This window comes from Capricornis sumatraensis, chromosome 1 (genome assembly GCF_032405125.1).
Source record: "Capricornis sumatraensis isolate serow.1 chromosome 1, serow.2, whole genome shotgun sequence".
Taxonomy (NCBI): domain Eukaryota; kingdom Metazoa; phylum Chordata; class Mammalia; order Artiodactyla; family Bovidae; genus Capricornis; species Capricornis sumatraensis.
This window is the reverse complement of record NC_091069.1, coordinates 72,235,238-72,379,416: the sequence shown is the minus strand read 5'-3', so window position 1 is coordinate 72,379,416 and position 144,179 is coordinate 72,235,238.

Genomic DNA, 144,179 nt, shown 5'->3' with positions numbered 1-144,179 from the left:
TTACTTTCCTGGACTAATACTAACTGAGCCTTGTAAGTACTAACACCTCTGGATGTATGGACATTGAAAAGGAGAGATTCCTACCACTGACTATTTGAGGATCAGGACACTTATCCCAGGTCTGCATGATATCAGGCCACAAGGTGTGCTTCTTTGGTGGAGGGGGACTTATAATGAGTAAGCAAAATCTTAACTTTCTCACAATTTTAATGGAGGAATTCATTCCATTTTAACCCCTGCTTATGAGAGCTTTTGCATCCTTCACAGTTCTATCTAGGAAAAGATACTAATCTCTATTTTGGAGGGTGAAGGAGTATTGGAAGGTATATTTTCTTTTCAACTTTATGCCCTTTGGAATATTAATAGCTTTTTCTCAGGGCTAGAAAAGTGCAATTGACTTTAAGATTAATTTTTTTTTTATTGTACATAACAATATGTAATACAAACTCAGTATTTCTTGCTTTCTAGGACTAATATATCAACCTGTAGAATGCAATAGAAATAGATAGAAATGTAGAAAGAAAGAGATATTCATGCCTACACACACACACACACACACATACATATATATATATATACATGCATTAAAATGCAGTGATTGCATAATGGCAAGTATAAAAGAACTTTCTAACTTTAAATTTCTAAAATGTACTTACCATGACATTGCTGCTGCTGCTGCTAAGTCGCTTCAGTCATGTCCGACTCTGTGCGATCCCATAGATGGCAGCCCGCCAGACTCCCCCGTCCCTGGGATTCTCCAGGCAAGAAAACTGGAGTGGGTTGCCTTTTCCTTCTCCAATGCATGAAAGAGAAAAGTGAAAGTGAAGTCACTCAGTCATGTCCGACTCTTAGTGATCCCATGGACTGCAGCCTACCAGGCTCCTCTGTCCATGGGATTTTCCAGGCAAGAGTACTGGAGTGGGTTGCCATTGCCTTCTCCACAATGACATTAGCACTATAGAAAATAATAAGTACGTGTATTCTGAGTTACCTTGTGATTATACTAAAACAGCAATTTAGTGCATTTATTATAGAATAAATAATTAAAGTAACTAAAATAGTTTGCAAATGTCAATTGTTCTATAAATGCTAATATGTTCATAGAAGAAACATATAGATGTTTAGGAAGAATGATGAATTGATAAATATTGAATAATAATTTAATCAAACTATTTGAGCACCATGGCCCAGACAAGTTGCCACATAAAATTAACCATCACAGTATATTATCCAGGGACTTGTAATATTAATGGATTAATGTTCTCCTTTTAGTATTTTACCTTTGTTACCTAATTTTTTTAAAGAAATATTTTATATCAATAAAATTAAATGGCAACTCAGTGTCACCTGCTATTAATAAAATAAAACTAAAATAATATAATATATCTAAAATAATGTTTTCTGTAGTCTGCTGAAACTCCTGAAACTCATCTTACCCTAGTCTATTTTTTAAAAATGAGAGAAATTGGAAAACTTTAGAGAGGTATTAATGACTTTCTGGCACCAAGGTAAGACTTTCTCATTGATTAAATCAATTCATTTAATTAGAATTAAAAAGTGATTAATTAAAGTGTTCCACATAGTGATAGAAAGAGGAGGTGCAATGATTACTCTTCGCAGAAAACAAGTATAAATGACAATATTGCCAGTAACAACCATTCAGTGGGACCAGAAATAAGCCAAAGTCAAACAGAGCATTGAGAAGCATTTGTTCTTTAAAAAATGCTGAAGTGTTACAAAAATGCATCTGTGGCTTTCTTGCCTGGATTTGCTCCTACCCTCTTTCTGCCCTCTTCCTTGTTTGGTCACTGGAAATGAGAGTTTTAACTGTTATGGGGTTTGGGAAAATTATCAGCTTTACAGGTGCAGACTTGATCTAATTTGGGAATGGGAGATACACCCAGGTCCCTGCCAACTAAAATCAGCAGGCTCAGTAAAGATATGGAATGTCTATATAGACATGGGAATCTAAAACTGAGGTCCCAGTTCTGAAAGGGCAGTAGACAAGGCAGGAATTTAATGGTGATATCCTATAAGTGACAGATCCATATAAGAGCTGAAAGGAGTTCCAAACCTATCCTTGGCATTAGATAAACTACATATGCAGTGGGGGGTGGGGTGGGGTGACCTAAAGAACCATGAAAAGTCTAAAATGTATGGGCTATTTAAAATTTCTAAAGAATTTAAATGCATTTTTCTACTCATTCAGGGTGAGCTCAACAGAACACAGAGCCTTATGGACTTATGCACATTATGTGACCACTGATACACACACACACACACACACACACACACACACACACACACACAGGAAAAATACTGTAAGAAATCAAGTAGAAAAGATTAAATGTCTTATCAACTGTATAGTAGATAAAACCTAAGAACAGGCAAGTTATTGAAAACTACAATAACTCTCAGGATAATAAAATAGAGTCCAAAATTACTATATTAACTACAATATTCAATTAACTAAAAATCATTAAGCATGAAAATAAAAGTGACCAAAAGATAGCAATATAGCAAATGACAGACAAAATAACTTAACTCTGAGTGAGCCCAGATATTTAATTTAGCAGGTAATACTTTTAAAGCTGCTATAATTAAAACATTCGAAGTAAAATAGTAACAAATAATAAAAGAATTAAAGATAAGTGTTCTAACAATGAGCAACAAATAGAATATTTAAGAGAGAAATGAGTATAATAGCAAAGAAACAAAAGGGGAAGTTGCAATACTGCTGCTGCTAAGTCACTTCAGTCCTATCTGACTCTGTGTGACCCCATAGATGGCAGCCCAGCAGGCTCCCCTGTCCCTGGGATTCTCCAGGCAAGAACAATGGAGTGGGTTCCCATTTCCTTCTCCAATGCATGAAAATGAAAAGTGAAAGTGAAGTCGCTCAGTTGTGTCCGACTCTTCATGACCCCATGGACTACAGCCTACCAGGCTCCTCCATCCATGGGATTTTCCAGGCAAGAGTACTGGAGTGGGGTGCCACCGCCTTCTCTGAAAGTTGCAATGAGAAGCCAGTAATTTTAATGAAAGTATAAACAAGATGGGCTCTGAGCAGATCTGAGATGACAATAAAAAGAAACAATAAATAATAAAGCAAGTAGAAAATGAATAAAGGTAAAGAAGATTTGAACAAGTTTATTTAAGCAGCATTCAAATGGTAAAATATTTTGAAATAAGTGTAACAAAAGTGGTATAAGTCTTGTAAAATGAAACTTGTAAACCGCTGCTAAAGAAATTAAAGAAGGTTTGAATGAACAGAAAAATATATCATGTCCACAGGCTAAAGACTTGCTATTTTAAGGTAGCAGATAATTCCAAACTTATCTACAAATCAATATAATCGCTATCAAATTTCCAGTGGATTTTTGAGACAGACCAACCAACTCTAAATTTACAGGTGAAAAAACTACTATCTTTTATCATGATTTCAAAAATAATTTTAGATTTACAAAATAGTTGCAAAGATTGTACACAGAATGCTCACATTCCCATCCCGCTACTTCTCCTACCATTAGCAACTTGTATAACTATGTCACTTTTATCAAATTTCATAAATTAACATGGCGAAATTTAATTACCTAAAATATGCACTTTATTCATATTTCTCCAATTTTTCTACCAATAATTTTTGTCTTTAGCCTTATACTGTCTGTATATTTTGCCCCTGCCTTTCCTTCCCACTAGTTTAAATTAAAATGTCCTGGATTTTATTTCAGTTAGATGTATTTTTCACTGTCCCTCAGTAGGAACTTTCTGTCTTCAGTTCCTATCACATCCTTATTTGAAATGAAAAAAATCTTCAGATAGTAAAATTCAATTTTTGCACCATGTGCTTCAATAGATCTTGGAAACTGCATATAATAATACATCTGCCATTACAGAAACATACAGAATACCACATTATATCATAAAAATTCTTAATGTGCAACTTATTTACAGTCTATCTCTCCTCCCTCCCCAAACCCCTTAGCAAGTACAGATCTGTTTTTTTTTCTGTTTCAAGAATTTAGTCTTTTCAAAAATATTATATAAATGCAATCACAAAACATATATACTTTTGACTCTGATTAATTTCCCATAGTAAAATTCATTTGAGACTCATTCATTTTGTTTAAATCCATAGATTATTCCACCATATGGATTTACCACATTATTTATCTATTCACCTATTAAATGACATGTATCTTGTTTCCAAATATTGGAATTTGTGAACTGAGCTAATTCAAACATCTAATAGATTATTGTATGAGCATAACTATTCAATGTACTTTGCTAATAATAGATCATTATATTTTAAAAGTATGTTCAACCTTATGATTAACCACCTTCCCCCCGCCCCAGAGGTTCTATGCTGTTTTCACAGGCAATAGAAATGTTTTCTTTGTATAGCATGCTTGACAGCACTTGATATTTTCACTTTATATTTTTTAGCCACTTTAGCAACTGTCTAAATGTTTCTCAGTATGATTTTAATATGCAAGTTCTTAATAACATGATATTGAGTTACTTTTCCTTTGCTTACTTAACATTTATACATCTTCTTTCAGAATGTATCTCTTACGATTTTATGTCCATTTTCTTATTAAGCCGTTTGGTTACTGAATTTTTTAGAAATCTTTTTATATTCAGGATAAAAGCTAATATCAGATATATGATAGATATATGAATATTTTCTCCAGAATTTGGCTTAACTTTTCATTACATTAAAATTTCACAGAGAAAAACATTTGTTGATAAGGTCACCAATTAAACTTGTTGTTTTTATATATAATGCTTTTAATATCATATATTAAAAAGTCATACAATTCAATGTCATGAGCTTTTATATTTTACAGAAATTGTGTAATTTTTCATTTTATATTTGTCTACAATCCATTTGACTTAATTCTTGGATGAAGTGAGAGGTATGCATCAAGGTTTATTATTTGTTTTTAATGTGGAAGTACAATAAGTACAGTACCATTTATTGAAAAAAGTATCATTCATCAACCGAATTTGAGTGCAATTGTAAATAAAATGCTGACTGTATTTCTGATGATCTATTGCAGGGTTCTCTATTTTGTATCAATGAACAATTAATTGGGTATTATCTTGATTAGTACTCACTTCAGTTCAGTTCAGTTCAGTCACTCAGTCGTGTCTGACTCTTAGCGACCCCATGAACCACAGCATGTCAGGCCTCCTTGTCCATCTCCAACTCCTGGAGTTTACTCAAACAAATGTCCATTGAGTCTTTGATGCCATCCAATCATCTCATCCTCTGTCATTCCCTTCTCTACCCGCCTTCAATCTTTCCCAGCATCAGGGTCTTTTCAAATGAGTCAGCTCTTTGCATCAGGTGGCCAAAGTACTGGAGTTTCAACATCAGTCCTTCTGATGAATACCCAGAACTGATCTCCTTTAGGATGGACTGGATGGATCTCCTTTTAGTCCAAGAGACTCTCAAGAGTCTTCTCCAACACCACAGTCCAAAAGCATCAGTTTTTCGGCACTCAGCTTTCTTTGTAGTCCAACTCTCACATTCATACATGACTATAGGAAAAATCATAGCCTTGACTAGACAGATCTTTTTTGGCAAAGTAATGTCTCTGCTTTTTAATATGCTATCTAGCTTGGTGTTAACTTTCCTTCCAAGGAGTAAGTGTCTTTTAATTTCATGGCTGTATTCACCAACTGCAGTGATTTTGGAGCCCCAAAAAATAAAGTCTGATACTGTTTCAACTGTTTCCCCATTGTTGTGCCACGAAGTGATGGGACAGGTTGCCATGATCTTCGTTTTCTGAATGCTGAGCTTTAGGCCAACATTTTCACTCTCCTCTTTCACTTTCATCAAGAGGCTCTTTAGCTCTTCTTCACTTTCTGCATAAGCGTAGTGTCATCTGCATATCTGAGGTTATTGATATTTCTCTTGGCAATATTGATTCCAGCTTGTGCCTCTTCCAGCCCAGTGTTTCTCATGATGTATTCTGCATATAAATTAAATAAGCAGGGTGACAATATACAGCCTTGATGTACTCCTTCTCCTACTTGAAACTAGTCTGTTGTTTTATGTCCAGTTCTAACTGTTGCTTTCTGAGCTGCATATAGGTTTCTCAAGAGGCAGGTGAGGTGGCCTGGTATTCCCATCTCTTTCAGAATTTTCCATAGTTTATTGTGGTCCACACAGTCAAAGACTTTGGTATAGTCAATAAAGCAGAATAGATGTATTTCTGGAACTCTCTTGCTTTTTCAGTGATCCAGCAGATGTTGGCAATTTGGTCTCTGGTTCCTCTGCCTTTTCTAAAACCAGCTTGAACATCTGGAAGTTCACGGTTCACATACTGCTGAAGTCTGGCTTGGAGAATTTTGAGCTTTACCTTGGTAGCGTGTGAGATGAGTACAATTGTTCGGTAGTTTGAGAATTCTTAGCCTTTGCCTTTCCCTGGGATTTAAATGAAAACTGACCTTTTTCAGTCCTGTGGCCACAGCTGAGTTTTCCAAATGTGTTGGCCTATTGAGTGCAACATTTTCACAGCATCATCTTTTAGGATTTGAAATACCTCAACTGGAACTCCATCACCTCCACTAACTTTGTTCGTAGTGATGTTTCGTAAGGCCCACTTAACTTCACATTCCAGGATGTCTGGCCCTAGGTGAGTGATCACACCATTGTGATTATCTGGGTCTTGAATATCCTTTTTGTACTGTTCTTCTGTGTATTCTTGCCACTTCTTCTTAATATCTTCTGCTTCTCTTCAGTCCATACCATTTCTGTCCTTTATTGAGCTCATCTTTGCATGAAATGGTCCCTTGGTGTCTATAATTTTCTTGAAGAGATCTCTATTTTTTCCCATTGTGTTGTTTTCCTTTATTTCTTTGCATTGATCACTGAAGAAGCCTTTGTTATCTCTCCTTGCTATTCTTTGGAACTCTGCATTCAAATGGATATATCTTTCCTTTTCTCCTTTGTTTTTTGCATCTTCTTCTTACAGGTATTTGTAAGGCTTCCTCAGACAGCCATTGCTTTTTTGCATTTCTTTTTCTTGGGGATGGTCTTGATCCCTGTCTCCTGTACAAGTCACAAACCTCCATCCATAGTTCATCAGGCACTCTGTCTATCAGATCTAGTCCCTTAAATCTATTTCTCACTTCCACTGTATAATCATAAGGGATTTGATTAGGTCATACCTGAATGGTCTAGTGGTTTTCCTCACTTTCTTCAATTTAAGTCTGAATTTGACAATAAGGAGTTTATCATCTGAGCCACAGTCAGCTTGTGGCTTGTTTTTGATGACTGACTTGATTAGTATAGATTTATAGTTAAGTTGGCAATGGCACCCCACTCCAGTACTCTTGCCTGGAAAATCCCATGGATGGAGGAGCCTGGTAGGCTGCAGTCCATGGGGTCACTAAGAGTCGGCAGGACTGGGCGACTTAACTTTCACTTTTCACTTTCATGCATTGGAGAAGGAAATGGCAACTCACTCCTTTGTTCTTGCCTGGAGAATCCCAGGGTTTTGGAAGCCTGGTGCACTGCCATCTATGGCATCACAGAGTCGGACACAACTGAAGCGACTTAGCAGCAGCAGCAGCATAGTTTAGTTATATATATGAAATACATTAGTATCAGTCTTCAAAACGTTTTACTTTTTGATGAACAAATAAATACTAGTATCTGAGTCTACCTTCAAATAATATTATGTTGTTTCATCTATAATATAGGTACCTATAACAATATAGTTCCAAATTCTCCCTTTCACTAATCTGATATATTTTACGTATCCATGTACTATATAACACTCAACATATTTTTCCTTTAACTACTAGGTTATCTTTTAGAGCAAATGAAAATAACAAAAAACACTTAATTTACCTTCATTTTTTCCTATTTTCAACATTATTCTTTTATCTTGTTACTGAAAAATGCTTCTTATGTATATCAACATTTCTCTGCTTGAAAACCTTCATTAGAATATCTTACACATTAGGTCTGCTGGCAATGGAGTCTAATTTTGTTTTCTCTGAGAAAGTCTTCACTTCTCCTACTTTATTAATGTGTATTTTTGCTATGAATTAAATTCCTGTAATTCTGTGTTGTCAGTTATTTTTTCTTTTCTTTTCTTTTTTTTTAAATCAGCACTTTAAAAATATCAACCATTGTCTTAATTGCAAGGATACTTATGAGAAGATTGCTATAAAATTTAATCCCTTGTACCTTTGTAAGTAATATATCTTTCTACTTTTCAAGATTTTCACTTTGCTTTTATTTTCAGTAATTTAAATATGATACACATACAAATGAGTTTTTCTGTGTTGATACTTTTGCTATCTGTGTGGTGCTCTGTAAGCTTGTGTGATGTTCTATAAGCTACTGTATCTATGGTTTTGTGTCTGTCACTAATTTTGGAAATTTCTTAACCATTACTTTTCTTCACATTTTTTTCCATTTTGTTTCCCTTTCTGAGATCAAAATGATGTGTCTATTATATCATTTGATATTTTAACAAAAGTGTTAATATTCTCCTATGATTTTCCTTTTGTTTTATTTTGAATGATTTCTACTGATTCATCTTGGAATCAAATTGCCAACATTCATTGGTTCATAGAGAAAACAAGGAAATTAAAGCAAAAAATATCTACTTGTGCTTCATTGACTATGCTAAAGCCTCTGACTATGTGGATCACAACAAACAACAGAAAATTTTTGAAGAGATGGGAATACCAGACTACCTTATCTGTCTCCTGAGAAACCTGTATGCAGATCAAGAAGAGAAAAATAGAACTGGACATGGAACAACAGGCTGGTTTCAACTGGGAAAGGAGTACTTCAAGACTATATTGTCATCCTGCTTATTTAACTTCTATGCAGGGTATATCATGTGAAATGCTATGCTGAATGAATCACAAGTTGGAATCAAGACTTCTGGGAGAAATATCAACAACCTCAGATACACAGATGATATCACTCTAATGGCAGAAAGTGAAGAAGAGCTAAAGAGCTTCTTGATGGGAATGAAAGAGGAGAGTGAAAAAGCTGGTTTAAAACTCAACATGAAACAAAAAAGACCATGGCATCTGATTCTATCACTTCATGGGAAGTAGAAGGGGGGAAATGGAAAGAGTGACAGAGTTTATAGTTTCTTGAGCTTCAAATTCACACAGACAGTGACTGCAGCCATGAAATTAAAAGATGTTTGTGCCTTGGAAGAAAAATTATGACAAACATAGTGTATTCAAAAGCAGAGATCACTTTGCTGACAAAGGTCCCTATAGTCAAAGCTATGTTTTTTCCATTAGTCATGTACAGATGTGAGAGACCATTAAAAAAGCTGAGCACCAAAGAATTGATGCTTTCAAACTGTGATGCTGGAGAATATCCTTTTAAGAGTCCCTTGGACTGCAAGGAGATCAAACCAATCAAGCCTCAAGGAAATCAACCTTGAATATTCATTGGAAGTACTGATGCTGAAGCTGAAGCGCCAATATTTTGGCCACCTGATGCAAACAACCAAATCCTGATGTTGGAAAAAATTGAAGGCAAAAAGATAAGGGGATGGCAGAAGATGAGATGGTTAAATAGCATAATCAACTCAATGAAAATGAGTTTGTACAAACTCCACTAGATTGTAAAGAACAGGGAAGCCTACAGCCCATGGGGTCATGAAGAGTCAGACATGACTTAGTGACTGAGCAACAACAACAACAATCTTGGAATTCACTGATTGTTTCCTTGATGGTGTTGTATTTAACTGCAAAGTAGATCTTAGACCATCATTCTCTTTTATTTTCCCCAGCCCCCTAGCATTTCCATTTGGTCATTTCTTACTATTTTTGGTCTATGGTAAAATTACCTTCAAAATAATGATTTTGCATGTTTTCTCTATTTTTATTAGTGCCATTAACATGCTAAGCATTATTATTTTAAGTTTCTTGTATGTTAAATCCAACATCCGTGATATATCTGAATTTAGTTCTGATAGTATCTTTATGTCTTCAGACTGTTTTTGTTTTTTTTTTTTTTTTGCCTTTTTGTAATGCCCTGCAATTTTTTTTTTTTTTTTGACAGCTGGTCATAAGTGTAGGCATTGAGATATGTATGAAACTTATATTTACATTTATAAAATATTTGTTAAAGCCTATCTAATATATTTATACTTAGACATGTGCATGCCTTTTTTTTCCAGAGACAAAAATAATGGGGCTATGTTTAATAAAGTTAGGAGCTTGGAATTAAAGTTTCCTGTTACAACTTTTCTTTCCAAATACCACAGGCTGCATATTCCCCTACTGACTGTGTTTATCAGTTTAGTTTGTTTCAGTTGCTCAGTCATGTCCAACTCTTTGCGACCCCGTGGACTGTACTATACCATGCTTCCCTGTCCATCACCAACTCCTAGAACTTCCTCAAACTCATGTCCATTGAGTCGGGGATGTCATCCAACCATTTCATCCTCTGTCATCCCCTTCTCCTCCTGCCTTCAATCTTTCCCAGCATCAGGGTCTTTTTCAGTCAGTTCTTTGCATCAAATGGCCAAAGTATTGGAGTTTCAGCTTCAGCATCAGTCCTTCCAATGAATATTCAGGGCTGATTTCCTTTAAGATTGACTGGTTTGATCTCCTTGCAGTCCAAGGGACTCTCAAGAGTCTTCTCCATCACCACAGTTTAAAATTATCAGTTCTTCAGTGTTCAGCTTTCTTTATGGTCCAACTCTCACATCCATACATGACTACTGGAAAAACCATGGCTTTGACTAGATGGATCTTTGTTGGCAAAGTAATGTCTCTGCTTTTTAATATGCTATCTAGGTGGGTTAATTTGCCAGAGTACTTTCCTCAATATCTGATTTCCAGAGAATTAGTCTCTTGCAGCACTTTCAACTGTAATCCACTGTTATTTTGATTTTTGTCATGATAGCCTGGAGGTAACTGGAGTGGGAAGATGCCATTCTCTACTACTCTAATTCATACTAAATTTTAGGCAGATTCTGTTTCCCTTTGCTTCAGGGCTTTGGTCTTCACAAGTGTTCCTTTCCTTCCTCTAACTGTCACGGCAAACCTTTCATTCTTCCCTGCCCAGACTGTAGCCCACCAGGCTCCTCTGTCCACAGAATTTCCCAGGCAAGAATACTGGAGTGGTTTGCCATTTCCTTCTCAGGGGATCTTCCTGACCCAGGGATTGAACCCATGTCTCTTACATTAGCAAGCATATTCTTTACTGCTGAACTACCAAGGAAGAACATATCATGGACTTAAACTCCATCTCTCTGCCAGCTCTTCTCAGCTGCAACATTGCCAATATAATTTTTGTATTTATTCTTTATGCAGATTAAAGCCATTTCTCCATAATAGAGATGGCAGAGATGGGTATAGCATCTCTCCATAAGTCACTAGTGGCTACTGTTTGTCTCCTCCTGCCAACATCACAAGAAAAGTTTTCCCAGGATTCTATTCAATCTTATGAGTTGCTTCTGAAAATCTTAGAGGAAAATCTCGAAGAGTGTGACCCTACCTGTATGTATACCCCTATGTACTTTACATTCTTGTTCTTTCTCACACTCGCATCTTAGCTATTCATCAAAATGTATTAGCTGTATTTTCTTACTGGCATATATAACCCCCTTCAGTGTCTGTCCTAGGTTACCATACACTGAGATTGTGTTTTTCTCTGCAAGCATCTTTTTCTCTCCCGATATTCTAGGTTACTTGATCATCCTGGAAAGTCTTTTCACTTGATGGGTTCAAGAAAAGTTGTTAATTTCATTGATTTGCAGTTTGTATATCTAATGTTTAGTTGCAGAGGTTGGAATGAGACTTTGGTACTCTGTATCTCTGAACTAAAACTGTTGTTTATTGAAAACAACAAAATTTGTTTTAGGTTAATATTCAGTTGCCTCTATATTTGCTTTTTATTTTCATAGTTAAAACTATTATGCAAATAATAATACTAAAGGATTGATTCAAATTTTATAAATAATGCCTAATATGATAGAAATACAAAAGTATATATTTTAAAATATATATATTTAAATTAAACAATCAAATAAACTGACTTTAACTCTTTCACATTTAAAGTGTACGTAAGGTTTTCTAAGTTGCTTATTGATATTGTGATTCTGCATGTGAAACTAACTTGGGTTAAGGGTTGGGGTGTGAAGATGAGAATGGAAAAACAATGATGGAATACCTGAAAATGAGAAAAAAGACAAAAAAGATGTAACTATGGTAACCAAAATAGTAATAGTTGATCTTAAAGTGACCTTTGCAATTTGTATTCTGTTTAAACATTCCCCCAGCACTGACCTAAAAGCTGTCATTTTTATACATAATAAAGATATATAACTGGTATCTCCAAAGTGAACAAAAATCCAGTGAGAATTATTATCAACTTTCCTTTCTCATCTATTACTGAAAGAATATTTTTCATCATAGAAATAGACTAATAAAAATAAGACACTTGATTCTTGCAAGCATACAACTTCCTCCAAACAAAATCAGTTCATTTCAGAAGGGGAAATACAGATTAATACACAGGAGTTTTGAGTAATTCACTTTTGTCCTCCATGAATAAGCATATGGAAAAAAAGCAATGGATGAATGATGATCATAATTTTGTGTAAAATATTTAAGAGGTTAGTGTAACTGGAAGTTGAATGATTCTCTGTAGCTGGAGATGAAGCTGAGAATGTGAGCCAGACCAGATATTTACAAAGCCTTTGTAAGCCAGGCTGAATAATTCACTCTTCTGTAACAGGCAAAAAAAGAACTAGAAAATAGCTTGAATTGTCATGATATAAGTACATTTTTAGAAAGGCAACATTGGAGGTGACAAAATGATCTTGATTAAGGGGCAGACCCAAATTAGAGGGCTGTCACAGTGTTATTGGCAAGAGGGGTAAGAGCCAAAAGTCGGAGTCACTAGTGTGCATGAGTAAGTAGAATGAGATTCAGAAGGTAATTTTTAGATATGACTAATGAGATTTAGTTCCTGATTAAATATAGAAGAGAGAGTTTTGAAAATAAGGTATATGATAAAACCTAAAATTAATGAATAACAAAAAAGAATGAAGTTTAAAGAGTAGATTTTATTTCAACTTTAAGTTGATTTATTTCTTGCTACATTTTGACAGTTCTTATAAATCATCTGATTTTATTTTCAGGGACATTCCTTTGACTGTATCGTATAAATATCTTTTGTATTGTTGTTGCTATTGGTGTTGTATGGCAGTACAACACCAGGCTATATGGCAATTATTTTTAAAAGCTATTTATAATACGTTGATTCTTTCCCATAACACTGTATGCTTGTGGCCATGTAAACATTCTTATCTTCCTGTGGATAAGAAATGTGGTAATCTGAAACTTTCTCTGCACCTGACAATGTGAACTTTTCTGGAAGGAATTTTTTTTCACTCTTTGTTTGACTGTTTTAGTCTTATTTAAATTGGATCATTTTCTCAAGTATCTGCTGATTCTCAGCTATATCTTTATATTTAAGAATTAAATATTCAAAGGTGATTAAATTTTCTGGTTCTTAGCAGTTTTACTAACTCACTGGCTTAACTGCTGCTGCTGCTAAGTCACTTCAGTCGTATCTGACTCTGTCTGACCCCACAGACGGCAGCCCACCAGGCTCCTTCGTCCCTGGGATTCTCCAGGCAAGAGCACTGGAGTGGGTTGCCATTTCCTACTCCAATGCATGAAAGTGAAAAGTGAAAGTGAAGTCGCTCAGTCATGTCTGACTCTCAGAGACCCCATGGACTGCAGCCCACCAGGCTCCTCTGTCCATGGGATTTTCCAGGCAAGAGTACTGGAGTGGGGTGCCATTGCCTTCTCCACTGGCTTAACTATAAAGGGATGAAACAGTGGTCACTTTTTTAGGGTCTATAAAATATCAGTATTTGGAGATATTTCTCTGATTTAGTGTTTATTCAGGTTCTCTGAACAAGAATTCTGCAAGAATGAGCCTGAAGCACATTTCTTGAGTGTAGAAGTTCTCAGACAAGTCAGAAGGCGCTGTATATCACATTATCTAGATTTATACATGTTCTTTCTTCACAGTCTTGGAGTTCCACTCTCTTCTTGGTATACTTGATAACCTAAAATTCTGGGATCCTGAGGATAAATCAACTCACTTCTTGCCATTATTTCCATTAGCAAAGACTTTAAATTGGAGGTAACTATTTTCTAATAAATCATTTATCCTTCATTTTCCAGTTACTTTCATTTTTTTCAAACATTTTCTCATTAATTAATTTATTGAATTATATTGTCTACTCCTTTGTTATCAATATCTTTGTGAGTCTTTACATTTCCTATTTATTTTATACAATTTGAATGTAATCTAGGAAGGGAGAAAATATAAATATTTGTGGTTGAATTGTATTCACTTACTCCAAATATGCTGTTTAATTTTAACAATTTAGTTATTTTCCAGTTAGAACTACAATTCAGCTATTAAAAACTGGAAATCAGAGCACCTGCCCTACCTATTTCACAGGGCATCATAAAATTATGACAATTTAATATTAATTAAAATATACATTAAAATATATATTAATTAAAAATATACAAATATGAAGCACTTTTAGACATTCAAGTATTATCATGAAAATAACCTGTAAGCTAACCCTTCATTTTTCAGTAGATGTGATTAAAGCTGCATTCTCAATTTGTAAAAAAAGTATAAATCAATTCACCATGAGGCGTTTATGGGTTTTCACAGAAGATATGTGGCCTGCATACATAGTACCCACAGAAAGTTGTTTAGTGAAGATATATCACTGTAACTATCCCCACAGCTTATGCAGTAAATTCCTGAGTCTTGTTTATAACAAAGATGAAAACAAAGGATATCTATGATTTCATTGTATGGCTGTCACTATCCAATTCTGTAGTCTTTCATTCTCTCATAATTTGTATTCAGATTTTCAAAAACAATTAGGATTCTAAATTTCACTAAGGCTTAGTCTAACTTGTGTATATATACATATATATGGGACATTATATATGTATATGTATATTTACCTCCATCTCCTATTTATCTGTCTACCTTCCTCTCAATGTGTCTTGGAGGAAAAAGGAAGGAAATACATCAATATTCAATAGAGTTGATTTTAAAAATGGATTATTGTATGACAGTTTATATTTCTATACATTATGATTTCTATGTTTTCAACTTTCCACTTGAATGTGAGTACGTATTTTATATTCAGAAAATAATCATTTTTAAATTGTACTCCAGCAGATGCAGGACTGTCATGGCACAGAGATGAAAAGCTCTAGTTATTGCTGTTTTAGGACATAATTTAACAAATTTTGAAAGATCCATCCTCATAATTAAATAAATATTGACTTTAATAAATTAACACCTGTGTGTAAGATTTTTGGTTTCAAGTAGGTAGAAACATTCTTGCAAACAATTAATCACTCTTCTCTCAGTCTTGTAGTGAGTTGCAATACATGCTAAATGATATGTAAAGGGAGGGACTGCTTTCATTCATTGTACCAAGAATATACAACACATAAAGAGAGAAAGATTAGAAATTATTTTTGATTGCTCAGTTTGGTGGAATCCCAATATTCCTACGAATAGATAACTGAATAATGAGGGAAGAGACATCTGCTTCCCTTAGTGTTTTAACATGATTTATTCAAATTTATAATGGAGAGTTGAGGAAAATAAGCTTGCACAAGCTTATGCAAAGAAAATATCAGTAATCATTATAAGTAATCTGCAGAAATCATCTATTTCTTCATATGTGAATGGGCATTTAGCACTGGCCTTATCTGCAAACATTGTGCATATATAAAGTCACCACATTAGGGTCAAGCACAGTGATACTCTGAATCAAATTGAGCAATCAATAGTTACTGCTTAACCTGCATAATTAAAAATAAAAATTATGTTCATTTTTAGTATTTTGAAATCCATGAAATTGAAATTATTAGACAGAAAAATAAACCAACATCTTTGGATTTAAAACCAGAATAATGAGAAATCCACAATACTTTATGTAATGCTGTGGGGCAAAACTATTATATACATTTAAAATATTAGAACTCTATTTCTTGGAAATCATTCAATAAAAATGACCTATTTTCACTAGGTATTAATATTTCAATTGTCACTGCTATTTTATTTTTTGGTTTGCCAAATACGTTAGCATTTTCTTCATCATATCCTGAAATAAAAATAGCTATATGTCACTAACTCTACCAAGGTAAAAGACAGTGAAATGGTATGTAATAAAGAAGTTGGTTGAATTTTGTCCCAGGTTCCTGGGAGGTAACATCTAAACCTTTGGAATTTTCCAAGTGATAGAAGTGTCTTTGTTACCTATAGTGGGCTCCCAAGAAAACACCTGATAATTTATGCTAATGAGGTGACTCAGGAATGGACTCTTTACCCTGAAAGACTAACCATGTGATTAGAGGATTTAGGATTTCAGTCCCATAATATTAGGCTCTAGCAAGGGAAGAGAGACTGATTAATCTAACCACAGGTCTTTGGAAAAATGTCTATTTAGATTTTTTGTGCATTTTTTATTGTTTTCTTTTTTATTTCTTTTGATATTGAGCTGCATGTGCTGTTATATTCTGGAAATTAATCCTTTATTGGTCACATCATTTGGAAGTATTTTCTCCCATTCTGTAGGCTGTCTTTTTGATTTGTTCATGTTTTCTTTGCTGTTCAAAAGCTTTTACACTTAATTAGGTTCTATTTATATATTTTTGCTTTTATTTCCAGTATTCTAGGTGATAAATCCAAAAATGTATTGCTGTGATTTATGTCAAAGGATGTTAAATCTATGCTTTATTTTAAAAATTTTATAGTATCTCATCTTATAATTAGGTATTCAATTCATTGTGAGCCTGCTTTTTTTTTTTTTTTGTATACATGGTTAGTGCTGTGCTTAGTCGCTCAGTCATGTCTGACTTTAGTCCCCCAGGTTCCTCTGCCCATGGGAGTCTCCAGGCAAGAATACTGGAGTAGGTTGCCATGCCCTCCTCATACAGTGTTAGAGAACATTCTAATTCCATTCTTCTAGCTCTACTGTTTTCCCAGTACTACTTATTGAAGAGATTGTCTTTTCTCCATTGTATATGGTTGCCTCCTTTGTCATACATTAATAGACCAGAAGTGCATGGGTTTATTTCTGGACTTTCTATAATGCTCTATCAATCTATATGTCTGTTTTTATGCCATTACCATACTGTTTTGATGACTATAGTTTTGTAGTACACTCTGAAGTCTATACTACATATAGAGCTAAATCACTGTATACCTAAAAATAATACAACATTAGAAATCAACTATTTTTCAATAAAGTTATATAAAAGGCACATGGCAAAATACACACACACACGGACAATGTTTCCATCAATGGTGCTTACATACTGAAGTCTCAACACAATCTCTGGATACAAATCTTTAGAGAGATCTCTTGGTTGAAAATAATCCGCATATTGTTACAGTTAATACATCACTGAGAATGTCACAAGCTTCACTTTTCATACTTTCCCATACCTCATTTGTATGGTAAGTCCCCTACACATGAACAAGTTTCATTCTGATCATAAATACACTTTGTTCATAAGTGCAACAAATTTGGCAGAGGTACCAACTAACATAATCAGCTATATGGTACTGTACTATAATAATTTTGTAATACTTTCTACAAATAATACATAAAACATCCAAAAATAAACATTTTAAATCTTACAGTACAGTACTTTAGAAAGTAAAGTAGTACACAACACCACCTGACATACAGGGGCTAGCACTAAGTGAACAGACAAGAAAAGATACTGACTGGAGGAGAGAGAAGAGGTGGGAGATGGAAGAACTGATGAATCATCAGCAATAAGAGATGGAATGCAAGCTGCAATTTCATTCATGCCTCATGTTGATGGCACAAGTTCTGGTTCCTTGCTGAATTTCATTCTATCTACTCTCTAAAAAAAGTGATTCAGTTATGTCTGAGTACTAACTCTTTTTTTCCTAGTTAGATGGCAAGGTAGCACTAGATTGCATTCTGAATGGATGCTGCAACATTCTGCACCATTCTATATTCAGGTCTTTCCTATACCTCAAAAACTAAAACTGTCTCCTCAAATAAGGAAAACACCCTTACTATTTCCTGCATCATGAATCTCTTTGTGTCCTCGGGTACTTTTTCTACCTCCTGTCTCTCTTCACCCTTTCTTTGGGCCTCCAATCCTATCAGGTTTTTATTAGTAAACTTCTTGTGTTGCACAAAAAGGAGTTCAATGAAGCTATCCCCTTGCAGATCTAGCTACAGCTTTTTGCAAAGGGTCACTAAGTTGGTGAAGACCTCTTTGGACTCCTCATCCAAATGCATGTTCACATCTTTGAAAGTTTGCAACTTGAAGGTTCATATGTAGAAGCCTTACAATATCCCTTTCTTGTAATAAAGCTCCAATTATATTTATTAAGTTTTTTGAGTCATTCTAGTAAATTGTCAAACCTGAGAGGGTAAAGGGAACCTCAAAATTTGTATCCAGCTGATGAGAAATGAAAGTGGCCTGTGAATCTCCAAACTGGTTATTGATGTCTGAAGTAAGGGCAGTCTCATGGAGGACTAGTCCCTCAACCTGTGATCAAAAAGTTTGGCCTACTTCTTCATAATTAATGTCAGAAGTCAGTGCACAACCAAAAGAAATAGACTGGCTGAGCAGATGAAAACATGATCATGTAGGCACTTCCATTTACCACATTACTCTGCTTCATCCCCTAAACAGTATATAATTATTTTCTATTATTAGGTTAATCATGTTCCCATTAAGACTTGCATTTATAATTATCTTTTATTATTTGTCTTCCTATTGATTGTGTAAACTAATAAATATCTTTTACTATCATGATTATGTAACTATTACTCACTTAATATCATTGCATCATGATTAGTCAACAGAAAAACAATAGAATTTTATATCACCAAAGCTACCATTCAAAAGAAAAATCTGTAATCACTTTTTAAAATCCAGATGCATATCAGAATTATTTTGGAATTCTTTGAAAAATAAAAATACCCAGGTATTGCATTTTTTCCCCCTAGAGTTCTAGATATGTTTATAATGAGCAGCCATGTTTAAAAACAACAGGACTATATGAAGATCTTTTATCTAGCTGGTTTCACTTTTTCTGTTTCTTATTCAGTGCTCCCATTTCATTTAGTTTGTTTTCCAGTTTTTCCATCTTTTCCTTTCTTTTTATGTTCTTTCCCAAGCCTCTATCAAGCATAGTAGAAAAACTTTTGTATACATGTATATAAATAACATGTATAATATATATATTTTAGAAAACTTATGAATTTTTGCCTAACTAAAATATTTATGACATTTTGATTCCACTTGCTTGGCTCAGTATGAGTAGAATGTTAGATTTCTAATTTTTAAAAGTAGATATGCAACAAACAACAAAGGTTTACTGTATAGCAAAGGCAACTACAGTCAACATCTTGTAACAATTCATAACTGGAAATAATTTCAAAATAATATATGTTTATATGTATAACTGAGTCACAAAAAAAAAAAAGAAATCTAAAAGAATTCTTCTTTTTGAAATTTTATAACATTTGTCTTTTATGCCAGTTTTTCTAAATGTACTTTGGACATCTAACAACAACTTATGAGACACAATATTTTAAATATGCTTTGCAAGATATAAGATTAATATAAATTAATACAAATATAAAATTATTATATTTAAATTATTAAGGACATCATTCAAGATGCTCCTTTTTCCACATTTGATTAAATTTTCTCAGATAAATGCTAATATGTCTTACTATGATTATATATATATATTTTATCCCTTATGTTTCTTCTGATTTTTGCTTTACATATCCTTGTTCCTTTGTTGTTAGGTGTCTAATCATTTATGTCGTCTAACTTCTTTATGAATTTTACCTTTAATCATTAAAACTATTCACTTTTGTTTCAAAAAAGAAAGAAAAGAAGTCAGTGCAGATGAAGATATCATTAAGTGTTTGAGGTATCAGGAACTACAACTTATCCAAATTTTCCTTTTAGCCAATTTAGACTTCAGGTCTCCCATTGGTATTAGGCAAATGTATATTTTCTTACTTTCTTTAATGATTGCCTAATCTGATTTATTAATGCCTACAATCTTTATTCTAGAGAATTGATAAGATAGAAAAGTGTGTCTATCTGCCTTTTAAGGTGTCACAGCTAAGGATTTTCTCTTAGAAACCTAGTCTCAAAATTACTTCAAAGTTAGTTTTTTAATCTAATATCTCCCATCTTTTTAAAATCACAGGTCAATGTTAACAGAAAACAAAATGAAGGAAAGGTAGATTTGAAATGTTGAAAAGAAAACAAGAGAAAGAAAGAAAAATAAATGACATAAATATTTGTGCATGATAAGTAAATTACCTCTGAAGTTGCCTCCAAAATTAAGTTTCAAAACTGTTTGAGACAATGCAGCAGCATTCGAGAAAAAAAAAAAAAAAGTCATTGCTTCTTAATGATTATATTCTGTATAGTATTTATTTTAATATTTAAATTCAAATATTAGTAAGTTCAATCTCAGTGTTCAATTATCACACATTATTTCTGTCATTAAATATCATGAGTCGATGAAAGATGCAGAACCTGGTGGTGGTTAAAAGTCACTATAATAAAATGAGGGCCTTCCCTGGCAGTCCAGTGGTTGACAATCTGCCTTCCAAAGCAGGTAATGCTGGTTCAATCTTAGATCAGGAAACTAGGAGTCCACATTCCATGGGACAAGTAAGCCTGCCCACAGCATCTAGAGAGAAGCCCACGTGCTGCAACAAAGATCCTAAGTATCACAACCAAGACCTGATTTAGTCAAATAATATTTTTTTTTAAGGATGAAAAATCCAAGTTTGAATATATTTCATACAATAAGCCTAGGATAAAATCTAATCAATGTTCAATTATCTTTGGCCATTATAAAACCACACTCCAACATGTGGTTAACTTTTATATCAGCAATGCATAACTTAAAAAGAAAAGATTGATATAAAAGTATTGGTTGCATGTTAAAGGAAAAAATAATGCTTTTTGTGTGTGTGATGAAATGTAGCTCAAATAACAGAAAGATGTTCTATATGAAATTAATAATTTCATCTTAAATGCCAAAGTCATATAGAAAAATTTACCTTAGAATATTAGGCAGCAAAAAGGAATTGCCCAAGTCTGTTTTTTCAAAAGATCATCTTAACCTTTCTCAAAGTTATATACTCAAAGAAGCCCATCAAATTTCCAGATGTTTATGAAAATCATCATGTAATCTATTAAAATATAACAGAGTAAAATTTTGATAGGGCATGTATCTTTCCATCATTTAATAAAGTTTCATATGTAATTTAAGTGACTGTTGAGTTTGTTCCATTTTATAATTTCTAGATATACTTGGAAATTTCACTTATATTAGTTCACTTGGGCTGTTATACCACAGACTAGTAGCTTAAAAAACAGATATTAATTTTTTCACAGGTCTGGAGGCTAGAAGTTCCAGATTTATGTGCCACTGGCTGCTTTCAGGTCAGAGCTCTCTTCCTAGCTTGCAGAGAACCACCTTACTGTTGTGTCCTCATTTGGCCATTCCTCTGTGTGTGCCAGTGGAGAAAGAGGATGGTAGGGTGTCTCTTCCTCTTCTTGTTTCCTCTTCATATTAGGGCACCAATCCCATCAGAGCTGGGACCCATACTTATGCTTTTGTTTATCTTTAATTACCATCCCAAAGGCGTTGTCTCCAAACACCATCACACTGGGAGTCAGAGCCTCAACATGTGAATTCTAAGGGTAAAAATACAGTCTAAAACAACACCACACAGTTAAGTGTCTTACTGTTCACCAACCATAGGACTTGATTAAGAATGTTTTAATTAGAAGTAGAACCAAGTAAGTTGCTTGCATGTAGATAAACTTTGAAAAAATAATATATATATTTTTAATCCTTCAGTTTGATAATGTGGTGTATTATATTGACTTCAGACTTTACTACAAAGCTATAGTCATCAAAACAACATGGTACTGGCACAAAAACAGACACATGGATCAATGAAATAGGACAGAAACCCCCAAAATAAGCCACCCACCTATGGTCACCTATTCTACGACAAACAGGGCAAGAATATAAAATGGAGAAAAAACAGTCTCTTCAACAAATAGTGATGAGAAAACTGGAAGCTACATGCAAAATAATGAAATTAAAACATTTTCTACATCATATACAAAAATAAACTTAAAATAGTTTAAAGATCTAAATATAAGACTGGATAATATAATTTTCCTAGACAAAAACATTGGAAAAATGCTCTTTGACACAAATTGCAGTGGTATTTTGGGGGATCCATCTATTAAAGTAAAGAAAACAAAAGCAAAAACAAACAAATGGGACCTAACTAAACTTAAAAACTGCACAACTAAGGAAACCTTGGGCAAAACAAAAGGATAATACGAAATGGAAGAAAATATTTGCAAATGACATGACAGATAAGGGCTTAATATCTACCATGTATAGCAACTGATATAAATGACATTAAAAGAAAATATTAAAAGTGTTCAGAAGTTAATAGAAATTTTTCCAAAGAAGAAATGCAGATGGCAAACAAACACATAAAAAGAGGCTCAACATCACTAATTACTAGGAAAATGCAAATCAAATCACAATAAGTTATCATTTCACACATGTCAAAAGAGCTATTATCAAAAAAGAACAAATGATGAATGCTGGTGAGTATGTGGAGAAAAGGGAATGCTTATAAATTGTTGGGGGGCATGTAAACTGGTACAGCCACTGTGGAAAACGGCATGCAGATTTATCAAAAAAACTAAAAATAGAACTATCATATGATGTAGCAGCTCCACTTCAGGGTATATATTAAAAAAAAAAAAAAAACACTAATTGGAAAGGATACATGCACCCCTAATGTTCACAGCAGCATTATTTACAATTGCCAAGGTAATCCAAGTGTCCATCAACAGATGAATGGATAAAGAAGCTATGGTATATATCACATATACATATATATATGTATAATGGGATACTACTCAGTCATAAAAAGAATGAAATATTGCCATTTGTAGCAACATGGATAGACTTGGAAGACATTATGCTAAATGAGATAAGTTAGACAGGCAATATAGGGATATGGGAAAAAAGAGTTATTATGAGATTATATAAAATTAGGTGTTTGAAACTTTTGAAAATTGTAAAGCACAATATAATTTAAAGAACCTTTCATTCAATAGTGAAGTAAATGTTAGTTTTTAAAGAACAATCAGAAGATTTGTATTTCTATTACACTCACAACCCTACAGGAGATGGGCTATGAACATTAATTCCATTTGCAACAGTGAATAAATCATGCTCATCAATTATTTTTATATAATTTAACTAAAAATCACAAGGCAGACAGAAGTGAAGCCAAAATCCAAGCTACCTAATTTATAACTGTTAATAAGGATAATCTGCAATTGTGCCACAAATTTTCAACAAGGTAGGGTTGTAGAATTAAATGGAATTCAACTTGGTCAAAATGGTTGGAAGGAAGAAAGATGGTGAATGATCTTATTCATAAGTGTTGCTCACGTTGGAGAGTACTATTATTCCCATAAGTAACAGTTCACTACTCTCAGTTAGAAAATTTTAAGAGACTTTTCAACAGTCTCTTTTTTCAGAAAGAAAAATGGAAGAAGTGAACTTCTTAGCTGGAAGGATTAAAAAGAAGGAGTGGGATAATACATATCCTTAATTATTTTTAAATAATGCATTGATAAGTAAAATGGATTGTCCTAAAACAGAAGTCAGTATTGAAAAAGATGAACTACATAGAGCAAAATACAGTGCCAGAGGAAAAACTCCTTGACTTTATAGAACTAAGAAAGTAACTGCTCAAGTCCACATATATTAACAAATGACTTTAAAAATAATTTGCATAATAACATTTCAAAGCCAAAGACAGAGGGCTATGGATTTCATTCTTCCTCATAAGAGGCCATTATACTAACTCAGAAATTAAACATTTCCATGAAAATCCTCTGCAGAAAAATAACCTGATGATGGGATTATCATTTGTTTTCAGCACAGTCTAGAAACTTAGCAAATGTCAACTTATCACCCATGTGAGTCTGATAACTGTATTGACTTTCAGTAATTTAAGACAAAGGATAGCACAACGTAATGGAGTTTTTATCACATAGAACTATGAATTTCTATACAACACATGTATGGTGTGTGTATTTGGAAGAAAATCAGGAGATATTGCCACAAAAGTCAGTGTCCCATCATTTGAAAATTCTTATAAGATGTGCAAAGATGTTTGGAGCACCAGTGCTATGTTTGGCCCAGAAAGTGGCAGATTAGGCTTTGAGGCCTTCTACTTCTGTTTCTTTACACCAAAGCCCACACTTAGATAAAGTAGCTATTGCTCTGGCGTTTTCACCTAGAAACCTTAGATCAGAAACTTCACAGAGTTATCTCCAAATATTTACATATTGGTGTCTATAAAGTATTCTATGTAGTTCTCAGACTTTCAATATTACTATCTTGGTAAAGCCAGCTGGTGGTCTTAAGACGTCTGTCACCAACATATCATCATGCCTTGGAAGTAATCAAAATACTAATTATAACATCAGGCCCCTGATACTCTTGCAATGTAATTACTTTATTTAGCTACTTGTTGTAGACACAGTTCGACCCTTTGCAATTCCATGGGCTGAAGCCCACGAGGCTTCTCTGTCCATGGAATTCTCCAGGCAAGAATACTGGAGTGAGTAGCCATTCCCTTCTCTAGGGGATCTTTCTCACCTATGGATCGAACCTGGTTCTCCTGCATTTGTAGGTGGATTCTTTACCGTCCGAGCCACCAGGAAAGCCCTAGGGTATTTAGTAATTAATGCTTTTCATTGTTTCCACATTGTGAAAATTATTAGAATTTAATTTCTGATTATAGAATACTTTTTTTAAGCAGGCTAAAATAAAGTTTCTAAATATTTTTTTATGAAAAAAACTTACTTTGGATTAAATTATTTTACAGGAACTCCATATATTTTGAAGCAGTTTTTACACTGTGATACCTACCATAGTGTCTCTTAATGAGCTTTTTCTAATGCATCACATAAATACTGAGAACTCCTGTTTACACATCTATTATTAACTGTATGTAGGTGTCCATGCACTGAAACATTAATAGGGTTCCAACATAAACTCAGTGATTATTCACTTTTTAGTCTCTTTGTTTCAGCTACTTGTGTATTATTGTACAAACATATTTTGACACCTCACTGATTAACCTACAAGAACCATAATTCCCAGAAAATTGTATTGCTTGCAGATGAAAATAAATTTCAAAAAAGGGGTGTATTTGGGTGAAACATAGAAAGTACAGGATACTATAATCATCTCATCTTCTCTTTATTTTTCCCCTCTTTGTCTTTCTCTTTCTACCTATTGGCTCCAGGCTCTTGTTTTTCTCAAGAAATTTCTTTTCTTTATCTTTATTTTTCTTTTTTCCCTTTCCACAGCCAACCACAAGTAATAATTATACTCACAAACTCATTTTCTTCCTCTTATTAAAGTTTTAATTTATATCAGACAGTCTAGCTGAATTCAAATCAGCAGGCTTCTGTATAAAACCACCTTTATTGAACTACTAGCTCTACTAGTTAGTACCAACTTGTTCTCAATCTAGTTAAATTTTCTTTGTCTTAGCATCTCAACTTCAGATTGAAGTGGTTTGTTATAATTAATAAATAAAATCCTATCTATAAAGTTCTTAATATAAGGGTTTCCATATATAGTAAGCACTAAGTAATAGCTATTTTTTTTTGTCCTTTCATATAAAGATAACCTCTACCTTATTGGTCTATGATGATTTTTATGGGACAACATTTGTATAGAGCATATCACACAAAATATATTCTAGCAATGATGATGATACTTCATTCTTTAAAAAAAACCTGTCACAGAGTTTTAGAACATTCATAATGTCAAACTGTCTTAACAATTGAATAACATAGCTCTTAATTTGTATTCTGAAAGCTTGAAAGTCAGAAAGAAAACATGCCAATTCTTCTCTTATGACACTATTTAAAAATGTTTCTGAGACTTTAGAATGATACTAAGAAACATTAGACTATAGATTTTCATGAAATTATAAACATAGACTTGGTTGACATGGCAATGCAGTCAGGAATAAAGGTGAGGCTGTTTCTACCACAGTACTGTATTTCAAGACATCTCTAACCGGCTTAACCAGAATCTATCTGTAGTAATTAAAAATATATGTCCTGTATTTCTGTACTCTTCATCACTTTTATATATAAGCAGTGTGTGTGTGTGTGTGCGTGCGTGCACACACACACTCAGTCAGGTCTGACTCTTTGCAAACTCATGGACTATAGCCCACGAGGCTGTGTTTTTCATGGAATTTTCCAGGCAAGAATGTTGGAGTGGGTTGCCATTTCCTACTCCAAAGGATCTTCCTGACCCAGGGATCAAATCCTCGTCTCTTGTGTCTCCTGCATTGGCAAGCATATTCTTTACCATTGCACCACCTGGGAAGCCCTATATATAACGTAACCATGTAATATTTTTGTGAAAACTCAAGCTCATTATCAACAATATTATTTGTTGTTCAGTCTCTCAGTCATGTCTAAATGAGTCTAGACACCTCAATTTGTATTTAAGAAAATGAGACTTACAGAGGTAAAAAAAAATTCTGACAAAGAGAAGACATAAACTATTCAGAAACAACAAACTTAATTAATGTTGGTGCTATCAGGGTTTCTCCTTTTCCTTGGATATACTAGGGGATGGGCTTAACTGAGCTTTCAATTTATGTTTGTCTTTTCTCTGTCCTGTTGTTGTTCAGTTGCTCAGTCATGTCCAACTCTGCAACCCCATAAACTGCAGTACACCAGGCTTCCCTGTCCTTCACCATCTCCCAGGGATTGCTCAAACTCGTGTCCATTGAGTCAGTGATGTCATTCAACCATCTCATCCTCTGTCATCCCCTTCCCCTCCTGCCTTCAATTTTTCCTAGCATCAGGGTCTTTTCTAATGAGTCAGCTCTTCGCATCTGGTGGCCAAAGTTTTGGAGTTTCAGCTTCAGAATCAGTCCTTCCAATGAATATTCAGGATTGATTTCCTTTAGCATTGACTGGTTTGATCTCCTTGTAGTCCAAGGAACTCACAAGAGTTTTCTCCAACACCACAGTTCAAAAGCATCAATTCTTCAGTTCTCAGCCCTCTTTATGGTCCAGCTCTCATATCCATACATGACTACTGAAAACAAAACAAAACAAAACATAGCTTTGACTGTGTGGATCTTTGTTGGCAAACTAATGTCTCTGCTTTTTAATATGCTGTCTAGGTTTGTCATAGCTTTTCTCTCCTGTATACCCTTAAAAGATAATTTTGTTCATTTATAGAAGGAGTTTCATTTTAATCATTACTGATAATTTGGGTAAGATAATTCTGTGCTTCATTTAGGAGGAAGGAGGGGCTGTCACATTTCTTAAGATACTGAGAAACATCCCTGGCTTTCTGCCCACTAGATGCCAGGTACAGTTCTCAAAACCAATTGTGATAACCAAAACTGTCTCCAGATATCTCATTCACTAGAGATTAAAATAACCCCAAAGAAAAACTTATTTATGGGTTAGTTTCAACCAGTCCCCAACTTAACTATACTGCTTTATTTCATGTCCTAACTTATTTCAATATGATCATTTCTGATACCATTTTAAGCTAAAGCTGAGTTTTAAGAAAATTTTAGTAATGATGTCCTCAAAAACTTTCTATATTCAAAATATTTTTTTGTTTCTACCTCTAACATGAACAATATAATAATGATCAAGCAAACCACATTTAGTTGTTAAAATAATTAAAATAGTATAGACATTGACAGATGGCCCACAAGGTTTACTACTTAATATAAGAACTTAAAGTATCAACAAGTTTGGTGGTCTTGGTCATATTATTATACTGTTGGAGGTAATGGGGGAAATAATAAGAGATATTCTTTATAGTTATCTGGCAATTACACATGGTTTTGGCAGTGGCCAGAACTTAATGATTCAACAGATACTAGACTAACCTTGTCACAAGAAGGCAAGATACATTGGTCATCGTCCAGACAGGATAACAGACACCACTCTAAAGATTTCAAGAGAAAGATGTTTAATATAGCTAATTTAAAAAGTACTGGAAGGACTATGATAGACCTTTTCAACATTTTATAAAATCAGGGGTCCGGGGTAATCAGTTATTTGACTAGACTACTCTGTTCCTTGTCAAAGAGCCCAAGATTATAGTTATTTTGTTCTGAAACGAAGTATGTGTCCAGAAGAGTAGATGTAATGTATATTGTTCATTGAATTTATTTTATGATATTTCATAAGTCCTTGGCTGTGGTGCTATCAGAAATATCTGTGGCAGAAAAAGGCAAATTCATAAAAATCCATAAAAATCAGTGTCTATACCAGTTACCACCCCCTTTAGGGTCTAAGGACCTGATACAATAAGTTGTCTTCAAATACTTAACTGGTTCCTACTGAGACTGCTGACATATTGGTGGCTCATGACTGTTTTCTGCCATTGTTAGGATGGATCCTCTGCAGTGGCAAGAAAATAGATTAGCTCAAAGAGGGGAAGCCAGGTTTTTTGTTTTTTTTTTTTTTTTTTTTTTTAGTGCAGAATAATCTCTTTGTCTCCACTGCCATAAAATTGTATAGATAAATTCATTGAACAAGAAACTTGGTGTTTAAGAACGAGGCTAACCAACTCAGTGGACATGAGTAAACTCCAGTGATGGTGATGGACAGGGAGGCCTGGTGTGCTGCAGTCCATGGGGTCACAAAGAGTCAGACACTACTGAGCAACTGAAATGAACTGAACTGATACAAACAGGGTAGGTCATCTTGTCTATTGCCTTTTGAGGTCCTCCTCATTGATGGTACTGCTTAAATTTGGGTGAGACACAGATATCTTATATTTTATGCCTATTGTGAAATATTTATCCATGCATCTCTTCAAACTTCATTGGCATCTTTTAATAATGTTCTGTTGTTTACATATTTTTGACCACACAGCCAAACCTTGAGCCACTCTCCAAATTTAATATATGCCTGTTACCTATGAAAATCTTTTCATCGCAGCAAAGTGAACAAAACACATTAGTTGAATACCTGCCCACTTGAAGGATTTTGTTTCATCATCTTTCAATGTTATCTAAAACCACTGTTGTAATGGGAAAATAATGTCCTTCCATATCATGTCAGACTTTGGAAAACCATATGTAAACTACGTCCAAGTATCTTCTTCCTTAGTGCTACAGTTATAAGGAATGTAGTATGAAACCATAGACATGCATTAGGAGAAGCAAATCAATGTAGCAGGAATGGGTGCCTTAGAACTCTATTATTTCTGTTTATGCAATTCACAGTGTATCCATCACTTGTCCAACCTTCCATTTGTTTAGGGATTCTGATAATGCACATTTGATTTTTACAGCTTGTCTGATCCAATAACATCAGGTTTAACGTGTGACACCTGGTATGCATAGTCCTTGATGTTTTGTAGTAAAGCATTTCATTTCTGTGAAGACCAAGAGTGAGTTCCCAAAACATCAATAGTATCTTGGGACAAGGCTTTCTTAAAATGCCTGAGGGTTGGGACTGTGATTATACTTCAGGGCTTGCTGATGGTTCCATAAATCATTCTTGTCTACTACAAATTCTTTGGTGCCATTGAAATTACTGTATCTCAAAACTCAAGGAATAGAAGAGTTTGCACGTAGCCTAACTCTGTTGCAGAACATTGGTTTGCTTTGATCCTCATTTAAACTGGCATTTCAATAGATAACTTGGAGCATGATTCTCAAATGTGTAAACACTGCCTCCCAAACAAAAAAAGGAAGACAATGGTACCAAGCAGTGTGTGTATAAGTATGTGTGTAGGAGGTGGGAATACATAGTAGTAAAAGATGTATTACTTTTCTCTTTTAATGAAACATTCTGACAAGCCTTAGACCACTGAAATATAACAATTTACAGAGAGCAACTAGAAATTTATAGAATTCTTCTTCAAGGGGATATAGCTTCTGTTCATTAAATGACACTAGATATGTAAAGGAGCTGCTCTTTGGGAAATGACATCCAGGTCAGATTCAGAGTCTTCCTGATTATACAGCCATGTAACATTTTATTAGAGGCCCATCTATTTCATTTCTGTGATCATTTAGATACCATCAACAATCTTCACATATGAAAACACTTATTTACTGTTCCAGCCCTACTCTCATTAGAAAAATTATGCCCACCTCTTCGCCTCTGCCAGTACAAGATTCCACTATGCCATTTGAAACTGGGCAAAGGATTTTAATAGCAACATTTCCTATCATCAGATGTGCAGAGGACAGTCAACACAATGATACTGGTGCTCCACTCACAGATGCACTTTATAATGTTGGATTGAAAGCAGAGAGTCTAGGTATTCTTGGGGTACATTTTTGTGGTGGTGGAGTTACACATTCTTATATCCTTATAATCATCCATTTAATACTAGAAAGTTTCTATTATTTTATCTTCAATGAATATAGGACAATTCTGGATCCAAGGAACTAGTTACTCTATTAAACACATTACTTCTGGATTTGCCTAAAAACACCAGTATCAACAAATTTAGCCTAATTGAATGTGACATTCTGTCTTCCTTGGTCTAGATCAGGGGTTGGCAAACTTCTTCTTGGACAAAATGATAAATATATTAGGCTTAATGGCCCTGAGGTTTAGGTTATAACTGCTCATTCTGCCATGGTAGCACATAAGCAGCTGCTGACAAGTATACATAATGATTACATGGTTGTATTTCAATAAACCTTTATTTATAAACATAGATGGGCATACATAATTTCATTTTCTGACCCCTAATCTTAAACCCTAAAAACTTATTTACTTCTATATTTACCAGCTTTTTACTGAAACAATATAGCAATTGAAAATATTTAGGGATATAAGTTATCTCTTTCTGGTTCAAACTCTACATTTGTTCCCCTGGATCAAGTGTGATGAAATATTACTCTAAGTTTGAGGTTGGGTCAGTGAGATGCAGTAAAGGGTTTGAGTTTGGGGGTAATCTCTTCCCTTTGAATGGTGACTCTACAGCTGATGTCATTATAGGGTCTTCAACCAAAACAATGCCAGTGTCCTCCTGATTGGACAAGTTTGGACAAGTTTCTGTGATGTGAGTCTTCATACAAGCCCTCATCATAGTTCTCAGGGTCTCATTTCTTTACCGTCAGTTTTCCAGTTTTCAATGAGAGCAGTAAGTTCATGAATCAACTTATATTTTATTTCTCCTCATGTAAAGTCTAATTTAGGGTTTGAAGTTTAGTTGCTACATTATTATATTGAGATAAGATATATTTGTGTCATAATCCTAAATTAGTGATTTTCATTCTGTAATTTGTGCTGAAATTTTGAAGTCTGTGCTTGTCCTTTTCCCCATAAACATATATTGCTAGAAACTGCAAGCAAGCCTGTGTTATTATATTTCCCACTAAAAAAGTCAACTGAAGCAAGCCAAAGTGACTAATGAATTAAATAGTTTCAGTTACCACATACATTTACATTATCCCATTTTCCTCTGGCAATGACGACATTATCACTTCCAGACCTAGTCAAGTCAGGAAATCAACCACAGACTGTCACCTTTAAAGATAAATTTCCTGGGACTACTTTTTATAGTAAGTGAAGTATCAGAGTCAACTTGATAAAAAAAAAAAAAAAGAAAGAAAGAAAGAAAGAAAGATTTCTAAATATTCCAAACAGAATAGAATTTAGTACAGTGAACTAACAATAAATCTAAATCTGTCATAAACAAGTGAAGACATAAAGAAAAGAGAGGCTAGTTCTGGAGAAATGAAATTTTGAGAAAACAATGTCATTTCAACCCTTGGGCTTGAACCAACAAATCTGAACTGACCACAATATAACTGAAGTTACTACACAGCCAGTGCAGAACGTCTATAGTGGTGTTGAGTAGCAAGTTTTTGAATTCTGAAGTGAAACTCCTGCTGAAGCAAAAACACAGATTATCCTTTTTTCTGTTTGGAATGTCTCATTTTCTTAAGAAATCCCATGGTAGACCAGTTGGCAGTGGATTTGAGAATGTAGTCTGCAGACTTCCAGCCTCTGTAATACAAAGCAGAGAACAAGTGAAAAAGGATTTGTAGTCAATGATAAATATCTCACAAAAATATAGATAGTCAAGCAACTAGGATCATCCAGACGTAAGCATCACATGTATGTTTTAGTGGAATAGATAAATTTCCTGGAAGGTCAACAGATCATCATTCAGAAGTTCTGCCTTAACAAACTGAATGATGGCAATAGTTTGTGATGGAGGAGATCATGCATAAAGACATGCAGTGTTAAATAATGTTGTTGTCTCCAACAGAAAATTACCTGGTAAAGAGGACATAATTTTGGTTTAAACAAAGACCTGGAGGACTAAAGTAATTTCTATGGGGAATAATTCATGAATTCTTTATTTTTTACATATATAGTAAAGGAATATTTTTTATCATAATTTATAAATTTATTGACTTGTGAACAAATATAAGCATGTAAAAACTCTGTAATAAATTTATAATATTTTCCCTAACACTAAGCTCTGTGATGTGAGTATATAGGGGGGAAGATACCTTATAAAGTCTTAATTAGATTGCATCTGTTTGAATTAACCTGTTCATGGTACTACTTGTAAGTGAACACAACCATCTCTCCCCATGCAGGAACATTTGTGAGGATATTGTTATTGACTACAACATCATACTCCTATAAGGAAGAGAATATATAGATAAAGAGCATTTTAACACCGTGAAAAGGTAATGAAAAACTTTTAAAAGTATAGCAGTAATACTAAATTCCAATCTGTCACATCATTACCTGAGTTTAAGTTTATCTGACAATATATTATTTCTAAAAAGTTAATTTGAATTAGTTAAACTCTGAATAAGAGAATTAAACATCTATGAGATTAAAACTTATATCCAATATTTACTGTTTGATACTTGGAAGCCTCCATCCTTTATTTTCCCTCTGGTTTCACCTTGTAACAAGGTCATCACCATGGGTAGGAAGCTATTTATGTGATATAAAAGAAAGGCAAGGTTCCCTATACCAATATGTGGTCCACAATAGAACTTTGTTTATATTAAGGTCTAAAATATGTATCAGAATTATAAACTTCTCAAAATTCATCATTATTTTGATTATGTTTCCATATATATATAGCTATTATTTTAAAATAATCAGAATTCTAGAATGAAAATATCATGTCTTAAAATTATTTTAAACATACACTTACTTATACATACCAGTATTAGTATGTTTTAAGGTAGGCCAAAATACAGGAAATGGGATTAAAAAGGTTATAGTTTGAAAACCACATTTAACTTTTCTTTCTTTCAGAGCTTAGGATATACTTTAACTTGAAGTTAAAAGTAAATAATTTTTAAAAGTTAATTAAAAATTGGTTAATGGTAGATAAGAAAGGGATATTGGCCCATGTGCATCACACTATAAGCCACTTTTATCACTAATTCCTCAATATTTTGGTGTTATTTTTTATAGACATGTGATCCACTGAATGCCCCATCCATATATGGTGACAAAAAGAGTAATACAAATAATTAATACTATCTTAGCACAATGATTCTAGCCCTAAGGGAAAAAAAAAATGATTCATAACAGAAAATATACAGCTTTAATGAATTTATGTTTTTCTGTCATTCTCAAAATTACTCAAATGAACAACATTTGTTTTCTAACATCTCTTTGAGATAGCATATAGAAGCAGTTACATACAAGACACAATACCATTACTTTCCAGGAAGATTATATCAGTCAAGGACTACAGCAAAACATTACAGAAACAGATAAGAGCTGGTAGTCAGGAGGACTAGTTTCTGCCAGTAAACTTGAATAATTCACTTAATCTTTATGAGTTTAAGTGTTTTCATATGTAAGAGGAGATGGTCATATTTATTTCACTTGCCTCATTTAGTATTCTGAGAATCAAATGATTAGCATAACAGCTATAAAGTTCTTGAGAAATTTCCAAGGCTGATGGTAAAGGTTAGGATGGTATGGTACAGTCAGGACATAATGGAGCTGTCATCCAAGACTCAAGTTTTCTTCAGTGTAAAGAAGATTGCAGAAGTTATGAGTCATACCTAGGCAAGCACAATAAGAACATTAATGGAAAGCACTTTAGAAACACCCGCTCACCCCAAGACTAGTAATATTTCTTTTTTTTAGTGATGAAATCTGACAAATAAAATTATAGGTAATTACCCAGTGGCCTTTGTTTACTCCAAAGGCAAAGCAAAATGAGCAATAATAGCACTATGTGGAGTAATTACTAAGAATATTAAAGAGGTATGAATGGCTTGGCTCATAGCCTAACAAAAATTCGATCAAGGAATGTGAAGGAAAATATTCCCTCAAAGCCTACTTAAAACCATTTACCTAAAATCAAAGAAATAAATATCTGTTTATTATTATTTGGGAGACAGGAAAGGATTATAAAATAACCTTGATACCAGAGTAAATACAATTTAAATTACAATATAACTTCTTTTCAATGATCTTTTAAAAAGGAACTATATTTTAACCTGAAGTTATGTAAATACTTATGTAGATTTTCATGAAATTATAATCACTTGATCTATAAATACAGGTTCTGTTATGAAAAAAGGAAAAATAGTAATTGTTATATTTTTCATCATATTTTGGATGGTTGAGCATTGCCAGGGAAATCCCAAGCATTGTTAGTAAAACTATTCAGTGAAGGGGTAAAAAAGTCATGTATAACTGGAAAACTAAAGAAGTGGTATTTGTGATTAGATGAATGATATAAATATTTTAGATTTCATTGGTGAAGAAGGCACATGAGGTAAACATACAAGCATATACAATATTTTTAAAGCAATAATTTTGTTTTGTTACCTATAGATTTTGGATAATATGATAATAGATTAAACGAGAAAAATTTATTTTTGGAGCCTTTGATGGAGAAGAATTCAGAGGAATGAATTTAGCTAGGAATGAACTGCAATAAAGTTTTCCAGAGAATGAGAATTTCAAAATGTTATTATTTACAAATGGGATCCTGACAATTTACTAACAATTTGTGAGCTAGAAAATATAACAAAAGAGAATAGAAAAATGATATCAATGTTTCATAACAGAAATGGGAAACATAGGGACAGGATTGAGTTGGAGAAATATTAGGAGCATATTGAACTTTAGCTTTCAACAAGTTTTAATAATATTAAATATGTGTTGAAATATGTGCCGTGTTCAGACATATCTTGATCTGAAGCATTTTGCATACTGATGCCAAAGGATACTTACTTAAACTTTAAATTTTTGATTTGTCTTTTTTGTTGTTGTTTACCTTAAAAAATAGATTTATTAGACAAAACCAACTACTTATTTTACATCTTAGAATATTCTAACTGGAGATATCAGTGAAATGTGCCGAATAAGATTCCAAAAATCTAGACTCCATAGATATAACAAATAAACTGGCAAAAACTGTTGGAATAAAATTTTTTGGAATTCTAAAAACTAAGGAAAATCTTATAGCAACCACAGGAATGTATAACCAAGAAAAACTGGCTGAAAAGAAAAAAAGAAAGAAAAAAAAAGAACTGGCTAGATCTCAGTAAGAAAAAAGAGTTTTGTGGCATTTAACATATACTAGTTCCCTCCCTCTTTCCAGCTCAGTGATTGCTTTGAATATAACAACCACATTTCTGGTACAGGTACACATACAGGCTGTGACAGCACAGGAATGGCCGAGAGGAGCTACCCCCCACCCAAGGCCAGGGGCGGCAGCCAGAAGGAGCTACCCCACGCCTGAGGTCAGGGTCAGCGGCCGGGAGGAGCTACCGCACGAACAAGGAGCAGTGGCTGCACGGGCGCAGGAGGGCCTAGAGGAGCTACTCCACGTTCAAGGTCAGGAGGGCCATCGGTGAGGAGATACCACTAGTCCAAGGTAAGGAGCAGTGGCTGCGCTATGCTGGAGCAGCCGTGAAGAAATATCCCACGTCCAAGGTAAGAAAAACCCAAGTAAGACAGTGGGTGTTGCAAGAGGGCATCAGGGGGCAGAAACACTGAAACCATAATCACAGAAAACTCGTCAATCTAATCACACTAGGACCACAGCCTTGTCTAACTCAATGAAACTAAGCCATGCCTTGTGGGGCCACCCAAGATGGACAGGTCATGGTGGAGAGTTCTGACAAAATGTGGTCCACTTCAGTATTCTTGCCTTGAGAACCCCATGAACAGTATGAAAAGGCAAAATGATAAGATACTGAAAGAGGAACTCCCCAGGTCAGTAGGTGCCCAATACGCTTCAGGAGATCAGTGGAGAAATAACTCCAGAAAGAATGAATGGATGGAGCCAAAGCAAAAACAATACCCAGCTGTGGATGGGACTGGTGATAGAAGCAAGGTCCAATGTTGTAAAGAGCAATATTGCATAGGAACCTTAAATGTTAGGTCCATGAATCAAGGCAAATTGGAAGTGGTCAAAAGGAGATGGCAAAAATGAAAGTCAATATTTTAGGAATCAGTGAACTAAAATAGAATGGAATGGGTGAATTTAACTCAGATGACCATTATATCTACAACTGTGGGCAGGAATCTGTTGGAAGAAATGAAGTAGCCATCATGGTCAACAAGAGTCCGAAATGCAGTCCTTGGATGCGATCTCATAAAAACAGAATGATCTCTGTTCATTTCCAAGGCAAACCATTCAATATCACAGGAATCCAAGTCTATGCCCTAACCAGTAATGCTGAAGAAGCTGAAGTTGAATGGTTCTATGAAGACCTACAAGACCTTGTAGAACTAACACCCCAAAATGATGTCCTTTTCATTATAGGGGACTGGAATGCAAAAGTAGGAAGTCAAGAAACACCTGGAGTAACAGGCAAATTTGACCTTGGAATACAGAATGAAGCAGGGCAAAGGCTAATAGAGTTTTGCCAAGAAAATGCACTGGACATAGCAAACACCCTCTTCCAACAACACAAGAGAAGACTCTACACATGGACATCACCAGATGGTCAACACCAAAATCAGAATAATTATATTCTTTGCAGCCAAAGATGGAAAAGCTCTATTCAGTCAGCAAAAACAAGACCAGGAGCTGACTAGGCCCAGATCATGAGCTCCTTACTGCCAAATTCAGACTTAAATTGAAGAAAGTGGGGAAAACCACTAGACCATTCAGAAAACCCCTTATGATTATACAGTGGAAGTGAGAAATAGATTTAAGGGACTAGATCTGATAGATAGAGTGCCTGATGAACTATGGACGGAGGTTCGTGACATTGTACAGGAGACAGGGATCAAGACCTTCCCAATGGAAAAGAAACGCAAAAAAGCAAAATGGCTGTCTGAGGAGGGCTTTCAAATAGCTGTGAAAAGAAGAGAAGTGAAAAGCAAAGGAGAAAAGTAAAAATATAAGCATCTGAATGCAGAGTTCCAAAGAATAGCAAGAAGAGATAAGAAAGTCTTTTTCAGCAATCAATGCAAAGAAAGAGAGGAAAACAACAGAATGGGAAAGACTAGAGATCTCTTCAAGAAAAGTAGAGATACCAAGGGAACATTTCATGCAAAGATGGGCTCGATAAAGGACAGAAATGGTATGGACCTAACAAAAGCAGAAGATATTAAGAAGAGGTGGCAAGAATACACAGAAGAACTGTACAAAAAAGATTTTCATGACCCAGACAATCGCGATGGTGTGATCACTCACCTAGAGCCATACATCCTGGAATGTGAAGTCAAGTGGGCCTTAGAAAGTATCACTAGGAACAAAGCTAGTGAAGGTGATGGAATTCCAGTTGAGCTATTTCAAATCCTGAAGGATGATGCTGTGGAAAGTGCTGCACTGAATATGCCAGCAAATTTGGAAAACTCAGCAATGGCCACAGGACTGGAAAAGGTCAGTTTTCATTCCAATCACAAAGAAAGGCAATGCCAAAGAATGCTCAAACTACTGCAAAATTTCACTCATCTAACATGCTAGTAAAGGAATGCTCAAAATTCTCCAAGCCAGGCTTCAATACGTGAATTGTGAACTTCCAGATGTTCAAGCTGATTTTAGAAAAGGCAGAGGAACCAGAGATCAAATTGCCAACTTCTGCTGGATCATGGAAAAAGCAAGAGAGTTCCAGAAAACATCTATTTCTGTTTTATTGACTATGCCAAAACCTTTGACTGTGTGGATCACAATAAACTGTGGAATATCAGACCACCTGACCTGCTTCTTGAGAAACCTATATGCAGGTCAGGAAGCAACAGTTAGAACTGGACATGGAACAACAGACTGGTTCCAAATAGGAAAAGGAGTATGTCAAGGCTGTATATTGTCACCCTACTTATTTAACTTCTATGCAGAGTACATCATGAGAAACGCTGGGCTGGAAGAAGCACAAGCTGGAATCAAGATTACCGGGAGAAATATCAATAACCTCAGATACACAGATGACACCACCCTTATGGCAGAAAGTGAAGAAGACCTAAAAAGCCTCTTGTTGAAAGTGAAAGAGAAGAGTGAAATAGTTGGCTTAAAGTTCAATATTCAGAACCATGGCATCTGGTCCTATCACTTCATGGGAAATAAATTGGGAAACAGTGGAAATAGTGTGAGACTTTACTTTTTTAGCTCCAAAATCACTGCAGATGATGACTGCAGCCATGAAATTAAAAGACGCTTACTTCTTGGAAGGAAAGTTATGACCAACCTAGATAGCATATTTAAAAGCAGAGATATTAATTTCCCAGCAAATGTCTGTCTAATCAAGGCTATGGTTTTTCCAGTGGTCATGTATGGATGTGAGAGTTGGACTGTGAAGAAAGCTGAGCACCTAAGAATTGATGCTTTTTAACTGTGGTGTTGGAGAAGACTCTTGAGCGTTCCATGGACCACACGGAAATCCAACCAGTCCATTCTAAAAGAGATCAACCCTGGATGTTCTTTGGAAAGAATGATGCTAAAGCTGAAACTCCAGTACTTTGGCCACCCCATGCGAAGAGTTGACTCATTTTAAAAGACTTTTATGCCGGGAGGGATTGGGGGCAGGAGGAAAAGGGGATGACAGAGGATGAGATGGCTGGATGGCGTCACCGACTCAATGGATGTGAGTTGGTGATGGACAGGGAGGCCTGGAGTGCTGCGATTTATGGAGTCGCAAAGAGTTGGACACTACTGTGCGACTGAACTGAACTGAACTGACACATACCTAAAGTTGAAGAATGAACCTCATTTGCAAAAAATCGTGCTTGTGTGTTTTGCTTATATAATCACTTCATAGAAGATGTCTGAAGGGCTTACCTTGGCCTATCTCAGAACACGTCCACTGATGAGGCAGATACTCAGGAGGTATTTGTTTAAAACATTTACAGGCAAACTAATTAGTCGAGTACTAGCTGAGGTAATAGGTAACTGTTCAGGAAAAATAAAGTAACAAAAATGATTGTCAGCAAAGCTGAATAATGAGATGCCGTTGGAAACACAAGTTTTGAAAAGCTCCAGCATATCCATTGGAAACCAGAAATTCATGAACAGATGTACTCATCAGTTCAGTTCAGTGATGCCATCCCGCCATCTTATCCTCTGTCATCCCCTTCTTCTCCTGCCCCAAATCCCTCCCAGCATCAAAGTCTTTTCCAATGAGTCAACTCTTTGCATGAGGTGGCCAGAGTACTGGAGTTTCAGCTTTAGCATCATTCCTTCCAAAGAAATCCCAGGGTTGATTTCCTTCAGAATGGACTTGTTGGATCTTCTTGCAGTCCAAGGGACTCTCAAGAGTCTTCTCCAACACCATAGTTCAAATGCATCAATTCTTCAGTGCTCAGCCTTCTTCACAGTCCAACTCTCACATCCATACCAGACTACTGGAAAAACCATAGCTTTGACTAGACGGACCTTAGTCGGCAAAGTAATGTCTCTGCTTTTGAATATGCTATCTTGGTTGGTCATAACTTTTCTTCCAAGGAGTAAGCGTGTTTTAATTTCATGGCTGCAGTCACCACATGCACTTGCTCAAAAAAGACCTGAAAATGCCTTAAGCTCTTACCTATGGCTTATACTTAGAATTTGTGCAAACATGAAATTGAAGTGAGTTGTAAACCATTCAACTGTGTGTAAATGGTATGTACCAGAGTCTGTCTTCAAAGACTTGAAGATACTTTTTGAACCCAGGTATTTAAGGAAATCTATGCCAACCCCTAACTGAACACAAGCTAAAGGAACAAAGATTTGAGTGGCCGCATACAACAGATAATGCAGACATTACAAATCAGTTCAATAAAGTTGCTAAACATATCCTGGAGATGACGGAGAATCTTTTTATCCAATATTCTATATCGTAATTTTCAAAATGTCCAGTTTTTAACAAAACTTGTGAAAAATGTAAAAAACAATAAACCATGGCATACATGCAGAAAAATAAAGCAATTAATAGAAATTGATCTGAGGAAGCACCAACATTGGACTTACTAGATTAAGACTTTAAATCAATTATTTTAAGTATGCTCAAAAGCTAAAGAAAAACATATGCAACAAAAGAAACCAAAAGAAAATTGTCTCATCAGATAATTAATCCATAAAGAGGCAAATTTTGCAAAAAGGAATCAAAGTAAAATTCTGGAAGTAAAAACTATAGCAAATGAAATGAAAAAAAAATCACTATAGGGTTTTCAAAAGCGGATTTGAATAAGCAGAAGTAAGAATAAAAATGTAAGAAAGGTTAACTGAGAATTGATCTGATAATAAAAATAAATAAGGATGCAAAATAAAGATTGAGTCTTATGTGACACCATCAAATGTACCAACATACACATACTTGGAGTCCAAGTAGGTTAGGAGAGAAAGAAAGGAACAGAAAGAGTATTTATATAATAATGGCCCAAAACTACCTAAATTTGATTATAAAAATTAACCTATACATTCAAAAAATTCAGTAAATTCCAAGTAGGATAAACTCAAAGAAATGCACAGCAGATACCTTGTAATGACACTTTAGAAAGACATGGACAGGGAATCTTAGAGGTCCTAAGAGAGAATCAACTTGTCAAATATGAGACTCTCATTAAGAATTGATGCCAACTTCTCATTAGAACTGAGTGCAGAAGGCAGTGGAATGTTACATTCTAGGTGCTCTAAGACAGGCAAAATTCTTAGCAAAGACTTCTCCATACAGAAACACTGCTTCAAAATTGAAGCAGAAATTGAGATGTCTCAATAAAATAAAAAAAATAAAAATAAAAGCTATGACAGTTTGTCACTATTGGCCCTGACCTATAAGAAATTCTGAGCTTCCCAGATGGCTTCTGTTCAGTTCAGTTGCTCAGTTATGTCCGACTTTTAGTGACCCTGTGGACTGTAACATGCCGGGCTACCCTGTCCTTCACTATCTCAAAGAGCTTGCTCAAACTCATGTCTATTGAGTCAGTGATGCCATCCAACCATCACGTTCTCTGTAGTCCTCTTTTCCTCCTGCCTTCAATCTTTCCCAGAATCAGGGTTTCTTCCAATGAGTCAGTTCTTCACATCAGGTGGCCAAAGTATTTGAGTTTCAGCTTCGGCATCAGTCCTTCCAGTGAATATTCACAACTGGTTTCCTTTAGGATTGATTGGTTTGATCTTGTTGTCCAAGGGACTCTCAAGAGTCTTCTCCAACACCACAGTTCAAGAGCATCAATTCTTTGGCACTTAGCTCTCAACTGAGCTCTTTTTATGGTCCAACTCTCACATCCATACATAACAGCTTTCGCTTGGTCATCAAAGAAATATGTGGTCTTGTGCTACCCTGATGGAAGATTGTGTCTTTTCAGTTGACTAATTTTGGACACAGACTGGTTTAATTTAGAGTAGTACTTGTTGAAATTAATCCTTTTGGTTTGTTTGTTTGTTTTTCACTCAACTTTTGCAGAACTGAAATATCAAAGTGATTAACATAACCAAACTGGTGCAAATGATACAACAGGATCCCTCCTGGGGTACCTTAATTCATGCTTTCACAGATGTTCCTACTGCTTGTGAAAGTAGCTTTGGATTTGGTAAACTTGCAAAGCTAGAACTGCTATAACATGATGATGACTTCAAAGTGGCAGTGGAAAGAATGCAAATAGAAAATTGCTTTCCAGGTAAATATTGTTGCCTTGGGTTTACAGGGAATATGTATCTAATGACTATTACTGTTTCTTGATTATCTTCTAGCAGACTTATCAGGTATTTCTTTTTACTCAGCCATAAAAAAGAATGAAACTGGGTCATTTGTGGTGATGGACCTAGAGTCAGTCACACAGAGTGAAGAAAGTCAGAAAGAAAAAAATATATATATTAATGCATATACATGTAATTTAGAAAAATGGTACAGACAAACCTATCTGCAGTGCAGGAGTAGAGATGCAGATGTAGAAAATGGACGTGTGGACACAGCTGGGGAAAGGGAGAGTGTGATGAATTGGGAGAATAGTGCTGACATACATACACTGTTGTGTGTAAAACAGGTAGCTAATGAGAAGCTGTTGCACAGCGCAGGGAGCTCAGTTCAGTACTCAGTGATGACCTAGAGTAGTGGGACAGAACGTGGAGGTGGGAGGGAGGCCAAACAGGGAGGGGGATATGTATACATATAGTTGATTCATTTTATTGTACTGCAGAAACTAACACAAAATTCTTAAGCAATTATACTTTAATAATAAAAAAATAAGACATTTCTTCATGTCATGGAGCAGACTGAAAAACAAAAGAACCTGTATGGCTTGATTTATGCATGTAAAATATTAATAAACCAAAAGAGTCACACTGAAATATCTTGTAAACAAGGGACACTGGAGACAGAATACAGCAAATACATATTAAAACATGAGGAAAATAGAATTTATTAAAATGTAGCAGCATTTGAGAATACAAGCAAGAAATAGTAGGTATGCAAAACAGAATAAAGTAGTGAAGCATAAGTAAGAAAGAAGATTTATGTATATTCAGATTTGTCACAGAGATTGGTAGAAAACTATTATTAAAGATTCATTAAAAAATTGCTATCAAAGACATATTTTTATATTTGAATTTGTTATTGCATCATTTAACAATAGATTAGATCTATTTTAACATTCATTATAGCTTTGTGATCTCTAGTGGTATTTCTACAGTCATAATAATAAGGGAAAAGAAATAAAAGTGAATATGTTTCAGAAGTACTGATTACTAATACTTTTCACACTGATAATGAGATCTTTTATAATGCAAAAGGGCACATTTTTTGTCATTCAGTGTATTATTTTATAGCTTTGAATCGTTCTGAAATAGAATTTTTGAGTACTTGTATCTGAAAATATTGTCATGTCTTTTATACTTAAAATAGAGCACACTTATTGCAAACACACACACACATACACACTTTAAAAAAAAATAGCAGTTAATTGTTCCTATACATAATTGGGAAAGAGTCAGATACAATTCATAATATAATTTTAAAATAGCATAAATGCTGTTTCAAAATTCACATAGTATTCTTTCCACTTAAAATATTATCTAATCCTATTGTTTTCCTCATGATTTGGCAAATTTTCTAAGCATCAAATTTACTGACCATAGACATCATTCAACCTAAGTTCAATATGTTGTTGTTGTTCAGTTGCTAAGTTGTATCCAACTCTTTGCAACCCCATGGACTACAGCATGCCAGGCTCTCCTGTCCTTCACTATCTCCTGAAGTTTGCTCAAATTCATGTCATTGAGGCAATGATACTATCTAATCATCTCATCCTCTGCTGCCCCCTTCTCTTTTTGCCTTCAATCTTTCCCAGCATAAGGGTCTTTTCTAGTGAGTCACCTCTTCACAAAAGTGGCCAAAGTATTGGAGCTTCAACTTCAGCATCAGTCCTTCCAATGAATATTCAGGGTTGATTTCCTTTAGGATTTACTGGTTTGCTCTCCTTGCGGTCCAAGGGACTCTCAAGAGTGGTCTCCAGCACAGCAATTCAAAAGCATCAATTCTTCAGCACTCAGCCTTCTTTATGGTCCAACTCTCACATCCGTACACAATTACTTGGAAAACTACAGCTTTGACTATATGGACCTTTCTCAGGAAAGTGATGTCCCTGTTTTTTAATACACTGTTTAGGTTTGTCATAACTTCCCCTCCAATGCACAAGCATCTTTTCATTTTATGACTGCAGTCATCATCCACAGTGATTTTGAAGCCCAAGAAAGTAAAATCTGTCACTTTTCCCTCTTCTATTTGCCATGAAGTGATGGGCCGGGATGCCATGATCTTAGCTTTTCGAATGTTGAGTTTTAAGCCAGCTTTTTCATTCTATTTCACTCTCATCAACTTCAATATAGCTGTCCATTTAAGATTGTGTGGCACTAAAATTCTGATAGTTTAAATTTTAGAAGTCAAAAATTACTAATGAAACCAAAACCATCATGTTGTCTACTGTCAGAGTCTCCCTTCCTCATGTTCCATTCTTCCCTCAACTTATTCTCCCTTTATTCTGTCACTTGACTCAATAACAAATACATATCAAGAGCATGAGAAAAGATGGAACGTATAAAATGTGGTAGCATCTGAGCAGTGTTGCTAAGTAGTGTCTGACTCTTTCACAGCTCTATGAACCGTAGCTCGGATAGGCTTCTCTGTCCATGGGATTTGCCTATTTGCAGTGCAGGAGTAGAAATGCAGGAGTAGGCAAGAATATTGGAGTGGGTTGCCATTTCCTCCTCCAGGGTATTGTTTTGATCCAGGGATTGAACTCACATCTCCTATATTTGCTGGCGGATTCTTTACCACTGAGCCACCTGGGAAGCTCTAGCATTTGAGTATACAAGCAAGTAATAACAGACATGCAAATTAATATAAAGTAGAAAAGCAGTAAAACTCACTATCCATGATTTCCACATGGATTGGTTTACCATTTCCCTCACCCACCACCCACCTTACAACAACATAAGTCTTATGAAGGAAGAGGTCATTTCTATCTAACTTACAGCTATTTACAGAATGCCTCAAACTGAAGTACTACATCCCGGAAGTTGTTTACACTGGCGTCTACCCGCCTTATGCAGGAGGAGGCGGATTCCTCTACTCCGGCCACCTGGCCCTGAGACTGTACAATGTAACTGACCGGGTCCTTCTCTACCTCATCGATGATATTTATACTGGAATGTGCCTTCAGAAACTCAGCCTCACTCCAGAGAGACACAAAGGCTTCAGGACATTTGATTTAGAAGAGAAAAGCAGGAGTAACATTTGTTCCTATGTAAATTTGATGTTGGTACATAGTAGAAAACCTCAAGAGATGATTGATATTTGGTCTCAGTTGCAGAGTGCTCATTTGAAATGCTGAATTATGTGCAAACTACATTTTACATAGAAATATATCTCAACTAGTTCCCATTTGTGTTCTCTTCCAGAGGTCATTTCTATGTAAAACCATCAAAATCGCCTTTATAGGTCATGTCCATTTGACGGCCTCTAAACCCTTCAGTTCAGACGGAGACCTGAGTTAGATCCATGGGTCGGGAAGATCCCCTGGAGAAGGAAATGGCAACCAACTCCAGTATTCTTGCCTGGAGAATCCCATGGAAGGAGGAGCCTGGGGGGCTATAGTCCATGGGGTCGCAAAGAGTCGGACATGACTGAGCGACTTCACTCACTCACTCAAACTGCCCGTAACCCAGTAAGGAATCAAAAGATGTTTGTTCAATGAATAAAGGTTGAAAAAGAATGAACAAAGTTTTAATAAAAATATACTTTAATCAGGAACTAAAGATATCCTTTGGTAGGTTATATATTTCCAGATTAAGTTAGTTATTGATGTATAGGTAACCTCTCTTAAGAGTTTCCCGTATCTCTCAAGGCTCCCAGCATCCTTGGTGATTCTCAATCAGCCTCCAGTTTATGCAGCAATTTTTGATTCTTAAAATTGCAGAAATCTCAGGCTGTGGCCAAGGCTCTGACAGTTGCTGAATATTCTTCCCATGATCTCTTGAGTCCCTCCATGTGTATACTATAAGCTACTTGTTTGCTTTTGCCAGCATATTTATGAACTTATGTGCAAGCTATTCAGTTAACTTGGATATATATGTATACATTACCAATTTAAAAAAGCCTTCCTAGACATTATACTAAGTGAAACATATCAGAAAAAGGCAAATACTCTATGATCTCAATCTTATGTGGAATCTAAAAGAGCCAAACTTATACAAAGAGAGAATAGAATGGTGGTTTCCATGGAATGGAGGACAGGGAGATGTTGATCAAAGGGGTCATACTTCCAGATACAAATGGAATAAATTCTAGGGATCTAATACACAGTATGATTACTATAGTTAAATTATTGTTTTATATACTAAAAAGTTGCTAAGAGAGCAGATCTTAAATGCTTTTACCACATACAAATACACAAATGGTAGTGGTAATTATTTCATACTGATTATATGTATCAAATCATCATATCATACACTTTAAACTCACACAATGTTATATGTTAGTTGTATCTCATTAAACTTGGGGTAAAAGCTCATGTACTCCAATTTACCCTTCTTTCAAATGTTTCCTCTGGCTTCCAACTATTTACAGTACTAAATTCAAGATCCTTTTGTTAGCAATTAAAATCTTCAATAAATATTCTCAAATTTATCCTTGACTACTCTCATAGATCATCCTAAATTATTAGCAAGCTTTTAATGTGAATTCCAAACAAAAACATTTTTATAATTTTTAAAATAATAAAATTGGAAGTAGAAATGGTGTCAATTATATATAGGCTTGGTAAACAATTCAATTAAGAACAAGTGATCAGTAACTTTAACCACTATAAGTGGTGCGATTATCTGTAGTTTATTTAGTATGATTAATGTTTAAATTAGATCAGTGTCTTGATATGACCCATTAAACCTTCTAATATGCTGCCCTGTACTTCCAACCAAAACAAGGAAAAAAAAAAGAAAAAGAAAAACCAAATATATTATGGTTAATTCAAAATTCATAAAAGTAACTGTTCACTTAGTACTTGATCCCAAATCCCAAATAAGGAACTTTAAATGATTTATTCATGTTTAATTTGAGCAATTAATATACACATAAAATCAATCTCAGCCAAACTTAGCTATTAGTAAAGCAAAAATGGCCAGATTGTGAATGAACTGGTATGTCCAAAAGCAGTTATCAAAATTGTTAAGTAAGCAAATATTATTCTATCAAATATATAACTAGTTCCTTTAGAGCTAGTTGGAAAATTATGAAGAATAAGCAACATAGGAACCATGACCATTTTAACTATTATAGTCCTTCCACTTGGAAGAAAAGAAAACTTCTTAAAACATCAAGGCTAGAACCACAGCTTTGTAGTGTGCTCAGGGACTCAACTTCTGCTCCACATGTGCAGAAATGCAGAAAGAGTTAGATCTAAGCTGACAGCTCACACTGACCAAATGGATTCCAACTGAGAAGAAGAAGAAAATGCATTGACAGAACTGTCCATCTGTGACTCATGATGCTGGTGCAGGTGCTTTTAGAAAGAGGAAGTATCAGGTTTTCTTAAGAAACTCTAAAAATTGGAGGGTAATTGAAGATGATAGCATTTATCAAGCCTCAGTTAACTTCCCTACACCTATCTCACTGGCAGTATGTAGTATCTGAATTCTGGAATGGATCTCTTTTGTCCAAAGCAACAACTCTATGCTTTATGAAGAACAGAAGATTTGGTTTGACTTGCAATGAAACATTCTAGAAATCAAAAAATGTTAGATAACTATGCAACATCAAAGTAATTTATCATGATATCAGAAATATTTAGACCTAATTCATCACACCTTACATTCATGACTGTCCCATTACAATTATCTTTGCACTTTTACAGATGATGGCATGAAAATCAAATTATGAAATTGAAATTCACCTGGAAATTCAATGTCATCTGACTAATAAGTTAAAAATACAGAAATTCTTTTTTCCAATCTTATCTGTTATAGAACTTCACATGGCTAAAAACAATGATCTGTGTAAGTATGTTAGTTGCCCTGCAGTGTCCACCTCTTTGTGACCCCATGGACTGTAGCTCTGTAGCTCACCAGACTCCTCTGTCCATGGGATTCTCCAAGCAAGAACAATGGAGCGGGTTGCCATACCCTTCTCCAGAGGATCTTGACAACATAGGGGTTGATCCCAGATCTCCTGCACTGCAGGCATATTCTTTACTGTTTTAGATACTTGGGAAGCCCAAAAACAATGTTTATAAACATTGATTTTTTTAAATTTATAAATCACTAATCAAAGGGAAACACAACATACTTCCATTGAAGCTGGAAAATTTAGTCTTAAAAACTACTTGAAATAATTTAAAGTGTTTTCTCATACTTCCTGTGTTTCAACATATTTATTGTCTCATTACACTTTACAACAATATTGTGAGGTAGCAAATGTAAACATTATTATTCTCATTTTATAAATGAAGCAACCAGAATTACTATGAATTACTCAAGGAATTGGAGAAGGAAAAGGCAACCTATCCCAGTATTCTTGCCTGGAAAATTCCATGGACACAGGAGTCTGGTGGGTCACAGTGCATGGGGTCACATGAGTCAGACGTGACTTAGTGACTAAACCACAATTCAAGGAATACACCCATTTGATAACACAGCTGGAATTGTGAATGCAGCTTTATTTTGGGAATTGCAGGGAAAACCCTCTTCATTTGGGAGATGGAAATGATAAAAGTTGAATTTTAAAATGAAAACATATGACTCCACAATTGATATGGTGATTATGCAAAAAATAAATGACATTTAGGTCAGCAAGTCTTAATAATAAATTAATGAGATATATTCTTTTTCTGGAAAATTGTACATAATAAAGGACTGATAAATCCTTGGTTATTTTTTCAACATCATCAAGGAGTAAATGTTTGGATTATAATTAATATAGACCTATACTCATATTTATAACTCAGCCACCATCACTTATATGGTTATGATTTAAATTTTAATTTGTGTCTTACAAAAATGTCATGTAAGTTACCAAAATAATGATAAATTATAGTTTGTCCAACATTTAGTTTCTTCCTATGTCCTCTAGAGAATTTTTCATTAGTTATGGCCCAACCTGAATTATCTAGTTTGTATATAATTACTATTCTCCTTCACTCACGTAATGAGGAATTACTGAATTTAAGTGGCAGCAGAAAATGTCCACACTTTGGGAACAAAATGAAAATAACACAATCCTTATATTCAAGAAATCCACATTTTCACAAAAGGTCAGTTCAGTTCAGTCACTCAGTCATGTTTGACTCTTTGTGACTCCATGGACTACAGAACACCACGCTTCCCTGTCCATCACCAATGCCTGGAGTTTACCCAAATTCATGTCCATCTGGTTGGTGATGCCATCCAATCATCTCATTCTCTGTCATCGCTTCTCCTCCTGTCTTCAATCTTTACCAGAATCAAGGTTTTTTCTAAGGTGTTAGTTCTTTGCATCAAGTGGCCAAAGCATTGGAGCTTCAGCTTCAGCATCAGTCCTTCCAAAGAATATTCAGGACTGACTTCCTTTAGGATTGACTGGTTTGATCTCTGTGTAGTACAAGAGACTCTCGAGTCTTTTCCAACACCGCAGTTCAAAAGCATCAAATCTTGGTGCTTAGTTTTCTTTTTTGCCCAACTCTTACAATCCATACATGACTGCTAGAAAAATCATAGCTTTGACTAGACAAACCTTTGCCAGCAAAGGAAAAATATATTCACAAAAGATAAATATATGCAAATAAATAAATGCAATACAATACATATTCTAGCAGATACTACTGGCCACTGTTTACAAAGTTCAGATAAATGAGTAAGTATAAGAGTTCAGAAACTATTTCCCAGAAGAGAGAATCTCTGTCTCTGACCTTAAAAGTGTAAGAAGAGTTTTGCCAAGAAGCTAAGCTAGCAGATAAACATTGTGAGCAAAGAGGACACATAAAGACATAAATATATAATATTTTTAGGAAAATAAAAATAGTTTAGTGTTAATAGTGGATAGATTGCAGGTAGAAACTAGAGAGACTAGAGGAATAGGCAGAAAAAATAGCTTTGAAAGAAATGGATTTGCTATACTAAGAATTTTAAATATCTTCTTTTTTTTTTTTTTAATTTTAAAATCTTTAATTCTTACATGTGTTCCCAAACATGAACCCCTCTCCCACCTCCCTCCCCATAACATCTCTGTGGGTCATCCCCTTGCACCAGCCCCAAGCATGCTGTATCCTGCGTCAGACATAGACTGGCGATTCAATTCTTACATGATAGTATACATGATAGAATGCCATTCTCCCAAATCATCCCACCCTCTCCCTCTCCCTCTGAGTCCAAAAGTCCGTTATACACAGCTGTGTCTTTTTTCCTGTCTTGCATACAGGGTTGTCATTCTTTAGGTGAAGGAAGTTTTCTGCTTTACTTTTTTAATTTTACTTTTTAATTAGGAAATTGGCATGATCAGACTTAAATTTTAGAAAAAGCTATGTTTATAAAGAAACAGAAACTCAAAGTTTAAGCAAATCCATCTGGAATTCATTCCAGATGTCAGAGGAGTTGCTTAAACTTTTCTAAAATTTAACTCTGATCATGCCAATTTCCTAATTAAAAAGTAAATGTTTTTTTAAAAAAAAGCAGAAAATGTTATAAGCGGTGGCTGCATGGGTGCAGGAGGTCTGAGAGGAGCTACTCCACATTCAAGGTCAGAAGAGGCGGCAGTGAGGAGATACACCTCGTCCAAAGTAAGGAGCAGCAGCTGCGCTTTGCTGGAGCAGCTGTGAGGAGAAACCCCATGTCCAAGGTAAGAAAAACCCAAGTAAGATGGTAGGTGTTGTGAGAGGCATCAGAGGACAGACATACTGAAACCATAATCACAGGAAACTAGTCAGTCTAATCACACGGACCACAGCCTTGTCTAACTCAATGAAACTAAGCCATGCCTTGAGGGGCCACCCAAGACAGGCAGGTCATGGTGGAGAGATCTGACAGAATGTGGTCCACTGGAGAAGGGAATAGAAAACCACTTCAGTATTCTTGCCTTGAGAACCCCATGAACAGCATGAAAAGGCAAAATGATAGGATACTGAAAGGGGAACTCCCTGGGTTGGTAGGTGCCCAATATGCTACAGGAGATCAGTGGAGAAATAACTCCAGAAAGAATGAATGGATGGAGCCAAAGAAAACAACAATGCCCAGCTGTGGATATGACTGGTGATAGAAGCAAGGTCCGATGCTGGAAAAGGGCAATATTGCATAGGAACCTGGAATGTTAGGTCCATGATAAAGCAAATTGGAAGTGGTCAAACAGGAGATGGTAAGAGTGAATGTCGACATTCTAGGAATGAGTGAATTAACATGGACTGGAATGGGTGAATTTAACTCAGATGACCATTCTATCTACTACTGTGGGCAGGAATACCTCAGAAGAAATGGAGTAGCCATCATGGTCAACAAAAGAGTCTGAAATGCAGTACTTGGATGCAATCTCAAAAATGACAGAATGATCTCTGTTCATTTCCAAGGCAAACCATTCAATATCACAGTAATCTAAGCCTATGCCCCAACCAGTAATGCTGAAGAAGCTGAAGTTGAATGGTTCTATGAAGAACTACAAGACCTTGTAGAACTAACACCCCAAAATGATGTCCTTTTCATTATAGGAGACTGGAATATAAAAGTAAGAAGTCAACAAACACCTGGGGTAACAGGCAAATTTGTCCTTGGACTACGGAATGAAGCAGGGCAAAGGCTAATAGAGTTTTGGCAAGAAAATGCACTGGTCATAGCAAACACGCACTTCCAACAACACAAGAGAAGACACTACTCATGGACATCACCAGATGGTCAACACCAAAGTCAGATTGATTATATTCTTTGCAGCCAAAGATGGAGAAGCTCTATACAGTCAGTAAAAACAAGACCGGGAGCTGACTGTGGCTCAGATCATAAACTCCTTATTGCCAAATACAGACTGAAATTGAAGAAAGTAGGGAAAACCACTAGACCATTCAGGTATGACCTAAATGAAATCCCTTGTGATTATACAGTGGAAGTGAGAAATAGATTTAAGGGACTAGATCTGATAGATAGAATGCCTGATGAACTATGGATGGAGGTTCATGACATTGTACAGGAGACAGGGATCAAGACCATCCCCATGGAAAAGAAATGCATAAAAACAAAATGGCTCTCTGGGGAGGCCTTACAAATAGCTGTGAAAAGAAGAGAAGCAAAAAGCATAGGAGAAAAGCAAAGATATAAGCATCTGAATGCAGAGTTCCAAAGAATAGCAAGGAGAGATAAGAAAGCCTTCCTCAGCAATCAATGCAAAGAGAGGAAAACAACAGAATGGGAAAGACTAGAGATCTCTTCAAGAAAATTAGAGACACCAAGGGAATATTCATGCAAAGATGGGCTCAATAAAGGACAGAAATGGTACAGACCTAACAGAAGCAGACAATATTAAGAGGTGGCAAGAATACACAGAACTGTACAAAAAAGATCTTCATGACCAAGATAATCACAATGGTGTGATCACTCATCTAGAGCCATACATCCTGGAATATGAAGTCAAGTTGCCTTAGAAAGCATCACTACGAACAAAGCTAGTGGAGGTGATGGAATTCCAGTGGAGCTATTTCAAATCCAGAAAGATAATGCTCTGAAAGTGCTGCACTCAATATGCCAGCAAATTTGGAAAACTCAGCCATGGACACAGGACTGGAAAAGGTCAGTTTTCATTCTAATCCCAGGGAAAGGCAATGCCAAAGAAAGCTCAAACTACTGCAAAATTGTACTCATCTCACACACTAGTAAAGTAATGCTCAAAATTCTCCAAGCCAGGCTTCAGCAATACGTGAACTGTGAACTTCCAGATGTTCAAGCTGGTTCAAGAAAAGGCAGAGGAACCAGAGATCAAGTTGATCAAGTTGTCAACATCCGCTGGATCATTAAAAAAAAAAAGAAGAGAGTTCCAGAAAAACATCTATTTCTTCTTTATTGACTATGCCAAAGCCTTTGACTGTGTGGATCACAAAAAACTGTGGAAAATTCTGAAAGAAATGGGAATACCAGACCACCAGACCTACCTCTTGAGAAACCTATATGCAGGTCACAAAGAATTAGAACGGGACATGGAACAACAGACTGGTTCCAAATAGGAAAGGAGTACATCAAGGCTATATATTGTCATCCTGCTTATTTAACTTCTATGCAGAGTACATCATGAGAAACCCTGGGCTGGAAGAAGCACAAGCTGGAATAAAGATTGCTGGGAGACATATCAATAACCGCAGATATGAAGATGACACCACCCTTATGGCAAAAAGTGAAGATGAACTAAAAAGCCTCTTGATGAAAGTGAAAGGAGAGTGAAAAAGTTGGCTTAAATCTCAACAGTCAGAAAACGAAGATCATGGCATCTGGTCCCATCACTTCATGGGAAATAGATGGGGAAACAGTGGAAACAGTGTAGGACTTTATTTGTGGGGGCTCCAAAATCACTGCAGATGGTGACTGCAGCCATGAAATTAAAAGACGCCTACTCCTTGGAAAGAAAGTTATGACCAACCTAGATAGCATATTCAAAAGCAGAGACATTACTTTGCCGACCAAGGTTCATCTAGTCAAGGCTATGGTTTTTCCAGTGGTCATGTATGGATGTGAGAGTTGGACTGTGAAGAAAGTTGAGCATCAAAGAATGATGCTTTTGAACTGTGGTGTTGGAGAAGACTCTTGAGAGTCCCTTGGACTGCAAGGAGATCCAACCAGTCCATCCTAAAGATCAGTCCTGGGTGTTCATTGGAAGGACTGATGCTAAAGCTGAAACTCCAGTACTTTGGCCACCTCATGCAAAGTGTTGACTCCTTGCAAAAGACCCTGATAATCCCCGGGAGGGATTGGGGGCAGGAGGAGAAGGGGACGACAGAGGATGAGATGGCTGGATGGCATCACTGACTCAATGGACATTAGTTTGAGTGAACTCTGAGAGTTGGTGTTGGACAGGGAGGCCTGGCATGCTGCAGTTCATGCGGTTGCAATGAGTTGGACATGACTGAGTGACTAAACTGAAACTGAATGTTCTAATGTGCTGCTTCCTAGTTTAAGATATTATAAAATGCTATATTGAGAAGCTTGACTAAGGACAGAAAAGATATTAAGGTAGAATTGTTCAGACCTGTCTTTGGGATCAATTAAACAAGGGAATGATGCAGAGGAAACAGCTGAACGTGACCCTGAAGCAATGAACAAATAAAGATCTTAACAAGATGAATAATACAAACAAAAATGAACAGGGGACACCATTTTATTTAGACACAATTCAATGATACTTGCAGATAGAAGTGCTTAATAACCATTTAAATAACTGAAACTTGACATAGATGCTAATGACGATTTATATATAATACAATAAATGCAGAAGTCATAAGCCTTAGGAGAAACAAGTTTTTCTGAAAATATTGGATAAACAGAGAAAGTAAAGGGGCTGTGGTTAGAGCTCTGGTGTATTAGTTTGCAAAAGCTCCTATAGGTATGGGGAAGGAGGTGGGAGGCGGGTTCAGGATGGGGAACACGTGTACACCTGTGGTGGATTCATGCTGATGTATGCCAAAACCAATACAATATTGTAAATAATTAGCCTCCAATTAAAATAAATAAATATATATTAAAATAAAAGTATCACAAACTGGTTGAATTAAACCACAGAAATGTATTTCATAGTTTGGGAGACTAGATAAGTTCAAAATCAAAGTGTCAGCAGGGATCGATCTTACTGAGGGTTAGGAAGGAATGCTCTCTTTCAGGCCTTTCTCCTTGACTTATAGGTGGCCATCTTATCAGTATTTCTCTTCACATGATCTATCCTGTATCTCTGGGTCCACATATATTCTTTTTAAAATGATCCAAGTCATACTGGATTAGGACTATTGGTAATGATCTCATTTTAACTTGATTACCTCTGTAAAGATCATATTTCAGATAAAGTCACTTTCTCAGATACTACATTATTTTTGATGTGTAAAATTTTTAGGAACATAATTTTTCTCATAATACTACACCCTCTGCCCTGCCCCCATTAGTGTCCTTTTCACATACAAAATTCATCATATTCCAGCATCTTGAAAAATCTTAACAAATGCCAACATCATCTCTGTACAAAATACCTCCTAACCATCATATAAGTCACGTATAGGTGAGGTATGATTCATTGAAGCAAAATGTATTTCTAGTTGAGCACCTGTAAAACCATAAAATAAGTTATCTGCTTCCAAAACACAATGATGGACCAGCACAAAAGGGTCCAGCAAAAAGGGGTCCCCTTTCCACTTCAAAGGGGAAATGAAAATAAAGTGTAAATTTCAGAAAGCAAGTCTGAAATCTAGCAGGGTATATTACACTAGCTTTTAAGGCATGAGAAAAAATATCTCTGCCTAGATGCTCTGTTTGTAGGTAATTACCACAGCCTCTGGCAGTCAGCTCTCTGAAACTGAGGAGCTGACTCTACTTTAAGGAACTGAGGAGGAGGTAGTCCTGCCATGGGACTGTGTCCTTTGGGCCAGTAGAAGTCCTCATGATCCTGAACTGCCTTTGGAGTCATTCTTCCCTTTTCTTGAAGGATACCGCACATTTGGAGCCAGAGAATCCCAGAAGCCTATAGAATCCCAGAAGTCCAAAAGCCATTCCCTGTCCTGCCATATAAACTTATATATACACATGCAAACTTATGTATAAATGCATATGTTTATACATAGATACATTTTTATATATACAGGTATGTACATACACACATTTATATGTGTATGTTATATTTGTTTAATTAGTATATGTATTTGTATAATTTGTATATATATTATATGTGCATATGTATAAAATCCCATCATATCACTATTTATAGGTTCATATATATATATATGTATACACGCACGTATATGAGAGAGAGCAGAGAGATTGACTTTTACAAACTGACATGATTGTAGAGGCTAGTATGAGGTTTGTAGGGCTGACCTTCAAGCTAAAGATTCTGGCATGACTTTATATTGCTGTCCTAAGTCTAAAGTGAGTATGAAGGCAGTCTGGATGAAGAACTCCTTCCTTTTTGGGAGATCTCAGTCTTTTAAGGGCATCAACTGATTGGATGCAGCCAATCCACAATACGAAAGGCAAACTAGTTTATTAAAAATCTGCTAATTTAAATGTTAACCACATTTTAAAAATACCTTCACAGTAACTTCTAGACTGGAGAAGGAAATAGCAACCCACTCTAGTACTCTTGCCTGGAAAATCCCATGGACAGAGGAGCCTGGTAGGCTACAGTCCATGGGGTTTCAAAGAGTGGGACACGACTGAGCAACTTGACTTTCAATTTTCACTTTCCACTTTTATGCATTGGAGAAGGAAATGGGAACCCACTCCAGTGTTCTTGCCTGGAGTATCCCAGGGACGGGGGAACCTGGAGGGGCTGCCGTCTATGGGGTAGCACAGAGTCAGACACAACTGAAGCGACTTAGGAGCAGCAGCAGCAACTTCTAGACTGGTGTTTGACCTAGCAACTGGGCACTACAGCCTAACCAGGAGAACACATAAAATTAACCAACACACATGGGGACAACAAAAGAATGGACAGAAAAGAGTGATCCAGTAAAAAAGCTAATAGTCTGAATTACGGAAGATAATGAGAAAGTCCTATAGTGGAAGGGGTAGTGGAAGTCTTAAAGTGGAAGTCCAAGGAGTAGAAATTTAAGGGTTCTTTTGTGTGTGTGTGAACTGTATCAGAATAGACAGAGAAGGCAAATGAATTCTAGATTAGCAATGTTTATTTTCTAAAGAAATTTTTTTTGTCATTGGGAGTTTCATAAAGATAGGCAAAAGATTTTTAGACAGGAACACATCAAGGAGAAAATTCTGTTTCCTGAAGCATGACTAAAGAGATAACCTAAATAAACCTCCTGACCAAAACAACGAATAATCCTGGCTAAAAGATATAAACACAGCCATTTTAAAAGCTTGGCTGAGGTAATGAGAAATTTAAAAATAAATACTTAGAGGCCTCAAAACAAAGTAAAAGTGGAAAGTCTGAGAGAGAAGCTCATACTGAAGTCAACTTTCCTAAGATTTCTTTCAAAATATAGTGATAATGAACTTCTCACTGATGACAGTACAACAGAAAATGGCAGGGTCGAATGCATAATCTAAAAGAATATATTTACCCAAAAAATATATTTTGTGTAAAACTAGGGTCTCTAAAATTAAACAAAAATAAACTACACATATAGAAAAATAATAGCAAATTTTGACTTTTATTCCGGATGGAAGGGAAACTGAAGAATAAAAACAAGAAAGTCCGATTAAGTCTGAATGTATAATATGAATTCCTGAGGAAATATCACCTGAATTTGGTGCATTATATGATCTGAAAATCCTTAGGGTGAAAAGATGTCTGAGGTTTTTATTGCCTTCAGATATCTATCAGATTCAAATACAGATTTTGGGGAGGAAACTAACTTTAACACAGTCATAACAGAATAATTACAAATGAAAGTCCAAGAAATCTGAAACCACAATAAAATATGAAATATATAGGAAAAGAATGCAGAATGAATAGAAGACAGCAGTAACTGTAGAAAGCAGAAACAACAAGAACTTCAGACACTGGAATGATCAAAAATGGAAAATAAATACGTTTAATATATTTTGAAAAAATAAAAATACAGTCTATAAAAAAAAAAGAGTACCATAAAAAGTACTAGAGAGGAAAGGAAGATCCTTGTCAAATAAATACTATTTAGATTGATGTTTGACTTTTTAATAGCAACAATGGAATCCAGAAGACTAACAGTCCCAATGAGCTGAGAAAATGTAACTCTCAATCTTAAATTGTATGTCTACTACAAACACCTTTCAAGAACAAGGCCAAAATGAAGACACTTTTAGAGCTACCATAACTTATAAATTTTGTCACCAACAGAACATTTTTAGAGAGACTGCTAATAGGTGTATATCAGGAACAAAAACAAAATCCACTATTAATAAACAAGATGGAATGTCAAGTACAGCATTTGGTAATTATATGGGTAAACTTTAATAATGAGTATTAAAAATCATGTGTAATGTCAAATTTCTGGGGTTAAAAGAAAAAAGAAATATAAAATATAAGTCTATAAATTGAGTATATAAAGTGGGTGCTGAGAAATATGAATTAAGATGTTCTTATATATTTATATTGTTTGGAAGATATAAAGATATTGATTAACTTTGGATTTTACTGAGTATGGATGTTAAATTTTTTAGAAAATGAGTTAAACAACATGGTCTATATCTGTAATGAAAACACCACAGGGGAATTTCAGTAAATCCACAGGAGTTAATGGTATATAAAAAAAAAAAAAAACAAAGAAAAAATTTATTTTCAAGAAATGTCATTTTTAAGAGACAAGTTGCCAGGGAATATTTTTTAAATGATGGAGAACACTACATTTAGAATTGCAACAGATGAGATGATTCTACTTGCATGACTCATTCAACAGACTTTTCACCATTGATCATTACATCCTGAGTTGTGTTCAGGATGCTAGACACCTTACTAGACACCAGAGATACAAACAGTTAGATGACAGTCCTTATGCTCAAGGACTCAAGGACTTACAAGGGACCATTCTATTAAGGACTTGGTGGCTTTATAAAGAATTTGGACATTATCCTAGCAATACATAAGTATGACAGAGTTTTAAGTAAGGGAATGAATGACATAATCAAATATGTATTTTATAAGCTTATTCTAATTTCAGGATAAAGAATGTGTAATATGTTCTCAAGAGTTGGGAAACTTTGTACCTATCCAAGAAAGAAATGCTGACTATCTGAACAAGGTAGTAGCAGTGGTTATTGGGGGAAAATAAAAGGTACAGATGTGAATTTGAACATGTGAATATTCCTCAATAAGAAAAATAGCAATTTTCCATTGAGTGGACACTGGTATTATATAAGCAAGTGCCTACATTTATGGTGGAATTCATTATTATATATACAATTATGAGTTTATATACCTCATATAACTGAGAAGTGAAGTGTGCATGCAAGCTTTAAATTTTAAAAGTTCAAACAGGATCACTATGACAGTGCTAGTAAATTCTGCAAGGATATTTTAATGGCATCCTGCCCAATGAAAAGTGCAACTTATAAAATAATAATTAAGGAGAGTTTTGTGGGAAATCATGTTCCATGAATAGACAAACATAGTCTTATTAAAGCCTGAGTTCACTTTTGATTTTGAACTTTGAAATAATGTTGGAAAAAGTTAAAAGTTTCCAGTTTTCAGAGTGCTATAAGTTTCCTGCCTTAGAACTCTTTCTTTCTTTCTTTTTTTCTTTGAGATGCTTTATCTGAAGGTGCAGTTAATGATGTCCTCAGCTCTGCAAATTAAGCCGATATTTTTACATCAATGAGAAGAGGCATTGAGACATACTAAATGTGAGAATACTGAATCTCAAGGATTGTAAACCCTTTTCAGCCGAGATGTTTCATCTCCAGAGTTTCAGATTTTTCAAGGGCCTGCCCAAAATTTAAAAGTATACATCAAGGAGAAATTGCCCATGTGACTCAGAAGTGGTAACCAAGCTCCCTTGCCTGTTATCATAGAGATTCCTTGAAGCTGGGAAGCCAATCTTTGCTTTTTATGGGAGTGTTAGTCTGGCCAAGAAATACAGTAAAATGTACACAAATAAAACCATATGCATAATTAATTTACTAATGATGCATGCATAGTTAAAAATAATCAAGAAATGACTGCAAAATATTTGATATTGAGAGAGTTAACTTAGGCAGGGCATCCAGGAACCTCTAAGGAAGAGGTGAACATTCTGCTCAGGCTTTTCTTAAGGCTTTGTGCAACAATGTATGTTGACTGAGAACTGAGCCTTTCTTTATGTCTGGAGCTGATCATTACACAGGGAGAAAATGTCTTACTTATTCAAATGCTTTTCTTAGGCTCTATGTTAACAAGGATAATTGTAACAAATCTTGCCTGGAACCTATTTCTCAAGACTTCAGTACACCTGATTACACAGCAACAGCTTATCTCACCCAGAGACTTTGCCCAGATCAGAACCAGTTCTCCCTGGATAATCTTGTGCTGAAATTATCTCAGGAGGTATGCCTTGGGAAAGGGTCTCTTGGAACTCTTACAACCTTGAAGCATTCTTTTTATCTATTCTCAGCAGCCAGCTGAGAAATATATAATGCCCTGCTTAAACCAGTGAGGGTAGGTACTCTCCTACCCGCTTCCAGTACCCTTTGTTGGAGATTTTCTCCATCCTTTTCACTCGAATAAACATTGTTACACAAAGCTCTCAGTGACTGAGACCACTTCTGTTGGGTCCCAGAGTGAAATTTTCTCCTTTGGAGACCGTGAATACGAGCACTGTTCACCATAAACTGTCAATATTTGTCCAAATTAATGCAAATTAGAAATGCTAAAAGCCATTTGTATTCATTTGTCATTATTGAAAGAAACTAGGAAACCAGAGTTATGAGATTAAGGAAATTAAATTCCACTATAGTGTTCATTTAAATAATTAAAAAAATCTTCTCTTTCCTTTTTCTCTTAAAATTATCATTTGAAAAGAGGAAAATCATATTTCCTTTGTCAGTTTATCTGCTAATTCATTGTTGGTGCTCCTAAATTGTTGGTGATTTTTTCCCTAGCTGGCCAGATAAACACTTTCAGCTGTTTAGAGAGCTTCACAGATAGGTTTTTACAAATTACCAGTGAACAAAAGGGAAGAAGTGGAGATATCCTGATTAACTCTAACACCTTCCTCAAACTGAAATTTGACAGAGTGGCTAATACTCTACTTTGGAAAAGAGAAAGCTATACCAAAATTCAGAGATTTAATTGAAAAAATTAAACTTCTAGGTATGACTTTAATCTGTAAAGAATCAGTCCAATATCTACATATATTGTTTTATTTTATAAGGCTATACATTTATAATGTTGCCAGTTATAAAATACCAGAATTTGATATACAACAACCCATTTTCTTTCCTTACTCCACTTACCAATGGTAATTAGGGAAAATATTTCTGTATTTTATTTTGCTTATTAAGAAATCCTATTTTTTAAAATCTCACAATTCCCAAATCTATCATTTGCTGAAGAGATTTTAAAATCTTGGATTATTTTAAGTAGTCTTACTTTCCATTTTCTATATAACTAAGGCTATTTGTCAAATGTTTCAATCATGCTTTATGCCCATATTTTATATTGCTGAGCCCAAAGAGACTGCAAAGATTATACCAGGCATGGTTAAAACCCAAAGCACATAAATGGATTCTGCAGTGAAGAAATCTACGTATATTTCAATAAAGGTGTATAACTGGGCTGAATTTGTGTTACTTTCAACTGGATATGGGGGAAAAAAGAGAATAATCAACTTTTAAGGAGGTAGACTGAGCTCTTGATTTGAAGATAAAGCAGAAAAATAAAATGGAAAATAAAGTAGAATGAAGACAAAGTAAAAATATGAGAAAGCCATGCAAAGGAATGGGAAGATGAGTAAAGACAATATCAAAGTAAGTAGTTGGTAGGAGGAACAAAGACTTGTGGTTTACGGGAAGGGTAAAGAAATGTGATTGGTAAGCATTTTTGTCATCATTTTGGATAATGTTAAATGCTAGGCTGGGAAGTTTGAACTTACCCTAGAGTCAAGGAACAGCTCTGGAAGGTTTTTAAAAAGGCAAGTTGACAAGACAAAATATGTGTTACAGAAAGGTCAAATTAGCATCAATCTTGGAAGGACAAGGAGTTGGGAAAAGAAACTGGAAATATTACCTTCAGAGAAGTGAAGTGAAAGGGTTAGTCACTCTGTCTTGTTTAATTCTTGCAGCTTCATGGACTGTAGCCTGCCAGGGTCATCTGTCCATGGAATTCTCCAGGCAAGAATACTAGAGTGGGTAGCCATTTCCTTCTCAGGGGATCTACCTGACCCAGGGATTGAACCCAGATCTCCCTAATTGTAGCCAGATTCTTTATCATCTGAGCCACAAGGGAAGCCCTACCTCCAATGAAAGTAATTCTAAACTTTATACTTGTATGTAACAAGCAGGAAAAGGTTTAATGTCAGCAAATGCTGTCCTTTTCACAGGCTCTGGAGACATATGTCTCCCTGATGTCAGCAATACCTTGAAATATTTAACAATGCTTACTTGTAGTGACAAATTATTTTATAGTCCTATAGCATGTCAATCCAGCTTGAGTTGGCAGTGACAAGCAAATTTACAGAAGGGAAGAGAAGCAGACTAACATTTAATTTTCATATTTGTTCCAGATGTTCAAGCTGGTTTTAGAAAAGGCAGAGGAACCAGAGATCAAATAGTCAACATCCACTGGATCATGGAAAAAGCAAGAGAGTTCCAGGAAAACATCTATTTCTGCTTTATTGATTATGCCAAAGCCTTCGACTGTGTGGATCACAATGAACTGTGGAAAATTCTGAAAGAGATGGGAATACCAGACCACCTGACCTGCCTCTTGAGAAACCTATATGCAGGTCAGGAAGCCACAGGTGGAACTCGACATGGAACAACAGACTGGTTCCAAATAGGAAAAGGAGTATGTCAAGGCTGTATATTGTCGCCCTGCTTATTTAACTTCTATGCAGAGTACATCATGAGAAATGCTGGGCTGGAAGAAGAACAAGCTGGAATCAAGATTGCCGGGAGAAATATCAATAACCTCAGATCTGCAGATGACACCACCCTTAGTGAAGAGGAGTTAAAAAGCCTCTTGATGAAAGTGAAAGAGGAGAGTGAAAAAGTTGGCTTAAAGCTCAACATTCAGAAAATGAAGATCATGGCATCTGGTCCCATCACTTCATGGGAAATAGATGGGGAAACAGTGGAAACAGTGTCAGACTTTGTTTTTTGGGGCTCCAAAATCACTGCAGATGGTGACTGCAGCCATGAAATTAAAAGATGCTTACTCCTTGGAAGAAAAGTTATGCCCAACCTAGATAGCATATTAAAAAGCAGAGACATTACTTTGCCAACAAAGGTCCATCTAGTCAAGGCTATGGTTTTTCCAGTGGTCATGTATGAATGAGAGAGTTGGACTATAAAGAAAGCTAAGAGCCGAAGAATTGATGCTTTTGAACTGTGGTGTTGGAGAAGACTCTTGAGAATCCTTTGGACTGCAAGGAGATCCAACTAGTCCATTCTGGAGTTCAGCCCTGGGATTTCTTTGGAAGGAATAATGCTAAAGCTGAAACTCCACTACTTTGGCCACTTCATGCGAAGAGTTGATTCATTGGAAAAGACTCTGATGCTTGGAGGGATTGGGGGCAGGAGGAAAAGGGGACGACAGAGCATGAGATGACTGGATGGCATCACCGACTCGATGGTCGTGAATCTGAGTGAACTTCGGGCGTTGGTGATGGACAGGGAGGCCTGGCGTGCAGCAATTCCTGGGGCGCAAAGAGTGGGACACGACTGAGTGACTGAACTGAAGCGACTGACTGACGATTGCTAATCACTTTGTTTATTATGAGGGACCATACCTTGGAAGAAAAATCTGCATCCTAAACTAAGATTAGAGATATGTCTAGTTTTTCACTTGCCTCTGACTTACTTAAAAAATCAGTATATATAAAAGTAAACTTAGCTGTATATTTTTTAGAAAAACTTTAACTTTATTATCATACTGAGCAATCTAAGGTAATGGAGTAGTAGAGGAAAGAAATTTCAGGTGAAAAGAGCACTGGATTCATTAAATATTTCATTCATTTATGGAGTGCTTACTGAATAGTTACAAAACAAACTATTTCAACTTATGAAAAGCCCAAAGAAAGAAAAGTACTATATTGTAAAACAATCAGGAAATCTAGTCACTGTACCATGTTAAGAAAAACTTTTTTGAATAAGAGATTTTAAGTTGAGGTCAGAATGGTAAGTAAAATTTCTCTGATGAAAAGATAGGGAAGACTAGTATCTTGTTCTGGCATTGCTCTATGTTAGTAACATTACTCTACTTGCAGAAGGAAGCAGATGATAATTTTCCCCCCTACATACTTATATGGCAGATGTTAGGGCTGAATGACGGAGAAGGCAATGGCACCCCACCCCAGTACTTTTGCCTGGAAAATCCCATGGACGGAGGAGCCTAGTAGGCTTCAGTCCATGGGGTCACTAAGAGTCAGACACGACTGAGTGACTTCCCTTTCCCTTTTCACTTTCATGCATTGGAGAAGGAAATGGCAACCCACTCCAGTGTTCTTGCCTGGAGAATCCCAGGGATGGGGGAGTCTGGTGGGCTTCTGTCTATGGGGTCGCACAGAGTTGGACACGACTGAAGCAACTTAGTATTAGTAGTAGTAGGGCTGAATGAAAAAGTTATTTAAAATATATATATTATTTGTCTTTGTTCTGCCATTAACTTATTATATGACCAGGGAAAGTTACCTAATAATTTCAAATTTTAAATGACCTGGATTCAAGATAATAATTTTAATTTGTGTTTTGATCTTAAAATAAAGACTTTTTGATTATATGGTGGCTTAAAGTTGTTCATCATTTATTTCTTCTCTATTTGAAAAACTGATTTTTTTTTAAGTCAACTGTCACAAACTTAAGGAGAGGGAATAGCTATAGTACCCTTGATTTTTTTCTCCCAAATAAAACAGATAAGTTCTAATTTTTAGAAAACTATTAAAATATCCATCTCAGATTACCCAAATTGTTTATTTCAATTTCAAGATAGATTAGAATCCTACATCTGGAGCTATACCTAAATTCTGAGAACACAGACAGTTGCCTGATTAGTTTTTAGAAAATCATAATAATTGAACTTCAGCCAATATTAGGTATATATAGATAAATATTAAATGACACTAAGTTCTTACCTATCAGTGATATTATCTATTTTCTCTTGAGACAAAATTTCCTATAAAATCAAGTATCTGTAAAATGAGATATTTAAATGAATGACCTCAAACATGCCTTTCAGTTATATGATTCCGTATATCTATAGAATACTTTTCAAATAACATGTTTAAAATCGCATGTGACCTCTACTACAAGCTGCTTTTACAAAGTAGCAGTCGGCATGATTAAAAAATTGACCCACTTACATAATATGTTTAACATTATTTGGTAGGTAAACTTTGTTTTATTTTGTTAAGCAAGGCTTCAGGTCAATGGAGGGTGCACAGTCTGAGACTGCATGATGTGGAAGGTACAGACACCATGTTCACTGTGGTGAGTTAAGGATCCTCATGGTGTCCTTGCTCTGCTCTGCTATGTCTCTGCCTAGAAGGGATCTGTGTCACCTTTACTCAGAGTGCACAGACAATAAGTCCAGTGGTCCTGCCTAACAGGAGGCTGGGAAGACAAAAAGAGGCTTAGAACACGAGCATCAGTAAGCCTCCCATACAGAACCACGCAGTTTTAGAAGGGAGAAGCTGTGTTACATACACTGCAACACTTTAAGGGATCAGAGTGGCCCTAGAGAGATGAACTGATTTCATCAATCACATAGCCAGGGAGAGACAAACCTGGAACAGATAGTTCTTAATGACCTAGCTTTTACTTTATTAAAAAATCTTGAAGGTTTTATTTTAATGACTGAAAAAGCATTTTAAAATACCAGCAGTAGAACAACTGTAGATGCTGTGTGTCTATATAATTCTATCCTTTTAAGGATGAAACTTTCAGGCTAGAAACTCCTCAGATGTGCTTTAATGCTAATCCTCTATGGGCATAGCATTTAAATTCTAGGTCATTGTCCAAAGCCAGGCAAATAGCTAAGGCCAGCACAATCTGGATAAGATGGACTAGGATTTAATTTCATTACTTCCTTTTATATATTACATAGATAGCAAAGTTATCTTTTAAACACAGGCCTATTACTCATTTTCAATGGTTAATGCTTATGTTCACTACAGATACTTCACTACAGATATCCAGGTGGAAATGCCTGCAATTTCCCCTGAATGTCATCGTAGTAAAAGGACTACTGCACCTTCTAACCCTGCCACTTTACCAGTGTGCTCTCCAAAGGGTTATCTATAAATACTTCTAGATGCAGAGGCAGTTTCCTCTTTCATGCTCCCTCTTTATCTTTTTTCCCCCCTTTTCTGAATAGATATGATAAAAAATAAAAAAAAAATATTAACCACACTTGAGATCTTGTCTTTTTTTGTATGTGAATATTGTCCTAACGTATCTCTCCTCCTAAAACTCTAGTATGTTTTAATTTCACATACATGGCCACCTTTTGAACTGTCTAATAATTTTAGGCAGGAATGTTCAAAAGGTTTCATTTCTAAAGTTCTGCCTGGCTTTATCAGATTTTGCTATTTGTCTGTTTACAGTTTTAGTCATTTGTATAACTTATGATTATAAATTAGAGATTTGTATTGCCTTTTCTCTGTTCTTAGCTACCCTGTCTAAACCCTCCTCATTGACCCTCTGCCTGAAGTCTACAATACCCAAATCATACTACCCTCTATTTAGCAAAAATATTTTACTACTACCCTACTTAAGGTAAGGGCTAGTGGAACAGCCCATAATCTATTCAGAGGCTTTCCCTGTCCCATATAACATTCCATTTGAGTTACTACCTGGCTTTTCTAATACACCAACTCACATTAAACTTGTTACATCCATGACTGAAGTTAAAGTAATGCATTATTTTGCCAAACAGCTTTTATGTTTTAGGATAAACCTCATTCTTAATCCAAAGAGGTGAATGTTAGACATTTCTCACACTTCAGCCTGTCAGTGAAGGAAAAGCTTTTTGCCTGAATAAGCTTTTAGTTTCTCTTCAATGATTTCCCATTGTGGGTACTTGCTCTGTACAAATCTTGTTCCCTTTGGCTGTCCTGTGAAAATAGGTCAGCAATGGTATTTCCCATTGCACACGTGCCATGTTGCATTCTAACCACAGTGACTCTCTGCAGTCACAGGATAAGGGCCTGAACTTGCAGGCTCTCCCTTGAAGAGGAGAGAGAACATTTTCCATTTCATCTATGGAAGAGGGATGTCTTGAAAGAGGAAGCAGAAACTTAAAATGAGGGCTTCAGTACATTGAACATATTGAAAAGGAATTTCTCAGCTGTCTCTGTAAATCATGTCCTTACACTTGGATTTTGAGAAATTAAGCTGTCCCAGAGATTATTTATAAATGGATTTATGAAGGCTTTTACCATGTTTCCATGACCAGTAGCTAGATATCGAAAAATCTTCAAGGATAGTCCAAGATAAAGATGAGAGACCTATATTTTATAAGCAAGATAATTTAAATATAGCTTAGTGTTTCTGTTAGCTCTGAGTATTTAATAAAGTTTTGATTAAAAGATCTACTCTAGTAACTATCAGTTTTAGATTGTTGAGGGAAAATACCCGTGAGTACTTAGAGAGGAGCATTTAAGGGAAACAAAACCCCACTAAGACATATATAGTAGTAAAAGTATTAATAAAAACAGAATAAAATAGTCTAAGCATTCTTCTAGTTTCCATGCCTTTTAATTTTATTAACATTACTAACTGATAGTGCTACTAATAAGCCCATTAATAGATGAGAAACTTGGGGCAGAGAAAAGTTAAACAATTTGTTTACAGTCACAAAGATATTAAGAAATGGAGGCCACACCTTCAGAGGAAGTAAACCATGTTCGGGAATGACAGACTCAAAAATATTTTCCATACAATTATTCTGTCTCCTTCGTCTGCCTTGGGTATTCTCAGTTTGATTTTATTAAGCAATTCCAACATATTCAACCGTTGTTAACTTACTGAGCTTGGTTTTGTGGCTTCATTATTGCCCTTTTATGCCAATATGATACTCTCTTTATTTCATTTAGTGATCAGATGATAAGGATAACTTACAGAGTTATCACAATCAATTTTGAAAACTGCTTAACTACATAAGAATTATTTCGATGAATGCCTTGTTTTTCTTGACATTATATTTCCTCTCAAATATCTCACACTGACAGAAACATTCTTCTGTTTTTACTTATTTATAGAACTAACTGTTTTCACTCTTTTAACCTAAAGGATGTTTCCTCTACAGTAATAAAAGGTATTTGTTTGACCAAATAAACTACTTCCAAAGATCAGTCATTCTCAAGAAAAAGATAAGGTAAATTAATAAAACCTAAAGGCAATACCAAGGAATGCTCAAACTACCACACAATTGCACTCATCTCACACGCATTATAAAGTAATGCTCAAAATTCTCCAAGCCAGGTTTCAGTGATATGTGAACCGTGAACTTCCAGATGTCCAAGCTGGTTTTAGAAAAGGCAGAGGAACCAGAGATCAAATTGCCAACATCTGCTGGATCATGGAAAAAGCAAGAGAGTTCCAGAAAAACATCTATTTCTGCTTTATTGACTATGCCAAAGCCTTTGACTGTGTGGATCACAATAAACTGTGGAAAAGTCTGAGAGAGATGGGAATACCAGACCACCTGACTTGCCTCTTGAGAAACCTATATGCAGGTCAGGAAGCAACAGTTAGAACTGGACATGGAAAAACAGACTGGTTCCAAATAGGAAAAGGAGTATGTCAAGGCTGTATATTGTCACCCTGCTTATTTAACCTCTATGTAGAGTACATCATGAGAAATGCTGGACTGTAGAAGCACAAGCTAGAATCAAGATTGCCGGAAGAAATATCAATAACCTCATATATGCCGATGACACCACCCTTATGACAGAAAGTGAGGAGGAACTAAAAAGCCTCTTGATGAAAGTGAAAGAAGAGAGTGAAAAAGTTGGCTTAAAGCTCAACATTCAGAAAATGAAGATCATGGCATCTGGTCCCATCACTTCATGTGTAATAGATAGGGAAATAGTGGAAACAGTGTCAGACTTTATTTTATTGGGCTCCCAAATCACTGCAGATGGTGATTGCAGCCATGAAATTAAAAGATGCTTACTCCTTGGAAGGAAAGTTATGACCAACCTAGATAGCATATTCAAAAGCAGAGACATTACTGTGCCAACAAATGTCCGTCTAGTCAAGGCTATTTTTCTAGTGGTCATGAATGGATGTGAGAGTTGGACTGTGAAGAAAGCTGAGCGCCAAAAAATTGATGCTTTTGAACTGTGGTGTTGGAGAAGACTCTTGAGAGTCCCTTGGACTGCAAGGAGATCCAACCAGTCCATTCTAAAGGAGATCAGTCCTGGGTGTTCTTTGGAAGGAATGATGCTGAAGCTGAAACTCCAGTACTTTGGCCACCTCATGTGAAGAGTTGACTCATTGGAAAAGACTCTGATGCTGTGAGGGATTGAGGGCAGGAGGAGAATGGGACGATGGAATCAGATGGCTGGGTGGCATCACTGACTCGATGGACGTGAATTTGAGTGAACTCAGGGAGTTGGTGATGGACAGGGAGGCCTGGCATGCTGCAATTCATGGGGTCGCAAAGAGTTGGACACGACTGAGCAACTGAACTGAACTGAACTAAGCATTCTCTTTAATATTCCACTTATTCTATTGAAAAGAGCAAGGCTAATAGTGTTGTCTTGAATAGGATGGTTAGAACATGAATGAATGACTAGCACTTTATTAGAATTTTGAAGCGCTAACACATTCCTAAAATGTTCTATAGCTTTGTTTTCTACTTCAAATCAACTAAATAATCTGTTAGCTACCTAACATCTTCCAAGCCTAAAACCTAGAATTATAAAGGTTTTCCAACTCCATACTTTTAAGAAATGGCAGACAATAGAAAAAGGGAAATAATTCAAAGACTGGAAAAGAAATAATTAGGCACTAGTCTAAGGGAAGAAAAAGGTAAGAAACAAGAGCAACGAGAGCTTATCTTTGGCATTCAGACTGATTGTAACAGGAGAGCTAAACAGGGGGGAAGCGAGAGAAAGAAATTAAAACAGATCACTTTAGTGTTCCCATGCTTAATTTAGAAAGAGATCTCCATCTTCAAATGGCACTCAGTTTCAGATTAAGTGAATACACAGTAATGCTGCAGAAGATCTGTACCTTGAAGAGCTTTCTTATATGAGAAAATATTTTGTTGATAATTACTGTGCTTTAAGACTACCATGTGTCCATCTCATCCTCTGTCATCCCCTTCTCCTCCCACATTCAATCTTTCCCAGCACAGGGTCTTTTCAAATAATCAGCTCTTCATATCAGGTGGCCAAAATATTGGAGCTGCAGCTTCAACATCAGTCCTTCCAATGAATATTCAGGACTGATTTCCTTTAGAATGGTCTGGTAGGATCTCCTTGCAGTCCAAGGGATCCAAGGGTGTTTTCTCCAACACCACAGTTCAAAAGCATCAATTCTTCGGCACTCAGTTTTCTTTATAGTCCAACTCTCACATCCACACATGACTACTGGAAAAATCATAGCCTTGATTAGATGGACCTTTTTTGACAAAGTAATGAGATGGTTGTATGGCATCATCAACTCAATGGACATGAGTTTGAGTAAACTCCAGGAGTTGTTGATGGAGAGGGAGGCCTGGTGTTCTGCAGTCCATGGGGTTGCAAAGAGTCAAATATGACTGAGTGACTGAACTGAACTGAAAAGGAAGACTACCTTGCATGTTTATTGTTTCTCATTACTTTCCATTTGTAGAAAAGGATGTGCAAGTTAGTTGGGGTAAGAATGGATTTAGTCCCCTATTTTGGTCCATAAAATTTGAGTCATTAATTAAGTAAGTTGAGGTTGTTTAAGTAATTGTGAGTACTGGTTTTATCTTTATTACAGTATAATCTTGGTTCTGGAATAGATCATGGAGTTAGCAATTGGTTGGAATCAATAGGTGGAGGGAAAGATCCTGAATTTCTCAGGAAGAATTAGTTTTTTCATGTTTTGAAAACCCAATAGAACAGTTAGAGAACTTGGCAATTGTTTAGGGGGAAGGTTTACAGCAAACTTAAAGAGAGGTACTGAGATTTACCAGAGAAGACTCTTGAGAGTCCCTTGGACAACAAGGAGATCAAACCGGTAAATCCTAAAGGAAATCAGTCGCAAATATTCATTGGAAGGACTGATGCTGAAGCTGAGCCTCCAATACTTTGCCACCCGATGCAAAGAGTTGACTCATTGGAAGACTCTGATGTAGGTAAAGATTAAAGCAAAAGAGAAGAGGATCGCAGAGGATGAGATGGTTAGACAGCTCTACCAACTCAGTGCTTATGAGTTTGAGCAAACTCTGGGAGATAGTGGAGGTAAGAAGAACCTGCTGTACTACAGTCTACAGGTTCACAAAAGATGATTTAGCAACTACACAACAACAACAGGCATTCCTCATGTATTTCCTGCCCTCCGCAGCAATTGTTCAACTTTTTTTGTAAGTGTAATATCTTTCTTTTCTTAACCAAAAGTTCAGGGGCTCTATTAAGTCCCCTCAAAATTTTATGACTATATTGCAAGTTTAGGTCAGGTTGTTGAATCTGGTCACTAACTGATGGGAGTTCTAAGGTGACAAGTGGTAGACTTATGATGAATAGCTCTAACTTCCATTTACCCAGAACCAAATGAAATTCTGGTAAATGTCAATTATATAGGTAACAACTTTTTTTGGATGAGCACTGGAAAGGGGGAAATTAGAAACAGAATAGGGGTTGTTGTTTACTCCATGATGCTTCATAGATTTCATATGCCCATTAACAGCCAATAAAATTTAAAAATAATAAGAAATAAATGTCTATGAGTTGTGTTTTGCTGTTTACATTCTATGAAATGTTTTTTTGTGTGTGTAATTTTGACTTAATAAAATATGCCATATGTAACTATGACCTAGATGGTGTTATGAAATGTTAAAACCAACCTGCTGTGGAAAGCCTGTGTCAGATTCCTTAAAATAAAATGAAATTTAAGACTTTCATTTTTCTGGAATTGAGCTGCATAAGTTGCTTGTATAATTTTGAGATTAGTTGTTTGTCAGTTGCTTCATTTGCTATTATTTTCTCCCATTCAGAAGGCTGTCTTTTCACCTTGCATATATTTTCCTTTGTTGTGCAGAAGCTTTTAATTTTAATTAGATCCCATTTGTTTATTTTTGCTTTTATTTCCAGAATTCTGGGAGGTGGATCATAGAGGATCCTGCTGTGATTTATGTCTGAGAGTGTTTTGCCTATATTCTCCTCTAGGAGTTTTATAGTTTCTGGTCTTACATTTAGATCTTTAATCCATTTTGAGTTTATTTTTGTGAGCAGTGTTAGAAAGTGATCTAGTTTCATTCTTTTACAAGTGGTTGACCAGTTTTCCCAGCACCACTTGTTAAAGAGATTGTCTTTACTCCATTGTATATTCTTGCCTCCTTTGTCAAAGATAAGGTGTCCATATGTGTGTGGATTTATCTCTGGGCTTTCTATTTTGTTCCATTGATCTATATGTCTGTCTTTGTGCCAGTACCATACTGTTTTGAAACGACCCAATCAAAAAATGGGCCAAAGAACTAAATAGACATTTCTCCAAAGAAGACATACGGATGGCTAACAAACACATGAAAAGATGCTCAACATCACTCATTATCAGAGAAATGCAAATCAAAACCACAATGAGGTACCACTTCACACCAGTCAGAATGGCTGCGATCCAAAAATCTGCAAGCAATAAATGCTGGAGAGGGTGTGGAGAAAAGGGAACCCTCCTACACTGTTGGTGGGAATGCAAACTAGTACAGCCACTATGGAGAACAGTGTGGAGATTCCTTAAAAAATTGCAAATAGAACTACCTTATGACCCAGCAATCCCACTGCTGGGTATACACACCGAGGAAACCAGAATTGAAAGAGACACATGTACCCCAATGTTCATCGCAGCACTGTTTATAATAGCCAGGACATGGAAACAACCTAGATGTCCATCAGCAGATGAATGGATAAGAAAGCTTTGGTACATGTACACAATGGAGTATTACTCAGCTGTTAAAAAGAATTCATTTGAATCAGTTCTGATGAGATGGATGAAACTGGAGCCGATTATACAGAGTGAAGTAAGCCAGAAAGAAAAACACCAATACAGTATACTAACACATATATATGGAATTTAGAAAGATGGCAATGACGACCCTGTATGCAAGACAGGAAAAAAGACACAGCTGTGTATAACGGACTTTTGGACTCAGAGGGAGAGGGAGAGGGCGGGATGATTTGGGAGAATGGCATTCTATCATGTATACTATCATGTAAGAATTGAATCGCCAGTCTATGTCTGACGCAGGATACAGCATGCTTGGGGCTGGTGCATGGGGATCACCCACAGAGATGTTATGGGGAGGGAGGTGGGAGGGGGTTTCATGTTTGGGAACACATGTAAGAATTAAAGATTTTAAAATTTAATAAAAAAAAAAAATAAAAAATAAAAACTCAAAAAAAAAAAAAAGACTTTCATTTATGGATAATAGATGCAAAGGATGAGGAATAAAACAAGTAATACAAATCTCTGTGAACAAATATAAACAGGGCAAGAAAAAATGGAAGATTAATAAATAAGAACCTACATTTCAATTTCAGTTTATGGCATCAGCAGTTACTCATTTATAAGCCCCTATCACTCAGTCCCACTTAGCTTATGCTTTTCTTCACTATATCTGCTATCTTCTGTCAACAGTGGCTTTCAGTTTTCTTACTCAGGTACTTTGCACTTCCTGTTTTTTCTGTCAAAAACTTTTTTCTCAATATACTTAACACTACTCAACCCTTCTCACCTCTCAGAGGTCAATTTACATAATATCTCCTCAGAAAATTTTCTTAAAAAAATAATATATTAATTAGCTCCCCACCCCTTTTAATTTCATCATTGTAAGAGAACAACATGAAAGCTAGACTCAAACATTTTAAGAGTACAGCCTGCTATTGTCGACTATTGGTACAACATAGTACGACAGATCCCTGGAGTTCATTAATCTTGCTTAACTGAAACTTTATGCCAGTTAATTAGTAACTCACCATTTCCCCCTCCCTCTAGTTACTGAGAAATCACTACACCACTCTTTGATTTTATGAATATGACAGTTTTAGATAACATATAAGAGGAATCAAGCAGTATTTATCTTTCTAGGATTAGCTTATTTCACTTATCAAGAAGCCCTCAAGTCTCATCCATGTTGTAACAAGTGTTAGAATTTCCTTCCTTTTCAGGCTGAACTACATTTTATTGTGTGTATATACCATATTTTCTTTAACCATTCATCAGCTGACATTTAGGTTGTTTTCAAATATTGATTATAGTAAATAGCACTGCTATAGTAAACAGCTTCCCTGGTAGCTCCGACAGTAAAGCATCTGCCCACAATGCGGCAGACCTGGGTTCGACCCCCAGGTCAGGAAGATCCCCTTGAGAAGGAAATGGCAACCCACTCCAGTACTCTTGCCTGAAAAATTCCATGGATGGAGGAGCCTGGTAGACTACAGTCCATGGGATTGCAGAGAGTCAGACACGACTGAGCAACTTCACTGACTAAATAGCACTGCAAGGAAAATTAAGGCTAGTATGTCTTCAAATCTTGATTTAAATTCCTTTGAATAACTATCTAATACAGGATTGCTGGATCAGATGCTATTCCTATTTTTAGTATTTTTGAGGAACTTCCATACTGTTTTCCATAGCGGCTGCACCATTTTGCTTTCCCACCAAGAGTGTGCAATTGTTCCAGTTTTTCACATCATTGCCAACACTTGTGGTCTTTTGTTTTTGTTGATAAAAGATGTACTGACAGATATGAGGTGATACTTTATTGTGGTTTTGATTTTAAACTTCTTAATGATTAGTGCACTAAGCAATATTTTGTATACCTGTTGGTCATTTGTAAGTCTTCTTAGGAGAAATGTCTATTCAGGACCCTAGTTGTTGATGCTTTCTTAGGAGGATGGTGGCCATGGAGGCTAACAGAATTCTAAGAATTCTTTTAAATCCACTGTTTCTGGCTCAGAGACTCAGGGACCTGCAGAGCTCTGTTTTAAAGAGGTATCGTATTTCTAATATTGAGAGATGGAGGTCAAGAGAACAAGGTCCCTCTCTATGCTTCCTATTCTTAACACTTTATCTCTATGTATGTGCTGCTATTTTAGGCTTCTAATTGCCATTTGTATTACTTTGGATCCTCTAACCTAGAATAAGGAGTATTAAGAGCTCTAAGTATTCACCTGTGATTCAAGCCAAGACTGAAACCATCACATTATAATTTGGCAGCATAGTCAGTTATCAGAATAGCTGCCATTGTATGACTTGGTTCTTGGTTTTTAGGCCATGTTTCCAGGGAGCAGGGATTATGCTAGCAGGATATGTGGACTGAATTTTAACACCATTTTGTGTGTATGTGTGTGTTTCCATTTGAGTAACTTCAGTTTTCTGACATTAGATATAAGATATATTTTTTTCAGTACTTTCTAGTTATTAAATAGTTTCTGAAATCTGATAAACTGATACCTGTTGCTATACTTCAGTTAGAAGTGCTTTTGAATATTCTTATTTTTATTGGGAAAATAAAAACTCTGACACTGCTTTTCATCATCTAAATCACTGCAGAAATCATTTATTTTCTGATTATCTCAAACTAGGAAGATATATGAGTGAGTCAAGTAATATTTAATGATGCTGGTCATACATTTGGCAACAGGGAAACTAGAAATAGATTTCACATATAGTAATTAAATTCATTTTGCATTCAAGTTACCATGGATATATCTTCTAATATATACTGGTACTCATTTTCTCCTCTAAAATTCAAACATCCCCCCCACCAACAAGGACTTTATAAATCAAATAGCTGTATTCCATTACTTTTCACTGCTTTACCAAAAGAAAAAATGCCAGTGAGAAAGAAACATTACAGCCATATATGCATCACTCTTACTTATCTGCTTTGGTTATTTCTGCCAAATTTAATATCTGTCATTAAAGATGGAATTTTACTCTGTATAATCGGCTCCAGTTTCATCCACCTTATTAGAACTGATTCAAATGTATTCTTTTTAATGGCTGAGTAATACTCCACTGTGTATATGTACCACAGCTTTCTTATCCATTCATCTACTGATGGACATCTAGGTTGCTTCCATGTCCTGGCTATTATAAACAGTGCTGCGATGAACATTGGGGTGCACATATCTCTTTCAATTCTGGTTTCTTCGGTGTGTATGCCCAGCAGTGGGATTGCTGGGTCATAAGGCAGTTCTATTTCCAGTTTTTTAAGGAATCTCCACACTTTTCTCCATAGTGGCTGTACTAGTTTGCATTCCCACCAACAGTGTAGGAGGGTTCCCTTTTCTCCACACCCTCTCCAGCATTTATTGCTTGTAGACTTTTGGATCACAGCCATTCTGACTGGCATAAAATGGTACCTCATTGTGGTTTTGATTTGCATTTCTCTGATAACGAGTGATGTTGAGCATCTTTTCATGTGTTTGTTAGCCATCTGTATGTCTTCTTTGGAGAAATATCTATTTAGTTCTTTGGCCCATTTTTTGATTGGGTCATTTATTTTTCTGGAATTGAGCTGCAGGAGTTGCTTGTATATTTTTGAGATCAGTTGTTTGTCAGTTGCTTCATTTGCTATTATTTTCTCCCATTCCGAAGGCTGTCTTTTCACCTTGTTTATAGTTTCTTGGATGAAACTGGAGCCGATTATACAGAGTGAAGTAAGCCATAAAGAAAAACACCAATACAGTATACTAACGCATATATATGGAATTTAGAAAGATGGTAACAATAACCCTGTATGCGAGACAGCAAAAGAGACACAGATGTATAGAACAGTCTTTTGGACTCTGTGGGAGAGGGAGAGGGTGGGATAATTTGGGAGAATGGCAATGAAACATGTATAATATCATATAAGAAATGAATTGCCAGTCTAGGTTTGATGCAGGATACAGGATGCTTGGGGCTGGTGCACTGGGATGACCCAGAGGGATGGTATGGGGAGGGAGGTGGGAGGGGGTTCAGGATTGGGAACACGTGTACACCCGTGGTGGATTCATGTTGATGTATGGCAAAACCAATACAATATTGTAAAGAAAAAAAAAATAAAATAAATACTTAAAATAAATAAATAAATAAAATTTTAAAAAATAAAAATAAAGATGGAATTTCTTATCTCTCTGATTTTGGCTAATATTTGGGGGAGGAATAAGGTTTGACTGTGATATCTTTCCTAAGACATTTATTTATGTTTAGTCACCTCTAAAATTTGTTACATCTAACTTTGATTCATGTTTCTATTTCTGAATTATTATCCAAATTAATTGAAGCTAAAAGTCTTTGTTTGACCTATAGCTCCCAATTTAGACAGAATTTAAAAAATAAGACAAGCATTTACATGACAATACTAGTAATCTTTATTTTTGTGGTTAAGAGTAAGATACAAGGATTCACTTATCAGTGAAAAGTATATAGTCTTGTATTTTATACATAGACATTTTATGAAAACTTTACATGGAATATAATCTACAAAAACATCAAATCAGTATGATGTACATACACCTGAAACTAACATAATGTTGTGAACAATATTTCAATAAATATTTATTTAAAAAACTTAATTAGGAAGGATTCATTCAGACCTAATATTTACATCATTTTGTTTAATAACAATCTTAGAGAACATCTTTCAATATCAAACTCTTTCTGAAGGAAATAAATTTGCCTTTTTCCTCTTATGAGGCAATTCTTACTTTATGTTCATTAACCTCCTTCCTGCAAGCAGGTCAAAGCAACAGTTAGAACTGGACATGGAACAACAGATTGGTTCAAAATTGGGAAAGGAGTACATCAATGCTGTATATTGTCACTTTCCTTATTTAACTTATATGCAGAATACATTATGCAAAATGCCAAGCTGGATGAAGCTCAAGCTGGAATCAAGACACTGGGAGAAATATCAGTAACCTTGGATAAATAGATGCCACTCTAATGGCAGAAAGCAAGGAGAAATTAAGAAATTTGATGGGAGTGAAAGAAGAGAGTGAAAAAGATTGCTTTAAACTCAAAATTCAAACAACTAAGATCATGGAATCCAGTCCCATCACCACAACAAATAGATGGGGAAAAAAATGGAAACAGTGACAAATTTTATTTCTTGGGCTCCAAAATCACTGCAGAGAGTGACTTCAGCCATGAAATTAAGACAGTTGGTTGAAAAAAATGCTATGAGAAACATTCAGTTCAGTTCAGTCACACAGTCATGTCCAACTCTTTGCAACACCAAAGACTGCAGCATGCCAGGCTACCCTGTCCATCAAAGGCTCCAGAAGCTTGCTCAAACTCATGTACATCGAGTCAGTAGATGCCATCCAACCATCTTATCCTCTGTCGTCCCCTTCTCTTCCAGCCTTCAATCTTTAGCAGCATCAGGGTCTTTTACAATCAGTCAGTTCTTCCCATCAAATGGCCAAAGTATTGGGGTTCCAGCTTTAACATAAGTCCTTCCAATGAATATTCAGGACTGATTTCCTTTAAGATTGTTTTGATCTCCTTGCAGTGCAAGGGACTCTCGAGAGTCTTCTCCAACACCATAGTTCAAAGCATCAATTCCTCGGTGCTCAGCTTTCTTTATAGTTCATCTCTCACATCCATACATGACCACTGGAAAAACCATAACCTTGACTAGATGGACCTTTGTTGACAAAGTAATGTCTCTGCTTTTTAATATGCCATCTAGATTGGTCATAACTTTTCTTCCAAGGAGTAAGTGTCTTTTAATTTCATGGCTTCAGTCACCATCTGAAGTGATTTTGGAGCCTCCAAAGATAAAGTCTGTCACTGTTTCTATTGTTTCCCCATCTATTTGCCATGAAGTGATGGGACTGGATGCTATGATCTTAGTTTTCTGAATGTTGAACTTTAAGCCAACTTTTTCACTCTACTCTTTCACTTTTATCAAGAGAAAAAACTTTTGTAGCACTTCTAATTGCTCATCCCATAATCTGAACACTTTGACAAAAGTTACAAGAGATGGAAAGGTTAAAGTACAGAATGTCTTAAAGCTTTAAAAGGCATCAAGTCTGTTCATAGTGTTCTACAGCATCCTTCAAGACTGGACAGTTTTATGAGAGTATCCGATTCTAAAGAAGACCTCACCACTTAGCTTGTGCTGCTGCTGCTGCGTCGCTTTAGTCATGTCTGACTCTGTGTGACCCCATAGACAGCAGCCCACCAGGATCCTCTGTCCCTGGGATTCTTCAGGCAAGAATACTGGAGTGGGTTGCCATTTCCCTCTCCAACTTAGGTTCTATTGTGGTAATAATATAGATATGATGGATATGTAGATGGTTCAAAAGAATATTATAACTAAATAACTGATTTGATTCCACTTCTCAGAAAAAAAAAAAAAACTAAATCAAGAAAAATTATACTAGAATATGGTGAATCCAAATCAAAAGTTTTGATAACTCCTGATTTATATAGTCATAGAGAAAACTGACTTTCCAGGTGGTGCTAGTGGTAAAGAATCTGCCTGCCATTGCAGGCTACTCAAGAGACATGGGTTTAGTCCCTGGGTTGGAAAGATCCCCCTGGAGAAAGAAAAGGCAACCAACACTAGAATTCTTGCCTGGAGAATCTCATAGACAGATTCTTTACAACTAGCGCCACCTGGGAAGCTCATTGTTCACTGCAATTGTCTACAAATGGTATGCATGAAAGTTTCAGTCTATAGGGTCACAAAGAATCAGAAACGACTAAAGCAATTTAGCATAGAGAAAATTGATTAAAGCGTCAGATTAATAATTCTACTATGTTCCCCCAAATTTCAACATATTTCAATCCCTCCTTATAATTCTGAAAATTATGAATAAGGAACTGATGCTTAAGGATGAAAATAAAAGTCCAAGATCAAACAGGTAACAGGGGAATAGCTGGGATTAAACTACATTTATCTTACATAAACCCCATTCTCTTCCCACTGTCCTCAAATAAATAAAGCTATACAAGTAAAATCTCAAATGTAAGAAAAAGGATGGGTGATTTTTTTTTAATTTATATTGAATTTTATAGACAAAATAAATGAAATTTGCAATATTCCCTAAAATACCAATATGACTACTTTGAAATTTAAGAAATATGCATTTTTCTTGGTACATTATATTATGCTCACTCCTTCTATTGCTCATGCTTCTAGATGTATAATCAATCAAGGGCACAAAATGCATACACATGGAACAAGCTGGCTAGCCAGCAATAGACAAAGAGTCTTAACTTACAAGAATAAAAACAAAGAAACAAAAATGAACACAATTCCACTCCAGATAAGCAGAAGTAAGGCAGGTATTGAAACTGACTAAATATGGCTAGCATCACCAACTCAATGGAAAAGAATTCAAGAAAACTCTGAGAAATAGTGGAGGATAGAGGAGCTTGGTGTGCTGTAGCCAATGGGGCTGCAAAGAGTTGGACATGACTCAGCAACTGAAGAACAATCAAACATGTTTAGACAGTAGAATATAAATTCATATTCAGCTAGGGCACAGCATTTCCAAAAATTGAAGATATGAAAGAAATTAGGCTAGTTGATCAGTTCAGTTCAGTCTCTCAGTAGTGTCTGACTCTTTGCGACGACATGAATCGCAGCACACCAGGCCTCCCTGTCCATCATCAACGCCCGGAGTTCACACAGACTCACGTGCATCCAGTCAGTGATGCCATCCAGCCATCTCATCCTCTGTTGTCCTCTTCTCCTCCTGCCCCTAATCCCTACCAGCATCAGAGTCTTTTCCAATGAGTCAATTCTTCACATGAGGTGGCCAAAGTACTGGAGTTTCAGCTTTAGCATCATTCCTTCCAAAGAAATCCTAGGGTTGATCTTCAGAATGGACTGGTTGGATCTCCTTGCAGTCCAAGGGATTCTCAAGAGTCTTCTCCAACACCACAGTTCAAAAGCATCAATTCTTCGGCGCTCAGCCTTCTTCACAGTCCAACTCTCACGCCCATACATGACTACTGGAAAAACCATAGCCTTGACTAGACGGACCTTAGTCAGCAAAGTAATAGCTCTGCTTTTGAATATGCTATCTAGGTTGGTCATAACTTTTCTTCCAAGGAGTAAGCATCTTAATTTCATGGCTGCAATCACCATCTGCAGTGATTTTGGAGCCCCCAAAAATAAAGTCTGACACTTTTTGCACTGTTTCCCCATCTGTTTCCCATGAAGTGATGGGACAGGGTGCCATGATTTTCGTTTTCTGAATGTTGAGCTTTAAGCCAACTTTTTCACTCTCCTCTTTCACTTTCATCAAGAGGCTTTTTAGTTCCTCTTCACTTTCTGCCATAAGGGTGGTGTCACACAGGGTAAAATGAAAAGTAGTCAGATATTCTGATATTAAAGTATCAAGACACCTTTTTTCCCCATCAGGATTTGCTAGGAGCTCATCACTTAAATGGTTCTCAAGAGTGGTATTTTACCTTTTTGTAGTGACTACAGCCCCAGAATAACTGCAGCATCAAAAGATAAACTTTATGACAATATTAAGTTATATCTTAATGCATGTAATGTAAAAATTAGAGCTTTTTAAAGCATTTTAAATTATAAGAATAGAGATGTGTTATGTGTACTTTGAAACTGGAAAGCTAGAAATTCTGGCATCATGATTTTCCTCCATTCCTTATCACTACTTTTCTTTACTCACTTGCTCCTTTTCCCTCCCCAGGCGCTCTCTCTCTGTCTCATAACCCACAGAGCTGAATACAGTATCTCATAATATACTGTATGTGTCATGGAGGCTGGGTTTTTCTCTGTGTGTTTTCTTTTTAATTTTCCCTCTCTTTCTTTTCCTGTTGTTTTTGTGTTAAAATTATTGAGAAAGACACCGGCTCAACTTTAAAGAATCTGCCCATTTTGATGCTGCTTACCATTGATGAGACTATATAATATATATGTAGCTGCAGGGCCCTTTCCTCAAAACACAGATGCAGGGAGAGAACTCTCATGAACTGGAAGATAACCAGGTTTCATGCTGAGTAGTCTACTCTTGCAACGGGAGAAGGTGCTATACACCATGGAACCCACTCATAAGAAAACAATTAGCAAGCATCACATTATTAATTGTTATTTAATTCTATCTTTGGCAGGATAAAAGCGACAAGTAATTTATTCAAATAAATCTCTCAATATGCTTATGATTTAACAATAACTTACAGAAAGCATAAATGACTATAAGATATATTTTGAAATCAGTAGTGTTTATCTTCATGTATAAAGGAAGGAAAACTTCATGTATTAAAGTTTTAAATAATTTTGCTACAATATAATTTATGTTTCCTAAATATTTTATATTGAATGTACAAATTTTTTTAAAAAGATATAAAATAAAAAGTAATAAACATCATGGTACACAAAAACACACACATCTATATACATTATGTGTGCATGCATGCTAAGTCAATTCTTTGTGACCTTATAGACTGTAGCCCACCAAGGTCCTTTGTCCATGGGATTCTCCAGGCAAAAATATGCAGTGGGTTGCCATGCCCTCCTTCAGGGGATCTTGCCGACCCAGGAATAGAATCTTTGTCTCTTATGTATCCTGCATTGACAGGCACGTTCTTTACCACTAGCACCATCTGGGAAGTCCATACGCATTGTATCATGATATCCAAAGTATTTATGATAAATAATATATATTATTTAATTTACTGTTTAAGAGTAGCACTCCATATTTCTCACTTATGCATACATAAACAGAAGCAATGTCTGCCTTTCCTAGTATATTATACCAATGAACCTCCATCTGTTTTTCCTAGTATTTTGTTGTTGTGAGGTCACTAAGTCATGGATAACTCTTTGCAACCCCATGGACTGCTGCACTCCATGCTTCCCTGTCTCTCATCAACTTCTGGAGTTTGCCCAAGTTCATGTCCATTTAATTGGTATACAATCCAACCATCTCATCCTCTGCCACCCTCTTCTTCCTTTGCCTTCAAATTTTCCCAGAATCAGGGTATTTTCCAATGAGTCACCTGTTTGCATCAAGTGGCCAAAGTACTGGAACTGGAGCTTCAGCTTCAGCATCAGTCCTTCCAATGTGTATTCAGGTTTGATTTCCCTTAGGATTGACTGGTTTGATCTCCTTTCTGTCTGAGGGACTCTTAAAAGTCTTCTCCAGCAGCACAATTCAAAAACATCAATTATTTGGTGTTCAGCCTTCTTTATGGTCCAACTCTCATATCCTTTCTCATTACTGGAAAGACCATAGCTTATGACTATACAGACTTTGTTGGCAAAGTCATGTCTTTGCTTTTTAAAACACTGTCTAGGTCTGTCATAGCCTTCCTTCAAAAAACAAGTGTCTAATTTCATGGTTGTAGTCACCATCTGCAGTGATTCTGGAGCCCAATAAGAGAAAACTTGTCACTACTTCCACTTTTTCCCCTTCTACTTGCTATGAAGTGATGGGACTGGATGCCATAATCTTTTAGCTTTTTGAATGCTGAGTTTAAAGCTGTATCTTTCACTTTTCTCTTTAACCTTCATCAAGAGGTTCTTTACTTCCTCTTTGCTTTCTGCCACTAAAGTATCATCTCCATACCTGAGGTTGTTGATATTTCTCCTGGCAATTCTGATTTCACCTTGTAACTCATCCAGCTTGGCATTTTGCATGATGTATGCACACTGCATATAAGTTAAATAAACAGGATGGCAATATAGAGCCTTGTCATACTCCTTTCCCAATTTTGAACCAGTCAGTTGTTCCATGTCCAGTTTTAATTGATACTTGTTGATTCACAAGTCTTTCTCAGAAGAGGTAAAATTGTCTGCCATTCCCATCTCTTTCTTTAAGAATTTTCCACAGTTTGTTGTGATCTACACAGTCAAAGGTTTCTGCATAGTCAATGAAACAAAAACATGTTTTTCTGGAATTCCTTTGCTTTTTCTATGATCCAACAAATGTTGACTGGTTCCTCTGCTTTTTCTAAACCCAGCTTGTACATCTGGAAGTTCTTGATTCAAGTAATGTGGAAGCGTAGCTTGAAGGATTTTGAGCATAACCTTACTGGCATGGGAAATGAGTGCAATCGTTCAGTATTTTGAGCATTTTTTAGCACTACCCTTCTTGGTAGGGTAGGATGAAAACTGACCTTTTCCAGTCCTGTGGCCACAGCTGGGTTTCCAAATTTGCTGACATATTAAGTGTAGCACTTTAACACCATTATCTTTTAGTATGTTATATAGCCCAGCTGGAATTGCATCACTTCCACTAGCTTTATTGGTAGTAATGGTTCCTAAGGCCCACTTGACTTTACACTCTAGAATGTCTGGCTCTAGGTGACTGGTCACACAATTATGGTTATCTGGGTCCTTAAGACCTTTTTTGTATAGTATATTATACCAATATACAATGCTTCAAGACTTACTTTTTCTTTTTCTAATTATTTTTAATTGAAAATAAATTATAAATAAATTATAAATCATAAATATATTTATATCTTATTTAAATATTAAATATGTTCATTAATATTATTTTAATAATGTTTAATTTATTAAATTTTAAATATTTTATTTAAATGTTATGTTAAAATATGAGCAAAATACAAATTATAATATAAATAATAAATAAAATATGATTGATTTACAAAGTTGTTAGTTTCTGCTGTAAATCAGACATATATATATATATATATACACACATATATCTGCTCTTTTTTTTTTATTCTGTTCCCATACAGGTCATTACAGGGTACTAATTAGTGTCCTGTGCTACACAGTAGGTTCTCTTTAGTTATCTGTTCTGTATGTAGCAGTGTGTATATGTCAATCCTTTGTGGCTCAGCTGGTAAAGAATCCACCTGCAATGCAGGAGACCTGGGTTCGATCCCTGGGCTGGGAAGGTCCCCTAAAGGAGGGAAAGGCTACCACTTTAGTATTCTGGCCTGGAGAATTCCATGGACTGTATAGTCTATGGGGTTGCAAAGAGTTGGACATGACTGAGCGACTTTCACTTTCACTTTCATATATCAATCCCAATCTCCCAATGTAACCCTCCCTTCCTTTCCCCCTTGGTAATAACCACAAGTTTGTTTTCTAGATCTGTGACTCAACTTCTTTTTTGTAAATAGGTTCATTAGTACCATTTTCTTAAATTCTACATATAAACGATGCATATTTGTCTTTCTCTATACTTCTTCTAATAAGGATCATGCCAAAATCTAAAACCTCATTAGTACATGTCTGAAAGCCTTTCTTGGCAAATGTTTATTAAAAAAAAAACACTTGCATCTAAGGGAATTTCTCTTTAATATTAAGATTCCTTCCATTCTGTGATATGAGCCGTATTTCAATGAGGAGATTCAGTTTTAGACAATGCATGAGACTAGAAAGTTTGTCGTGCATAACTGTGCTGTCTCCTGACATCTAGTGCAGCCATGACATTCAGCTGAGAATCAAAAATGAGAGGAAACAGTTCTTTCATTTTTCACCATCTATTTTTCTTGCCCACTGATATTCAGCAATATTTTATACATTTAGTTTAGAAACAAAGCAACATGGTCTTTCTTTTAACAGGCCATCTATATGTTGAAATGTGCAGAATCACAGAAACATAGATTACTGATATATACTTACGCTTCTATAACAGACTGTACTCTATGAATATTCTTGAAACTTTGGTGTTGGTTCTATAAAATTTTTCTGAGTCTTACTGTCATGAAAATCAGTCCACATCAACTTCTAGAATTGTGTTGACAACTACATATGAGAGTATTCAATAAATCAATGAATTATACTGAAACATTCTGGCTTGTTTTGATGGTGGGAAGTTTCCATCTCTAAAAATCAATGAACTCCTGAGCAGTGTATTTAGTTAGACAAAAAACTTTAAATTATTAACCATGGAACTACAGATATGCAGTATTACATACATTATACTGAAAGATTTTTTTAAATTGTCAAAACATTTAACGGAAGTATTTTTGAATTAACTTTCTTTCAAATATGCTCTTCTGTCACATACAATCCATGAACATTGAAAAGGAAGCATATACATATGTTTCTAATACATATATATATATATATATATATACACATACACACACACACATATATATATATATTCCTAACCCTATTGCTTCCATATTTGCTACTGTTTCTGACAGAGTAGGTATGGCCCACAGCTCAGTTCAGTTCAGTCACTCAATCGTGTCTGACTCTGAGACCCCATGGACTGCAGCACACCAGGCCTCCTTGTCCATCACCAACTCCTAGAGTTTACTCAAACTCATATCCATTTAGTTGGTGATGCCATCCAACCGTCTCCTCCTCTGTCATCCCCCTCTCCTCCCTCCTTCAATCTTTCCCAGCATCAGGGTCTGTTCAAATATGTCAGTTTGTTGCATCATGTGGCCAGCGTATTGGAGTTTCAGCTTCAACATCAGTTCTTTCAATGAATATTCAGGACTGATTTCCTTTAGGATGGACTGGTTTGATCTCTTTGCTGTCCAAGGGACTCTCAAGAATCTTCTCCAACACCACAGTTCAAAAACATCAATTCTTCAGTACTCAGCTTTCTTTATAGTCCAATTCTCACATGCATACATGACTACTAGAAAAACCGTAGCTTTAACTAGATAGATGGACCTCTATTGGCAAAGTAATGTCTCTGCTTTTTAAAATGCCATCGAGATTGGTCATAACTTTTCTTCCAAGGAGTAAGCGTCTTTTAATTTTACGGCTGCAGTCATCATCTGCAGTGATTTTGGAGCCCCAAAAAATAAAGTCTGACACTGTTTCCACTATTTCATCATCTATTTGCCATGAAGTGATGGGACCAGATGCTGTGATCTTAGTTTTCTGAATGTTGAGATTTAAGCCAACTTTTTCACTCTCTGCTTTCATCAAGAGGCTCTTCAGCTCTTCTTCACCTTCTGCCATAAGGGTGGTGTCATCTGCATATCTGAGGTTTTTGATATTTCTTCTGGTAATCTTGATTCCAGCTTGTGCTTCATCCAGTCCAGCATTTCTCATGATGTACTCTGTGTATAAGTTAAATAAGCAAGGTGACAATATACAGCCTTGATGTACTCCTTTCCCGATTTGGAACCAGTCTGTTGTTCCACATCCAGTTCTAACTGTTGCTTCTTGACCTGCATACAGATTTTTCAGGAGGCATGTCAGGTGCACAAAATATGTATTATTTTAGTAATGTGTCATTGGTTTTATTTCTGTCCATTAATTTTAGAAAAAAATTAAATAATTAGGCAAAGTCTATTACAATAATACCAACAAATATTATAAAAGTCACATTCAGACTGATAAACAATAAGATACTAAAAGGAAGAGTATAAGGCTTGCATTCTGACTTGTGAACAATAAATGGATATCTGACTCTGTTGATCTGAAATTTATAAAGAACTTCTGGTTTAATTCTGGAAACAGGAAAGCCCTCAGAATTTGTCCATGATTCAAATCATAGTATCACACATCTGATTAACTCAATGACTTTGAACAGGCTGTTTACTATGTTGACATATACTTTTCAAGTCACTGTGAAGATTAAATGACACCAATGTATAGTACATAGCACAACTGGATCTTCTAAAAACAATAGTTTTCTTTCTCTTTTCACCAAAACATGTTATGAAAAAGTAATTGTTACAACTCTACATGATAAGTTATTCATTTATTTATATTCTTTAATTAAGAGAGAGTATTTTTTGTTTCAAGGGTTATGATGTATAGATAAATTGTCATTGGTAATTTAATGTTAATATCTGGGAATACACTATTATAAAAATTGCAAATTTTCCAAATACAAATGTGTAGACTTTTACAAAGTCACTCAAAACCACAACAATTTTTTTTCCAATAGTTATAGTAAGCCAACTGTAAAATTTGCATGTAAGTATAAGTAATAGGAAAGAAGAGACATGTTGGGTGTATTCTTCCCAGGTGGCACAGTGGTAAAGAATCTGCCTGCCAATGCAGGAGATGCAAAACACCCAGATTCTATTCGGGAAGATTCCGCTGGTGTAGAAACTGGCAATCCACTCTAGAGTTCTTGCCTGGAAAATTCCACAGACAGAGAATCCTGGCGGGCTACAGTCCATAGGGTCTCAAAGAGTCAGATACAACTGAGCACACACATACACACACCCACAGATTAAAAAGTTTTATATAAGTACAGTATTGTTGGGGCAGGGTTAGAAAAACAAGAACAGCAGATCAGGAAGAGAGGACAGAAATAAACATATGAATTCTTTAAGACCCAAATAACAAAACGGATGCTCCCGAAAAGAGAGACTGTTAAATGGTATTACTGGGACACTTGGTTCACTGCAGTTCAGTCGCTGAGCAATGTCTGACTCTTTGCAACCTCATGGATTGCAGCACGCCAGGGTTCCCTGTCCTAACGCTAGGACAATCTGCTGAAGCTTGCTTAAACTCATGTCCACCGAGTCAGTGGTGTCATCCACAATCTCATCCTCTGTTGCCCCTTTCTCCTCCTGCCTTCAACATTTCCCAGTATCAGGCTGTTTTTTAATGAATCAATTCTTTACATCAGGAGCCAAAGTATTGGAGCTTCAGATCAGTCCTCCCAATGAATATTGAGGACTGATTTCCTTTAGGATTGATTGTTTGGATCTCCTTGTAGTCCAAAGGACTTTGAAAAGTCTTCTTCAACACCACTGCTCAAAAGCATCAATTCTCTAGTGTTCAGCTTTCTTTAGTACAATTCTCACATCCGTACATGACTACTGGAAAAATAATAGGCTTGACTAGATGGATCTTTGTCAGCAAAGTAATGTCTCTACTGTTTAACATGCTGTCCAGGTTTGCCATAGCTTTTCTTCCAAGGAGCAAGCTTCTTTAATTTCATGGCAACAGGCACCATCTGCAGTGACTTTGGGGCCCCCCAAAATAAAGTCTCTCAGTTTCTATTGTTTCCCCATCTACTTGTCATGAAGTGATGGGACCAGATGCCATGATCTTAGTTTTTTGACTGTTGGGTTTTAAGCCAGCTTTTTCATTCTCCTCTTTCTCTTTCATCAAGAGGCTGTTTTGGTCTTCTTCACTTTCTGCCATAAGAGTGGTATCATCTGCATATCTGAGGTTATTGATATTTCTCCTGGCAATCTTGATTCCAGCTTGGGCTTCCTCCAGTCTGGCATTTCAGATGATGTACTCTTCATATAAGCTAAATAAACAGGGTGACAATATACAGCCTTGACATATTCCTTTCCCCATTAGGAACCAGTGCATTGTTCCATGTCTGGTTCTAACTGTTGCTTCTGGACCTGCATACAGGTTTCTCAGGAGCAGGTAAGGTGGTCTGGTATTCTCATCTCTTGAAGACTTTTCTGCAGTTTTTTGTGATCCACACAGTCAAATGCTTTATCATAGACAATGAAGCAGATGATTTTCTAGAATTCTCTTGCTTTTTCTATAATCCAGTGGATGTTGGCAATTTGATTTCTGGTTCCTCTGTCTTTTCTAAATCCAGCTTGAACATCAAGAAATTCTCTGTTCAGGTACTGTTGAACCCTATCTTGGAGAATTTTGAGCATTACTTTGCTACCGTGTGAGATGAGTGCAGCTGTACAGTAGTTTGAACATTCTTTGGCATTGCCTTTCTTTGGGATTGGAATGAAAACTGACCTTTTCCAGTCCTGTGGCCACTGCTTAGTTTTCCAAATTCGCTGACATATTGAATGCAGTGCAGCACTTTCACAGCATCATCTTTCAGGATTTGAAATAGCTCAACTGGAATTCCATCACTTCCACTAGCTTTGTTTGTAGTGATGCTTCCTAAGGCCCACTTGACTTCACATTCCAGGATATCTGGCTCTAGGTGAGTGATCACACCATTGTGGTTATCTGGGTCATTAAGATCTTTTTTGTATAATTCTTCTGTGTAGTCTTACCACCTCTTCTTAATATCTTCTGCTTCTTTTAGGTCTACACCATTTCTATTCTTTATTTTGCCTGTCTTTGCATGAAATGTTCCCTTCATATCTCTAATTTTCTTGAAGGGATCTCTAGTCTTTCCCATTCTATTGTTTTCCTGTATGTCTTTGCACTGATCACTGAGGAAGGCTTTCTTATCTCCCCTTGTTATTCTTTGGAAGCATTCAAATGGGTATATCTTTCCTTTTCTCTTTTGCCTTTTGCTTCTCTTCTTGTCTCAGCTTTTTGTTAAGATCTCCTCAGACAACCATTTTGCCTTTTTGCCTTTCTTTTCTTGGGGATGGTTTTGGTCACTGCCTCCTGTACAGTGTCATGAACCTCCATCCACAGTTCTTGATGCACTCTGTCTATCAGATCTAATCCCTTGAATCTATTTATCACTTCCACTGTACAATCATAAGGTATTTGATTTAGGTCATACCTGAATGGTCTAGTTGTTTACCTACATTCTTCAATTTAAGTATGAATTTTTGAATAGGATTTCATGATCTGAGCCACTGTCAACTCTTGGTCTTGTTTTGCTGAGTGTATAAAGCCTCTCCATCTTGAACTGCAAAGAATATAATCAATCTGATTTCAGTATGGACTATGTGTAAAGTCTTCTCTTGTGTTGTTGAAAGAGGGACATTTGGTTGCCCATATGGGAAATATTTTTCTTACACAATACTTAAAAATTCCACATGGATACTAAAACTCAAATATGAAAGGGAAAACTGCAAACATTTTATAAAGAAAATACAGGAATGGTATATTTGTGATCTTGGAGTAAGAAGTGATTTAGCAATTTATAACATACAACAACTCTATAGAAAAAAGAAATCAAAAATTCAATCTATTAGAATTAAGGTCTTATTCTGATTGAAAATACAATAAACGAAGGGAAGAAATCTGCAATTTGGATAAAGCGTTTCCAACACATAACTGAAATTAGTGTTGATTCAGGGAAATATGTGTTACATGGAACCAGGGAGCATATACGGAGTAATTCAAAGATGATTATAAAGTTTATTTCTGAATTTGGCAATGTCAAAGCACCAATTCAACTCACTCATTCTGTGAACTATTTATGATTTCCTGTGAACTTATACAATCTCTTGCAGGTTAAAAATAAAAACAATAAACTTTATAAATAAAATAAATGACTTAGAAAAAAACACATGATAGAAGAAAGCTACATGCTTTCTATTAAAATTGGCAAATATTTCCAGAATATAATACTAATAATATAGGTAAAAAAGGAAAAAAAAATAGATAAATTACATTACACCAAAATTTAAATGACTGTGCATAAAGGATACAATTAACAGAGTAAAAAAGCAACACACAGAATGAGATAAAATATATGAAAATCATATCTTTAGATATAGGTTAATGTAAAAATTATAAAGAACTTCTACAACTCAAAAACAAACAACCTAATTAAAAACTGGGGAAAGGAATTTGAACTGGGATTTCTCCAAGAAAGATATATAATTGGCCAATGAGTCCATGAAAATATTCTCAATATGGAAAGCAAATCAAAGCCAAATGAGATACCACCTCACATCCATTAGAATGGCCATTAATCAAAAAAAATAAAATAAATAAATAAAAAACTCAGAAAGCAGCAACCGTTCATGAGAGAAGTGAAGTAACTGAAACACTTGAGCACCATTGGTGGGAATGCAAAATGAAGCAATTACTACAAAAAAATAAATAAAATTAAAATGGTACAGTAGGTACTGTTGAGGTTCCTTGAGGTACAGTAGGTTCCTTTTTGAGGAACAATAGTAGATCCATTCCTAGGTATATATCTAAAATAACTGAAATCCCACTATTTTATATATATTCAGAGCAAAAGCCTAGTCTCAAAGAGAAATTTGTAAACCAGGTAAATGTACTTAATACTACTGAATGGTACACTTAAAAATGGCTAAGATGGCAAATTTTATACTGGGCCACCTGTGAATTTTACTACAGCTTTTCAAAATATTTAAATTTTCCCTTCCTGATATATGACAAGTGTAGAAGTGTCTGCAATTGACATAAAAATGTCTCAAAATCTACTGCTTTCAAATCAGCTTGAAATATTACCGTCCTCCCAGGATTCTCCTGGTAACAGTTCTCAGAACACCTTATGTTTTGCTTTTTTTCTGTATTTGTCTATGTTTCCAGAGACCTTCAGGTCAAATGTACTAGGAGGCTTATTTTTAGCCATTATATCATGTTTCCATCAATATTAGTTAAACAAAATCAATGAGTCAATATGCCCAATGAGCTTACTAAAACATTTGAAGCAGTTTCATGATTAATAAGTGGAAATGTTTATTTCACTATATTAACTTATATTGCAGAACTCTGAATCAATACAAGTATACTTCCAACAAAGCTGTACATTTACTAATCAAAATGTCGTTCCTGCTTAGAATTGTAGGAGGTTCCAATATATATAAGCTCCTCATCTTGTTGTGCAAGACTGGTTATGTTGTGACATTTATATATTTTCAACCCATGTGAAACATTTTCTAAAAAGTGCCTGTGTTTGTTTCCAAATCAGTGTGTGACAGATCTCAGAGAGTATCCATGAAGTTATCATTACATATTTAAGATTTATTTACCTATTTTACTATTAACACTGGGAAAACAGAGAAGCTAAAAAGTATCTTCTAAGCCTGCAGCTTTTTGCAAATTTAAATTTAGTTGTCATGTGTATACTAGTTTTATTTTAAATAATAGTGTAAAGATAAACTGTCATAAAGTGAGAAATATTTGCTTTAAAACTGGGGAGGATTTTTATTTGATCATTCATCATCCACCTTTGCTGATTCTTTGCTCATATGTAGTGTTGATAGACTAGAATGTGTTACTGAAGACATAGAAACAGTTAGTTTTCTCATTGCTAACATTTGTAACCCTTCTAGAAATAAATTTGATGTTGGTTCTTAGTGGGTACTAGCTATTTATTTCTTCAAAAAATCTCATGTATACATTACTTACATTTTATTTGTATGTCTTAACAAATGCAGTAAGTATCATTGCTGGTGGAAAGCCTGAGCTGCCTTTCTACAAATCAATGATAATTAAGAAAAATCACTTATATTTCACAGATTATACATGGCCCAGAAACCTTTAAAGATAAAATATTAATATTTATGACAAAACAATGAAGCTAGTGTCACTAAATTTTACTGAACATATGAAGAAATATATTTAGTTTAGTTAGAATTTTAATAATGGTGAGTTCTCAGCATTTGCATCTTAGAAAAAAGGAATGGAAATTCTGGAAGGAAATTAGATCATCATACTAATATTTAATCCACAGTTTAAATTCATTGAATTGAGTCATGAAATTCATCCCTTTCTTTTCTAATCAATCCCTTTCTTTGAAATGTTAAAGAGAACAGTAGATATTACTATGCATAATTATGTTAAATGAATCTCTATTGGTTGTCAAAATATTTCCACAGATTTGAAACACGATTCCAAGTGTAGAAAAAAAAACACTTGGGTGTGGCTTTTCATTAAGGAGACTATATAAATAATTATATAAAATGTGCCTTCAAGAAAGATAAAATTGCTTCCTGAATAATTCTTTAGTACACAAGCTAATTTCTCTTGGTATTCACCTCAGGGCTCTAGAGAATTGTTATAATCCTTAGGGCTTTACAGATGATTCATAATTACAGAGAATTAAGTAACTGAAGGTCACATAGTAATCTCCAAAAATTATATCCCACAAATAAATGAACTGACTACCACAGAGGTAGAGATTTGTTCAGGGTACTATGCCCATTCTATAATATTAAAAGAGTTCAGTCTTAAGAATTTTCACATTCAATTAAGTTTTTTTCTGTCATTTCTCTCCTCTTTCTTCTTTCTCGCCCTTCCTCTTCCATTTTTTTAAAAAATATATATCTTTAAGTTATGAACTCTTTCTTTCTTTTCATTTTTCTCTTTTTTCTATACTATCTCTAAGTCTTACTTTCTTTGTCAAATAAGAAAAGACTGGTCCAGCATCAGTCAAGTAACTAGTGTTGAAAGCTAGATTGAATGTAAGAGGGCAGAGCTTGAATGGTAAGCTTGTTACTTGCATCAAGATGGGATGCATTTTCAAACTAGAGTAATTAATGTAATATAATATAATTAATATACAAACAACAGAAAATAAGATTAGCTGTTATTCAGAGATTTAATAATTCTGTTCCAAACTTTTCCTTAAATAAGATGTTGCTGAATATTACTTGAACTATTAATATATACTCTTAAGGTTTCACTTATTTCACTCATTTCCTCTTCATAGAGCCACAAAATTAAAAAATGCTTGCTCCTTGGAAGAAAAGCTTATGAAAAACCAAGGCAGCATATTAAAAAAGCGGAGACATCACTTTGCAGACAAACATCTTATTATTCAAAGTTATGGGTTTTCCAGCAGTCATATACGGATGTGAGAGTTGGACCATAAAGGAAGCTGAGCACTGAAGAAGTAATGCTTTCAAATTGTTATGCTGGAGAAGACTCTTGAGAGTTCCTTGGACAGCAAGGAGATCAAACCAGTCAATCCTAAAGGAAATCAACCCTGAATATTCACTGGAGGGACTGATGCTGAAGCTAAAGCTCCAATGCTTTGGTCATCTGGTGCATAGTGGACTCATTGGAAAAGACTCTGATGCTGGGAAAGATTCAGGGAAGGAGGAGAAGGAGGTAACAGAGGATGAGATGGTTGGACGGCATCACAAACTCAATGGACATTAGTTTAAACAAACTCCAGGAGACAGTGAAGGACAGGGAAGCCTGACGTTCATGGGGTCACAAAAAGTCAGACCTGACTTAGTGACTGAACAACAACATGCACTATATTCTAGCAAAGCATTATCTAAAATCTATACCACATAGAACAAGAATCTGACAAGATATTTCACACAAAAATCAGTTTCATGTTAAAATAATCTTAAATGCTAATATAAAGTATCACTTATATTTCCTATCAAAACTCCTAAAAAGTCCAACCACAGGAATTGTGCTTTATTTTTTAATTCAGAGTTTCTTAAGCATAACCTCAGGCCCATTTCTGTACATGCAACAACTGGTGAAAGTCGCTCAGTCATGTCCAACTCTTTGCAACCCCATGAAATTCTCCAGGTCAGAATACTGGAGTAGGTAGCCTTTCCTTTCTCCAGAGGATCTTCCCAAACCAGAGATCGAACCCAAGTTTCCCATACTGCAAGTAGACTCTTTACCAGCTGAGCCACCAGGGAAGCCCAAGAATACTGGAGTGGGTAGCCTACCCCTTCTCTAGCGGATCTTCCCAACCCATAAATCGAATCAGGGTCTCCTGTATTGCAGACAGATTGTTTACCAGCTGAGCTCTCAGGGAAGCCCAACAACTGGTAACATTCCCACAAAGCTTATTCCTTCAACAGATAACTTTATTTCCAGAACTCTTGCATAGTGAGGATCAGTCTGAGATTTAGTAATCTATTCTCTGGGTCTGCCTTCTGCTCCAAACTCATTCAGTCATGCCCAAATGTACACACCCAAATCTTTCTTTCATATCTGAAACTTCAATGCCTTTATTCAGACTGTGAACATCAATTAGAACTGCACCGCTGTGTATCATCACCATGCTGTATGTCAAGAGATAGCTCAATGTATTTACATCTGTTAAACCTATCCAAAATTTCTTTCCTCAAATCCAAAATTCATTTTACCCATCTCTAGACATCTTGGCATCTTACTCAGATACCATCTTACTCAGTCTACCATTTGTTGTTTCAGTCTTCCCCTCACATTACAATGTGGATCTTTGTAGGTAGAGATTTTGTCACTTTTGCATCCATACTTCTTGAACTTTCACAAAGGCTTGAACATTCTAAGCATGAGAAAAAGTGTTTATTGAAGTGAATTTTACATAGAAAGAAAAAGACCTTGAAAGTGTATTATTTGGTGCCTCTATCAGGTATTTCAGATCCTTTCTAGCTGCTGTTTCAGCCACCAGTTTTCTACTGGTTTTTAAGCACTTTCAAATTTTCACTTACCAGTAACCAGGGTCAAGACTGGGCAGAGTCTTTTTGTTCTCTGCCAATGTGCTTCCTCTAAAACAAAAACAGGACAATACTTGCTCATGTAAAGTTCAGGCCCATGGAATGAAACTAAGAGTTGGCAGCTGGCTTATAAATTATTTCTTTTCTCCTCCAACTACCCCCCACCACTTACCACTGGCACCACTGAAGTTGTTAGGCTTAACAGGGGCCAGTTCTATGAGACTTAATTGTCCTTAGCAGAAGGCAAATAATGAATGTCTCTGAGTATCTTTCTTCCTTCTTCCCCAATTCATTCCCTTGATCCTTCATAGCTGGTCCCTGCGCTTATCAGTTCAGTCCAGTTCAGTTCAGTTGCTCAGTAGTGTCTGACTCTTTGCGACCCAATGGACTTCAGCATGCCAGGGTTCCCTGTCCATTACTAACTCCCAGAGCTTGCTCAAACTTATATCCATCGAGTTGGTGATGCCATCCAACCATCTCATCCTCTGTACTCCTTAATAAAGTGGTAATTCAGAAACAGTTTTAGTTTCTACTTTATTGGAAAGGGTTTCTCTCATAGCTCAGTTGATAAAGAAACCACCTGCTATGCAGGTGACTCCAGTTCGATTCCTGGGTTGGGAAGATCCCCTGAAGAAGGGAAAGGTTACCCACTCCAGTATTCTGGTCTAGAGAATTCCATGGACTTTTTAGTCCATGGAGGGGTCACAAAGAGTTAGACATGACTAAGTGACTTACACTTTATGAGAAAACCAGGTAGAGATTGGGATTTAATAACTAATTACTCTCAAAACTTCTGGTATGAGAGTCTCTTAAATAATCAGTGAATACATTAGAAAACTGAGCTGTGAGAATACAGTTTTTAGTCATCTTTCACGACCAAACTTGTGTTAATGAACTTCACAATTTACCCTTTTTCTTTCACAAATATTCACGTTTGTTATCCTCTTATAATACCATATTGTTTCTCTCTTCAAGACAGAAAATATTATCTTCAGCATACTACTAATACTACAATCAATATCATCATCATCATCATGAATCTGTGAGTAGATTAACACTACAATCCTTGATTTGGTTGTTACAAAAGACAAAATACTAATAAATTTATGGGAACTAAAATGAACTGGAATGGGTGAGTTTAATTCAGATTTATATCTACTAAAGAATCCCTAAAAAGAAAAGAGTAGCGATCATAGCAAACAAAAGAGTCCGAAATGCAGTACTTGGATGCAGTCCTCAAAATGACAGAATGATCTCTGTTTGGTTTCAGGCAAAGCATTCAATATTACAGTAATCCAAGCCTATGGATTCTTCTGTGTATTCTTGCCACCTCTTCTTAATATCTTCTGCTTCTGTTAGGTTCCTACCATTTCTGTCCTTTATTGAGCTCATCTTTGCATGAAATGTTCTCTTGGTATCTCTAATTTTCTTGAAGAGATCTCTAGTCTTTCCCATTCCATTATTTTCCTCTATTTCTATGCACTGATCACTGAGGAAGGCTTTCTTACCTCTCCTTGATATTCTTTGGAACTCTGCACTCAAATGGGTATATCTTTCCTTTTCTCCTTTGCCTTTAGGCTTGGACAGTTTTCCATTACAGCCAATGTCATGGGGATGAATACATTATATGCACTTCTGTTCTGTATACCTTTTTAATAATGGGGTTGTGGTTTAGTTACTAAGTCGTGTCCAACTCTTACAACCCCGTGGTCTGTATCCTGTGAGATTCTTCTGTCCATGGGGTTTCTCAGGCAAGAATATGAGAATAGGTAAAAGAACAACTCAGCATTTTTGGCTATTTACAAACACTGTGTAATCATACAAGAGTCAATATATAATTTTTAACCAAAGAAAAAGTAAAGCTTTATCAGATATAATAAATTCCTTTTTTAATTAGGGAATTATTTTATTTTATTTTTTATTTTTTTTAAAAAATTTATTATTTATTTATTTATTTTACTTTATAGTATTGTATTGGTTTTGCCATACATCAAAATGAATCTGCCACAGGTGTACGTGTGTTCCCAATCCTTAATACATCTTCATCCAACACCTGTGCTGTGAAAGGTGTTGCAATGAATATAAAGTTGTATCACATCAGAATTTGGTTCTTATGGTTCATAGTTATGACAAATATATACAGATAATACTCACACACAATTGTAACAAACATGGCCTACAGGCTTTCCTCATATCCATTTTTTCCTTTTTAATTCCTAATGGCAATGTATCCAGACAAAATGTCTCCCCAAGATCATTTACAGGTAAGAGCCATTTAACAATTCTTTCCAATGGAGTATAAAGCAAATCATGATTTTAGTCTTCTGGGAAAGCATTTTCTAAATAGAATAGATTCACAAGCAGCTTTATTTCACTTCTTTCACTTTCCTCTTCTTCCTGCCTAGAAAACAGGAACAATACTTCAGTGTAAAGAAGTCATATTAGAACCATGAGCTTCCCAGGTAGCCCTGTTGGTAAAGAATCCACCTGTCAATGCAGGAGACATAAGAAATACAAGTTTGATCCCTGGGTGCAGAAGAACCCCAAGGAGGGAAATGGAAATCCACTCCAGTATTCTTGCCTGGAGAATCCCATGGACAGAGGAGCCTGACAGGCTATAGTCCATGAGGTCACAAAGAGTCAAACATAAATGAAGCAACTTAGTATGCACACATGCGTTAGGGCCATGCAAAGTGATGCTGCGCATTAAAATAAGCAGAGCAGGAAGTTAGAAGGATCTTAGCTTCCTGCACTGGATATTTTAATTGCTGCATCATCCTGGAATGCTTATTTCTAGTCTCCTTATTATGTAGGATTATTATAACTGTCAACTTTTAGGTTACTATCTCATAGAATTCAGTTCAGTTCAGTCGCGTCCGACTCATTGTGACCCCATGAATCGCAGCACGCCAGGCCTCCCTGTCCATCACCAACTCCCGGAGTTCACTCAGACTCACATCTATCGAGTCAGTAATGCCATCCAGCCATTTCATCCTCTGTCGTCCCCTTCTTCTCCTGCCCCCAATCGCTCCCAGCATCAAAGTCTTTTCCAATGAGTCAACACTTCGCATGAGGTGGCCAAAGTACTGGAGTTTGAGCTTTAGCATCATTCCTTCCAAAGAAATCCCAGGGTTGATCTCCTTCAGAATGAACTGGTTGGATCTCCTTGCAGTCCAAGGGACTCTCAAGAGTCTTCTCCAACACCACAGTTCAAAAGCATCAATTCTTCGGCGCTCAGCTTTCTTCACAGTCCAACTCTCACATCCATACATGACTACTGGAAAAATCAAAGCCTTGACTAGACAGACCTTAGTCGGCAAAGTAATGTCTCTGCTTTTGAATATGCTATCTAGGTTGGTCATAACTTTTCTTCCAATCATACAGGTAGTCATATATAAATATATATATAGTCATATATATGTAGTCACACATAAATATGTATATAGAGATATATACACAAATGTATAAAACTGCATGGGGATTATTTTATGATAATTCATAGATTTAGACTTTGTGACTAGTTGCCTCTATTCTGTACACAGACAACAGCCCTTATTATATCATAGGAGTAAATCTGTGCTAATACTACATTATCACATAAGAAAACTGACTAAATAAACCTAATACATACTCATGCACTAGGGAATCAATCAAAATAAATGTGTACTTTAAGAAAGGATGGTTGCACAGTACTACAAATATGAGTACATACTAATGCATGTACCTATATGTCTTTAATGCAGAAATAAAATAGAAAGTAGTATATCAAAATGAATACAGAAAAATCAGAGTGGGTTAATGAATTACAATACATCTGTTTTATGAATATTGCATTGTTATTAAATGTGTTAACTATAGGAAAATATGTAACATTGTTAGCTTATGATTCCACTTTTAAATGTTGTACATGTGTTTATATAAATATAATCTGTGTATAATAAATATGACTTAGCATGTAAAAAGAAGGATGCCCACCATACTGATAAGCTTGGAGAACTCAAGACAATGGAACTGACAGTGAGTCAGTTGTATAAAATTAATTTATTACATACCTTTTATTCTTCTGTATTATTTAACTTATATAAACATGTCATATATATATGCATGCATATAATATATGTACATATATTAAATCCACATTTAAGAGATTAAAAACAGGCTTTCTTGCTCTTCACTATCTCTTGGCATTTGCTCAACTTATGTCCATTGAATCAATGATATCATTCAACCATCTCATCCTCAGTCACCCCCCTCTCCTCCTGCCTTCAATCTTTCCCAGCATCGCAGTTTTTTCCACTGTGTCCGCTCTTCACTTCAGGTGGCCAAAGCATTGGAATTTCAGCTTCAGCATCAGTCCTTCCAATGAATATTCAGGACTGATTTCCTTTAAGATTGACTGGTTTGATCACCTTACAGCCCAAGGGATTCTCAAGAGTCTTCTCCAACACCACAGTTTAAAAGCATCAATTCCTCAATGCTCAGCTTTCTTTATGGTCCAACTCTCACATCCACACATAACTACTGGAAAAAGCATAGCTTTGATGAGAAAGACCTTTGTTGGCAAAGCAATATCTTTGATTTTTAATATGCTTTCTAGGTTGGTCATAGCTTTCCTTTCAAGGAGCAAGGGTATTTAATTTCATGGCTTCAGTGACCACCTAGAGTGATTTTGAGCCCAAGAAAATAAAGTATCTCACTGTCTCAATTTTTTCCCCAAATATTTGCCATGAAGTGATTAGACTGGATGCCATGATCTTAGTTTCCTGAATGATGAGTTTTAAGCTAGTTCCTTCACTCTTTTCTTTTTCCTCTATCAGGAGGCTCCTTAGTTCCTCTTCACTTTATGCCATAGAGTGGTATCATCTGCATATCTGAGGTTATTGATATTTCTCCCAGCAATCCTGATTCCAGTTTGAACTTCATCTAGCTTGGCATTTCACATGATTGCATTCTGCATGTAAGTTAAATAAGCAAGGTGACAATAGATAGTCTTGATATATTCCATTCTCAATTTTGAACTAGTCTGTTGTTTCATGTCCAGTTCTAACTTCTATACAGGTTTCTTGGGAGACAGGTAAGATGGTTTGGTATTCCCATCTCTTTAAGAATTTTTTCACAGTTTGTTTTGATCCACACACTCAAAGGCTTTAGCATAGTCAATGAAGGAGAAGAAGATGTGTTTCTGGAATTCCCTTGCTTTTTCTATGAACCAATAGATATTGGCATTTTGACCTCTGGTTCCTCTGCTTTTTCTAAATCCAGCTTGTACATCTGGAAGTTCTCAGTTTACATACTGTTGAAGCTTAGCTTGAAGGATTTTGAGTATTACTTTGCTAGCATGTGAAATGAGCACAATTGTGTGTTAGTTTGAACACTCTTTGGGATTGCCCTTCTTGGGACTGGAATGAAAACTGACCTATACTGGTCCAGTGGTCAACTGCTGTGTTTTTTAAATCTGCTGGCATACTGAGTGCAGCACTTTCACATCATCATATTTTAGGATTTGAAATAGCTTAGCTGGAACTCCATTACCCACATTAGCTTTGTTCATAGTAAAGCTTCTTAAGGCCCACTTTGCTTCACACTCCAGGATGTCTGGCTCTAGGTGATTGATCACACCATTGTGGTTATCTGTGTCATTAAGACCCTTTTTGTATAGGGTCTGTTAGATCCAAGCAATTTCTATCCTTTATTATATCTATCTTGCATGAACTGTTTCCTTTGTATCTCTAATTTTCTTGTAGAGATCTCTAGTCCTTCCCATGCTGTTGTTTTCCACTATTTCTCTGCACTGTACACTTAAGAAAGTTTTATTATGACTCCTTGCTATTCTTCCTTGGAATTCTTCATTCAAATGGATATATCTTTCTTTGCTCCTTTACTTTTCACTTCTTTTGTTTTCTCAGCTATTTGTAAGGCATCCTCTGACAATCATTTTACTTTTTTGCATTTCTTTTTCTTTGGTCACTGCCTCCTGTACAATGTGATGAACCTCCATCCATAGTTCTTCATGCACTGTCTCTATCAGATCTAATCCCTTGAATCTATTTGCCACTTACAGTGTATAATCATGCATAATCATAGGAATTTGGTTTAGGCCTTATGTAAATGGCCTAGTAGTTTTCCCTACTTTCTTCAATTTAAGTCCAAATTTTACAATAAAAAGTTAATGATCTGAGCCACAGTCAGCTTCTAGTCTTGCTTTTGCTGACTGCATAGTGCTTCTCCTTCTTCAATTTCAGAATATAACCAAACTGATTTCAGTATTGACTTTCTAGTGATGTCCATGTGTAGAGTCTTCTCTTGTGTTGTTAGAAGTGTGTATTTGCTATAAAAAGTCTATTGTCTTGGCAAAACTCTGTTAGGCTTTGCCCTGCTTCATTTTGTACTCCAAGGCCAAATTTACCTGTTACTCCAGGGATCTCTTGATGTTCTACTTTTGCATTCCAGTCCCCTATCATGAAAAGGACATCTGGGGTTTTTTTGTGTGTGTGTGTTAGTTCCAGAAGGTCTTGTAGGTCATCATAGAACTCTTCAACTTCAGCTTGTTTGCATTTGTAGTTGGGGCATAGACTTGGATTACTGTGATGTTGAATGGTTTGCCTTGGGGCGAACCAAGATCATTCTGTCATTACTTTTGATTACACCCAATTACTGCATTTCAGACTTTTGCTGACTATGAGGGGTACTCCATTTCTTCTAAGCAATTCTTTCCCAAGGTAGTAGACATAATGTTCCTCTGAATTAAATTTGCCATTATCAGTTCAGTTCAGTCACTTAATATTGATTCCAGCTTGTGCCTCTTCCAGCCCAATGTTTCTCATGATGTACTCTGCATAAAAGTTAAATAAGCAGGGTGACAATATATAGCCTTGATGTACTCCTTTTCCTATTTGGAACCAGTCTGTTGTTCCATGTCCAGTTCTAACTATGGCTTCTTGACCTGCATATAAGTTTCTCAAGAGGCAGGTCAGGTGGTCTGGTATTCCCATCTCTTTCAGAATTTTCCACAGTTTATTGTGATCCACACAGTCAAAGTTTTTGGCATAGTCGATAAAGCAGAAATAGATGTTTTTCTGGAACTCTTTTGCTTTTTCGATGATCCAGGAGATGTTGGCAATTTGATCTCTGGTTCCTCTGAACCAGAGCCTTTTCTAAAACCAGCTTGAATATCTGGAAGTTCACGGTTCATGTATTGCTGAAGCCTGGCTTAGCGAATTTTGAGCATGTGAGAGGAGTGCAATTGTGCGGTAGTTTGAGCATTATTTGGCATGGCCTTTCTTAGGGATTGGAATGAAAACTGAACTTTTCCAGTCCTGTGGCCACTGCTGAGCTTTCCAAGTTTGCTGGGATATTGAGTGCAGCACTTTCACAGCATCATCTTTCAGGATTTGAAATAGCTCCACTGGGATTCCATCACCTCCACTAGCTTTGTTCATAGTGATGCTTTCTAAGGCCCACTTGACTTCACATTCCAGGATGTCTGGCTCAAGGTGAGTGATCACACCATCGTGATTATCTATCTGGGTCATGAAGATCTTTTCTGTACAGTTCTTCTGTGTATTCTTGCCATCTCTTGTTAATATCTTCTGCTTCTGTTAGGTCCATGCCATTTTTGTCCTTTATCAAGCCCATCTCTGCATGAAATGTTCCCTTGGTATCCTCCTTGTCCAAAACATTAAGTCTGCCTTGATGCATATAATATATGAGGCATGATATTCTCTCACTCAAAAAACTCATCAAAAATGCAGGAAGAGATCTTCCATCCTTGGTAAGAAAGGCAGGTTAATAATCAGGACATATAAACAATTTCATATAATTTCTTATATGTCCTGCTCATGGGAACATTTCAAATCCATAATGCTAGAAAGTATCAACTATTATCTTCCTTCTGTACCTTGTTTACAATAAACTCAAGATATAAAGGGAAAGTTGAGTGTCAGAATCTTTTGAGAAATGTCCTGACATTGAACTCTTCAAGCAGGATGGACTCTTCCCTTTTCTCCTCACTCAACCCCATTATGCCCCTCTCTTCACCTCAAGATGATGTCTTTTCCTGTCAGTAGCTCTGAGAAGGAGTTTGTTAAAACTTAGTTGTCAATCATGAACATATACTATTTTATAAATTAAAGGTTAAAAGTCACAGCCTTCAGTTGATGTCAAATCAATAGTCATCCACCTGTTTTGAGATACTATACAAATAACTATTTTGTAATTAAAGAACTCTAGCACAGTGGCAGGTGCCGAACATCAAGGCACAGCCAAACTTCCAGTTCTTGGACTTATTATCTTCATGAATTTGGGGAAAATACTCAGCTACACAGAAGCTCAGATTCTGTATCCAAAAAATAAATAGTAATAGTACTTAGTTTGTTGTTCATTCACTCAGTCATGTTAGATTCTGTGCAATTCCATGGACTGCAGCAAGTCAGGCTTCCCTGTCCATCACCATCTTCCAGAGCTTGTTCAAACTCATGTCCTTGAGTCAGTGATACCATCCAACCATCTCATCCTCTGTTGTCCCCTTCTCTTCCTGCCTTCTGTCTTTCCCAGCATCAGGGCCTTTGCCAATGAGTTGGCTCTTTGCATAAGGTGGCCAAAGTATTGCAGCTTCATCTTCAGCACCAGTCCTTCCAATGAATATTCAGGGATGATGTCCTTTAGGATTGACTGGTTTGCTCTCCTTGCAGTTCAAGGCACTCTTGAAGAGTCTTCTGCAACACCAGAGTTTGAAAGCATCAATTCTGAGTTTACAGGGTCAAACTATATTAGGTACACCCTGTGAGGGCTTCTCAGGTGGCTCAGAGGTAAAGAATCCACCTGGAATGCAGGAGACACATATTCTATTTCTGGGTCAGGAAGATCCGCTGGAGAAGAAAATGGCAACTCACTCCAGTATTCCAACTTGGGAAATTTCAAGGGCATAGGAGCCTGGAGGGCTAGCTCATGAGGTCACAAAAGAATCAGACATGACTTAGCAACCAAACAATAACAACACCCCTAAAACACAGAATGAGATTAGTAAAGGTATCGCGTATTGTTCTGTCACCTAAATACGGATAAATGTTAAAATGCCTAGTATTTAAAAGTTTGTAAGACATTTCTCTAAGTGTTTCACATGCATTACCAAATTTTATCTTCATAAAAATCCTAAAAGGAAGTGGAATATCCACATCATTTGTATATAATAAAACTGAAGCTCAGAGAAACTAGTAATTCATGGAGTTGGGATTCACTAACTGGCAGCATAGTTCCTGCCAGCAATGCCCAAACTGTAAACCACAACAATATACCACTTCTCATGTGTCTCATCACTCACCTTTTAAAGAGTATGCATCACACTTATAGCTTTCTTGCTTTCTTTTTTTTTTTTTGTATCTTATTTTCTTTTTTCTTTTTTTTTTAATTTTAAATATAAATTTGTCTTTACTCCATTGTATATTCTTGCCTCCTTTGTCGAAGATAAGGTGTCCATAGGTGTGTGGATTTATCTCTGGGCTTTCTATTTTGTTCCATTGATCCATATTCTGTCTTTGTGCCAGTACCATACTGTCTTAATGACTGTGGCTTTGTAGTAGAGCCTGAAGTCAGGCAAGTTGATTCCTCCAGTTCCATTCTTCTTTCTCAAGATTGCTTCAGCTATTCTAGGTTTTTTGTATTTCCATACAAATCCTGAAATTATTTGTTCTAGTTCTGTGAAAAATACCACTGGTAGCTTGATAGGGATTGCATTGAATCTGTAGATTGCTTTGGGTATTATACTCATTTTTACTATATCAATCTCTTTAACAAGTGGTGCTGGGAAAACTGGTCAACCACTTGTAAAAGAATGAAACTAGATCACTTTCTAACACCACACACAAAAATAAACTCAAAATGGATTAAAGATCTAAATGTAAGACCAGAAACTATAAAACTCCTAGAGGAGAACATAGGCAAAACACTCTCAGACATACATCACAGCAGGATCTTCTATGATCCACCTCCCAGAATTCTGGAAATAAAAGCAAAAATAAACAAATGGGATCTAATTAAAATTAAAAGCTTCTGCACAACAAAGGAAACTATAAGTAAGGTGAAAAGACAGCCTTCTGAATGGGAGAAAACAATAGCAAATGAAGCAACTGACAAACAACTAATCTAAAAAAAATATAAGCAACTTATGCAGCTCAACTCCAGAAAAATAAATGACCCAATCAAAAAATGGGCCAAAGAACTAAATAGACATTTCTCCAAAGAAGACATACAGATGGCTAACAAACACATGAAAAGATGCTCAACATCACTCATTATCAGAGAAATGCAAATCAAGACCACAATGAGGTACCATTTCACACCAGTCAGAATGGCTGCGATCCAAAAGTCTGCAAGCAATCAATGCTGGAGAGGGTGTGGAGAAAAGGGAACCCTCCTACACTGTTGGTGGGAATGCAAACTAGTACAGCCACTATGGAAAACAGTGTGGAGATTCCTTAAAAAATTGCAAATAGAGCTGCCTTATGACCCAGCAATCCCACTGCTGGGCATACACACCGAGGAAACCAGAATTGAAGGAGACACGTGTATCCCAATGTTCATTGCAGCACTGTTTATAATAGCGAGGACATGGAAACAACCTAGATGTACATCAGCAGATGAATGGATAAGAAAGCTGTGGTACATGTACACAATGGAGTATTACTCAGCCATTAAAAAGAATACATTTGAATCAGGTCTAATGAGATGGATGAAACTGGAGTCGATTATACAGAGTGAAGTAAGCCAGAAGGAAAAACACCAATACAGTATACTGACACATATATACGGAATTTAGAAAGATGGTAATGATGACCCTGTATGCAAGACAGCAAAAGAGACACAAATGTATAGAATGAAATTTTGGACTCTGAAGGAGAGGGAGAGGGTGGGATGAGTTGGGAGAATGGCATTGAAACATGTATACGATCATGTAAGAAACAAAGTGCCAGTCTATGTTCGATACAGGATACAGGATGCTTGGGGCTGGTGCAGAGAGATGATATGGGGTGGGAGGTGGGAGGGGGATTCAGGATTGGGAGCTTGTATACACCCGTGGTAGATTCATGTCAATGTATGGCAAACCAATACAGTATTGTAAAGTAAAATAAAGTAAAAATGAAAAAATAAAAAAAATTAAAAATAAATAAAAATAAAAATAAATTTATTGGTTTTAATTGGAGGTTAAGTACTTTACAATATTGTATTGGTTTTGCCATATATCAACATGTATAAACCACAGGTATACATGTGTTCCCCATCCTGAACCCTTCTCCTTCCTCCCTCCCCATACCATCCCTGTGGGTCATCTCAGTGCACCAGCCCCAAGTATCCAGTATCATGCATTGAACCTGGACTGGCGGCCACTTGTTTCATATATGATATTATTCATGTTTCAATGCCATTATCCCAAATCATCCCACCCTCTCCCTCTCCCACAGAGTCCAAAAGACTGTTCTATAGTTCTGTGTCTCTTTTGCTGTCTCGCATACTAGGAAGTTTTGTTGAAATTATATTGTCTATTAAACTTATGCTTATTCCAGGGAAGTTGCCCTGAGATTTCAGAGTTAGTTCTGTACATTTTTCCAGTTTTCTAATTTAGCCTCATTTTCACATTTATCTTAATAACCTGAGATTCTCTCTTTACCACCAGATAGAATTTGCCGGCATCTTCCATACATACAGATATTTTTCTCACCAAAAAACCACTTTACTCAACTTCTTCATCCTTTTAGGATTATAATTTCCATCCCTTAGCTTCATTCCCTCCAGATAATTATGGAGATGCAGATAAATCTCTCCTTCTACATAAAACTGCAGTATCACTAAGAATAGTATTTTAAGGATAGAGACAGAACTTATTTACTATGATGAATACAGAAAGCCCTAGGACTTAATTGAATGTTTTTCTTTTGTAATATTCTCAGAATATATGATAATATATATGTGAACATTTTAGGTCTATATGAGGTGGACATATTCTTGTTAAAATTCAGTATAACTAGAATTTTGAATTTCATGGATAAAGGTCTACAAGTTTCTAAGGGAAAATGGTATAATGTAAGATTATTATTTTCAGGCAATTCTTCTATCAGGTATAAAAAGCTGGTTCAATTTTCTAAAATGTGAAAGAACTCAAGTAGGTGATGAAGGCACTTGAAAAAATACAGTCAAAGAGACAGAAAATCATATATGTGAGGGAATATCAGAGTGGAATAAAATAAAAATACAACATAAGATAAAGCTAAAATGATATCAGAATGTCAAAATTATGTAACAGCATAAAAAGTACAAGATATAAATCAAGGTATGTGAAAACCAGGTCCAGAAGTTCTATATTCACATAAAAGGTAAGAAGCAAAAAAATGACAATAATATAGAAAAAAAACTCCCATACTGAAGGGACACACACATACACAACTCAACATGAAGCAGTGATATTTGAGAACATCAGTAATTAAAGGAGAATTGCAAATTATTTCAGAGACAAAAACATCTTCAAAGAATGACAAATAGATGTGCATCAGAAAAAAATTTCACCAGCAAGTTTAATGCAAGAAAAAAATACAGAAATATATTCCAAGTGCTGAGAGAAAATGCTTTTCAAAACTGAATTATTTTCCTCACCAATATAATAGGCAAGGACTAAGTAAAATAAATACATGTGTAATTAGGTGAGAGCACATAAATGGGCAAAACATCAAAACAGACATCATTCCAAATAAGAAAAACAGATGACAAATAGGCCCATAAGAAAATAACACCTCAAAAATATTAGTCATTACAAAATTGCAAAATAAAACAATAAAAAGATATATCTCCATGCATTGGAGAATGGTTTAAATTAAGATAACTGACAATACCATATACTTAACAAGAATATGAAGTAACTGGAATGCTCATGCATCACTGATAGGAATGAAAAATGATACAGGTATTTTTTAGTGGTTTTTATAGTCAATGATCCATTAATTTCATAAGAAATAAGAAATGAAAAACAATGCACAAAACATACAAAAAGTTGAACAAGCATACAAAATTTGCAGCAGTTTTATTTTTAAAAACTAAATCTTCAAATAAATGAGACATCTTTCAAATGATGACTATATAAACTGTGGTATATCTATATACCATAATAGTGTACTATGTGTGTGTGCTAATAAGTAAGTTGCTTCAGTCATGTATGACTTTGTGCAACCCTATGGACTGTAGCCTGCCAGGCTCCTATATCTATGAAATTCTCCAGGCAAGAATGTTGGAGTGGGTTGCCATGACCTCCTCCAGGGGATCTTCCAAACCCAGGGATCAAACCCATGTCTCTTATGTCTTCTGTCTTGGTAGGCAGGTTCATTACCACAAGCGCCATCTGGGATAGTACTTTGTAATAAAAGGGATCAAACACTCATGCTCATAAATTAAATTGATAGTTCTGTTAAAGAGCCAGACTCAAAATGCTGCATACTGCACAATTCTATGTAAACGGCACTCTAGAAATGCAAAATTCTAAGGGCAGAAAAATTATTGATTAGCAGAGAAAGAAAAGGAGGATGGTTACCTACAAAAGAGCAGTGAAGAAAATTCAGATTGATTAAATGTCAAACAAAGAAAAATATATTATTATTAAGAAATTTGTATAAACACAAATACCTCCTTTCTTTAAAAAACATTCACAATGACAGCACAAGAAGTAAATATAAAATATATATGAAAAAATTATGGATTAGATAGGGAACTACAGAATTCCATTTGAAGTAACAAACTCCCAGATGTTAGGAGAATATGAAAATAACACTTAATTCCTGCTCAAGATAAAAGTCCATTATTGTTCTTCCAAGAGCTGATTAAGGATTTCCTGATTATTTTTCTTGTAGTAGTGTTGCTCTAAGTCATGAGGCTCCCAAATACACCCAATGAGTAGTCTTCATTTAAGCCAACTATAAGAGGAACTAATATAGTGAATCAGATATGGGACGTTTTGATGAGAGGTCTGGATTTGTTGCATATAACTATCAGCTAGAATTTGGTCACAACTCTAGATTAAATTATAAAACAGACTTAAAATATAAGAAGAAAATAATGAAGTTTGGGTGAATAGCCAGCACTACTCTGCCATAATTAGTAAATGTAACTACATTGCAATAAAACTTAACTGTGACTTGAGACACTATAAATTTAAAAGGTAAGAAAGGGGATTTAGAATTTGTATAAAGAATTTATATAAAGTCATATATATATATATAACAAGAACACCACAGTGGAAGAACAGGATGGAAGAACTTCTTTAAAAAGGACAAGAAAAGATTTTTCAGTAAATAAGATGAGAAGAAAAGAGATCAACTATAAGTATTTTTGGACTTCCCTGGTGGCTCAGACAGTAAAGCGTCTGTCTACAATGCAGGAGACCCGGGTTCGAGCCCTGGGTTGGGAAGATCCCCTGGAGAAGGAAATGGCAATCCACTCCAGTACTATTGCCTGGAAAATCCCATGGACAGAGGACCCTGGTAGACTACAGTCTATGGGGTCACAAAGAGTCAGACATGACTGAGCGACTTCATTCAGTAAGTATTTTTTGCAGTGTTTTCCTATTTGAGTTTATTTAAACATATATATATAATTTTATATAAATTTTATACAAATTCTAAATTTTATATAGTGTATATAATTAAGCCTGTTTGTCCTTGCATCCCCACTGTTCACTGTCTTACCTGACATTTTAGTTAAATCAGCTTGCCTAATGAAAGTTTTGACTAGTGGTCCAAGAGTATCCAATTTTTTCCTCTGGTACTGATATGTAGACTGAAGCTGGTCAATTTCAAAGAGATACACAGTTTGGAAACACTTGATAACACGAGTTCCAGGTATGGATATATTGGCAATTGACAATAAATTAAAATACACTGGGAACAAGTGCCTCCTTGAACACCAACATACCATATTTTATTTGCATGACTCACTGCTCATGCAGTATGGTCCACGGCTAGATAACTAACATTACCCAGTACTAAACAGAGTGTCATCAAACATCTCCTAAGTCAACTTAAACTTTGTTCAGTCTTCTTTGATGCCTTTACCATTATTTAAGTGGAGAAAAATGTACAATCTTGGCTGGTTAATGAGGTAAATCATAAAGATTTTTAGTTAAAGGGATGTTAGAGTTTTTTTTTTTCCTTTAATCTTAAAAAAGTCAGATCCATAACAAACACATAATTCTCAATTTGAAGCCCAATGTTTTTCTCTATTGTGTCGTACAATCAAGGTACCTCAAGTAGAATATCCACATCTGCTAATAAAATAATACCAGATTATTAATATTACTACAATAATAAGCATATCCAAACAAAATTTGAACATGGTGAAGAAAAAAGCCATCTTATTCCTGAAAAAAGATTATTTCTGCACTATGGAGAAAGATTTCATCACGTTGTGGATATGACGCATACAAAAGAGTTAATGGGGCTAACCAATTACAAGTAATTACTCATGTTTTACTTTGAGAAAACAAAATTAGAATGCACAAAGCTAAAAGGCAAAATAAAAACAGCTCTTACAAATTCACCTTCAAGATATATTTTATGTAATAAATTCCATTTTCCCCCAGTTTTTAAAAGTTATTTCCAAGTGGTTTTTTAAAATGAGTTTTCATATTAAAACACAATGTTCTTATTATATGGGTTTTCATTATATGAATTTGAGGAAAAAAATGTTTTCCTGTAAAGCTAACCAGTAAATTTTACAAAAGTAAAGCAAAACAGACAAACAAACAAAACCCCAGTGCTTCCAACTGAAGATTTTATACAAAAGTAACAAGTCAATACACAGTTTCAGTGCATGTAGTTTAAACACGTTTTTTGTTTTCATCACAGGAAAGTAACTTTCCTATCTTCTCAATGGTTTCAGAGTAGAGTCTAAAAGTGTGAAAAATCTCAAGGGTAGACTAATATTATCAATGAACTGAACAGGTCCTGGGAAATTCACAGGCTATAAAACAGCCAAGTAAGGATGCAATCTGTCAGAAGATTAAGATTAAAACTTGGTTGTTTGCCCGATGGCCAGTTAAAAAGTTGTTCTAACAATCCTATGTGGAAACAACCATAAATATCTGTGTTATTCATTTGAATATCATTTATCCTTTAAAGATTTTGGGTTACCTGACGGGGGCCAGCGTGAGGAACTCCGCCCATGGCAAAGGTCATGAGGAAGGAGGCTTGGCATACGCAAAGGCATGATCAAGCCTCAGGAAACCCCCTGTTCCCGAGCATCTAACCCCAAAACCAGAGTCTGTTTTATGCTCTCACTTACACCTCTGACTTTACGGGGGGCTCTCCTCCATAACCGTTTCTCTTGGAGAAGGAGTTAACTTGCAGCTCCAAGTCAACAAAAATTCCTGGGCGTGACAAGAGTGTTTCAGCTTAGGGACTCCTCTGAAGGTTATCTAGCCCACCTGTATAGGTTCCTCCAGCCACATGTGATTGTTTACAGCCTCCCAACCTGAGAGTCACGAGATGTTTTAGACTTACTAAAGGCAAATTCTTTGGGGGAGTTAGAAATTATTAGTATAGTGGGTTGGTTAGGAATTATACTGGTGAAGGGTTTTTCATTTGTTGTGTCAATAATTGCTGCTAATTCCCTGCTCTGGGTGGGACAAGGATGTCTCAGGTCAAACCTCTCTGCTGACAGACTAGCTTGTGTGACAGGATTATCCATACTCCTGCCACTACCACATGATTGTTTACTACCTCTTAACCATAAACAGCACAGAGAGTTTTGGACTATTTTGAGAGTCTTAATTAGCATAGGGCTTTTTCTTCTTGTTAAGTCAATGATTGCCGCCAGGCCTCCATATCCTTAAGCACCTGGGAATATATTAATCAATGTATTTGGAATATAGAAAAGGAAATATAGTAGTTTTTGATGTTAGCAATACTAGACTTTTTGAGTTAATGGATTTTCTCTTTTGTAATAGATCACTGTACTTTGTTATAAATCACTGTGTCCTTGCTATGTAAAACTGTAACTTTATCACTATCTTAAGACTAAATAGATCTTAAGGGGAACATTGGTGAAAGGATTTTCATTTGTTGGGCTGATGTTTGCTGCTAAATCTCTATATTCCCTGCCCTTATAATGAATATAACTAACATATAGGAGAAATAAGTATTAACCTTTAAGCATATAGGAGAAATAAGTATTAACCTTTAAGACTAATCATGTTAACCTTGGGTTAAATAAATTCCTTTCTTGATTGTAACTCACTACACCCTCACCCTATAGGAATGTAACTTTATTTGGAGGGTGGTTCCTGGTTTAAGAAAAAACACTCTTGGAAAAAATAAGTTTTTTGGTTATCAGAAAGAAAGGATCATAAAATCCCTAAGACCTTTTTATGTGAAGCACCTGATTTTGATAAAGGTCAGGACTGCTGACCCCCGTGTGACTCTGTATTCATCCCTATGTGTAACAAAAGGTATATAAGCAAACCTAAAACTAAAGAAAATTTATCAGTTTCCAGAAAGACTGATTCCCCCATGTCATTTCTTTCTTGCTCCCTGTTTTTCTGGCTGAATTCCCATCTGGAGCATGGATGCTATTCCACGTAATCCAAGTTATTCAGCCTCTTTTTCTCCACTAATCTTCCTACTACACTATCCGTTTCTAATCTCTCTATATATCTGTAATTAAATATGTATTTTTCCAAGGATGCCAACCCCGTCCCCACCTTCGAATTCCCTAGATCCACCGGGGCTGGACCCCGGCAGTTACCAACAATTTGTAATTCAAAATTCAATTACTTGAATCCAGATTTTTTTCTCTTCTTAAAATATGAGACACATTCTCTTTATACACATGTTCTGAAGAAGATTCTACAAAGAAGGTAATGGCAGCCCACTCCAATATTCTTGCCTGAATAATTTCACAGACAGAGGAGCCTGGTGGGCTTCAGTCAATGGATTCACAAAGAGTGGGACAAGACCACATGACTACCACTTGAAAGAAGATTAGAATACCAATTAGGTCAAATCCCTTAACTGACCAACATGTATTTTTTTCTCCCTTAGTCCCTTAAAATAAAGAACTGTCCTTGGTCCCAAAATGGAAGAATTTTAAATTTAAGAATAACTTCAGCACTCAACAACAAAAGCCTTAATATTTGACAAATGCCTGAGAAAACTGGTGTTTGCTCAACTTTGCATAAAAATTTGCATCTAATATTACAACCTCAATTTTGAAACCTCAGTTCAGTTCAGTTCAGTTGCTCAGTCGTGTCCGACAATTTGCAACCCCATGAATCACAGCATGCCAGGCCTCCCTGTCCATCACCAACTCCTGGAGTTCACTCAGATTCACGTCCATCGAGTCAGTGATGCCATCAAGCCATCTCATCCTCAGTCGTCCCCTTCTCCTCAAGCCCCCAATCCCTCCCAGCATCAGAGTCTTTTCCAATGAGTCAACTCTTTGCATGAGGTGGCCAAACTACTGGAGTTTCAGCTTTAGCATCATTCCTTCCAAAGAAATCCTAGGGCTGATCTCCTTCAGAATGGATTGGTTGGATCTTCTTGTGGTCCAAGGGACACTCAAGAGTTTTCTCCAATGCCACAGTTCAGAGGCATCAATTCTTTGGCACTCAGCCATCTTCACAGTCCAACTCTCACAACCATACGTGACCACAGTAAAAACCATAGCCTTGACTAGATGGACCTTAGTCGGCAAAGTAACGTCTCTGCTTTTGAATATGCTATCTAGGTTGATCATAATTTTTCATCCAAGGAGTAAGTGTCTCTTAATTTCATGGCTGCAATCACCATCTCCAGTGATTTTGGAGCCCCCAAAAATAAAGTCTGACACTGTTTGCACTGTTTCCCCATCTATTTCCCATGAAGTAATGAGATCGGATGTCATGATATTCATTTTCTGAATGTTGAGCTTTAAGTCAAATTTTTCACTCTCCACTTTCACTTTCATCAAGAGGCTTTTGAGTTCCTCTTCACTTTCTGCCATAAGGGTGGTGTCATCTGCATATCTGAGGTTATTGATATTTCTCCTGGCAATCTTGATTCCAGCTTGTGTTTCTTCCAGTCTGGCGTTTCTCATGATGTACTCTGCATAGAAGTTAAATAAGCAGGGTGACAGTATACAGCCTTGATGTACTTCTTTTCCTATTTGAAACCAGTCTGTTGTTCCATGTCCAGTTCTAACTTTTGCTTCTTGACCTGAATACAGATTTCTCAAGAGGCAGGTCAGGTGGTCTGGTTTTCCCATCTCTTTCAGAATTTTCCACAGTTTATTGAGATCCACACAGTCAAAGGCTTTGGCATAGTCAATAAAGCAGAAATAGATGTTTTTCTGGAACTCTCTTGCTTTTTCCATGATCCAGCAGATGTTGTCAATTTGATTTCTGGTTCCTCTGCCTTTTCTAAAACCAGCTTGAACATCAGGAAGTTCACGGTTCACGTATTGGTGAAGCCTGGCTTGGAGAATTGTGAGCAATACTTTACTAGCATGTGACATGGGTGAAACTGTGTGGTAGTGTGAACATTCTTTGGCATTGCCTTTCTTTGGGGTTGGAATGAAAACTGACCTTTCCAGTCCTGTGGCCACTGCTGAGCTTTCCAAATTTGCTGGCATATTGATGTAGCACTTTCACAGCATCATCTTTCAGGATTTGAAATAGCTCCACTGGAATTTCATCACCTCCACTAGCTTTGTTCATAGTGATACTTTCTAAGGCCCACTTGACTTCACATTCCAGGATGTCTGGCTCTAGATGAGTGATCACACCATTGTGATTATCTGGGTCTTGAAGATCTTTTTTGTACAGTTCTGTGTATTCTTGCCACCTCTTCTTAATAACTTCTTCTTCTGTTAGGTCCATACCATTTTTATCCTTTATCGAGCCCATGTTTGCATGAAATATTCCCTTGGTATCTCTAATTTTCTTGAAGAGATCTCTAGTCTTCCCCATTCTGTTCTTTTCCTCTATTTCTTTGCATTGATTGCTGAAGAAGACTTTCTTATCTCTTCTTGCTATTCTTTGAACTCTGCATTCAGATGCTTATATCTTTCCTTTTCTCCTTTGTTTTTTGCCTCTCTTCTTTTCACAGCTATTTGTAAGGCCTTCCAGAAAGCCATTTTGCTTTTTGGCATTTCTTTTCCATGGGGATGGTCTTGATCCCTGTCTCCTGTGCAATGTCACAAACCTTAGTTCATAGTTCATCAGGCACTCTATCAGATCTAGGCCCTTAAATCAATTTCTCACTTCCACTGTATAATCATAAGGGATTTGATTTAGGTCACACCTGAATGGTCTAGCAGTTTTCCCTACTTTCTTCAATTTAAGTCTGTATTTGGTAATAAGGAGTTCATGATCTGAGCCACAGTCAGCTCCTGGTCTTGTTTTTGTTGACTGTATAAAGCTTCTCCATCTTTGGCTGCAAAGAATATAATCAATCTGATTTTGGTGTTGACCATCTGGTGATGTCCATGTATAGAGTCTTCTCTTCTGTTGTTGGAAGAGGGTGTTTGCTATGACCAGTGCATTTTCTTGGCAAAACTCTATTAATCAGTGCCCTGCTTCATTCCGCATTCCAAGGTCAAATTTGCCTGTTACTCCAGGTGTTTCTTGACTTCCTACTTTTGCATTCCAGTCCCCTATAATGAAAAGGACAACTTTTTTGGGTGTTCATTCTAAAAGATTTTGTAGGTCTTCATAGAACCATTCAACTTCAGCTTCTTCAACATTACTGGTTGGGACATAGACTTGGACTACTGTGATATTGAATGGTTTGCCTTGGAGACAAACAGAGATCATTTGTCATTTTTAATATTGCATCCAAGTACTCCATTTAGGAGTCTTCTGTTGACCATGATGGCTACTCCATTTCTTCTGAGGTATTCCTGCCTGCAGTAGTGGATATAATGGTCATCTGATTTAAATTCACCCATTCCAGTCCATTTTAGTTCACTGATTCCTAGAATGTCGATATTCACTCTTGACATCTCTTGTTTGACCACTTCCAATTTGCCTTGATTCATGGACCTAACATTTCAGCTTCCTATGCAATATTTCTCTTTACAGCATCAGACCTTGCTTCTATCACCAGTCCCATCCACAGCTGGGTATTGTTTTTGCTTTGGCTTCATTCCTTCATTCTTTCTGGAGTTATTTCTCCACTGATCTCCAGTAGCGTGTTGGGCACCTACTGACCTGGGGAGTTCCTCTTTCAGTATCCTATCATTTTGCCTTTTCATACTGTTCATGGGGTTCTCAAGGCAAGAATAACTAAGTGGTTTGCCATTCCCTTCTCCAGTGGACCACATTCTGTCAGAGTTCTCCACCATGACCCACCCATCTTGGGTTGCCTCCCAGGCATGGCTTAGTTTCATTGAGTTAGACAAGGCTGTGGTCCTAGTGTGATTAGATTGACTAGCTTTCTGTGAGTATGGTTTCAGTGTGTCTGCCTTCTGATGCCCTCTTGCAACACCTACCATCTTACTTGGGTTTCTCTTATCTTGGGCGTGGGGTATCTCTTCAAGGCTGCTCCTGCAAAGCGCAGCCCCTGCTCCTTACCTTGGATGAAGGGTATCTCCTCATCGCCGCCCTTTCTGACCTTCAAGATGGAATAGCTTCTCTAGGCCCTCCTGGGCCCACGCAGCCACCGCTCCTTGGACACGAGGTTGCTCCTCCCAGCTCTGCCCCTGGCCTCGGGGCAGGGTGGCTCCTCCTGGCCGCCCCTGACCTCGGACGTAGGGTAGCTCCTCTCCGCTGCCTTTAGTGCACCAGTCGCAGCTGCCCGCGCTCAGTGAGTGGGTTGCATCCTTAATAATAAACCTCATTCAGTACACCATGCTGTTTTTACCAATTGAAATAAATTATTTAAAAAGTGTTGGTTTTATTGCTATTTTCACCAAGATTTTACATTCTTTGGAAATTATTTTGCATAAAGCCTACTTCAATCATTCAAATATAAACTTAAAAATCTACATTGTTCACCTGCTTTAGCTTGAAAGCAGCCAGCAGGGAATGCAGATGGAGACATTTAGAGCCTGGATAAGTTCCTGAATGAAGTTCAGTGCTGTTTCCTTCTGAAGCAATAATAAACATTTATATTTGGGAAATAGTTGAAGCCTTGGGTGTGGAAAATTAAGCCATAATGATATCTTGTTGGGAATGGAGAGTCTAATGATACATAATAGTAATCATGATGACAATAATAATGATAAATCTTGATCTGATGATGAGTTGAAAATAGAAAGCAATGGGCTTTGTATGAAACAAATGAAACAGTTTATGGTATTCTGAGGAACACAGGTACTCTTAACTTCAGTCTATTTTCTGGGCCTATATAGAAACACCAAGTGAAAAGTAACAGATGCTGCCTCATTCCTGCTGCTTTTGAAAACTCACTTTTCTCTATTTCAGAATGAAGTGTTTGAGTTCTTGCACCATCTAAACAGAATTCTTCTGTTAAACTTTAACATAAAACTCTAGAGAAATTACCAGGACTGTGTGATTGTCACATTGAGTCAAGGTTGTTTTCTTCTTTCTTCATGTTTATTTCTCTACTTACCATAAACCTTGCTAATACCCCTTGAAATCTTTTTTTGCTTGTTTTTTACTACTTCACATATGCTTTCCTATCTCCATTAAAATGTGTCTTTATATTATTTTCATTCCTACTTTTATCTCTGATCGTTCGCTGATGATGATCCCAAACATGTAATGGATTTTCTGGGCAAAATCATGAACACATCATTTTATGCTGCGTCAACCATGTGCTGTGTTAGGTTACTTTTGTTTTAGTACACTCTTGTTGGTTTAGATATATCTGATATTGGACTGCATGTTGATCAGTATTTTAAAACTGTGCTTATCTACCATCTTATACATTTCTGAGAAGTATGCAGAAAATAAATTTAAGAACAACTCCTTGTAACTTTAAGAGCTCTAGAAATGTTCCACAACTATGTCAAACTCCACTAAAAGTGTTAACAAGTGTTACTTTGACACATACAGTGTTTTTCATCTAAAAGTCATCATCATTTTGTCTAGCCTGCTCACATGTACGACTGGAAAAAAATCGAAGAAATGGCTTTCCTCTTTCTATTTGATCAAGTTTTTCCAGAATGTAGAACATTATAATAACTTTTCAGCATATTAGGAAAAGGAACTTGAGAATTATTAACTGAAAGTGGGACCAAATGCTATTCAAAAAGTTAAACAGCAACAATAATAAGAAGAAAAAGAACAGATGGGAAAATCTTTAGAATCCCATATAATTAAAAATAATTTAAAGGTACAGCAGAAAGATAAGGTAAGGTAAATACACTTGCTGGATATTTGATAAAAGTAAAACTCTGATGAAGACTTTCATTCTTCAGTTGATTCAAAAGACAAAATTATAGAGCTGAAATATTGAGAAAATGATAGGACAGAAACTTAGAGACACTATCCTATATTTTAATAACAAAATTATTTTAAATGAAAAATAACCTCCAGCAAAAATAAAATGCAAAGTATGATTCCCTAAAGTTTCTATTTTGAACAATTCTATAGAGAAAATTTACCTTACTCTCTCCTCCTATACCAATCTTCAGAATCTATTTAATGATAGATGTAGCTTCTTCTCAGTTTGCTTAACCTCACTGAAAACAGAATAGCATACCTATAACTTCACTCAGTTTACTTCATGACTTCTCAGATAAACACTGTCAGCAACCAAATACCTGTGATAATCCCTCCATAATATGTCCTGTAGGGTCAGCCTATTGTACATAGCTTTATGTTGCACAACACTATACAACAAGAGCTTTGACACCCTCTACAAGAGTCTCTGAAATAACAATATCAAATCAAACAGAACATTCAGTAAATATGCTAATATAAATGATATTGTTTTTAATTTCAAATTTGACTTACTTATTGTTGGTATATAGGATGTCAATTGATTTGTATATTAGCCTTGTATCCTATAACTTAACTTTAATCATTTATTAGTTTAAGATTTTGGAGAAGGCAATGGCACCCCACTCCAGTACTCTTGCCTGGAAAATCCCATGGGTGGAGGAACCTGGTGGGCTGCAGTCCATGGGGTCACTAAGAGTCGGACACGACTGAGCATCTTCACTTTAACTTTTCACTTTCTTGCATTGGAGAAGGAAATGGCAACCCACTCCAGTGTTCCTGCCTGGAGAACCCCAGGGATGGGGGAGCCTGGTGGGCTGCCGTCTATAGGGTCGCACAGAGTTGGACACGACTGCAGCGATTCAGCAGCAGGAGCAGCAGCAGCAGTTTAAGATTTTGTTTTGATTCTTTTGGATTTCCTTCATAGACTATCACATCATCTGCGAAGTGTTTCATTTCTTTTTTCCCAATCTGTATACCTTTCTACCCTTCTTTTTTGTGCTAAACTGCATTAGCAGTCCCTTCTATTATGGCGTTGAAAGAAGTGGTGAGAAGGGACATCCTACCTTGCTCTTGATCTTAGTGAGGAAGTACTGAGTTTCTCACAATTATGTTGTTAGCTAAAGGATTTTTATAGATAGTCTTTACCATGTTGAGAAAGTTGCCCTCCACTCCGAGTTACTGAAAGTTTTTACTCTGATAGGGTGTTGAAATTTTGTCAAATGCTTTTTTCTGCATTTATTCATTTTCTCCCATGACTTTTTCTTTTTTAATTTTTTCATGTGGTGCATTACATTAATTTATTTCTGGTGCTGAGTTAGCCTTGTATATGTGGAATAAATCCTACGTGGTCATAGTATGTAGTTTTTTAAATATTTATTTTTTTATTGAGGTAACATGAGTTTATAACATTATATGTTTTACATTTACAACATCATATTTCTACTTCTGTATACTCTATGGGAGGCTCACCACCAAAAATTTAGTTTCCATTCATCACCACACAATTGGTTGCCTTTAATCACCATCCTCTCACCCCTTCCCTTATAGTACAAATATTCTATTCTTTGTATCTATGTGTTTCTTTTTACTTGATTTGTTCATTAATTTTTTATTTGTTTGTTTATATTCCACATTTGAATGAAATCATGTGGCATTTGTCTTTGACTTATTTTTCATATACATTTATAAAAGATATTATACTGTAGTCTTCTTTTCTTGTAATGTCTTTTTCTGGTTTTGGTCTTAAAGTAATGCTCGCCTCATAGGATAAGTTAGGAAGTATTTCCTCTATTTCTATCTTTGAAAGAGATTGTAGAGAATTACCATAACTTCTTTAAATTCTTCCTATAACTAACCAGTGAACAAACACTTCTTTCATATCCAAATTATGTAGCCAATAAAATCCAACATAATGTTTCTGAAAACTTGACCAGAGAATTTATAAAGTGACAATTTTGTCTGTGATAACATTAAACAGCTGAATTATGACTCTGGTTACCCATACTTTTTTCCTCAGTTTAGTAGTGGAAGTTTATGCAAAAAATATATATATATTTTTCAGCTTGTAGAAGGAAATGGCAACCCACTCCAGTATCCTTGCCTGGAAAATCTCATGGACAGAGGAGCCTGGTGGATTGCAGTCCATGGGATCGCAAAGAGTTGGGCACGACTGAGCAACTAACACACACACACACATCCATACTCAAGTAGCTAAAAATCGAATACCCTAATTATTAGATGTAATTTTTGAAAGCTAGACAGAAGCAATTTCTAGACAAGATTTTAACCTCAATATTCTCATATTGAAGTCAACATTGAACGGGATGAATAACTTAGCAGTAGTTAATTTTCACCCTTGTTAAATCTGGCTAATGTTGCTAACTTCTGCTCCTGGGTCATGGATCTTCTTCATATAGATGAAATTACACTGGGTATTCCCAAGTGGCTTGGTGGTAAAGAGTCTACCTGTCAAAGCAGGAGACTCAAATTCAATCTCTGGGTCAAGAAAATTCCCCTGGAGAAGGAAATGGCAACCCACTCCAGTATTCTTGCCTGGGAAATTCCATGGATGGAGGAGCCTGGCAGGCTACAGTCTATGGGGGTCACAAAAGAGATGGACAGGACTCAGGAACTGAGCAGCAGCAGCCAAATTCAAGGTCAACAAGAATTTGAAAGTGAAAAAGGTAATTGTAATAATGCACAAGAGTGAGGATGTTTGGGAATTAAAATAATTTTATGACAATACATTGCTAAGTAATGAAGTAAAAGTTATTTTGATATAATGTAACGTTTTTAACTATTAATTTCTCATAATGATTTAATAAAAAGCATTCTGATAATGTGGCAATATATCACAATAGGAATTTTATTTCATAGGTGGAAACACATGTTCAAATTAAGTTGTCTGGAAAGTTGAGCAAATAATTATTTTTTAGTCCATTATTTGTTCTTTAGAATCACAAAGTATCTTTATAATGAAATGATATAAAATATATTCATAAATCTTAGAAATATATCTCCAGATAAGATTTAATTTCACCATGCATATAAAAAATAAATCTGCATGATGCTAACTGCTAAAATGGCATTGTATAGCTAAAACAAATTGACACTATTTGTTAAACAAAAAAGCTAAAGGACATATTGTAAAGCACAGGGAATATGTCAATATTTTATAGTAACTTTAATTAGAGTACAATCTAAAAAATCCTGAATCACTATATTATACACCTGAAACTAATATTATAAATAAACTACAACTCAAACAAAAATAAATAGGACTTCCCTGATGGTCCATTAGTTAAGAATACACCTGCCAATGTAGCAGACACAGGTTCAATCCCTGGTCTGGGAAGATTCCCATGTGTCACAGAGCAACTAAGCCCATGCACCACAGCTATTGAGTGTGCATGCAGCAACTACCGAAGCTCTTGTGCCCTAGAGCCTGTGTTCCACAACATGAGAAGCCACTACAACGGGAAGCCTGCACAGCACAACTAGAGAGTATCCCCCTCTTGCAAAAACTAGAGAAAGCACAGGCAAAGCAATGAAGACCCAGCAGAGCAAAAATAAGGAAAATAAATAAATAATAAAAATAATTTAAATAAATAAGCAAAATTGAAAATATACAGCAAAAACTATAAAATGTTGGAGGTGCTTTGGCATGATAATTCACTTTCTAAGAATTTTTTTCTTATAGGAGTAATAGGAACAGTGGACAAGCATATAACAGTGTTCCTCACAGTTATCCCCTTCTCTGGATTTATCTTCGAAATATGCAGGAATGTAGCAAGATAATGTAGCCTCAACCAAAAATCAGTGATGCTTCTTAGATAAGCCAAGCACGAATACACAACTCCAATAAGGTTTTTTAAGTATATTAACCTAAAGTTTTAAAATATGTTTACCACTAAGATAAATGAAATATCAATAAATGCATTGATAATAATATAAGACATTTCTTTCACTTGGAATTCAAAAAAAAAAATTATTTAAAAATTTTCCCTGATATTTAGGTGCAGACATATGACTTTGTAATGTTGGCTTTGCAGTTATAGAACTATTAGGGTTTGATTTTTCTCATGATTACCCTTGCATAAGTTCAAAAGTTTTGGTGGTGGCTTAGTCGCTAAGTTGTGTCTGACTCCCTGCAACCTCATGGACTGCAGCCCACCAGGCTTCCCTGTCTGGGATTTCCTAAGCAAGAATACTGGAGTGGGTTGCCATCTCCTTCTCCATCATAATGCTTAACAATTTATTAATTTAATAAAATTTTCCAGAAAATAATACCTACCATTAAGTTTCCAACTTTTCCTTATAATTATTATTTGTAAATTTTATTGAGGTATAGCTGATTTACAATGTTGTGTTAGTTTCAGATATACAATAAAGTGAATCAGTTATATATGTACACATGATGGCAGTGGTCAATCACTCAGTCATATCCAATTCTTTTGTGACCCCATGGACTGTAACCTGCCAGGATTTCCCAGGTAAGCATACTAGAGTGGGTTGCCATTTCCTATTCCAGGGTATTTTCCAGACTCTGAGGTTGAATTTGCATCTCCTGCATTATAGGCAGTCTCCTGTATTGCACGCAGATTCTTTACCAATGTATCTGTTCTTTTAAAATATCCTTTCCCCATATAGGCCATTACAGAGTACTGAGTAGAGTTCTCTATGTTATTACACTAGGTTCTTACTGTTTATCTATTTTATATATAGTAGTCTGTATGCATTAATCCCAATCTTCCAGTTTGTAAACATAATAGTATTTTGCTGATGTTTTCTTGTCTTCAAAAAAGTTACCTATTAATTTATGTTTATTTTCCAAAAGTAATTAAGGCAGCTTTAAAAGATGCATATATTATAATATTATGAAATGGCATCAATGATTAGGGAAGCAAGTTCTCTCAAAAAAATTTGTTTCTAGAAAAATCAAATCTCAGGCTTTCATTATCACAGTGAATAATCACATTACTTTCTCTTTATGAAATAATGCTACTTATCCTTCAAAGTCATGGTTAAACATCTTCTCCAGACTCAAGATAACCTCAATAACCAAAATGAGAAATAAACACATGGCTCTCTTACACTTGCTATTTTTCCTTTCGTTCAAGCATTGGCTATGAGCCATAAATGGTAAGGGACTGCGAATTCTATCATCTCTATTACTCAATGTCTAATAAATTCCAATCATAGAGTAAGCATTCAATTATGCTGAAAGAATGTCTGAGAAAATAAATAATCATCATTTTTTTAGATCAATGACCCAAGCCAAAGACAACATATATGTAATTATGCAAGGTGAATTTATTAAATGTTACAGTGAAGGAGAATATGACCACCATGGGGAAAAACAGGATGTTTCTGTAAAAAGGGTTTTGCAGTATTAGGTTTTGGCTGAGTGATTTGGAGGAGATGCTACAGAAGTGAAGGGTTGCTCTAGATTGGATGCTGTCAGAAAGTGAGGGAAATGGTATAATTCAATTAATCTCATCCATAGGAAGGAGAGATAATAAAGTAAATGTTAAGGAAATAGCAGTCACTCATTGTTTCTAAGTGATAGGACTTTTGGTAATTTTGTGGGTAGAAGAGAAAACTTATCTACATTTCAGGTTGGAAAAAAATTCTAAGGTTGCTTACGTTGTCTCATTTTATCATGGTTGTGACCAGGGATTGAAGCCAGGTTCTCAGTAGTGAAAGTGAAGAATTCTAACAACTGGACCCCAAGGGAATTTCCTCATGTAACATTTTCTGAGGTTAGTATTCCATTAGACTACTTATGTCTGTGATTATGGTTTCAGTGTGTTTGCCCTCTGATGCCCTCTTGCAATACCTACAGTCTTACTTGGGTTTCTCTTACCTTGGACGTGGGATATCTCTTCTCAGCTGTTCCAGCAAACCGCAGCCACTGTTCCTTACTTTGGACGAGGGGTATCTCCTCACTGCCGCCCCTCCTGACCTTGAACGTGGAGTAGATCCTCTTGGTCCTCCTGCACCAGCACAGCCACAGCTCCCTGGACGTGGGGTTGCTCACCTCAGCCACCGCCCCGGGCCTCAGGCATGGGGGAGATCCTCTCAGCCGCTCCTGCACTGTTGCAGCCTGGAATTCGTGGCCGCTGCCCCTGACCTCGGATGTGGGGTAGCTCCTCTTGGCCGCTCTTTATAATGGACCACAGCCTTGTCTAACTCAGTGAAACTAAGCCATGCTGCGTGGGGTCACCCAAGACACGTGGATCATGATGGAGAGGTCTGATGGAATGTGGTTCACTGGAGAAGAGAATGACAAACCACTTAATTATTCTTGCCTTGAGAACCCCATGAACAGTATGAAAAGGCAAAATGTTAGGATACTGAAAGAGGAACTCCACAGGTCGGTAGGTGCCCAACATGCTACTGGAGATCGGTGGAGAAATAACTCCAGAAAGAATGAAGGGATGGAGCCAAAGCAAAAACAATACCAAGCTGTGGATGGGACTGGTGATAGAAGCAAAGTCCGATGCTGTAAAGAGCAATATTGCATAGGAACCTGGAATGTCAGATCCATGAATCAAGGAAAATTGGAAATGGTCAAACAGGAGATGGCAAGAGTGAATGTTGACATTCTAGGAATCAGCGAACTAAAATGGACTGGAATGGGTGAATTTAACTCAGGTGACCATTATATCTACTACTGCAGACAGGAATCTCTCAGAAGAAATGGAGTAGCCATCATGGTCAACGGAGTCCAAAATGCAGTACTTGGGTTCAATCTCAGAAACCACAGAATGATCTTTGTGCATTTCCAGCCAAACCATTAATTATCACAGTAATCCAAGTTTATGCCCCAACCACTAATGCTGAAGAAGATGAAGTTGAATGGTTCTATGAAGACCTACAAGACCTTTCAGAACTAACACCCCAAAAAAGATGTCCTCTTCATTATATGGGACTGGAATGCAAAAGTAGGAAATCAAGAAACACCTGGAGTATCAGGCAAATTTAGCCTTGGAATATGGAGTGAAGCAGGGCAAAGGCTGATAGAGTTTTGCCAAGAGAACGCACTGGTCATAGCAAACACCATCTCCCAACAACACAAGAGAAGGCTCTACAGATGGACTTCACCAGATGGTCACATCAACATCAGACTGATTATATTCTTTGCAGCCAAAGATGGAGAAGGTCCATACAGTCAGCAAAAACAAGACTGGAAGCTGACTGCGGCTCAGATCATAAACTCCTTATTGCCAAATTCAGACTGCAATTGAAGAAAGTAGGGAAAACCACTAAACCATTCAGGTATGACCTTAATCAAATCCCTTATGATTATACAGTGGAAGTGAGAAATAGGTCTAAGGGACTAGACCTGAGAGAGAGAGAGTGGCTGATGAACTATAAATGGATTTGTGACTTTGTACAGGAGACAGGGATCAAGACCATCCACATGGAAAAGAAATGCCAAAAAGCAACATGGCTGTCTGCGGAGGCCTTACAAATAGCTGTGAAAAGAAGAGAAGAGAAAAGCAAAGGAGAAAAGGAAAAATATAAGCACCTGAATGCAGAGTTCCAAAGAATAGCAAGAAGAGATAAGAAAGCCTTCTTCAGCAATCAATGCAAAGAAATAGAGGAAAAGAACAGAATGGGAAAGACTAGAGATCTCTTCAAGAAAATTAGAGATACCAAGGGAACATTTCATGCAAAGATGGGCTCGATAAAGGACAGAAATGGTCTGGACCTAACAGAAGCAGAAGATATTAAGAAGAGGTGACAATAATACACAGAAGAACTGTACTAAAAAGATCTCCATGACCAAGATAATCATGCTGATATGATCACTCACCTAGAGCCAGATATTCTGGATGTGAAGTCAAGTAGGCCTTAGGAAGGAACATTACAAACAAAGCTAGTGGAGGTGATGGAATTCCAGTGGAGCTATTTCAAATCCTGAAAGATGATGTTGTGAAAGTGCTGCACTCAAAACGCCAGCAAATTTGGAAAGCTCAGCAGTGGCCACAGGATTGGAAAAGGAAAGTTTTCATTCCAATCCCAAAGAAAGGTAATGCCAAAGAATGTTCAAACTACCGCACAATTGCACTCATCTCACATGCTAGTAAAGTAATGCTCAAAATTCTTCAAGCCAGTTTTCAGTAATACATGAACCATGACTTCCAGATATTCAAGCTGGTTTTAGAAAAGGCAGAGGAACCAGAGATCAAATAGTCAACATCCACTGGATCATGGAAAAAGCAAGAGAGTTCCAGAAAGGCATCTATTTCTGCTTTATTGATTATGCCAAAGCCTTTGACTGCATGGATCACAATAAACTGTGGAAAATTCTGAAAGAGATGGGAATACCAGACCACCTGACTTGCCTCTTGAGAAACCTATATGCAGGTTAGGAAACCACAGTTAAAACTGGACATGGAACAACAGACTGGTTCCAAAAGGAAAAGGAGTATGTCAAGGCTGTATATTGTCACCCTGCTTATTTAACTTCTATGCAGGGTACATCATGAGAAACGCTGGGCTGGAAGAAGCCCAAGCTAGAATCAAGATTGCTGGGAGAAATATCAATAACCTCAGATATGCAGAGGACACCACCCTTATGCCAAAAGTGAGAGGAACTAAAAAGCCTCTTGATGAAAGTGAAAGTGGAGAGTGAAAAATTTGACTTAAAGCTCAACATTCAGAAAACAAAGATCATGGTATCTGGTCCCATCACTTCATGGCAAATAGAGGGACTAACAGTGAATACAATGTCAAATTTTATTTTTTTGGGGAATAAATAAACTTTATTTATTCATTTAATAAATGTTTATTCTACACCTAAATTCATGTGTGTTTTATCTTAAGCTATTCAGTATTTCCTAAATATTTCCATGTGCTCTCCATCATCAATATTTTCTCATGGTGCTTCCTTCTTTTAATGCCCTATTCTCTTTTAATTGTTCTCTTTAATTTAAGATGTTATATTGAGTAACAGGATGTGAACTCATCATCTATTGAACATTAATAGCATTTTGTTTACATTTTATATTATCTTTCCATTAGTTTTCTGTCTGCTTTGATTTTATTTATTAATATGCTGCTTTTGTCTAGCCACTCTATAATGGCCTAATCTAAGCAAATATAGTCATGCACAACCAGTAGGCTATTTTTTAATTTTTAAATATGATGAAATTTAGTTGATCTCCATTATGTCATTTCAAGGTATTAATTAAATCTAAGCAAAAATTCTACCAAACATACCGGTATTTAATCAAGCAAGTGTTTATCAGTAAGTACCCATGACACATTATACAACAGCATCAGTAAATTCAATATATTTCAGCTACTTCAAGTGTTTAAAAAAAACACTTAATATGAAATGTCCATGAAAGGCATTTGCAAGTACTTTCTAGAAACAGAATTATTTTCTCTTTTAGTTGAAATCAGTGAATTAAAATAACTGCTAACCAATGACTCAATGTAGCAACAATTAAGGGTGAAGCTTTAGAATCATTCCTAAATAGCAGGGAAGGTTTTCTAGATGCTTATATTGTCACCCTGCTTATTTAACTTCTATGCAGAGTACATCATGAGAAACACTGGGCAGGAAGAAGCACACGCTGGAATCAAGATTGCTGGGAGAAATATCAATAACCTCAGATATGCAGATGAGACCACCCTTATGGCAGAAAGTGAAGAAGAACTAAAAAGCCTCTTGATGAAAGTGAAAATGGAGAGTGAAAAAGTTGGCTTAAAGCTCAACATTCAGAAAACTAAGATGATGCCATCTGGTCCCATCACTTCATGGGTAATAGATGGGGAAACAGTGGAAACAGTGTCGGACTTTATTTTTCAGTGGCTCCAAAATCACTGCAGATGGTGATTGCAGCCATGAAATCAAAAGACGCTTATTCCTTGGAAGGAAAGTTACAACCAACCTAGATATTATATTCAAAAGCAGAGACATTACTTTATCAACAAAGGTTCATCTAGTCAAGGCTATGGTTTTTCCAGTAGTCATGTATGGATGTGAGAGTTGGACTGTGAAGAAAGCTGAGCGCCAAAGAACTGATGCTTTTGAACTGTGGTGTTGGAGAAGACTCTTGAGAGTCCCTTGGACTGCAAGGAGATCCAATCAGTCCATTCTGAAGGAGATCAGCCCTGGGATTTCTTTGGAAGGAATGATGCTAAAGCTGAAACTCCAGTACTTTGGCCACCTCATGCGAAGAGTTGACTCATTGGAAAAGACTCTGATGCTGGGAGGGATTGGGGGCAGGAGGAGAAAGGGATGCCAGAGGATGAGATGGCTGGATGGCATAACCGACTCGATGGACATGAGTTTGGGTAAACTCAGGGAGTTGGTGATGGACAGGGAGGCCTGGTGTGCTGCAATTAATGGGGTTGCAAAGAGTCAGACACAATTGAGCTACTGAACTGAACTGAACTGAAACAAAACTTCTTTAGAATGCAGCATATCTGATATCCTAACCATTCATGGAATATTTGTTTTAAAGTAGCAGACACATGTACCCCAATGTTCATCGCAGCACTATTTATAATAGCCAGGACATGGAAACAACCTAGATGTCCATCAGCAGATGAATGGATAAGAAAGCTGTGGTACATATACACAATGGAGTATTACTCAGCCGTTAAAAAGAATACATTTGAATCAGTTCTGATGAGATGGATGAAACTGGAGCCGATTATACAGAGTGAAGTAAGCCAGAAAGAAAAACACCAATACAGTATACTAACACATATATATGGAATTTAGAAAGATGGTAATGACAACCCTGTATGCAAGACAGCAAAAAAGACACAGATGTGTATAATGGACTTTTGGACTCAGAGGGAGAGGGAGAGGGTGGGATGATTTGGGAGAATGGCATTGTAACATGTATACTATCATGTAAGAATCGAATCGCCAGTCTATATCCGATGCAGGATACAGCATGCTTGGGGCTGGTGCACGGTGATGACCCAGAGAGATGTTATGGGGAGGGAGGTGGGTGGGGGGTTCATGTTTGGGAACGCATGTACACCCATGGTTGATTCATGTCAATGTATGGAAAAACCAATACAGCATTGTAAATTAAAATAAATGAAAAAAAATATTAAAAAATAAATAAATAAATAAATGAAACCTAAAAAAAAAAGATATCAAAAAATTAAACACACACACACATATATATACATATACTTAATTTTACCTGCTGATATATCTTAAAATAAACCATAGATACTAAAACAGAGCTCATTAACTTAATACATTTCTAAAAGCTATAACTTATAAGTTTTTGTTTGTTTTATATTCAGTATTAATACTGCCTAATGAAAATTAGTCTCTTAACTGGATACTTACCTACTCTTCAAAATGAACTGGACAATATACTGACATAAAAATTTAATAATAACCTTGCCACACTAACCAGACTAATGATGTCATTGGCCCTTTAGTCCTAAATATCTTGTACACAAACAATTAATCTGAGGGGTTTTTCTAGCATAACATTTTCAATCACTACTATAGGAATAGATTTTAATGATGTTTGCTTTAAAGGGTAATTTCAACATCTATCTAACCTTCTGAAGTCACTCTTTTCCTTCAAGTTCTAATTTTATAGGTTATTTTTTTCAAATTCTATAAAGCCACAATATTACTGTTCCATCAATATATTTAAAATGCATCTTGGACCTGAAAATAAATATGTTTCAAGGAGAGGTGTGATAACATCTGCCATGATAATTATAGAATTATCTATTTTACCTGTTTGCTTTAGAAGTTTGATTTCTATAAATTTGAGATAATTTTATTAGTTCTGTCTATATTTAGAATTGTTCTTTGAAGGGGTTAATCTTTCATATTATAAAATATTCTCTTTATCTTTAGTAAGGCCTCATGTTAAAATGCACTCTACCCAGCAATCCCACTGCTGGGCATACACACAGAGGAAACCAGAATTGAAAGAGACACATGTACCCCAATGTTCATCGCAGCACTGTTTATAATAGCCAGGACATGGAAACAACCTAGATGTCCATCAGCAGATGAATGGATAAGAAAGCTGTGGTACATATACACAATGGAGTATTACTCAGCCATTAAAAAGAATACATTTGAATCAGTTCTGATGAGATGGATGAAACTGGAGCCGATTATACAGAGTGAAGTAAGCCAGAAAGAAAAACACCAATACAGTATACTAACACATATATATGGAATTTAGAAAGATGGCAATGACAACCCTGTATGTAGGACAGCAAAGGAGACACAGATGTGTATAACAGACTTTTGGACTCAGAGGGAGAGGGAGAGGGTGGGATGATTTGGGAGAATGGCATTGTAACATGTATACTATCATGTAAGAATCGAATCACCAGTCTTTGTCCGACGCAGGATACAGCATGCTTGGGGTTGGTTCACGGTGATGACCCAGAGAGATGTTATGGGAGGGGGGTTCAAGTTTGGGAACGCATGTACACCCGTGGTGGGTTCATGTCAATGTAAGGCAAAACCAATACAGTATTGTAAAGTAAAATAAAGTAAAAATAAAAATTTAAAAAAAATGCACTCTAACATATTCAACATGGCTCTAAAAGTTATAAATTATTTTAATGCAATACATCAAATGACCAATATAGTCACTTAAAATGAAAAACATTTATTATCTTACAGATTTGGGGGTCAAGAATCTGAATATGGATTACCTATGTCCTCTGCTCAGGGTCTTGCAAGGCTGTGTTCAAAATGTTGGCCTGGAAGAGCTGCCATCTCATCCTTTTCCACTCTCACAAGTTATTGGCAGAATTTTCTCTTTGTAGTTGTAGGACTGAAGTCACTGCTTTCTTATTGGCTATGGCTATGAGGCACTCTTCAGTTCCTAGAAGATGCCTCAAGTTCCAGTCATGAGGCCCTTTCCTAGCAGCAGACTTCCTCAAAGGTAGTTAGGGAGTCACTTTTTTTCTCCCTTCAGGGAAAGTCTGGTCCTTCTTTTAAAGGGCCTACCCGATTAGGTCAAGTCCTGTTAAAATAATCTCCTTTTGATTAATTTGAGGTCAACAGATTAGAGACCTGAATTATATCTGCAAATCCCTTCACTATTTCTTCACAACAGCCACCTCTTATGTAGTAGAATCCCAGAATATTCAAAAGAACTATACCCTAAAGGACCCAACTTCCTGTGCAATGCAGAGAACTAACAGCACTTTAACTCCACATAATCCACTTTTACTTTTTGTCCTTTTGTTGTCATTTCTCAACTCTAAAAGACATTGTATCACTTTCTATAGTCAGCATTCATTATACTCATAGATTTGTTAAGTTTCTCTATGTTCCTTTGTGCATCTCTGTACTTCTGTATGGAATCGTTTTCCTCTTTCTTTTAGTGATATCTTTGGTATTTCCTTTTGTGCAGTTTGGTTATTAAATCTGTCAATTTCTATTTGAGTTTCTTATTGTAAAAATAGAGATTCCTGTTTCATTTTATTGAGTTTTTTTTTTTTTTTCTTTAAGAGTTAAATATTCCAAGAAAAAGTTGCTGAAAGAAAATTAGATGTGAAAGAAACTGTTTAGAAAGAAAGTCTGTGGGAGACAATAGGGAGGGGGCAAAGAAAGGCTGAGAGAGTGCTCAGATGGCAACACAGGTCAAACTCTGAGAGATGGAGAACAAGAAGAAGGGAGAAAGATGAGAAAAGTTGAACGGAATTGTGTTAGTCTGCAGTGTTTCTCAGGGAAAATTCACCAAGTCTATGAGGGAGGCTTTAAGCCACAAATGCCTACCAGAAAGGTCCCTAATCTCCTAAAATGGGCCTGTCACAGTGTCCCTACCATACTCAGTCATTAGCAGTCTATGAGAAGTATGGCTTCTGCACCAATTTAGGCACAGATTTCAGAGCACAGAACCTGAGATCTTCAGTTAATTATACTTCTCAAGGTTGGGGATTTGAGAACACTGAAAAATCCCATGGACAGAAGAACCTGGTGGGCTATAGTCCATAAGGTCACAAAGAGTCAGACATGACTGAGCGACTGAGTGTGCCTAAACACGTGCATGTGCATGCATACACACACACACACATACACACATGCTGCTATGGCAGCCATAGTATAGACTTCTACTCTTGTATTTATTTATTTTAGAGCTTAGGACACTATCTTTTGTTGCCTGGTTGCCATTGTTTCTGCCAAGAAATCAATTCTATTATGAAAAGCAAAGATGGAGATTTCGTTGCATTTACCATGTTTGTTGTTTTTGAACTTCTTTAATCTGGATTCATATCTTTTGATAACTTTAGCAATTATACAAATATGACTGGTCAATATCATTGGAGAGTTTTGCCATACTTGAACAAAAAGTATATGCATAATGAATATGTACTTCTCCATTTTATCCTCAATGTTTATTAGGACATTTTATACATCTTCTGTTCTTTTCCTTTTTGTTTCCAATTAGAACATTTCCATTTGAGATAACTTTGTATTTTCCAATTCTCTCTCATGATATATAATCTAACATTAGAGCATCTACTGAGTTCTTCTTTTCAACTATTTTATTTTTCACTTCTAAAACTTCCCTATTAAAAATATACTTTCTATTTCATTACTGAAGTACTTAATATTAATTACAAATATTTGAATGTCTAAGTGCAAGAGTTCTAATATTTGCATTGGTTGTAAATCCATTTTATTATCTAGTTTTTCTTTTTAAAAAAACGCATGGTAAGTTTTGATTGACTGCCACACAGTGTGCTGAAAAACTGAGACACAGAGTAACTTTTCTCAATGTGTTATTTTTTCTCAATACCTAATTGATTAATTTTTATTTATGACAAGAATTTATGTTCACTTATGTAGTCATGGATCAGACTGAACTGGGCTTCAGTCATTGTGAAGATGATCAATTTATAACTTACTCTTTTTTTCCTCTTTAGTCCCTGGGTGTCTCAAATGAAAACATGCAGCCCTACCTCTATACTGAGATCTAAACCCAAATACTCACTTTCCACACTCCATATCAGATGCAGAGAGTTCTCCTCACTTCCAAGGCTTCAGTTTTGAATCAGCAAATTCTTTGAGAAGTAAATTGCTTCCAAATATTGCACTAAACTACTTTTCCCTTTTAGGATGTCTTGCCTCTTCAAATTCTTGCTATCTTGGTAGTTTTTGGATGTCTCCAAACAAATACTATTATATTGTTATGTATAGAATTTAGTTATCAGGTAAGGTTGAACTAGATACAGCTAACCTGCTGAAAGTGAAAATTATTTTAAATAAGTATTAATAAACAATTTAAAAAGTAAATTTTCTGCTATATTTATTCTACCAAAAGGTAGTGCTATGTTAAGAAAATAAAAAAAAATATAGTGAGATTTTACTTCTTTTTTTTTTACTTGGTAATTCACTTCAGTTCAGTTAGTTTAGTCACTCAGTTGTGTCTGACTCTTTGCGACCCCATGGATTTCAGTACGCCAGGCTTCCCTGTCCATCACCAACTGTCAGAGCTAGCTCAAACTCATGTCCATTGAGTCGGTGATGCCATCCAGTATTCTCATCCCCTTCTCCTTCTTCTTTCAATCTTTCCCAGCATCAGGATCTTTTCAAATGAGTCAGTTCTTCCCATCAGGTGGACAAAGTATTGGAGCTTCAGCTTCAACATCAGTCTTTCCAATGAATATTCAGGACTGATTTCCTTTAGGATTGATTGGTTTAATCTCCTTAGTTTACAAGGGACTCTCAAGAGTCTCTCCAACACAACAGTTCAAAAGCATCAATTCTTTGCTGCTCAGCTTTTTTTATGGTCCAACTCTAACGTCCGTACATGACTACTGGGAAAACCATAGCTTTGACTAGATATACCTTTGTTGGCAAAGTAATGTCTCTGTTTTTTAATATGCTGCCTAGGTTGGTCATAGCTTTTCTTCCAAGGAGCAAGTGTCTTTTAATTTCATGACTGCAGTCACCATCTGAAGTGGTTTTGGAGCCCAAGAAAATAACGTCTGTTGCTGTTTCCATTGTTTATCCACCTATTTGCCAAGAAGTGATGGGACTGAATGCCATGATCTGAGTTTTCTGAATATTGAGTTTTAAGCCAACTTTTTCACTTTCCTCTTTCACTTTCATTCGGAGGCTCTTTAGTTCCTCTTTGATTTCTGCTATAAGGGTGCGATCATCTGCATATATGAGTTTACTGATATTTCTCCCGGCAATCTTGATTCCAGTTTGTGCCTCATCCAGCCTGGCATTCCACATGATATTCTCTGCATATAGCTCAAATAAGCAAGGTGACAATATACAGCCTTGTTGTACTCCTTTCACAATCTGGAACCAGTCCATTGTTCCATGTCTGGTTCTAACTGTTGCTTCTTGACCTGCATACAGATTTCTCAGGAGACAGGTAAGGTGGTCTGATATTCTTAAGAATTTTCCACAGTTTGTTGTGATCCGTGCATTCAAAGGCTTTAGCGTAGTCAGTGAAGCAGAAGTAGATATTTTTCTGGAATTCCCGTGCTTTTTCTATGATCCAACAGATGCTAGCAATTTGATCTCTGGTTCCTCTGCCTTTTCTAAATCCAGCTTGAACATCTGAAAGTTCTCAGTTCACGTACTGTTGAAGCCTAGCTTGGAGATTTGTGAGCATTACTCTGCTAGCAGGTGAGATGAGTGTAATTGTGTGTACTTTGAACATTCTTCAGCATTGCCTTTCTTTGGGACCAGAATAAAAACTGATCTTTTCCAGTCCTATGGCCCTTCTGAGTCTTCTAAATATGCTGGCATATTGAGTACAGGACTTTCACAGTATCATCTTTTAGGATTTGAAATAGCTCAATTGGAATTCCATCACCTCCACTAGCTTTGTTCATAGTATGCTTCCTAAGGCCCACCTGACTTCACTGTCCAGGATGTTTGTTTCTAGGTGAGTGGTCACACCATCATGGTTATCTGGGTCATGAAGATCTTTTTTTGTATAGTTCTTTGTATTCTTGCCATCCCTTCTTAATATTTTCTTTGACGAATTCTGATTAACAGAATGAAACATACAAATGTGTTATAAACTCCATTTACGTGAATTTATTTTAAACAGAAAGGCATGTATTTGACTCGTTATGTTCATACAATTTTATCAATTCAATAAGAAACCTGTTTAAAAAAACTGCATCACTTTTATGCTTTCAAATTCAATATGAGACAATAGATTAAATATATGCATAAGACAGTTATTAATGTAAAATTATCTGCTTGACTTTTACAATTGCATGCTTAACAACAAAATTCAGATGAATAAATAGTGAAAATTACATGTTTCAGTCTCAAAGTTAAGTTGAACTCACACTAAGCATTTTAATGTATTCCTAATAAACATCCAATTTGGAATTAAGAGCATAGATTATAACATACTAGAAGGCCATTTTTCCCTCTAATATAAATAGTGGAGCTAGTTAGACACTTAGTAGCTGGACATAGTTAGTATTTTCAAATGTACTTGTAAAAATAAATAAAAAATTAAAGTAGGTATTTGTAAGCCTACAAATCATTCAGTTGGAGAGAAATCAGAATGTTATCTATGTTGTAACTGTCTTGTTAAAAAATTTTACTTTTAACTTTGTGAAGTAGACCCATATTCATAAAAGCAATGGTCAGTTTGACTATTCTTTGTACAGGTAACTTGTGCAAATAAATGGTTCCTGTAATCCAATATAATTGTAAAGTCATTTCAATTTTTCAAAAAAGTAAAATTCTAGGTTATTGTACCTCCAACCATAGGCACAAATATAAGCAAAATCCAATCAATAATAACTATAATTAATCAAAAGAATATCTACTACTATTAGACATTGTTTCAGTAAAGATGCTTCTCTGCATTCTCAGAAAACAATTAACAATGTTTTTTACTCTTAGACTTGCAATTTTCTTTCCCTAACTGTAAATTTTCCCAAAACTTTCTATGGACAAAAATTCCTAGGAAAGCTAGTATTCGTCAATTAGAAAGACTAAAAAAAAAAAAAAAACTTGAAAATAGCAGTTCCTGATGACAATGTTAAGGACAAAGAACACATTCACTACTGATGGGAATGCAAAATGGTACAACCACTCTGGGAGAAAGTTTAGTGGTTTCTTACAAAGCTAAACATAGCCTTAACCTGCGATCAAGTAATCACACTCCCAGTGTGATTTTTACCCAAATGATTTGAAAATGTGGCTACACAAAAACCTGCACATGAATGTTTATAGCAACTGCATTCATAATCACCCAAAACTGGAAGCAACCATGATGTCCTTCAAAAGATGAATGCATAAACTCTCCCACATTCATGCAAAACAATATTATTCAGCAATAAAAGTAGGGGGGTTATCAAGCCAGGAAAAGACATGGATGGATCTGAAATGCACATTGACAAGTAAAAGAAGCCATTCTGAAACAGTCACATACAGTATAATTCCAATTATATGGCATTCTGGAAATGATTCCAGAAAAGGACACAGGCTGATAAAGTGAGACATGGGGTATTTCTTAGGGCAGTGTAATTATTCTCTATGACACTATAATTGTGGATAAATTATATCATATTTTCTAAAACACATAACATTTTCCAGTACAGTCAACTTTAATGTTCTATATTCATAAAAAATCATTTAGGAACTCAGAGAATCAAGTTGATTCTGTCAAACTGATGGAATGTTATGTATTAAAAATAAGTAAAACAATATTACTGTATTACAAATGTATGAAATAACCTTAGTGAAGGAAAATATTAACATATTGATCTAAATAACTTTGGACATGAGTAAGGTAAGTAAGACTAAACAAAGAAGAAGGTCTACACCAGCAATGAGTATACTGAACTATGCTCTACTATCTCCATAGTTTGGCAATAGTTCACGATCTGAGCCACAGTCAGCTCCTGGTCTTGTTTTTGCTGACTGTATAGAGCTTCTACATCTTAGGCTGCAAAGAATATAATCAGTCCGATTTTGGTGTTGACCATCTGGTGATGTCCATGTGTAGTCTTCTCTTGTGTTGTTGGGAGAAGGTGTTTGCTAAGACCACTGCATTCTCTTGGCAAAACTCTATTAGCCTTTGCCCTGCTTCATTCCGTGTTCCAAGGCCAAATTTGCCTGTTACCTCAGGTGTTTCTTGACTTCCTACTTTTGCATTCCAGTCCCCAATAATGAAAAGGACATCTTTTTTGGGTATTAGTTCAGAAGAGGAGAGTGAAAAAGTTGGCTTAAAACTCAACATTCAGAAAACGAAGATCATGGCATCTGGTCCCATCACTTCATGGGAAATAGATGGGGAAAAAGTGGAAACCGTGTCAGACTTTATTTTGGGGGGCTCCAAAATCACTGCAGATGGTGATTGCAGCCATCATGAAATTAAGAGATGCTTACTCCTTGGAAGGAAAGTTATGACCAACTTAGACAGCATATTAAAAAGCAGAGACATTACTTTGCCAACAAAAGTCCGTCTAGTCAAGGTTATGGTTTTTCCAGTGGTCATGTATGGATGTGAGAGTTGGACTGTGAAGAAAACTGAGTGCTGAAGAATTGATGCTTTTGAACTGTGGTGTTGGAGAAGACTGTTGAGGGTCCCTTGGACTGCAAGGAGATCCAACTGGTCCATTCTGAAGGAGATCAACCCTGGGATTTCTTTGGAGGGAATGATGCCTAAGCTGAAGTTTCAGTACTTTGGCCACCTCATGTGAAGAGTTGACTCATGGGAAAAGACTCTGATGCTCGGAGGGACTGGGGGCAGGAGGAGAAGGGGATGACAAAGGATGAGATGGCTGGATGGCATCACCGACTCAACGGACATGAGTTTGTGTGAACTTCAGGAGTTGGTGATGGACAGCGAGGCTTGGCGTGCTGCAGTTCATGGGGTCACAAAGAGTCGGACATGACTGAATGACTGAACAGAACTGAACTGATCTTCATAATTTTTCTTCTGTAAATCTAACACTGTTCCTCCAAAGGGACCTATAATTAACTATAATATTCTTATAGCTAAGTGACCATGTAACGGGTACAGTACATTAGTGGATTACAAAAGTATCTTTTGACAATTATTGGATATAGAAGCTGCATTACTGGATCCTGGGCTGGATTGGCACTGACATCCAAGCACCAAGAAGGTTTGCCATTATTAAAATGAGGGCAGAACACAGACATATAATAAAGATAGTCCAGACCTCATTCCAACTTACAGCAAATTTTCTGGGCTGACAGGCCCACACAGGGGTCATTTCTTTACTTTCCAAATGTATAATTGAATTGGCTAAGCTTTGTACTTAGCAGAACACTCACACTGGTTCTTAAATCTGTGGGATAAGAATCACTGAAGTGGGAAAGATAAATTAAATTCTCTGCAATTCCTTCACCAAGTTAAGTTGCCATATTAATAATAATATTACCAGGAAAAACTTCTGCCATGATAGTGTTAATAGTAATAAAATAAAGAAAAAAAAAAAGCACATGATCATCTAAATAGATTCAAAATATTTAACAAATTCTACATTCATTTCCAATATTCATGCTCAAACATTTAGTCATGTCCAAATCTTTGCAACCCCATAGACTGCAGCCTGTCAGGCTCCTCTGCCCATGGGATTCTTCAGGCAAGAATACTGGAATGGGTTGCCATTTCGTTTTCCAGGGTATCTTCCTGACCCAGTGATCAAACCCATTTCTCTTATGTCTCCCACATTGGCAGGGATTCTTTACAACTAGTGCCATTTCCAATGAAACACAGCAAACTCAAAGGAGAATAAAGTTGCCTGAAACTAATAAAGGACATCAATAAAATACCTAATGCTAATATCATAATTAATGGTAACAGACTTAATGCTTTCCTTAAGATTAGGATAAAAAAAGGATGTCCATTCTCAGTAACTATCTATTTAACATTATAATAGTTTCTAGTTGGTACCATCAGAATGAATAATAAATAAAACTTACTCATATTGAAAAAGGTAAAAATATCTACAATTATATACATATGACACACTCTTCCATGTATAAAATCTTGAGAAAATCACATGCACACAAACACATACTTATTTCCATTCATTAAACTGATAAAAACGTTTAAGAAGGTCACATAAGATCAATATACAAAAATCCATTGCATTTCTACTTCTGCTTCATCAACTATGCTAAAGCCTTTGACTGTGTGGGTCACAACAAACTGGAATATTCTTAATGAGATGGGAATACCAGAGCACACTTTACCTGACTCCTGAGAAACCTGTATGCAGATCAGAAGCAACACTTAGAACTGGACATGGAACTGGACTGGTTGAAAATTGAGAAAGGAGTACATCAAGGCTTTATATGTCACTTTGTTTATTTGGCTTACAAGCAGAATACTTCATGCAAAATCCAAGGCTGGATGAAGCACAAGCTGGATTCAAGACTGCCAGGAGAATTATCAACAACCTCAGATATGCAGATGATACCACTTTAATGGCAGAAAGTAAAGAGGAATGAAAGAGCCTTTTGATGAAGGTGAAAGAGCCTCTTGATGAAGGTGAAAGAGGAGAGTGAAAAGCTGGCTTAAAATTTAGCATTCAAAAAAGCAAAGATCATGGCATCTGGAACTATCACTTCATGGCAAATAGATGGGGAAAGCTGAAAACAGTGTCCGATTTCATTTTCTTGGGCTTCAAAATCACTGCACCTGGTGACTGCACCCATGAAATTAAAAGACACTTGCTCCTTGGAAGAATAGCTAAGACACACCTAGATAGTATATTAAAAAGCAGAGATAACGCTTTGGTGACAAAGGTCCCCATAGTCAAAGCTATTGTTTTCCCAGTAATCATGTATGGATGTGAGAGTTGGACTATGAAGAAAGCTGAATGCTGAAGAATTGATGTTTTTGAACTGTGGTGTTGGAGAAGACTTTTGAGAGTCCCTTGGACAGCAAAGAGATCCATCCAGTACATCCTAAAGGAAATCAGTCCTGAATGTTCATTGGAAGGACTGATGCTGAAGCTGAAACTCCAATACTTTGGCCACCTGATGCAAAGAACTGACTCATTGGAAAAGAGCCTGATGCTGGGAAAGATTGAAGGTGGGAGGAGAAGGGGATGGCAGAGGATGAGATGGTTGGATGGCATTACCGACTCAATGGGCATGAGTTTGAGTAAACTCTGGGAGTTGGTGATGGACAGGGAGGCCTGGTATGCTGCAGTCCATGGTGTTGCAAAGGGTCAGACACGACTGAGCTCCTGAACTGAACTGATTCATTGGAAGGACAGGGTGCTGAAGCTGATGCTCCAATACTTTGTCTACTCGATGCAAAGAGCTGACTCACTGGAAAATACCCTGATCCTGGTAAATATTAAGGACAAGGGGACAAGGAGATGACACAGGATGAGATGGTTGGAAGGCATCACTGATTCAATGGACATGAGTCTGAGAAGACTCCAGGAGATAGCGAAGGACAGGTAAGCCTGTTGTGTTTCAGTTTATGGGGCTGCAAAGAGTTGGACATAACTCAGCAACTGAACAACAACATACTCATAATGAACATTCTGAAAAAGTAATTTAAAGAAATTTATTCCTAGTAGCACACCCAGAATAGTATTCAGTAATACATTTAACTAAATAAATGAAAGGCTTTAATGATGGGTTCAAGGCAGCAAAGTAGGAAGATCATGAGATCATCTTCTCCCATAGACATACGCAAATGACAACTACATATAGAACAATTTTCTCTGAGAACAACTTGAAGACCAGCAGAATAGCTCTTCTACAACGATCTAAAGAAAAACAAAACCAAACACTGAGATGGATAGGAGGGGAGGAGAAGCAATTTAAAAAGGACTCACATACCTTGAGGGCAACTCAAAAGAGGAAAGCATATCATAAGCTTGGTGGTCCTCCTTAAGGAGTGAATGGCTCACACCTCAGATTGTGTATCTTAACCCTGGGAACTCACACTGGGAAGACAAATCCCCTTAACTGGTTTTGAATACCAGCAGAGCTTAAGATCAGGAAAACTGAGGGGCTACAGGAAACCATGACTCCACTCTTAAAGGGCAATGCACAGACTTACTTATTCTGAGTCTTAGTGCAGAGGAGTACATTAAAAAGTACTTGACATCCTAGCTGTCCCAGAATGTGCATCTTGCCTGTCTCCTCCTCCCGACCCCTGCACTCAGCTCTGACTCCAAGCCCAAACACCCACCAAGATGGTGGATCACAATGTACCATGGGAGAAGCCCCAGCCTGTGCAAGGCTCCAGTTCTAGGTCTCCAGCAAAAGCAGCTGGACATACACTGCCTGCATAAGGACACTTCTACAAAAAAGACATGCCTCCAAGACCAAGAAAGGTAAGTAAATTGTCTAATTCATAAGGACTAACACAGAAAGTCAAACAAAATGAAAAGACAGAAATATGTTCCAAACCAAAGAAAAAGACAAAACTTGAGGAAAAAAAACTAGCAAAACAGAGATAAGTAATGAACTTGATAAAAGAGTTCAATGTAATGGTCATAAAAATGCTCACCAAACTCAGGAAAAGAATAGAACACAGTGAAAATTTAAATAACAATGTATTAAAGACCTAAATATAAAAGCTATATAACTCTTAGAAGAAAACATACACAGAATATTCTTTGACATTAATCACAGCAAGATCTTCTTTGACCCATCTCCTAGAGTAATGGAAATAAAAACCGAAAACAAACAAATGGGACTTAAAAGCTTCTGATGAGCAAAGGAAACCACAAATAAATAAGATGAAAAGACAACAGTCAGAATGGGAGAAAATGATTGACAATGAAGCAACTGACAAAGGATTGATCTCCAAAATACACAAGCAGCTCATGGAGCTCAATATCAGAAAAGCAAACAACCCAACTGAAAAATGGTGGAAGACTTAAACAAATATTTCTTCAAAGACACACAGAAACACATGACAAACACATGAAAAAATGCTCAACATTACTCATTAGCAGGGAAATGCAAATCAAAACCTCAATGAGGTATCACCTTACATCAGTCAGGATGTTCATCATCAAAACATCTACGGACAAAAAATTCTGGAGGATGTGGAGAAAAGGGAATATTCCTGCACTATTGGTGGGAATGTAAATCAATACAACAACTATGGAGAACAGTATGAGGGTTCCTTAAGAGACTAGGAATGAAACTACTATATGACCCAGCAATCCCACCTCTGGACAAATACCCTGAGGAACACATAATTCAAAAAGACACATATACCCCAATGTTCACTGCAGCACTATTTACAACATCCAGGACATGGAAACAACCTAGATATCCATCAACAGATGAATGGCTATAGAAGTTGTGGTACATATATATAATGAATATTAGCCATTAAAAGGCATGATATTGAGTCATTTGTAGTGGTATGGATGGACCTAGAGTCTGTCATACAGACAGAAATAAGTCAGAAAGAGTAAAACAAATATCATATATTAATACACACATATATATATGGAATCTAGAAAAATGGTACTGATGAACCTACTTTCAGGACAGGAATAGAGACACAGATGTAGAGAATTGACTTGTAGAAGTAGAGGAAGGAGAGGATGGAACAAATTTAGAAAGTAGCACTGACATACATACATGACCAGGTGTAAAATAGATTGCTAGTGGGAAGTGGCTGTATAACACAAGGTGCTCAGCTCCATTCTCTATGATGACCCAGAGACGTGGGATGGGAAGTTTGAGAAGGAGGCTCAAGAGGGAGGTGATATATGTATACTTATAGCTGATTCATGTTGTTGTAGAGCAGAAACTAACAA